The sequence below is a fragment of the Rhinatrema bivittatum genome, chromosome 6 (assembly GCF_901001135.1).
Source record: "Rhinatrema bivittatum chromosome 6, aRhiBiv1.1, whole genome shotgun sequence".
Lineage (NCBI taxonomy): Eukaryota > Metazoa > Chordata > Amphibia > Gymnophiona > Rhinatrematidae > Rhinatrema > Rhinatrema bivittatum.
The window spans coordinates 74954145-75098323 of NC_042620.1; the positions used below are offsets into that span (position 1 = coordinate 74954145).

At 45.5% G+C, this 144179-nt stretch overlaps 1 protein-coding gene across 4 annotated transcripts; it reads right to left on the reverse strand.

Annotated features, from left to right (window-relative positions):
• Positions 1-34968: 34968 nt before the first annotated feature.
• On the reverse strand, positions 34969-112660 carry NMI (N-myc and STAT interactor). Of its 4 annotated transcripts, XM_029605458.1 has the most exons (11): positions 112187-112456; positions 111703-111778; positions 97436-97495; positions 97173-97331; positions 78440-78556; positions 72253-72427; positions 67944-68047; positions 67640-67826; positions 64894-65000; positions 59054-59215; positions 34969-35636 (listed from the first exon to the last, which is right to left on the reverse strand). In XM_029605458.1, exons 3-11 carry the CDS (start codon positions 97469-97471, stop codon positions 35616-35618), a joined length of 1068 nt encoding a protein of 355 aa, XP_029461318.1. In that variant the 5' UTR covers positions 97472-97495; positions 111703-111778; positions 112187-112456; the 3' UTR covers positions 34969-35615. The 4 variants fall into 4 exon arrangements, with proteins under 4 accessions (XP_029461318.1, XP_029461317.1, XP_029461316.1 ...); XM_029605457.1 differs by lacking the exons at positions 34969-35636; positions 112187-112456 and adding an exon at positions 112547-112660 and having other exon boundaries at positions 58470-59215; XM_029605456.1 differs by lacking the exon at positions 34969-35636 and having other exon boundaries at positions 58470-59215; positions 112231-112455.
• Between the last annotated feature and the right edge of the window lie 31519 nt (positions 112661-144179).

Consider the following 144179-nt stretch of genomic DNA (forward strand, 5'->3'; position numbering starts at 1 on the left):
ATGGACGGCTCGTACTATTTTTTAAAATGGAACCAGTCATCCATTGCCCCTACCATGTGATGGGGACGACCGATCACCTATTGCCACTATCATGTGACAGGGGCCGGCCAAAGGCACCGGTAGCCCCTGTCACATGGTAGGTGCTAAAGGCCATCGGTGCCGTTTTGGTTAGTTGCAGCCAATGGCCCAGGAGCGGCAGATCACTCCCAAACCTCCTGCTGGACCACCAGGGGTTTTCATGAGTCTTGGGGGGATTGGGAGCGTGGAGGGGTTATTTTATTTAAATTTGGGTGGGCAGCGCAGGGGGTGAGGGAGTGGTGGCATATGGTCCCCGCCCCTGGAGTTGGGGGGGGGGGGGTGTTGGTGAGATGGGGGGGGGGAGTTGGGGGTGGGGGGTGTTGGTGAGATGGGGGGGGGGGGTAGCGCAAGGCAGAAGGTGCCTAATCTCCTTGTACCAGCCCTGGTCCTAGTACAAGAGCAATTGATATTGTTTGTTTCTGCATGGCTAAAATGACTGCAATTTAGCTCACAGTATTATGCTTAATTTTTTAAATTGCAATTAAGATTTTTACAATAATTGTCTCAGGGACTTAAAATCTACTATACCTTTATTGGTTCTATTTTTAAGCAAAATGCATGTATCTCAGCTGTTGAATTATAATAAGTGGTTGTCTTTCTTCTAATTATTGTCACTTTTCCTGGTATTTTTTCTTGGTTATAGAAATTGAGCATACACGATAAATATATATATGTATGTATCACCTTTCTAATCATTTGTATGTTTTACCATACCAAACATCTTCACGATGATAACATTAATGCACTATATAAATCAGAGAGGGCTTTAGGAAAGAAGTGTTAAATCAACATTTCAAGAACAGACTATCTGTGGGTGAATTCTCTACAGGGATTGTATTCGCTGCTTTCATTATTCAGCCTTTTTGGATTGTTTGTGTCTGCTGCGTTGGTCGGTAATTATATACCCTGCAAAGTACAATAGGACTAGTGAAAGGGAGTGGGAGGTGCAGGAATCATCAAGTTCCCTGTAATGCTGTTGTTTGTGTGGGAGCTAGTAAGTTAAAGAAGAGCAAACACAAATGGAAATCTTGAAACAGAAATTCAGAAACTTCCACCTTCATTGGCAGGTAATTACAGCACTGCACAGAAAGATTTAGACAAGGAGGGCTACATTTTCAAAAGCTTTATCAGATCTTATGTTACGCGTGCCGGCCACAACAGACCCGCAGCTCTGCCCTCTTACCTCCCTCAAGCTAATCTAGTGCCTGGTCCCTTGTCTCTGGCGGCGGTGGGATGCCGGCTCCATCCTCGGGCTGCCTCTGGTGCCTCCGGCTCAGCTTCAGTTCCTGGTGTTCTGCGTCAGGCCTTTCCGTGTGGCCCATGGAGAGACGCCACCATCCAGCACCGCACCCCCTCCCTAGGCACGCGCGTGTGTGAATCACTATGACTTAAGTAGGGCCCGTGGCGGGAACCAAGCCACAGCCCCGGATGATGACGTCATCGGAGCTCTGGTACTTAATCCCAGGCTCCACTTCCTCAGATTGCCTTTGCAACAGGTCTCCTCGCTGGTCGAGTACTCGTTGCCTCCTGTGATTCTCCTTGTTCTTGGTTCTTGATCCTTGCTGACTTCGGTTCCCGTTCTCCTTGTTCCTGTGTTCCTGATCTTCAACCTATCCTCGGATTGCCTCTTCGGATCCTGACTTCTGCTTTGCCTGACCACGCCATTGACTCTCTCCAAGCCCGGACCTCTGCTTTGCCTGACCACGCCATTGACTCTCTCCAAGCCTGGACCTCTGCATTGCCTGACTACTCTGTTGCCTCTGTACAGACCCGGATCTCTGCATTGCCTGACTATTCTGTTGCCTCTCTCCAGACCCAGACCTTTGCATTGCCTGACTATGCTTTGGATCTTCTCCTCATCCAGGCCTCAGCCTTGCTTGCCTCCGCTTCTAGATTGCCACCAGCCCTGACTTCAGCTTGCCTCGTGACACCTCTTCAGTCTACATCCTGGACTTAGCCATTCAGGCTTCGGCCTGTTCTTACCCGGGCACCCCCTGTCTGACTTTGTTCCTATTGGTGCCCGGGTCTCCAGGACTCCGCCTCGTCCAGTATAGACTCACACTTCTCTCTCTGTTGCTGCCTCTGGGCTGTCCTCGATCCTTCCATCGACTACAACATACAGATGCCCACCTAAGTCCAGCTGGCCCCGGCACCCAAAGGCTCAACCCGTGGGGAACAAGGGCTGGTATTGGTGAAGCTCCAGCCGGCTTCCGTACATCAGCCCTCTCTGCCTGCCAATGGTGGGGACTCATAGGTCCCTACTTACGGGTTGTGTCAACCCCACCTCGGCCCAAGGGTCCACCTCCGGCGCAACATCTAAAAGGCATAAAATATGGAGTAATTTGCGCAAGTCAACTATATGCCATAATGTGGTTTTTTTAAAGCCTAAAAATATGTGTCTAATTTCATTACTACCTGCCTGTCTGCACAAAAAAGGGGTGCTTCAGAAGTGTGTTTATAACTTATGTGTGTAAGTGAGCATGTGTATGAGAAAATGAACATGTGTGTATATGAGAGAGAGAGAGGAGATAATTGTATCCCTTCCTCCCCCAATCCATGACAATTTCAGGGTGACAAAATCAAAAGTTCCCAGGTATGGAGAACAGAGGATTGTTTTATCCTTATTAGTTTTAATTATTGGGCATTATTTGATATGTCTGCTGTTTTGAAATATTTCATTGCTGTTTGAGAAATTTATACAAATTTTTATAAGAATTTTTAATTATTGAATGTTCTGTTTGCCATCTATTTTGAAATATTTATTCTTCTAATTAGTATGAGTTTACTATTATGATTATTACATATTGTTTTATTGTTTGATATTTTAAGAGGAATGATAATGTTTTAGTTTTTCTATTGTTATATTGCTAGTTTATTTTTTATTCAATTAACAAGCTTATATACTGCATAATCAGTAAAAACAATAAAAGTGGTTAAAAAAATTCCATAATTATAAGCACAAACAAGCATTAACTTTAAATTTTTTTTAAAATAAAACAAAAATAATTTAAAACAAATACATATAAAACCAACTATTGGAACCACGACAAAAGAAACACTTTCTCAGCAAAAATCATACCACCTTAGGGAATAACTATGCCTTGACTATTTTGTGGAACATCAGATAAAAATTTAATTCTGCCCTAACCTCTATCGATAAGCTATCCTAAACATGGGGAGCTACAACTGAAAAAGCTCAAGCAGCATATCATTTTAAAGGCATTTTTTGGGCTGAGACTGCTATTAATGAAACCTCAGGTCTTTGGGAAAAGCCCTTCTATCCATTCCCTATCCTAAATTAGCTCACTTAACCGCAGTTAGAGAAAGAGCCCTCTCATTGGCAGGGCCAGCTCATTGGAATGCTCTCCCACTTGATATTAGGCTTGAGACAAATGTAAGCACTTTTAAAAAAAATCCTTGAAGACGTGGCTATTTGAGCAGGCATACATGCAAACCGGCCAAGCTTAAAAAACTTAATTTCCCTCCCTATTCAGTTTTTTCTTAGGTTTATTTTATGATTATTTTATATTTTTTTTATTATTTTAATTATATTTTATTATGGAATTAGTCCATGATAATGTTTTAAGTTAACTATATCTGTATTGTTTTAGTATGTTTATAATATTGTAATCTGTAATTGATGGGAGGGGTATTTTACTTTGAGATTATAACTTTCTGGGCATCATATATTAGGTTTTAATTTTGTTTTAGTTTTGAAGAATGCTTTGATTATTTATGTATTGTCTTTTAAAGAACTCTGTAAACTGGCTTGAAGTTATTTACGAAAGTTTCAGTATATAAAATGATCAAATAAATAAAATAAATAAATACATATTAACTGGCAGCTCTGAGAAGACTTCAAAGTCCAACCATACCTATACCAGACTAGTTTTTCCCACAAGTACTTGGGGCCATTGCTTCTTATAGACCAAAAAGCAATGGCTAATAACTTGAACTTTGCCCTTTACATAAGAACATAAGAAATTGCCATGCTGGGTCAGACCAAGGGTCCATCAAGCCCAGCATCCTGTTTCCAACATCAGCCACTTATATGGCTAAATTATACCTAAATTATTGCACGCGAAAAGTCCCTTATCATATGCAATACCAAGATGGGGGCGGAGTCAGCCCCGGAAGAGGAGGAGTTGGGGTGTCACCAGGGCCGACTCCGCAAAGACACCGTGGACAACGAAAAGGTAAGGGCCTTTTCGCGTCCTATTTCGCACCCAATAGCTACACCTTCTATGGTGGTGCTATTGGGTGCGAAACCGGCAGCGATCGCACCGCAGTGGTGCAATCGCTGCCGGCTAGTGCAGGATGGCCCCCCCCCACCCTGTTTCGGCCCCCCGCCCCTCATTACCTAAAGTATTGCAGGCCTGCGATACTTTAGAAAATGAGGCCCTATGTGGCTGTAATTTAGCTGAATAAAAAAAAGAATGTTTCTGGGAGGGGTTTAGTTATCCCTATCAGAGTCTTTATGCTCCATTGATGGTATTGCAAAGTTTTGTAAACATTTGAAATGTCATACATTTAAAGAGGCCTTTGGAGGTACCTAGCTAGGACCCTTAGTACAGCAGGAAATATTGGGCAGAGTTTGACAGTCATTATATTGGTTAGCTGGATTTTGTATTTTATGTTTGTATATAATTTGAATTATTTTTTATGCTTTATACATTTTTGTTTGGATTTTGTTTTATACTGTACTTCACATAGCACATCCTTGTTATAGGCGAAACATAAATACTTTAAATAAATAAATAAATAAATAAACCTAGCTAATTTAGCCAAATTTTAATTATCTCTGGCTAAGACCTAGATTCTTCAAAATGCTAAAATATAGCATAAATAGTGCTCATGATAAAAAAAAATGGGTATGGTTAGGCTAATTTCCTGTGTACCACATCGCATAGGCAGTTTTCACAAAGCGCGTTACATTATTGCAGCACGCATCCATTTATGCGGTGCTCATTGATTTATGTGTGCCGCGTTATTTTGTCTGTTTATATATACAGTCTTCCTGCAGCTGCCGCTTTGAGGGTGTGTCTAGGTGTTGGTTAGAGGAGAGGTGAGTTGGTGATTTAGTTAGTTGATTGGCATAGATTAGCGATATCTGAGTGTGTTTCCTGTTATTTTCTGTTCTCATCTGTTTCCCTATACCTTTGTCTCTCATCTTTATCTGTGTGTAAAAGTTTTTGTCAGTTTGTCACGTTTGACTATCTTTTTGTGTGAAGGAGTTAGGAGGAATTGTGGTGGTGGTGCTGTGGAGGAGTAAGGAGGAGTGGTGTGGAGGAGTGGTGATGATGTTAAGAAGTGGTGGTAGTGGTGGTGATGATGTGGAGGAGTGAGGAAGAGTGGTGGTGGTGAGGAGGAGTGGAGAGGATGGAGTGTGAGAGGCATTGGGAGAGAGGAGAGGTGTGAGAAAAGAAGGAGGGAGGATGAGGGCAGGAGTGCTAGGGGAAGGAAGAGGAGTAGGAGTAGGACAGGGACTGGTGTAGAGATAGGGAAGGGATAGGAGGAGGCGGAAGGAGATAGACAGGCGGGTCTGGTGGGAGGAAGACAACAGGCTAGTGATAGAGAGGGCAGAGGAGAGGGGAGTTGGTATGGCAGGTGCAAGGGGGAAGGGGGGAGTGGGAATGAGAGTGGGGAAAGGGAGGACACCTCCCCAGAAAAGGAAGTGGTACCCTGATATACATGTTCATCTGAGAGCGTTGAAGTTCAGCCTGGAGGACAATGAGATGATCATTGCAGGGGTCCTGGAACATTATACCATGCTCTTTGGCAACAGTGCAGCCAAGACCTTGAGGGCATCCAAGGGCCAGATCTGGTGTCCAGGCTATCTCCCGGTGAAGCACCATGAAATGCAGTGGGGAGCGGGTGGCCCACAGTGTTATGGTTTTGAGGTGTTTGAGTGGATTCTTGGGTACTGTGGTGATGACCACTCCCACGGGGAGGAGCCCCATGAGGAACCGCAGTACTAGGCTAGACTCGGGACATGCAAACACAGAAGATTTTGTCTTTATTATACAGCTGGATGATACCACCAGAGGTAGCAGTAGTGAGGTGATCCGGTTGAGGCAGTCCAGGGGCCCTCGGCAGAGAAGACCCGTCCCACAATGGTAGATGTTAGCAGCACACGATAGTAGAGGAAATCCCGGGTGCAGGTTCCCAGTGCTGAGCTGTAGTTGAGATGGACTGACAAAGGTTAGATTACTCACTAAGTTGATAGCTGTATTGATGGAGATCCCAGCAGGCAGAAGTAGTTGGATTACAGGCACCAAGGCAGAGAGAGCAGGCCCTCGAGGAGCGAATACCTGGTATCCCAGATAGGCACCTGAAAGAAAGCAAGGGGCCCCCGAGGAGCATGTACCCAGGTTAGATGAATGACCCCCAAAGGGCAGAGAGAGCTTCCAGTGGCAGCAAGGAAGCGGCACAGCAGCTTAAACCAGAGGCATTCCAATCCTTGCTAACTCGATTTGTTAGCAAACGAAGGGTGTGACGTCACTCGAGGGGGACACCCCCGAGGTTCCCACCATGACGTGTATAAAGACATGGATGGCGTGCGCGTGCTCACCCTAGGAGGCCCTCAGGAGAAACATAGCGGATAGCCTTGCCATTGCCGTTCCGGAGATGCCGGAGAGAGCAGCATAAAGACGCAGCGATAGCCATCTTCCCAAGGCTAGTAAAGAGAGCAGGAAGAAAGGTGAGGCACAGAGGTCGAAGCCATTTGAGACCGACGGATGCAACACACAGGTACCAGGACATAAAGACACAATTGAAGACAAAGGTCACTAACTGTAACAAATACATATGCCCCTTGACCAATAATGCTCACTTCCATGGAGGATCGCCTCATGCAATGGCTGGGACCAGATGTGTTTGAGGATATGGCTAAGAAGCTGGACGCCACGTGAGCCACAGCCAATACGTTCACCTCACCTGTAAATGGCAAGGCTGCTACAGTTGTTCACATCATTTGGCATAAGATGCTCACATACATTGAGATGCAAAGTGCGCCTCTGATACCAAATGGTAAAAGGCAACTTCTTGCCATTGGTACTTATGTCTTCTTCTTTGTTTCCACAGCTCTCACCCACAAATATGCCGGTGCCAGGCATCAAGCCCCAGGGACCAGCAGCACTTTTCCAGGGCCCATTGCTGATAGATGCCCAGACATAGTAAGCGAGGAGGAGCAGCAACATCCTCAGCAGCCCATGATGATGCTGGAAGCTCTCGGCTCAGCCAGCCCTCTCAATGTTATCCTAAATATTTCTGGCTTAATGGAGGAAACAAGCCTGCAGTGGGAGCCAGTTGAGGCAGCGCAACCTGAGGTGAGCATACCACAGCACCAGCATAGGCAGCAGGCACTCAGGAGAAGCAGGCCAACAATCCCCTCATGCTACTGTTGGAGGCCCACAATTCTGCTTGTTCTACAAACAGCACCGCTATGGCACCAGCACCGGCCCCGGAACTAACACAGGTGTCAATTCATAAGCAGCTGCACTGGCTTGTAAGGAGGCATGGGGTACACTTCCACCAGAAATGGGCCAAGCTAGAGTGATGGAGAAGGTACAAAGAAGGGCTACCAAAATGATAAGGGGAATGGAACAGCTCCTCTATGAGGAAAGACTAAAGAGGTTAGGACCTTTCAGCTTGGAGAAGAGACGGCTGAGGGGGGATATGATAGAGGTGTTTAAAATCATGAGAGGTCTAGAACGGGTAGATGTGAATCGGTTATTTACTCTTTCAGATAATAGAAAGAATAGGGGGCACTCCATGAAGTTAGCATGTGGCACATTTAAAACTAATCGGAGAAAGTTATTTTTTACTCAACGCACAATTAAACTCTGGAATTTGTTGCCAGAGGATGTGGTTAGTGCAGTTAGTATAGCTGTGTTTAACTTCAGTTAGTCAGCCTGAGTGATTCACTGCTCCCTTGATTAACAAATGTTGGTCCCTATTCAAACCCAATCACACTACCTCAACACCTTTCCAAGGTGAGTAACTGAGCTGAACTTATTCAACTTTTTTACTTTGGTATATACTGCTCCTAGCTTATTTCTAGCTTCTGGCTACTTTTTTGTGGGGTTTTTTGTTCTTGGAGGAGAAGTCCATTGCCTGTTATTAATTAAGTTGACTTAGAAAATAGCCACTGCTATTACTAGCAACGGTAACATGGAATAGACTTAGTTTTTGGGTACTTACCAGGTTCTTATGGCCTGGATTGGCCACTGTTGGAAACAGGATGCTGGCTTGATGGACCCTTGGTCTGACCCAGTATGGCATGTTCTTATGTTCCTATGACTCAGTAGGGCTGTGAATAGTCACACCCAGGCCCAGGCGAGATAAGACAGCAACACATACCCAAGCTCTAACTATGGTAGCAATATCATTTTCCCCCCTGAACTCTGAACTCCCCCCCCCCCCCTAATTCCTCCCTCATTACTCTACCAATACCCCCTGTCCGTCATATTGCTACTCCCCATTTTCTTTACTGTAAATAATTCCATCAGTTAGTTCTCTTCTGTTACCATATTTGTTTACTGTGTAATGCCTGTTGCTACATTATTTCCCTTATGTGTGTTACTTGTAAAGCCTTTTGCTACAATACTGTTACATGTAAACCGAGGTGATGTTCCGAACGTGCCGCGGTATTTAATAAATAAATAAATAAATAAATAAACATTTAATAATATGACCAGCTTCCTCACTCAAATTCTGCAAAGAATACCTGAGCCTCCACTGTATCTTCCCCTGAATCCCAGAATTCCAGAGCCCTTAGCAGTCCCAGCCTGAGAGATTCCCCAGCAGTATGCCCCCCAAAGATATGTCCCCCAAATTGCAGGCCACCCCGTGGCAAAGGGCCATGATGCAGCAGAGGTGGGGGCATAGAATGCCAAGTAAGAATACTTATCCAAACAAGCCTCTATAGAGTTCCTGTTACCAGCTAGATGGAAGAAGCCTGCTGGGCCCAATCTGACTACAGAGTTCTCATTTCATCCTGCTGCTGATACATGCTAGTGTCTCATCTCATCTCATATCCTCTCATCCTGCTGCTGCTTCCATGTTGCTGTGTCTTCTCCTGGGGGCTCCTGCCTCTATGCTGCTGAGTCTTCTCCTAGGGCTCCTGCCTCCATGTTGCAGTGTCTTCTCCTGGGGCTCCGGCCTCCATGCTGCACTCTCCAGTCCTGGTCCTGCTGCCTGCTACTTTACCTTTGCTGCCATGGCCCTTAGGCTATCCCCTTGAGTGCACTCTTTCAACATGGACTGACTGGGGCGTTCTTGTTGAACTCTGCTACCTTGGCCCTTAGGCTGTCCCCCTTTGAATGCACTCTTTCAACATGGACTGTCTGGGGCCTTTTGATTAACATCACATAGTTTTGCTGCTATCAGCTCTTAACATTAGAGCTGCACTATAGTTATTAAGGTGCCACTTCTGCTTTCTATATATTTTGCTGTAATCATGATTGTACCAAGGGATAAGATGGTAATACTGTATATGTAATGTTGCCATTTGGAGCAATATATGTACAGATCTACATTCAATGTGCTATTCATTTCAATTACAATGTCATATGCAATTTGATATCTTGTCCTTGCATGATGTGATTACCAAAGAAGTAGACTTGCTTTCAATCTGTTGATGACATTCATTGTGTAATAAGTGGTCACAGGTTTGAAAGAACACTTTCTGATTGCTTATTTTCATTGTGTGGTTTTTGTCTTAAGGGTTCACTAGGTCAAAGGTTTGTGATCCACATGACCTCGCAAGCTAGAGTGCCATTGGCCATGACAACTAGGCACTTTGATGGCAGGCAAGTCCATATGGCCTAGGGCATACAACAAAAAGTTTATTGTATGCTCCCAACAGCAAGAGCAAAACAGGAAGCTTTTTACGGTGGAGCATCACAATTAGCTCTAGTTGCCTTATTTATTTATTTGTTTGTTTTTAAATAATAAATATTATCCAGAGAGCATACTCTTAACTAACTGTTGGATACATAACTATGTATGTCAGATGGGCACTAGCTAGCTAGTGTTCTCCTCCATATTGTTACGGCTGTGGCTGCTGTGCTACCGCCTCACCACCAGGGGTCCCTCTAGTGCTGGCTTTCCTGACAGGCCCAGTCCATCTCCTATGTCCACTCTATGCTCTGGGTGTGCCCTCTTAACCCTGCCTGACAGTTGCCTCGGTGCTTCGGCATCGAGCTCACCTGGGCTCCCTGCTCTAGCCTGCCTTGCGCGGCCTTCGGGCCTATCCTTGCCTTGCCTTGCGTGGCCTTCGGGCCTATCCTTGCCTTGCCTTGCCTTGCGTGGCCTTCGGGCCTATCCTTGCCTTGCCTTGCGTGGCCTTCGGGCCTATCCTTGCCTTGCCTTGCCTTGCGTGGCCTTCGGGCCTATCCTTGCCTTGCCTTGCCTTGCGCGGCCTTCGGGCCTATCCTTGCCTTGCCTTGCCTTGCGCGGCCTTCGGGCCTATCCTTGCCTTGCCTTGCCTTGCGTGGCCTTCGGGCCTATCCTTGCCTTGCCTTGCCTTGCGTGGCCTTCGGGCCTATCCTTGCCTTGCCTTGCCTTGCGCGGCCTTCGGGCCTATCCTTGCCTTGCCTTGCCTTGCGTGGCCTTCGGGCCTTTCCTTTCCTTGCCTTGCCTTGTGCGGCCTTTTGGCCTTCTTCCTTGATTTCCATACCTGGCCTACGGGCCTTCCGTGTGTGTGTGTGTGGCCTACGGGCCTTCTGACCTGCCTTGCCCCGCTATTGGTGTGTGGCCTACGGGCCTTCCGTGTGTGTGTGTGTGGCCTACGGGCCTTCTGACCTGCCTTGCCCCGCTATTGGTGTGTGGCCTACGGGCCTTCCGTGTGTGTGTGTGTGTGGCCTACGGGCCTTCTGACCTGCCCTGCCCTGCTTACTGTGCCCTGACCCAGCCTGGACCCAGACACTGCTGACTGCCGCCTGCCCTGACCCAGCCTGTACTTAGACACTGCCACTTGCCGCCTGCCCTGACCCAGCCTGAACCCAGACTCTGATTCTTGCTGCCTGCCCTGACCCAGCCTGGTACCTGACTCTGTTCGAGCTTCCTGTCTCTCTCCACCTGGAGCCACCCTGCTGGGTGGTGTGCACGACTCCTGTCCGGAGCCCTAGCGTAACAGTATGCCGAAGCCATCACATTTTCCAGGGGAAGAGATAGGTCTGTGTCCTGCCGGTGAGTCAACTTTTCACTAATTCAAGATGCCTCCTTCTTTAAAGTTTTATACCTGCAATTCCTGTCAAACTTTGAACTATCCTAGCTATCAGAACTGTCTAGCCTGTGAACTTGTTGGTCAGGAACACTGGTCATGCAATAACTGCAACAAGAAAAATGTTTCTGTCTATCAGGAGTGTTTGAACTGTCTGGCTCCTAAACCAGGGTGGTGGAAATGCTCCTGTCTCCCGTGTTTGTTACCTCCAGGCAAACCCTGCCCCTGTTGTTCTGCTCTAGGACCAGCTGTGCAATTAGAAAAAGCTATCAGCTCTCCTAACCAGTATTCTGTTTCTGGCTCAACTAAAACAGACATTTTTGCTGGCAGTTTGTGGGTAGAAAAACCCAGGACTTACCTGGCCAAGAAGGCTTCTGTGAGACCAGTGCTAGAGCCTCGGGAACAGGTTTCTCTACAACGGAGAGAGCTGATTAACTCTAGCAGGGCTCAGCTTCCCACAGCTGCCAAGTGGACACTAACGAGCACCTTCCCTAGACGTCCTAGAACTGCCTGTGCCTTCTCTAAACTGCTCCTCCAGAAACAAAATCAGGAGCATCAGACTTTGGCTCGAGGTATCAAGCCCACGGCAGTACAATCTGTGTCTTCCATGCACACTACCTTTAACCATGCTACTCTGCCATCTGAACCTGCTGCACTACCCCGAGAAGAGCCTGAGTCTGCTGAACCGGCCCTGCTGCCGTCCTCGGAGGGGTCCGCACCAGTCCTACTGACAGACTTCCTGAGTCAGCCATCGGAGTCTGCTGAACTGGTCCTGCTGCCACCCCGGGAGGGGTCCATACCGGTCCTGCTGCCACCCCTGGAGGGGTCCATACCGGTCCTGCTGACGCCCCGAGAGGGGTCCGAGCCTGCTTCATCGCCCCGAGAGGGGTTCGAGCCTGCTTCATCGCCCCGAGAGGGGTCCGAGCCTGTTACAACGCCCCGAGAGGGGTCCGAGCCTGCTTCATCGCCCCGAGAGGGGTCCGAGCCTGTTACAACGCCCCGAGAGGGGTCCGAGCCTGCTTCATCGCCCCGAGAGGGGTCCGAGCCTGCTACAACGCCCCGAGAGGGGTCCGAGCCTGCTTCATCGCCCCGAGAGGGGTCCGAGCCTGCTGCATCGCCCCGAGAGGGGTCCGAGCTTGCTACAACGCCCCGAGAGGGGTTCGAGCCTGCTTCATCGCTCCGAGAGGGGTCCGAGCCTGCTACAATGCCCCGAGAGGGGTCCGAGCCTGCTTCATCGCCCCGAGAGGGGTCCGAGCCTGCTACAACGCCCCGAGAGGGGTCCGAGCCTGCTACAATGCCCCGAGAGGGGTCCGAGCCTGCTTCATCGCCCCGAGAGGGGTCCGAGCCTGTTACAACGCCCCGAGAGGGGTCCGAGCCTGCTTCATCGCCCCGAGAGGGGTCCGAGCCTGCTTCATCGCCCCGAGAGGGGTCCGAGCCTGCTACAACGCCCCGAGAGGGGACCGAGCCTGCTACAATGCCCCGAGAGGGGTCCGAGCCTGCTTCATCGCCCCGAGAGGGGTTCGAGCCTGCTTCATCGCCCCGAGAGGGGTCCGAGCCTGCTACAACGCCCCGAGAGGGGTCCGAGCCTGCTACAATTGCCCGAGTAGGATCCGAGCCTGCTGTACTGGCCCAGCTGCCGCCCCTGGAGGGGCCTGTACCGGTCTTAATGCCGACCTTGGAAGGGTCCGGACCGGTCCTACTATCGCCTCAAGAAGGGTTACGGACTATTTCTCTGCCCCAGGTGGGGTTTGTGTTCCCCTTGTCACCCCAGGAGGGGTTATGGAAATCTGCACCGCCTCTGCTACCCCAGGAGGGGTCTAACCCTGCCGCCTTGTCCCAGGAGGGGTTATGGACTATTTTTCTGCCCCAGGTTGGGGTTGTGTCTGCCTTATCACCCCAGGTGGGGTTATGGACTGCCTTATTTCCTCGGGAAGGAGTTGACCCTGCCGCATCACCCCCGGAGTGGTCTCCCGTTATTCTTGATTACCTCCTGCACAGATGGGATCCAGGAGGAGGGGGAGGCCTTGAGGGGAGGGTACTGTTACGGCTGTGGCTGCTGTGCTACCGCCTCACCACCAGGGGTCCCTCTAGTGCTGGCTTTCCTGACAGGCCCAGTCCATCTCCTATGTCCACTCTATGCTCTGGGTGTGCCCTCTTAACCCTGCCTGACAGTTGCCTCGGTGCTTCGGCATCGAGCTCACCTGGGCTCCCTGCTCTAGCCTGCCTTGCGCGGCCTTCGGGCCTATCCTTGCCTTGCCTTGCGTGGCCTTCGGGCCTATCCTTGCCTTGCCTTGCCTTGCGTGGCCTTCGGGCCTATCCTTGCCTTGCCTTGCGTGGCCTTCGGGCCTATCCTTGCCTTGCCTTGCCTTGCGTGGCCTTCGGGCCTATCCTTGCCTTGCCTTGCCTTGCCTTGCGCGGCCTTCGGGCCTATCCTTGCTTGCCTTGCCTTGCCTTGCGCGGCCTTCGGGCCTATCCTTGCCTTGCCTTGCCTTGCGTGGCCTTCGGGCCTATCCTTGCCTTGCCTTGCCTTGCGTGGCCTTCAGGCCTATCCTTGCCTTGCCTTGCCTTGCGCGGCCTTCGGGCCTATCCTTGCCTTGCCTTGCGCAACCTGGCGCAAACAAATCTATGCGTGCCCAGCCGTGCGCTTGTTATAAAATCCAGGGTCAGCGTGCGCAAGGGGGTGCACAATTGTGCAATTTGCGTGCGCCAAGCCACACAGTCTGCCTCCGTTCCCTTCACCCACCCCATACCTTCCCCTCCCTTCCCTTACCTAACCCGCCCCCCAGCCCTACCTAGAACCCCCCCCCTCCCTTACCCTTGTTGAAGAAGTTACGCATGCCGGCCAACGGCCAGGAGGCTCGGGCCATGCCCCACTCTGTCCCCAGACCACCCACACCCCGCCCCTTTTTGCAAGCCCCAGGACATACACGCATCCCGGGGCTTGCGCACGCCACCGAGCCTATGCAAAATAGGCTCGGCGCGCGCAGGGGAGTTTTCTAAGGGTTAAGCGCGTAACTTACGCGTGTAACCCTTTTAAAATCTGCCCCTATATGTATTCAAAGTGAAGTATCAGGCTTAATTGGTTTGGGGTAGTAACCGCCACAACAAGCAAGCTACTCCCATGCTTATTTGTGAATGCAAATCCTTTGTCCCACATTTCCTTGTGCCGTTGAAGTACAGAGCAATGTTGGAGTCGCATTAACTGTGTGTATGTTTATTGAATAAGGATATTAATCACCAGGTAGTAGCCGTCATTCCCACAAGCCACCCCCATGCCTCTTCTCTTCATTCACATCCTCAAGAATTTATGGATCAACAGTGTTTATCCCATGCCCCTTTGAAATCCTTCACAGTTTTAGTCTTCATCCCTTCCTCTGGAAGGGCATTCCAGGCATCCACCACCCTCTCCGTGAAGAAATACTTCCTGACATTGGTTCTGAGTCTTCCTCCCTGGAGTTTTAAATCGTGACTCCTGGTTCTGCTGATTTTTTTGCAACGGAAAAGGTTTGTCATTGACTTTGGATCATTAAAACCTTTCAAGTATCTGAAGGTCTGTATCATATCACCCTCTGCTCCTCCTTTCCTCCAGGGTATACATATTTAGATTCTTCAATCTCTCCTCATAAGGCATTCGATGAAACTCTGGACCACCTCCATCCTGTCTCTGTCCCTTCGGCGATACGGTCTCCAGAACTGAGCACAGTACTCCAGATTAGGCCTCACCAAGGACCTGTACAAGGGGATAATCACTTCCCTTTTCTTACTCGATATTCCTCTCTCTATGCAGCCCAGCATTCTTCTGGCTTTAGCTATTGCCTTGTCACATTGTTTCGCCGACTTCAGATTGTTAGGCACTATCACCCCAAGGTCTTTGTCCTGCTCCGTGCACATCAGCCCTTCACCCCCCATCAAATACATTTCTTTCAGATTTCCACACCCCATATGCATGAATATGCACTTCTTGGCATTGAATCTCAGCTGCCATATCTTCGACCAGTCTTCCAGCTTCCTTAAATCCCGTCTCATTCTCTCCACTCCTTCTGGCATGTCTACTCTGTTGCAGATCTTAGTATTATCCACAAATAGACAAACCTTACCTTCTATCTCGTCCGCAATGTCGCTCATGAAGATATTGAACAGGATCGGTCCCAACACCGACCCTTGCGGAACTCCGCTCATCACCGCTCTCTCTTCAGAGTAAGTTCCATTTACCATCACACATTGTCTTCTGTCCTTCAACCAGTTTGCTATCCAGGCCACCACCTTGGCCCTCACTCCCAAGCTTCTCATTTTATTCACTAGCCTCCTGTGCGGGACCGTATCAAAAGCTTTGCTAAAATCCAAGTCAGCCCCTTTCACATGGTAGGAGCACAAGATGGTGCCGGTCGTCCATTGCTCCTACCATGTGACAGGAGCTGACCAATGGCACCGGCAGCCCCTGTGACATAGTAAGGTCAAAAGCTATCAGCGCCATTTTGAATACTGGCAGCCGACGGCATGAGTGCAGTAGATGGGTCCCGGACCCCCCGCTGGACCCCCAGGGAGTTTTGGTAAGTCTTGGGGGGGGGGTCAGGAGGGTGGGGGTTGTAGTTAATTAAATTTTAGCCGGGAAACGAATAAGAATGAACTCATGAACGTATTGGGGGCTTTCCTTGCCAAATGCATCGTATCTGCCCCCCCCCCTCCCGCCGACGAATACGAATACCGAATGCAACGTATGCAGTTCCTCTGCACATCCCTACTGAATAGTATGCTCAATGGGCAAAAAAGCACTGTAGAACTATGACGTATCTTGAGCAGTGCTGATGGCACTCTCTAAATAAGATTTTTGCTTTAGTTTGCACTCATTTCTCTTCTGGTACCAGTGAGGGTTAAATGGTTTAAAGCAGCAGCTAGTCTTCTAGTAGAGGTAAGCCTTTAGAGAGGAGACAAGAATATGTATTATAATTGGGGAGGAAGCTTTGTCAGAGGTGTCACTCTGGATCTAATAACTATAACTTTTAGAGAAGTCATTTTACAGAATCTCTGGAATGCCACAAAAGATACTTTAATAGGGCAGGAACAGGCTCCAGCACACAGCACCCCAGGCAAGCTGGAGAAAGCAAGCTTGAAAGAAGCTCGTTGCCTGAAAAATCAATAGGAAGATCCTTATCATTTCAAAAACATGTCATCCAATGTTTAAAAACAAAGCTGTCTGTTCAATGTCCCATAAGGGATAATCAAGATATGATGGACCTAATCTATCAAGGGCTTTCCATAGGCACAGAATAAGAGAAACCCCTGGCTAAATCAGATCTAATCAAGTTAGATATTCTTCTTCTTCTTCTCCATAGAATTCATTTATACATTTCCAAGACAAACCAGGGAAAATGCAAGATAAGACGAAAATCTCTATATGTTTTTTTAAATCATTTGTACTTACTTCTGAAGACCTGTTAAAAACTTTCAGGAAAAAATTAGTAATTAAAAAAAATAATCTAGGGCAACACTAAACCCCTAATTCTTATTAATTTAGGCTCGTATTATTCCTTTTACCATGTTGTAATGTTACAAAGCAGCACACTAGGGATGTGAATCGTTTTTGACGATTTAAAATATCGTCCGATATATTTTAAATCATCAAAAAATCGTTAGAGGCGATATTTAATAGGAATTCCCCTGATTTATCGTCAAAAATCGTAAATCGGGGGAAGGGGAAGGGGGAGGGGAAGGGGGAGGGCGGGAAAACCGGCACACTAAAACATCCCTAAAACCCACCCCGACCCTTTAAAATAAATCCCCCACCCTCCCGAACCCCCCCCCCCAAATGTCTTAAATTACCTGGGGTCCAGTGGGGGGGTCCCGTTGTGATCTTCCACTCTCGGGCCACGGGTGCATTGATAGAAATGGCGTCAGCGCTACCTTTGCCCTGTCATATGACACGATATTTAAAAAAACAAAACCACGACGATCCAATTCCCTCCCCCCCCCCCCCCCCAGCCGAAATCGATCGTTAAGACGATCGATCACACGATTCACATCTCTTCAGCACACCACACTATGCTGGAGCTTGTTCCTGCCCAGTTAAAGTAGCTTTCATGACATTTCAGAGATTCTATAAAATGACATACAGTATCAAAAAGCCGCAGTCACTACATCCAATCTGCAGAAGGGAGTATTAACTCCAGAAAGTTAATCAAGTAATGTATTAAATAAGTCCAATAAAAAGAGAGAACCCCATATTATTAATTTTTTTTATTTTTAACTTTTATTTCTTCAACATTAACTGAAGCTTCTCTTTCTCCAGTGTGCACTGCTATGCAAATTTGGAAAAACAAATACTTGCGACTCTTGACAGCAAATAAACCTTTTGTCATTTAGTGCTCCCTTGACAACATTTTACTACGCACTTCCAAAATATTTATATATCTCCATTCAGAGCTACGAAAGATTTTCCCCTATGAAATGGGAGTTTTGCATTCGCTCTCCACAGAGTGCCCAGCAATCATTGCCCCTGAACCCAGCCTGTGTAGATAATGCACGCTTAGAATGCAACAGTTGACTTGGCTAAACATAGAAAACTGAACATAAATTTTCATTTGTTCACATGCAAACCAGGACGTTCCAGCACATAAAATCCTCATGCACTATAGCATTATCTTGTGTATCACAAAACATTTAAAACAAATTCAGCGGGGTTGCAGTGCTGAATGTTTGGAGGTTAATTATAAGGCTTTTCTACAGGTTATAATGCAGGGCTAATATCTTGAGATGACAATGGCTTTTAAAAGCTTTCAGCATATAGCAGATAAATGATTTTGTTCCTCTGCTCATGGACCTTGACACAAGGCTCTTATTACCCTCAATGGTTTTCGGTTATAATACAGAAAGACTTACGTGGGTAAATCGCCTTTTACTTGTAAACGTCTGAACCTTAAAAAATATATCTCACTTGGTCTGGATAATTGTGTCTGCATTTTGTATGGACAAATATGTGGACAAAAAGGAGCACAGCTGGAGGTGTGGTGAGGGTGGGTAAACATTTTTATCCAAATGGCACTATTTTGAGTGCTATCCATCTAAATCTGTGCCCACAAGTCGGTCCACACAAATAGCTGCACTAAAGTTAACAAGATAACTGTACCCAGGTAACTTTAACCAAATATTTAGTGTAACAGTTATCCAGATAACTCACATTGAATATCCAGATAAATTACCCACTTAGCGGGTTTTTGATTTTGGACCTCACAAGCAGTTAAGATACCAGATCTGTTTTATTTCTAAGGCATAAATACAGTTCCTGCAGATTTTTCTGTTGCAGTCCTACTCAGGTCATCATCATATTCTTTATTTGCATGTAATTAATATTATGCAGAAGAAGCCATCTCTCATCTACCTAACCCCCCCCCCCCCCCAGTCACCACTTTTACAAGAGCTTGTAAAAGCCTTTTCACAGTCTAAAAGAATGGATTTGGATTTTAGATTTAATGACTTGTCTTTCCAGATTTGAGTTCAAGGCAAATTACAATTCAGGTATTGCCATTATTGTCTTGCCTCAAAGGACTTACAGTCTAAGGGGCCTATTTCTGAAGGTTTTCTCCCATTTTTGTATCTATGGGGCAAATAGAGCCCTAAGGCCTGGATTTATCAAAATGTGGTAAATATCACATGTGATGGGAAAAGGGGTGTGTTTTATGGTAATAGGGAGTTTACCACAATTTGCACTAATACCTAAGTTACTGTGAATTGTGATACTGTGGTATTTCCTACATGCAACCTCTGGGGGGGGGGGGGGGAGAGAGAGAGAGAGTAGCCATAATGCCCTCATCCTAGGTAGGTATTTATATCTCTATAGGAGACCCACCTAGTAACTCGAAGTGAGGTTTAGGTATTAGTGTAGGGGTTAGGGGCCACTTTGACATTCAATGTGAGACGTACGAACAGAACAGTGCTCTCTTGTGAAGATTACATCAAATCTTCACAAGAGAGCACTGTTCTGTTCGTACGTCTCACATTGAATGTCAAAGTGGCCCCTAACCCCCTATACTAATACCTAAATCTTACCTCGAGTTATTAGGTGGGCCTCCCATAGAGATATAAATATGTATCTAGGGTGCTGGAATTACAGCCTCTCTCTCTCTCACACACACACCATATTTCTAGGTGGACACTCTGGGAGTTTCAGACTACCAAAACCAGCATCCACAATAGGTGATCAAGCTATCACACAGCTTAACACTCCTGAAAACATTGTAGTTAAAGCCATGCAATAGGGCTTCACAAAACAGTAAGCCCACCCCTAACTCCTCCTCTTTTTCAGATTTACATCACACCATATGATATGGTGCTATCACATGCGTTAAAGGCATTTTAGCATGTGAAAACGCCTTAGCACATTTTGATAAATGAGGGGGTATGTTAGCTGGATGGCAGCTCTTTTACATTGGTCTTGGTCTATTTTTCTTGATCTCTTCCTCCTAACTCCTTTTCCAGTTTCTCCTTTCCATTTTACTTTTTTTTTCTTTCTTCCTTACGTCCTTCCTCCTCTGCCATCTATCTTTCCCTTTCATCTAATCTTCCTTCATTTACCTCTTTTCTGCCTTTATTTCTCTTTCTTACATTACTATCACTTCACTCTCTCTATCTACTCACACATGGATCTTATCCCTTCTTGTCCCTCATTCTGTTATCTGACTCCATCTACCCCCAACAGCCATCCCTTCTCCCCTCCCCATCTTCCCCACATTAACTCTCACCCCTTTCAACCATTCCAGTTCACTCACTTCCTCTCAGGTTTCCACATCCTCTCCAGTTTGTCTCCACCCCATCATCTTTGTTCCAACTCAGTCACCCCCAATTATTCCCTCTCATGCTTCCCCCATCATCCTATCTCTGATTCATTCTCACCCTCAGTCATCCCCTTGCATATTCTTCCCTTCCTCCTCCTTTCTGGATTTGTATCATCCGTGCTCTTCTCTTTCTCTCTTTCTCAAATCCTTTTCCCTCCCAATCACTACTTTTGGCTCTCTCTCGCCTCCACCCCCATCACACTTCTGCCTATCCTCCCATCTCTCATCACTTCCTCAACCTTTCTGTCATTATCACCCCCATCAACACCCTCATTTCCCTTTACCACTTCTCGCTCTCTCTCTCGCTCACTCACACACACACACACACACACACTATCACCACCCCAACACCATCTCTGGCTCTCTTCACCCCCATCATCACCTCTGGCTTTCCTCCACACAGGCCCTCTCCCAACCAGCTCTCTCTCACACCCCAATACCACCAGCTCTTTTGCACCCACTCCCCAAGTATTGTGCCCCTGCATTCCCCCACACACACATGCCCTTCTCCCTCATGGTTCTCATGCACCCCCATACCCTGGCTCTCTCTGATTACCTCATAAAGCCCAAGTGGCATTGCTGATTTCCAGAAGATGTAAGGAGGAAACCACATTCACCTCTCCTTCTCATGCTACCCCCTCCCCCCACTCATATTTCCCCAATATTCACTCCCTTTTGGACCAGCTCTTTCCTACCTCTCCCAACATTAACCCCCCCCCCCCTCTCATTCCCCTCCCAAAGCATTCACCACCTCCACAGCTCCTCCAGCATTCATCTCATTTCACATCACTATCCCCTCTTCAACTCGCCCTCTGTCAGTATTTATCTCCTCTCCTTTCCCATCAATCACACACAGTTCCCTGATTGTGCTCTAGAATGGCTCCTTACCCCTCCCCAACTCTACCCTCAACAGAGTTTTAGTCCTGAAAGCACAGGCTATGACTGTGCTTGGTCCATCTTCTCCCCTCCTTTTGAAACAAAGGGGAGAGGGTGGACATAGAGGAACATAAATCAATTGCTCTGCTCCCTTGTCCAGCCCCTCCATTTTTTCCTGCCTGCTGGGGACAGCAGTGCAAGGAAGTGGGTCTGGATTAGAGACTGCAAAGAAGAAAACAATTTCTCTGTTCCCTTTCCAAGCCCCTCTCTTCCAGTTTCCTGAAGACTGCCTAAAGGGGAGGGGCTGGAACAGAAAACAGAACAGCTGTTTGATTTTCAGGCACTGGCCAAGAGATTCTGGGCACAAGCCCTGTGTGCCTATGGCTAATTATGCCCCTGGATTACAGTTCCATGCATGCAAAGAAGTAAAATCAGGACTGGATTCCTTGCTTTAGGTGGCATGGATTATGAGCTTTTGATTTGTCAAGGACAGTAAAAACTGAATTTAAGAACCAGCTTTCAGGTTATACAAAACCCACTTACATGGAGCATTTACCTTGCATGGTTGCTGTAAGAACAAAATTGAACAAGGTTCTAAACATATTTGAGGAAGTTTTACAGTATAACATGTGTCACCAGGATGAAAGCCTACCTGTTATGTACTGTGCAACATTTGAAAACAAAATACATGTATTTAGTAGTAAAACCATGCACAAAGATCATTAAAATCACTTAAAATTGAGGAATTCAATTTTCAAAGCCATTTATCAGGGTTACTTGACCTGGCTGAATATTTATCTATGTATTTATTTATTTATTTAGAATTTTTGTAGCCTGCGCTCTTCAAATGTTCGAGGCAGGGAACAGAATAATACTCATAAAATACAATTATCGACCGTACAAACATGATCAGATTAAAACACCAAAAATCAGATCTATCTCATTCGAGCAAGATCTTCATACATCAAGATGGCAGAGCAAATGCTTTTTTTTTTTTTCAGTGTAATGTTTATTCAGTATTTTCAAAGATATAAACAATGTACAGTAATATTCGAAGTCTCACAACAATTGCACATGAATATATGCATCAACGAAATAATAATGTACTGCTGTACGAAGCGTGTTATATATTAAATGCATCATGTAACAGAACAAAAAAAAGTCTTAGGGCCTTTTTAAAAGACTGGTAAGTCAGATATGAGGCATAGCTCATCAAGGAATGCAAGAGACCGAAAGTGCTCATTCTATCCAGCTAAAAGTATGCATGGGCTTCCATACATCACATACTTTTAGCCAGATTAAAAAGAGGTGGCCCCATGCAAGGGGCAGTGGAAGTAGGGAGGGGGGTTTACATCACGGAAGAAAACAGCACATGTACATTTGATTTTCAAATGCGTGCACGTTGTTTTCACCCCTTTCTGTCACCTGCAAATATAGAAGGTATCAAGCATGTGAACCATTTGTGCTCATTTACTTTACAGTAGCAAATTTTCAAAGGGAAATCATCTGAGTAGCCTCCTTTTGAAAACCAGTTGCCAAATCCTCAGGAAAGAAAGTCTATGCATACTTTGCATCTAGGCAGGCTACTCAAAATTATCCCCAAAGTGTAATTTTTTTTTAATTGCTTAAACAGTTTCTTGCTCAGAAGAAGGTAGTCATACTGGCAAGAATATCTCCAATGAAAACCTGACAGAAATTGCTAAAAACAACCAGGACTAACCTTCTGGTCTCCAGTAAAGAGCACCATTGCAAAACTAAGGTGGACTGCTGATGTTGACGGAGGTTTTCCTGCTTAATACATGGCCTGAGTTACCCGCTCTAATGGGATATCAAAAACTAATTTCACATTTTCTATCAGCCACCAAAAATGTTTCTTGCTGTAAACAGGCCGTGGTTTCTAAAAGAATCAAATAGTTGGCCAAGATGTAAGAAACGACAGTTATGAGAATATTCATGGAATCTCAACACGTACAGTATCACAAATAAATTAAAAGGGGGAAACTTTTTTTTTATTACATTAATTAATGTAACAAACAAGACCTTGTCCTTTGCAAATTTTGGAGATACAGGAAGTCCTCAATTTGTTCCTGAAAATTGTGTCATAAGTTGAATCATTGTATCTTGAAACCAATTGTTCCTTCAGAATAATAAGTGAGGAATTGGTTCCATCACCAAGGCTCACTACCCTATTTTCACCAAATTAACCCAGATGTTAGTAAAAAGCATAGACTCATTTTAAAGAATTACTTTTTTTTCTGAAGAGGAAAGTGCCAAGGCATACCTACAGGCCATTGCACTGACACAGTTTTGAAGAAAATAATTCTCTGGTACACGTCCTACTGACATCATCTTGCGAGGCCTCATGGTCATCAGCATGCCTGAGTGTGCCTGTTGGGAGGTACTTGGGTGTCTTAAAGCTGAAAAAAAAAAGTGTTGTAAATTGGATAATGGGTGTAAGTTTTGAAATGTTGTAACTCTGAATCATGAACCAACCTTTTGAAGTCTGCTTCATGGTCTTAATTTGGGTTACAAAGTTGGTAGATAACCTCAAAGAGCATGGAATGTTTCCATTTTGCATGGGTGAAGGAATATCATCATTGGACGTCTTTATATTAAGGCTGCTGTCACTTGACAGTCTCCTAATTTTGTATTACTCTTTTTTTGAGTATATCTTATGTTGTTCTTAAATACTATTTAAATGTTGTGGGATTGATATTCCTGTGCAATTGTACATTTCTGTCTAATTTATTTCCTTTGAAACATGAAAAAGGAGTCTTGTGTGCCAACTATGGGCACCCAGAGGAGACAACATCTCTGCCATTAGATTTCCTCAGAGATCTGGAACCTCTTAATAATCTCTGATGTACTATAGATTTCACATGATCAAATAGTACTGGCCGTGATGTTACTAAAACTATGACATCACAAACAGGTGAAAGGCAAGTCAGATTGTTGGTATGTGTGATGTCATTCGTGACATCTGCCAATATGACTGCTCCTGGTGAAAACAGGTCATGAAATTGCAAAAGAGTTGTTTCAAAAGCTTCAAAAATAGCACTTTTAATTTAAGACTTGCATTTATTTAAATTTAATCTTTATTACTGCCATCATACAGCGTCCAAACAATGATGGGCATCCATGATCTTTTAAATGAAGGCCAGTGCACACTTATTGAGTACAGAAAAACATTGTACCATACCAACTCCATGCAAACTTGCACAACCTCATCTAGAAGCAGACAAATAACATAAATTGCATCCTTTCAAGAGAGCACATTAAATCTCTAATTGTATCTGGAGGCGAGATTTTCAAATGATGCAAGAGCAAGCCAAAATTTTCCTTAGAAAATAAGAGAAACTGTAAAAGGAACAAAATTATGAAGGTGAGCAGGTTAAGAGGTCCTGTGAACAAGCGCAGTGGCATTCAGGCATGACAAGCCTATTTAGAACCAAACTTTGCATTTTATCCAGGTCCATGTACTGCTACTCAGCATGTGAAATTATGAAGCTCTGTCTAGTGAATGGTAAGTGGAAATTGCATTTTAAAAAAGCTCCCTACTCTCCATTTTAATAATTTCTGGGCATCATTTTACATGTGGGATTGTTAAATTCTGTGTCTCTTTTATTTGTTTTTGATAACTTGAAAGCAGGAACAATGAATATGGATTCTTTGAGAGAATGGAACAAGTCCTTTTACCGCTACATTGATGCATTTTGCTGAAACATGTTTGACATCTTTCACAGCAGGTAAAATATATATTTGTAGCAGCTTACTTTAGCTTTAAGCAGATCAAACAGAGAGATCCCCGGCTGGCTTGAATTGATTCTATTAAAAGCAGCCTCCTGCTGCTCTTCCAGGAGTTTGCTCAGTGTGACTCGAGATACTCGAAATTCCGCTTTGGAGTTGGCAATTAAAGTAATCATCCTAACCATGTCTCTATTACTTCAAGAGGTTGACAATTTCTCTAACTGAGAAAACAGCTGTGTTCCACTAATTAGTCCTGAGAAGGGTGATGTGAACTGCCTGGCTGCCTTTTCAGGCGGGGAAGGCGAAATATTCTAGCTCTCTGCTGCCACCTGGCGACACAGTTTAGAAGATCTCTGCTGTTTTCGGCAAAGCATCATTTAATATTAGGACTTTTCAAGTCCCGCCCCCTTTAAAACTAGCAAGGTCCGGTAATGCCTGCAGTCCAATTAAAGATAACAGCCACACTGCCTCTTCTTTATTGGAAAGGTGGCATTTACCTAGGACAAATTAACCTTTAGCGGTGAAAAGACTTTAAATTAACAAATCTTAGCCCAGCAGCTTCAAAGATCTCAGATAACCCTGGCAATTTGTTTGTCAGATAAGATCGCCTACTGGATCTTCCGTTCTGAAAAATTCACAGAAGCAAGTATCGCTTTGGTTTCTCAGAAGCCTAGCATCCACAGCACATGAAGACAAGGGTGATTCAAACTTTAAATCCTGAACAGAGTTTAGATGCCATTGGAAGAGATTTTACTTTGCATTAAAATTCTGATTGCTGCATGGATGGGCAATCTCCCAAGGCCTAAGCCTACAGGACAGCTCATATAGGCTTGCATTAAGGGTAAAGAGTATTGGGGATCAGGGAGGAGGGATATGGTCATTGTACCATCTGGGACCCCTAAACATTTTTAATCCATCCCTTACTTCAGGTAAAACTATAAAAGTGCATAGACTGAGTTAAAATGTGTTTTCTAAAGCACATTTTAACTTGGGGGAGGTGGGGAGGAACCGGGGAAGAAAGAACTGAGAGTAAAATAAGAAAAAAAACATAGCTAGAGAAATCATACTTATCTGGCCATGGCTAACTGCTGTCACTTAACTGAATAAGTTAATACTTATCTGGCAGTCTGTCCGAGGTTAGCCGCTGCCATTTACCTGGGTAAGTATAGACTTATTCCCTTTGATATTTCGGGTCACCTAGCTGGACATTAGAGATGCTTTATCCCTTCCAAGGTATCAGGACCTTCCCTGGTGAATTCCATTTGTCTGAGAAAAGTCCCTTGAAGAGAGTCCAGGATCTCTCCACTGTTGACAGAACACTCCACATCCAGCAGGTTCAGATCTCCCACTAACACCTCCCCCTTCATTCTTATCTTTTGGATGTCTCTCAAGAGATCCAGGTCCAGTTCCTCCATTTGAATCTAAGGTCTAGGAAGTGCTCTCTCCTTTCCAAGACGGCCCAGAGCACCTCCTCCTTTCCCCACACCCACGTTCTTGGAGGAGAAGCCCATAAACCGTTATAAGCCATGTAGACATGGAAAACCGCTGCTTATCCCTGTTTATAAGCAAGATGGGGTGGATTGGTTCTTTGGGATCCTGCCGGGCAGTGGCATAGCCAGAATTGACCTTTTGGGTGGGCAGAAGGTTAACATGGGTGGGCTGTAGGCATGCAGGTCTGAGACCTACTGGTTGTATTCTTATTGACAGATAATGCCATATTCTGCACCCTACAATGACTTTCTAAGTTGTTTGCAATAGCCATTATGCATCATGCATGAAACTTTAAAATATTTTACCTCAATTATTTCAAACACTTACCAGCATTAAAAATTCCTTATTAATCTGTATTAATTTATTTTATATTTATTGCAGTTACGGGACTGGACCGTGCCCCAGTCCCTCCACTCACAGCGGTGCAGGCCCCCCCGGGCCTGCACCGCTGCCTGCCGCGGCGTCTTCACCGCGAGGGAGACGCCACCGACTTCCGTCGATGGCCCCGCCCCCCAGGCGCACGCAGGGACTCCCCTCTTAAAGGGGCCAGCGCGGGAAAATTGAGGATTGCCGGCAGATGACGTCAGACGCTGCAGGGTATATCACCCTGCAGCTCAGAGAAGATCTTTGCCTTTCAACAAGGTTCCTGGTCTCCAGTCTGCTGTTGCTGCGTTCCTGGTTTGCTCTCGTCTCGACCCGGCTTGTCTCCTGACTCTCCTCCGCTCTTTCCTTGGTTCAGATTCTTCGTCCCGTTCTTCGCTGCCCTCCTTGTCGGACTGATTCTTCTGGATCTCAACCCCTGGATTGGCTGTGGACCGCTCTCTGGACTTCGACCCCTGGATTGGCTGCGGACCGCTCTCTGGACTTCAACCCCTGGATTGGCTATGGACCGCTCTCTGGACTTCGACCCCTGGATTGGCTGTGGACCGCTCTTCGGATTTCGACTCCTGGACTGGCTTTTTGGATTATCTTCAAAGACTACATACGACCTGCTGGAGGCGCCAGCCATCTGGAACCTACGACCTGCAATGAATCCTCTTTACAGAAATCTAGAAATCATCATAACTACAATAAAATATCATTAATCATCAGAACAGAACAGGTGCAGAGCAGAGCTAGGACAATTCACATTACAACTAACATGAAAAAAATATTCAAATTCAGCAAAAACAATCAGCAAATTCAGCAAAAAAATATCCCTCAGAGTTACTTCACTGCTATTTTGTGAAGTAACACAAACTCCTGCAAAGAAAGAGATGTTTAGAACCTTGCCAGCAATGAAACCCTAATGTCGTCCTCTAACTTTTAATTTGAGAAGGGAACCAGTGTAACTTATGTAAATAACTCTCAATCCCCACACCTCTTGATGTAAACAATTAACTGCGCATTCCTAATAGACCTTCATAATAGGCGTCATTGTGTGGCAATCCATGCCTGTCAATCACTCTGCCTTATGTTTAATCATAGGTCAGTCCATAGTACATTTTTTTAAGGATTTTTATAGTGCTGTAGTGCTCCGTGTGTTTAAAATACTAAAATTATCCACTGTGCTGTTAACACCTCTAACCAAGCTTTATATCTTCTTAGTACTTAATACTCAGTTCTTTGGTACTTAGCTTTTAGTTGCGAAATCACAACTCCTGCCCAATTTTTCCAATCGGATAATCCAGCAATGCGATCGATACCACATTGCTAAGTCTGTGCCCAGAACCTTGCCAGACCATACAGTCACAGCACTGACTCTCAGGACTCAGATAACAGCAAGCTTATGAAAAAGCAGCAATGTAAATACTACACCAGACCCTAGAACATTAATACATCACCTACTGAAATAAAGAACAAGATGGACTACTACAGAGAAACTACATGGTGAGCAGAAATACTGCACTTCAGTCACACACACACAGGCAAAACAGAGACCAACCTTTACCTAATATAGAAATTGTTGAGGTTCACGGGGCATGACGTTCAGATGCGTGCGCGTGTGCTGTGTGTGCGCGCATGCGAGACATCATCGCGCGCACGCACACGGGCCGGTTGCTGTGAATACTTGAGTGGGTTTGCACGCGCTTGTGCTGGGAAAGGACTCCGACGAATGACAAGAGGATTCCCTCAAGCTTTCCCTTTAGCTGCCCGGCCTGCATCGCCAGAAGACTATGTGGGAGATCCAAGTCATCCACGTTGCCTTGGCAACAGGATTCAATTGTAAGAGGCTGGTACTGATATTTATGCTCTGCGAGACTTATTTTTTATTGGGTTTTTTTCTATATATTATTACAGTCTCTGTTTAATTATTTAATTATTTAATGTTGGAGTATTAGCTTTGCTGGATTCCTCATGTTAAACTGTTTGAATATTTGAGTATATTGCCTGTCTGGAAATCAGCTGTTTCCTGTTCTCATCTGACACTGCTGTCTGGATTTGATTTGTCACGTCATTTGAACTTTGCTTGACTGTCCTGTCCTCAGGTTCATTCCCAAGTTTTATTAAATATAAGTTACATTATTTGAACTGTTTCCTGTTTTGAACCGCCTCTCGGCTATTCAATTCATATTGATCAGCCAATCCAAGGATCCATGAATACAATAGATAACAGAAATAAGAGACTACAAATTTGCTGCTGGGGTCTACACTCTCCTGGGGGACTTCTTGATCTGCCACTGGGGTCCATACCTTCCTGGGGGACTGCTTGATCTGATGCTGGGGTCCACACCCTCGTTGGGGACTGCTGAATCTGCCACTGTGGTCTCTATGCTGAAGGGGGACCCGGGGTTACCTCCCAATCTGCCATTGAGGTCTCCTTCCTCCTAGAGGTCCACTCAGTCTACCACTGGGATCCACACTCTCTTGGACCACTCCACCTCCGGATCTGCTGCTGTCCGGTTCTTCTCCCTTGGTAGGAGGGTTTTTCCTGGCTTTGGTTTATAGCTCCACTAGGCACATGGCTTGTTTAGCATTCAGTGATTCAGCCTCTGCACAGTCTCAGCTTTCAGTGATTTTAGCTCTGCTAAGCTCATGGCCAGTCATGCGCTTACCCAAACTGGATCGTTTATCTTCTGTCAGCCAGAAAACTAAGACCCAGGCAAGACATTAGAATGAGAATATGTGCACACTCTTCCATCCTGCCTGGCTTTTTTTGTTTTTGTCTGAGAACTGGGGACCCAAGGGTCTGACTCCCCTTGTTAGTCAGGGTGAGAATCTGTTTGTTTCCTAGAACTGTTTTCAGTACTTTTTTTCTCTCTAAATCCCTCTCGCATTCAGAATTCTCCAATGTAGGACTTTTCCAGTCATAGTTCTGTAATTTAGGATTTTATTATCCATTGATTTAAAGTGATATTTCACTGCAAGTTACCAACAGTAGGCCAGGGGACTGTGATATGCAAATTCCCCTACCTGAGTCTCTGACTCATCTGTTCTATGGTCTTTTAAGCACTTTCACAATAAGAGATCTGGTAATCTTTTCAATCTTATTCTGGGTTCCTGGGCTGGTGGCTCATGTTACATAGCTCCATTGTCCTCTTTGTTTTCTCTGCTGCAGTTCACTTAAATGGTAGCATGCTCTTTAACCCTCTCTCCCTTGGGGGGGGGGGAGGGGTTCACCAGAAAGAGCTGCGATTCTCAGACCCACCCTGGGATGAGTTCCTGCTGCCACTTCCCACCCAAGGAGAGAAATCACAGCTGTTGCCCACAGGACAAAAAGAAGTGGGGTGGTAGGGGAGGAAAATGGGCAGCAAGGCAAAAGAGTGGGATGTGGGGGGAGAGAGGGATAAGCTGGAGAATGGGAATTAAAGAGGGGGAATAATACAATTGAATAGGCAAAACAAAACATGGCAAAATAAAAAAAAATAATAAAAAGATGAGCAAACTAAGAAAAAAAATACAGTGGAAAACAGGAACAATTCGTGAAAATGATAAAGTAAAAATAAATGCAGGGCAGTGTGGGATAGAATTTTCCCCAGCTCCTAAAAATGTTTTTCAAAAATATTCTATCCCTTACAATTTGTCTGTGGTGTATGGTCTGTCTGGGCATGGTGTCTCTCTTAGTATCTGTATGTGTGTGTCTCTGTCCATGAGTCTGCCTGTGTTTGGTGCGCTGTGGTCTGTGTGTGGTATGGTCTTTCTGCTTCTCTCTCCCTCTCTCTCTCTGTCTGATTGTGGTGCACAGTGATACCCCACATCCACACCTATTTGTCCATGTTTAGGTATGGATGTGGGGTAGCGCTGTGTCTTTCTGCCTGGGCATGATGTCTTTCTGTAAATCTGCATGTGTGCATGCGTCTCTGTATGTGTGTCTGTCTGTGTCTGGTGTGCTGAACTCTTTGTCTGTTGTGTTCTTTCTGCTTCTCTCTCTCTCTCTATCTCTCTGTCTGATTGTGGTTTGCCTGTTTGTCTTTGTTTGGGTGTGGATGTGGGATATCTGTGTGCCCGGGTGTAAGGTATCTCTCTCTATGCCTTTCTGTCTGGGTGTGCAATATCTATTTCTGCCTGTGCCCATGTTTTGTGTGTCTGTTCTTGCTCCCTCCAGCAACTTGAAGGGAAACAAGCTGGAGCTTTGAGCAGCATGGCTTCCCGGTGACTTGGCAACTGATTCAAGAGCTTTTTGATTGGCAAAAGAATGACGCCAGTTCAGGAATCCTGGATATCTTTTATGTGTATGTGTCTGTGATGTATGGGTGCGTGTATTATATACAATGCAATCTAACTTGGGGGGCCCCAATCAACCACATTGATGGAAGGGGGGCCATGGCTTGAAATGTTTGCTCACCCCTGCTTTAGCAGATCAGAACAGTTCTTCTCTGAATTTGACCATGCAATGCAAAGGCTATTATGAAGTATGTCCATGCATTGGGTGGGCAGCCTCGCCCTGGTTAATGTCTACAGCTCATTGTAAGGTAGAGGTTTTTGGCAATCCTCTTTTGGGTTCTACATGGCACATTCAGCGTGGCATTAGATGTGAAGTGGAGATGTGGCTTACCTTCACCTTGGGCTCTGCCAGGGATAGTGGACTCTTTTCTCTCTCTTGCAAGCTGCTGGACACTGGGCCACAGAGAGAATACCATTTTAGATCTCACTGTGTACAAAATTGTTCCTCTCCAACAGGTCTCACTCCTTCCTTCAGCTGTTCAGCCAACTCCTGCCTCAGTGCCCCCATGTTGGTTTAGCAGACTTAAACTCACCTTACCTAGGATTATTACAAGCTTTTAACCAAAGAAAACATTTATCTGTTTATTGGATTTCTATACCATCACTCTGTGTTCAATCCTAATGGTTTACAAATGTACAATCACATAAAAAACAAATATATAATCATTATAAAATAAAGAAAATTAAAAGAAAGCTTAAAACAGATCTAAAAACTGAAAACCATAATCTGTTTTTATCAAACTCTCATATGCAAGCTCAAGCAGCCAGTTTATATATATATATTAGCAGCTGCTGTCTCAGGTTATAGTCCCTGGCTCACAAAACTGCTGCTGCCTCAAGCTGGACCTGAACACCTAGAGGAACATTTTATAAAACTAATTAACCACAGAATCTTGAGGAACCCAATTCTGACTCTAGCTTAAGAAAAAAATTGGTTCTGAAGGAGGAAGAAGGAGCTTAGAGAGAGAGGTACAAAAACTAAAGGGAAATAATAGTGAAAAAGAATAAGATCTGCTACCTGCTCTTACAGTACAGTTTACTCCTGGGAGAATTCTGTTCAAAAATCTTAAAAAATTTTAAATTCTGCGCACAAAAACTTAAAATTCTGCAAAATTCTGCAAACTTTATATTGGTCAAAATAACACAATTTACATGACAGTCTTTAAGTAATTACATTTTAAATTAATACAGAAAATAGTTATTACTTTGAGATGCAAAATTTTAAATATTTTGAGCAGAATTTCCCTAGATATTCACTGTAAGAGTGTCCCTTCCACTCACTCCCCGCCACCTCTAGGCTCAACCCCTTCCACTCTATTGCCAGTCCCAGAGTTTGACCCCTTTCTCAGTACTACCCCTCATACAGGCTCCCTCTCTCACACACTTGCTCCCTCACTCTCTCACACACACAAATCCCCTCATACAGGGTTCCTCTCTCTTGCATACACACCCACACAAGCTCCCTTTCTCTCTCTCACATTCATCCTCACACAGGCTACCTGTCTGTCTCTCATGTACCCCTTCACACAGGCTGTGTCTCACACATACACAATCCCCTTCACACGGGCTAGCACCCTCACATGCACACAATCCCTTTTTCATACACACACTCCTTCACAATCTCCTCATATAGGCTCCCTCTCTCTGAAACCCACACTCAAGCATCCCCCCCCCCCGCTCTCTTACCTCCCATACTCTCTCTCACACCCTCCTGCTCTCTTTCACACCTTCCCCTCTCTCACACCCCTCTCCCTGCTCTCTCACCTTCCCTCTCCTCTCTCACATCCCTTCCCCCTCCTCTCACACACACACACATTCACTCTCATTGGGATCTTCATCTTCACCACGAGCAGAGCACATTCCATTCATGGCACATGGGGGCCTTCATTTTTGCGGCAAATGGCATGCGTCCCATGGCACCGGGGGCCTTCATTTTTGCAGTGAACAGGGTGTGTCTGCGGCACTGGCAGCCTTTATCTTTGCCGCAAGCAGAGTGCATCCCGTGGCACGTTGGGGGCCCTCATCTTTGCGTGCTCAGTTTGTGGCATGCTAGGGTCTCATCTGCCATTTTCTGCACAGAATTGTCAAATTCTGCAAAGAAAATGGCAATTCTGTGCATGAGGGGGGGGAATTCTGCGCTCCGCAATAGCACAGAATCCCCCCAGGACTAACAGTTCTTCTCATTTTCCTCCTCCTGGAATCTCTGGGTTGCATGTTTCAGTAAACCGTTATGATGGCAAAACCGAATGGCGCTATACAAAACACATTAAATGAAATAAATAAATAAATAAAATATGAGTCACCTGCTCTCTGCTTCCCCACCCCAAAAAAACATCAGCACAAAAGAAGTAATCGGGAAGAAGATCTTAGGGCATAAGAAAGACAGGAAAATATAGGTGCATGAAAGAAAATAGAACAGAATGTAATTAGAGAGAACAGGAGTGGGGGTGGGGGCGGGCGTTTGAGGGGAGCATGGGAAGAGGAAGATTACCATGTCTTAGATTGTTTTTCTAGATGATCACCCTGAAGTCCCTGCCTTCCCCAGATTTAACTATAGGTGTGATTTCCCATAAGAACGAGAATGAGATCCCTTCAGTTGCCTCTGGGAACTAGAAAATCCACGTGTGGAAAAGGCCCCAGCACTACTAGGAAAGCCTGCCATGCATTCAGATCTGCCAAAAACTAGATTTTTTTTCAGTTTCTGATATCAGCCCGAAAATTTTAGAAAGCTCCAATTTCACATGAATGATCTTTAATTATACAGATTCCAGAGGCCTACTAGTGGTTATAGCCTAGTGCTAACACTAGAAACCATAGCAACGGTGGCTTCGGAGAACTTGTAAGGCATTTAAGGTGACCTAAACACTTACTGGAAGTGATCTACTAGCTACTGCTCAATAAAATGTTTTCAAGTGATATATGGAAGGAGCATTTTGATAACGTTTCATAAAATAAAAACACTGGGGGCTATTTTGACAATTGTTAATTCAACCAAACAGGAAATCTATTACTTAGGGGTTTCATTCGATCCTATTGCAAAGTCCTTTGGGCTGGCTGCAACACAAATTGCTTTCCCAGATCAGCTGGAGCAAGTACAGATCTTGTGTGTGCTCGCAGCACCCTAACTGACCAAAGCTTTTTGTCCGAATAGGATCTTTGGTGAACTGGGATCCCAAAAAAGTATAAGTTGTATAAATTCAAAATATTGTGTACAGATTGCCATGCTTTTCTTTGATTTAAGGAAAATGAAGCTAAATAATGCAAAGATTCATAGTTTCTACTTAAACGGTAAACTGTAAAATCACCATTGACTCAACATAAGAACATAAGAACATGCCATACTGGGTCAGACCAAGGGTCCATCAAGCCCAGCATCCTGTTTCCAACAGTGGCCAATCCAGGCCATAAGAACCTGGCAAGTACCCAAAAACTAAGTCTATTCCATGTTATTTATTTATTTATTTTATTTATTTATTTATTTATTTAAAGAATCTTCTATACCGATGTTAGTCGAAACATCACCTCGGTTTACATGGAACAAAAGCAACGGAAATTACAAGTAACAGGGGAGGGTAGGGGGTACAAAAAACCAATAGGAAAGCAGAGAAGCATAGAACAATTAACAAGTGAACTATAATGTCATAAGAACAAGTTCATAGTCAATTAGCAATGGCAGTGGCTATTCTCTAAGTGAACTTAATAGCAGGTAATGGACTTCTCCTCCAAGAACTTATCCAATCCTTTTTTAAACACAGCTATACTAACTGCACTAACCACATCCTCTGGCAACAAATTCCAGAGTTTAATTGTGCGTTGAGTAAAAAAGAACTTTCTCTGATTAGTTTTAAATGTGCCCCATGCTAACTTCATGGAGTGCCCCCTAGTCTTTCTACTATCCGAAAGAGTAAATAACTGATTCACATCTACCCGTTCTAGACCTCTCATGATTTTAAACATCTCTATCATATCCCTCCTCAGCCGTCTCTTCTCCAGGCTGAAAAGTCCTAACCTCTTTAGTCTTTCCTCATAGGGGAGCTGTTCCATTCCCCTTATCATTTTGGTAGCCCTTCTCTGTACCTTCTCCATCGCAATTATATGGGCAAGTAATTATTCCTGATGCTCTAGATGTGTACATCTGAGAAATTGGATAGCAATGGATGGAAAATTTAAGAAGAGCAAGGGAAAAGAAAAAATACTGGCTCCTGTGTGGATAAAACTATTTATTTAGAATTATTTCTAGCCCGCTCCCTCCCAAGTTTGGGACAGGATACAGTAGTACATACATAATAAAACAAAACAATAACCATAAAAAAGAAACAACTGACAGAAGAGAAATCCTGATAAAGGAGAATTACAAGACACCCTTCATAAAAGGTCTTACTAATGTGTTGGGTAAAAATTAAAAGGTCTTCTTAAGCTTCCTGTTCCTGTATTAGATGTCTTCGGGGCCTTTCTGAACTCTTCAGAGATGCATAGCTGAACAGGCAATGAGTTCACGGTGAGGGGCCAGAGATGGAAAAGGCTCTCTCTCTTGTTGAATGGAGTCTGGCAAACCTGTGGAAAAGAATCTCCAAGAGTTGCAGGCTGGATGAGCATGAAGATCTTCATGAGCAAGATGGCATGAAGTACTGGAAGGCAGAGACATATGACAAGATGGGAATTTGAGACTAGGATATACTCCAGCCTCATCTCTTCTAGGATCCTTCCCCGGAAATAGTTTCTCATCATTTTTTTCTCAAACATTGCTGAAATATATAAAATAAATAAAATTGAGTAAATGTCTGGTCATGTTATTCTCCTTTCAAATTTTCAGAGAGAAAATACCATTACAGTTGCCAATTATTTAAATGTCCTGGAAATAGTGCAAATCTTTTTGACAAATAAAGTGATTAAAGAAAAAAGAATAATGGAACTTGCCCAAAAAATAAAATGTAACAGGATGATGATGAAAAAGTGCAATGTTAAGCAAAAAAAGAAACAAAAATGGTCAAGGTGAATGAAAGTATGAAATGGAGCAACAACCACTACTAAGCAAATACACCAGTTAGGAAACCTCTTAGATGTCTATGAAGCATATGAAAAGTATGACCAAGCGATGCCATTAAAAGATACAAAAGCCATACTTATGACAGATGAGACTGCTCTTGCTGAGGGCCCAAATTACTGGAGCAATATTGTCTTTGTTTGTTAAATCACACTGGAGAAGATGGCTAAAAGATAAGAAGGATTACATATTCACAAAACAATGGGGTCAGATGCATTACACCACAGAAAGGAACTGTGAAGGACAATAGGAAAGAGTGGTGAAGCTTTAAGGCTCATAGGGATTAAGCAAATACCAAGGGACAGATGACTTATGTGGTTTCCAAAAGGTTAACAAAGCAGCCAGGATATCAGACCTGTATGGTTAAATTTGCTTGCATATAAGCAATTGAAAGCATTGACAAAGAATACAGTTATGGAGTTTAAGAAATATATAGTAATATAATAACATAGTAAATAATAGCAAATACAAATCAATTGGCCTATGCCCTCTGCCCAGTTTAAATTTTTCCTCTCTGGTTCTCTGTTTTGAGTAGATGAGCATATAGATTCCCACGCTTAAACCAACATCAGCTCTTCCCATTCTCCACCTACCCTCCGCCCATGTCTTTTACCCAACTTCTCAACCTTATTCCTTTTGATGTCCTCTATATCCTACCCAAGCAAGTTTAAATTATATTGCAATGAAGGCCTCCACCACCTGTAGTGGTAGCCTATGCTAGGCTTTGTTGTTTTCCTGTTTCTGTATGTAATCCAAAGACCAAGCCCCCTCCTATGTCTTACCGCCATATTTTGTAAATAATTCACACAGCTAGATGGAGACAGAGATCAACAAGCTTGCTGATGTCACCCTTTATTTATTTATGTTAGCGTTTCTTACAATCCATTATCTCTGTAATACAATCGATGTGGAGTAAAAAATAGGCATCCATGCTGGCTTCAGCTTGTCAGTATTATCTGTAATAAGCTAACTGGATATACTAAATTCAAACCAATTAACAGAACTTTCTTTGTTTTTTTAGCGGACTTCCAGAAGAATTAGGAAGAAGATAGACCGAAGACAAAGAAAGAACATAGCAAAAATGACTCACCTGCAGTGAAGAAGAAATAAGTCACAGCTCTGCCACCTCCGGTCAACCTCTGACTAAAGGAATATACTAGTTTGACAGCCAAGGGTGAGTCCAGGACTGTTCTGACTGGACTCAAGGAAAGGAAATTATCAGGTAAGAACTAATTTTACCTTCCTCTTCATCAAGTCAGACCAGTCCAGACAAACAGGATATACCCAAGCTACTCCAGAATAGAGCAGGATATGTCAAACCCACTGTCAACACCTCAGAAGCAAAAGACACCTCCTCCTGAACACCAACATCCGAGTGATATTGTTCACAAAAGGAATGTAAGGAAGACCAAACGGCTGCCTTACAAATCTCTAAAGGTAACACCAAACTCAATTCCATCCAACAAGTAGCCTGAGCCCTGGTGGAATGAGCCCTCACTTGTGTAGGGAGAGATCTATTCAACTTCATATAAGCTGCTGTAATGATTTCTTTAATCCAACATGCTATGGTAGCTGTAGACGTTGCCTCACCTTTCCACACTCCACTATGTAGAACAAATAGATGAGATTTTCTGAAAGCATTAGTGACCTTTAGATATCTTCTGACATCCAAAGTGTAAAGAATCTTAAATTCCACCAAATCAGGCTGCCTTTTAAATTCTGGCAAACAAACTGACTGTTCATATGAAGGTTGTTGCCACCTATGCAAGAATGGAAGGAACTGTAAAAAACCTGACTATATCCTTTCATGATCACTAAAAAGGGTTCTCTACAAGAAAACACCTGCAACTCCAAGACTCTCCTAGCAGAAGAAATGGCCATCAGAAACAAAACATTCAAGTAAGTAGCTTCTAGGGAATGTATTTGAGAGGTTCATATTGCAACCCTGCTAAGAAGGTCAACACTAAGTTCAAGTCCTACAATGGAACTAGAGACCATAGTGGAGGCTAAATATGTTTATCACCTCTCAAATAATGTGACACATCTAGATGGGACAACAGAGGTCTATCCAAAACATATACCTATACACAAGAGAGCAGTCACCTTCAGTTTTAAGAAATTGAGAGCCAAACCTGTATTCAGACCATCCTGAAAAAAATCCAGAATCAGTGGAATTGATGCTTTATTCGGATTACAGTGTTGACCAGCACACCAATCCTCAAATATTCTCCAAATTCAGACATAAACCAAGAACTTGAAAAATTTCCTGGCCTTTAGAAGAGTAGCTACAACCACGGGTGAGTATCCTTTCTTTGCTAAATGTGCCCTCTCAAGGATCGGACCCTGCGAAGGCAACTCCTTGTTGGCCACAAATCTCCAAGGTCTAATCTTGTAAGATCTGTGTATCAGGAATGCCAAGGCCAATCCAGAGTCTCCAGAATCACTAAACCTGGATGCTTCAAGATTTTCAGAAGTACCTGACCTATAATGGGCCATGGAGGAAACACAGACCTTATTTCTGACTGAAAAACCTCCATGCCTTCGCATTCCTGGCAGTCACCATCAAGTCTACTATCAGAAGCCTCAACTTGGCTACTATCTGACCAAAGGCTACCAGCGAGAGCAACCATTCTCCTGGATCGCCTACATTGGCAATTGAGGTAATCCACCTGGACATTTTTCACATTTGCTATGTGTGACACCAATAAAGCCCTCACATTCCTTTCTGTCCAAGCGACAAGGAAATGTACCTCCATCAACACCTACAAACTTTTGGTTTCCCCTTGATGATTTACACATGCTACCAGAGTGGCATTTTTGGACATTATCTTGACCACCTGATCCTAGAAAATGGGCGCGAACTTCAAAAAGACTAGTCAAATTGTCTAGTCTTCCAAATGATTGATGGACCACTGTTTTTCCTTGGGACTCCACCTTTCTTGTACTCAGTGATCCAGACAAAGAGCTCTCCCCCAACCCCTGCATCTAGATAAACTGGTATCCATTGTAATCATCACCCAGTTCATGATCTCCAGATCCATTCCCAGTTCTAGGTTTTTGGGATTCAGCCACCATTGAAGGATTACCTTGACTGTCTCCAGAACCATCAGTCTTATGGAATAATTCTGTGACCAGTGATCCCACCTAGACAAACCTCGTGTGCACCCTTGTACAGAGAACCAAGTCCAGTGCTGCTGCCATGGAGCCTAACAGCGACTATACTGTTGGATTCTTGACTGAAAGCAACACCTGAACCTGATAGGGTATTTTCCAAATTCCTTGATCCATTAAATGAACATGGCCCCGCTATGTATCAAACCATGCTCCCAGATATTTCAGAATTTGAGACAGCTGCTGACTGCTCTTGGGAAAATGTACTATCCAGCTCAATCCTGCAGGAACTGAACTACCCTGCAAGTGATGAAGACGCTCCCCTGGAAGGACTGCGCTCTTATCAACCAATCATTCAAGTAAGGATGAACCAAAATGCCCTCCCTGCATAGCGCTGCTACCATCACTATCAGCACTATTGAGAAAGTTCTTGGAGTGGTGACTAACCCAAACTGCAGCACTTGAAACTGGTAATGGCAATAAAAGTACCGCAAAATGCAGGACATGCTGATTATCCAGCCTTATTGGAATCTGCCGATAAGCCTCCGTGCGATCCAAAGCTGTCAGAAATTCTCCCTCTCTCATAGCCAAAATCACTCTGCAGTGTTTTTGTCTTGAAATATGTCACCTTCAAGAATCTCTTGACCTGCTTCAGATCCAAAATGTCTTGAGGATGACAAAACAAAGGTAATAACAATTGAGACCTTCCTGTTCTTTTGGAAAGGGAATACTTCTTCAAGTAGAGAAGCCTTGCTAGACCAGCTTTTATTGCTTCCCTTCTCCTGACAGATTGGCATGAGGAAACCACAAAAGTATCTGAATTGGGTGGAGTCAAGATGGCGGACATAGCAGTCGCATAGCGTTCTGGCTCCAGTGAGTTTTTTCCTCTGAACAGCATTTCCATGTATTTTCTGCAAAGAAAAACAACAATGCCAGCTAAAAGAAAGGGCAAAACCAGAGCTTACCCCTCGATCTCGGCGATCCCGTCTGGCCAGAGGACAATCGCGCAATGCGTTGCAGCTTCAGGTACAATTGGGCAGAGTGCTCTGGCTGCTGAATCTCAGAAGGGAGCTGTAGATTCGGCTTCGGAGGTATCCCTCAGCCTGTTGGATGATAGACCACCACCTTCGACACTAGCGACGTTGACGCTGCAGCTACCAGGGAGCCCCGAAGTGTTAGCTCCTGGAGTGCAGCCTGAGGGGGCGGTGTCGCCGAAAGAGCCCGTGTGAACCCCCGTGGAAGACGGGTAAACCTCTCTGGGTGAGAACGCTATGGGAAGGAGAGAAGAACTGATGTCCACTGGAGGAGCGGTTTTGGGACAGGATTCCCTTTCCACCACCCTGAGTGAGGTAATGGCAGAGAAACCACAAGTAGTCACTTTAGACTGCTTGTGGAATTTATCATCAGCTATGGCAAAGGCTGTAATGGACTGTTCTTTAAAAATTAATTCAGTAGCCAGTCAGCTAGATGTTTTGAATAACAACTTTGTTGGTCATAAAACCGAAGTCTCAGGGAAAATAATGGAACTGGAAACTGGACTGAAACAAGTCAAAGAAGTACAAACTGTATTAATACAAGATTCTGGGATGATTAAGAGGAAAATGGAGAAAATTGAGAATACACTGAGACATTTAAATCTGAGAATTATTAATTTTCCAAGGGTTGTTGGAGAGTTACCTAGGATAACTGTGAATCGGTATCTACAAATTGTTCTGGAAATTCCCGCGGATAAGACTCCACCCCTGGAGAAAGTGTATTTCTTGCCTATTCGAAAAATCCAGTTGATACCATCTACTCAGAATATGCTAGAGAATCTGACTGAGTTCTTAGAATCATCCTCTTACGAAGTTGCTGAAAGATCAACCTTACTGATTTCATTTTTTAATGAAAACGATATGGGAATATTAATGAGAGCTTATTTTAAAAAGCTTAATATACCCTTTATGGGAATGTGTTTGCATATATTCCCTGATTTGATGAAAGAGACTCAGCAAAAAAGAAAAAGCTTTCTAGCCTTAAGACAGGAGGTTATAGCTTTGGGAGGCTCCTTCATACTTAGGTTCCCATGCAAATGTGTCCTTAAGTATAGAAGTGAGAGTTATGTATTTTTGCAATTAGAACAGTTGAAGGCCTTTGTTGATGCGAAGAAACTGGAACACCAAATGAGTGGTGGCTTAAATAGTCCAAATATAAATACCTGAAGTTGTTTGCCTTTACAATTCATAGAATGAGGTTTTTCCTTCATTTTCTCCCTATTTTTGCAGTGCAGCACCCCATACCTAGATAGTGGTCTAATGGTTGTATTGATCAAGGAATATTTTAGTAAAAGAACCTGTTTCCTTTGCAATTTCTTTAATATTGTGTTAAATACAACATGTTTTTGTAACAAAGATTATCTTTGTAAATGTTTGATTAAAATTCAATAAAGAATAAATAAAAAATGTTTTTTTAAAAAGTATCTGAATTGGGATGAGAAAATTCCAGACCATAACCATATTAAATGATGTCTAGACTCACTCATCTGAAGTAATTTGGGCCCATCTCCAATAATAAGGAGATAGATGACTGCCTGTCTCTAGAACCAGAGATAGGGGCCCCCAGGCATTCATTGTGAGGCCCGAGTGGATACCAATCCAGATGATTCTTCCTTATCTCCTCTCTTAGCATAAAAGGACTGGTACCTTATAAAGGTTCTCAACCTTTGGACATTAGCACTCTTCCCCTTAAAATGCCTTGAGGCCCAAAACCTACCACGGGAGAGAAAACTCCGAGAAGCAGCTTTCAGTTTATCCTTTAGAAATCTGGGTATTTTAAAATCATCCCAAGCCTTCGCCATCTTCTCTATATTCTCTCCAAAAAAAACCCAACCCTTAAAGGGGAGCTTCGTCAAATTAGACTTGGAAATGACATCTGCTGACCAATGTCTCATCCACAGAAGCCTCTTAAAAGCTATAATTGATGCCACTCCCCGGGCAGATGAATGCACCAAATCAAAACAAGTATCTACAAATATCCTGCAGCAAGCTCCAACAGAGAAGGGTCTCCCAATGAGCCTTCATGCGCATTCACAATCCAGACCATTGCAACAATACAACTGTATGCAGCAATCTGAAGCACCACACTGACCTCTTCAAAGGTCTGCTTAAGCATTGACCCAATCTTCCAGTCCTGAGCATCTTTTAGAGCTGCACCTCCCTCTACTGGGATTGTGGTACTCTTGGTCACTGAACAAACGAAGTCACCCACCCTGGGAAACTGAAACCTCTCACTATGCTGAGGGTCCAAAGAATACAATTTAGATAGTGTGTGACCACTCTTAAAAAATTAGCCTCTGGTGATACCCACTCCAGAACTATCAAATGTAAAACCACTTCATGCAATGGGAAAAGCTTAGATGGCTTTCTAATACTGACCATGATGGGGGTCCTCTGAGGAGTTGGATGGCTCCTTATTCTTGTCCTGTGAAATTAGAGACCTCAGTTCCTCCTTACAGAACAGGCAAAACAGAGCCTGCCTCCTCAACCTCACGGGGACATTCCCCTTCAAGTTCCTCATTACTGACTCCCTAGGGACATTTATTAAACCCTTCCAGATAATCTTCAGAGGCAGAACGATCCTCATCCAACACTTTCTCTTCCACTGCCCTGGGTCTCTTTTTGCTCTTAATGGGCCCTGCAGGTGGTAAGGAATCGAGGGTAACAGCCTCCTTGCTCTACCCCTCCGTAAAAGGTCTGCAGCTTTTTTGCGATTTCCATAGAAGAAACTTGCCCTGATATAGTCGAGTCCCCGTTAGGCCTTGAGGCCCCCACTGTGACTAAAACGTTCTCTTCAGGATTTAAGGAGGGCCACACACTCTCTTACAAAATGGCCACTGGGGCAGATGCAATAACCTTAGCCCTGCCGGGAGGAAGCTGTCTGATCGCATCTCCAACCAAGAAACCCCGATCCAAAACTAATTCCTGTCCATGGATGGAGCTCTCCCTGAGCCCTATTACAGTTTCAGCAATATTTGCTCACTCCCCCTGCTTGTTCCTTATTAGCCCACAGGCTGAGAGAATGCAGCTCTTTTCTTGTTCTCTGCCTGCACAGCCATAATTGTGCTGCCAAAAACACCGACGGTATCAGCACTTCAGCTATTCCCTGAAGGAAACTCCAAAAATGCTTAATCCTCCTCTGCTACATCCGCAGCTGCTTAGCAGAGCCCTTCCTTCCCTTTGATTACTGTTTGTATTTTTGTTTGTTTTATTGCTGCAGAACAGAGAGCCCCAACACTTAAAGGGGAAGCACTACATAAGAAAAGCTTAAGGAGAAGAGCCTTAACAATAGTCGGGGGGGAGAGGCAAATGGGTAAAAGGAGGAGAGGGGAAGAAAAAAAAAGAGAAACACAATTTAGCCCCTCTGGAAGCCCCTGGTCCTGGTCTGCTCCACCGAGTGAGGGAGCACAGGGCTTTCACTTTGAAACTGTATCTTTTTTTTTCAATTCACAATAATAATAATAATAATAATAATGATAATAATAGCACTAAAGAAGCTGCTCAACTGAGGGAGAGAGGTAAATCTTTCACCTCAAGAGTCTCCAACTATTCCTTTTTAGCCTACTAGGCCACAGTCAACAGCATAGGAAGTGCGCCTACCATCTGCTAAAGACAGAGAATACGGGCAGGCTGAAGTCAGCACCATGGGTCTTAAGCTGAACTGATTTGCATTCAAAAGCATGCAAATCAGCTTACTTATGCTAATCAAATAAGGATGCCAATAAGGGGTGCCATCAGCAAGTCTGTTAATCTCTGTCTCCATCTGCTGGTCTGGGGGCAAAACCCGTTTGACTGGATAACAATGAACTAACTTTAAAATAGCTGGGTATATTCAGAGGTTTGGGTACACTGCTGAATACCCCAACAAACGGCTCGATACTGTAAGGCCACGGTAGAAACAGTGCGGCAGTGTCAGGCGCACCCTTCCTCCCCGCACGCACAGTTCTCTTGACCTAGCGCCTGATACTCTCTTCTAATTGCATGCAAATGCATGCCGCGGCTGTAAAGCGTTAGGGAAGGGTTATGCCCGCGCAACCCATTTTACTGTATAGGCGCTTAATACAGCGCCTATACAGTATCCTGGGTGCGCTGGTACCTGTCATTTCAAATGTCATTTCAAATGACATTTGAAATGACAGGCACCAGGAAGTGTAAAAAACAAAATTTTTAAATACCTGTCGGAGGGCCGCGTGGGTCCAGGTGGCCGGCGGGCGGCGGGAATCCGGGGGGCGGGTGGTCGCGTGTTAAATCTAGGCTGCGGGCGGGTGGGCGCCTGTTCCAGGCGGCGGCGGGGGGGGGGGGGGGCAGGTGGACGCGCGTTAGTTTCAGACGACCGGCGTTAGTTTCAGCTTTCCCCGCCGGCTCCTCCACCTGGATGAATGCACGTCTGTGCGACCCGGCCTAGATTTAACACGCGACCACCCACCCCCCGGCTCCCGCCGCCGGTCTTCTGAAACTAACGCGCATCCACCCACCCCCCCCCGCTGCCGCCACCGCCTGGACCCACGCAGCCCTCCGACAGGTATTTAAAAATTTTTATTTTTTTTTCTGACAGGTTTTATGTGTCCCACAGCATTACATTTTCTCGATCATCTCTGTATCGCTTTTTTTTTTTATTGTGTTTTATTGTTTTTGAGTATCTTAAGCGGTGTCGATGGATTTGTTACTAGACTCACAGTCCTAACACCTACTAGGGGGAGGCGGTAAACTAACACGTTAAGGCCGAGGCAAAACAGCGGGTTACTAAGGAGATAATCTGAGCGCGCGTTACAGTATCGGAGGGGAATAGCTAATTCCTTTATTATACAGCATTATACAGCTAATTCGTTCATTTACATGCTGCGTGCGGAAAGGGTTATGCGTCTGTTTTAAGAAGCGCTAAGGACGCGTGAAACTGGAGACTGTATCGCTGGATCGCCTTACGCGCCCGAATTGTGCGCTCCGAGCACGTTAAAAACGGGCAATCTTCGACCGAACGATACTGTATCGACCCGAAAGTTAGCCATAAGAACATGCCATGCTGGGTCAGACCAAGGGTCCATCAAGCCCAGCATCCTGTTTCCAACACTGGCCAATCCAGGCCATAAGAACCTGGCAAGCACTCAAAAACTAAGTCTATTCCATGCTACTGTTGCTAGTAATAGCAGTGGCTATTTTCTAAGTCAACTTAATTAATAGCAGATAATGGACCTCCCCCCCAAGAACTTATCCAATCCTTTTTTAAACACTGCTATACTAACTGCACTAACCACATCCTCTGGCAACAAATTCCAGAGTTTAATTGTGCACTGAGTGAAAAAGAACTTTCTCCGATTAGTTTTAAATGTGCCACATGCTAACTTCATGGAGTGCCCCCTAGTCTTTCTATTATCCGAAAGAGTAAATAACTGATTCACATTAACCCGTTCTAGATCTCTCATGATTTTAAACACCTCTATCATATCCCCCCCTCAGCCGTCTCTTCTCCAAGCTGAAAAGTCCTAACCCCTTCAGCCTTTCCTCATAGGGGAGCTGTTCCATCCCCTTTATCATTTTGGTTGCCCTTCTCTGTACCTTCTCCATCGCAACTATATCTTTTTTGAGTTGCAGCGACCAGAATTGTACACAGTATTCAAGGTGTGGTCTCACCATGGAGCGATACAGAGGCATTATGATATTTTCCATTTTATTCACCATTCCCTTTCTAATAATTCCCAACATTCTGTTTATTTTTTTGACTCCTGTAGCACACTGAACCGACGAGTTCAATGTGTTATCCATTATGACGCCTAGATCTCTTTCTTGGGTGGTAGCTCCTAATATGGAACCCAACATTGTGTAATTATAGCATGGGTTATTTCTCCCTATATGCATCACCTTGCACTTATCCACATTAAATTTCATCTGCCATTTGGATGCCCAATTTTCCAGTCTCACAAGGTCTTCCTGCAATTTTTCACAATCTTCTTGTGATTTAACTACGCTGAACAATTTTGTATCATCTGCAAATTTGATTATCTCACTCATCGTATTTCTTTCCAGATCATTTATAAATATATTGAAAAGTACAGGTCCCAATACAGATCCCTGAGGCACTCCACTGCCCACTCCCTTCCACTGAGAAAATTGTCCATTTAATCCTACTCTCTGTTTCCTGTCTTTTAACCAGTTTGCAATCCATGAAAGGACATCGCCACCTATCCCATGACTTTATACTTTTCCTAGAAGCCTCTCATGAGGAACTTTGTCAAACACCTTCTGAAAATCCAAGTACACTACATCTACCGGTTCACCTTTATCTACATGTTTATTAACTCCTTCAAAAAAGTGAAGCAGATTTGTGAGGCCAGATAAGTTTATCCAGCTAACTCTACTGGCCAGACAGCAGCTGAAAATGGACCCCTTAGGAATTAATTAAAAAAAAATAATTAGTCCCTAAATTTTAGGAACCTAAATTTAGGAGGATTTTCAGCCAAATTTAGGGACCTAAGTTTTCAGCTGAAAATTTCCTAAATTTAGGAACCTAATACTTAGGGACCTAAGTTTAGGATCGCAATTCATTTGCCCAGATTTAGGTCCCTAATTTAGATGCCTACTATTGTAAATCAGTGCAAAGCAGCTAACTTTTCTTTCCCACCCTAGCTCCATTTCTGCAGCCACTGACTTTTTAGGGAACTAAATTTAGGGGCCTAGTAAAACCAGATACCTAAATTTAGGCACTCAGCCATGCTTGTTTTTCAAGAGGACCAATTTAGGTAACTCTTTCCCAAAGTTTTGTGCCTACATTCCTTAGATTTTTTTTTTCTGGTTTAGATAGATATGGATATATTTCAGCCATCAATATTTTGTTAGGCATGTGATTTTTTTTTTACTTTCTGATTATTTGGTATTCTCACAGCCCCCAGTTTTCTGCTGCAGCTCTGAGATGGAATCTGCAGCAAGAGTTAGAAAATTCTATAGCATAATTGCAGAAACTTTAAAGATAATTTTCCTTTTGCTGTAGACTCAGTTGAAACAATACTGGCAAAATATGGGTTGTGCTAATGAGTATCTCCACATTGCCAATGGAGACCTCTCTCAGCCATTTTATGTATAGAATGGCCCCCTCAGAGGACTGTGTCATAATTCAACTAGCCAATGTGAGTGCCAGAAGAACTGATCTATGCAATTATCTGTAAATATGTGGCTCCTAAACTGACATATTCTAATCGAGGTGTGAGCAAACACACATAAAATCAATTGTTTTTCCTGTTTTAATGTATGATGTAATATTGCCCTCTTGTGGTAAGTCAGAGTACATCATCTTACAATAGGATGCTCATTAGCTAATGAAGCTCCTTATAGTCATAGCTATGTTCAAAGGCTACATAAGCACTGATTTAACTTCAGAAGTTTTTTAAATCAAATATAAACAAGATCAAACAAAATGATCTTCTTTGTGATGATTATGATGATTGTTTGTCTTGTTTTGCCTCAACTCCAATCTTTCAAACACACAGACACTCAACCTTCAGTCTTCATGTATCACAATACACCAAACATATGAACTAAGCTGCAGGACAATGGCATCATACTCTATACAGATTGACCACAAGAAAATAATGTTATTGTGTGGTTATGCTGTCATTTTAATGTGATATTATTTTTAAGGTTTTATTGTAAACCATTTTGGAAAGATGGCTAATAAGATAGAGTAAATAAAAATAAAGGATGATTGAAGTAAACCACTTTGGGTCAAACTGTGATTGGAGGGAAGTGTAAAAATATAACAGCTCGGGACTGCAGTTTAGTCAGTCCTGTGGATTCCTTTATTCGCATTGCCATGACCTGGAATACCACCATGTAGAGGCCTCCCCATCTTGGGATTGCTGTCTTTTTTTAAAGTCGCAATGCCTTACCTGGTTGTCCATATGGAAACTCACCCGATCCCCCCCAGCCCCCATTAGCACACAAATGTAATAAAAAAAAGACAGCAATTCAGGAATTTGGGGGGTGGAGGAAGAGTTCTGGGAAATTGAGTACTAGAACTTTTTTTTTTTTTTTTGTTTTTTAAGTAGGGAGACTGGGAGGGGAGTTTCAGGCAGCAGTACTTCATTTTGTAAACATGGTGGGGAAGGGACTACAGACATCTGTTGTTTTGTTTGTTTGTTTTTAACTTAACTGGTTAGCACCAATTTTCAGAGTTATCTGGCTAAGAGGTCTATTTACTGAACTGCAGTATTTTCCCGGAATGGAAAATAGCACAGGAAAAAGTACCGCGCATTGGGGAATCCAGCAGTACTTTCGCAGGTGGTAAAATACTAGGGAACATACTGAAGTTGAGCAGCCCCGAACAAAACACTGTGCAATGGGGTCTCTGCCTCCCAGGGCCATCAGCTTTTAAACAGGCCTTACGAGCTGCCTATTCCCCCCAGCAAAGTATAAACCCCTGGGAGGTTTTGTGATGCCCTGTCCCACACCCACCTGCCTCACCACCACTTGAGGCTGCCACAGTAGTTAAAAGTAAAAAATAATGGTTTTAAAGTAGTCTCGCCCCCCATTCCCACACCCTACCAACCTTATGTATTACAAAGGGACCTTCCCCCCCAGCCCAAACCCTGGAACCCCCCTAAGGAACTTATTTCACATTCCCCAATGACCACTGGCTCCCCGAACACCCCCTAGGCACCCAGGTCTGGCCAGCCATTTTCAAAATGGAGCTGGCCAGCCTCTGACATTTGCCAGGGGTTGGGAAAGGAGATCCAGGGAGGGGGACACTTTGTAATACATAAGGGGGCAGGGTTGTGACCACTATTTTAAAACTTTTTCTTTCACTTTCAACTACTTTGGCCAACTTAGGGGGTATCAGGGGGTAAGGAGGTCCCAGACTCTCACACCCCTCCCCCCGGAATGTTTTATTCTGCTGGGAAGGGGGAAGCTGTGGGCCATAAGCAGCTTGCAAATTCTTAGGTAACTCACATTTGATTATCATGTTTTACTAATAATAAACGGATTTACATGCTGTTATGCTTAAATCTGTTTATTGAATCAAAAATAAAAAAAAATTACATGAATCAGTTGCCTGGCATTTATCAATGTCACAATCCAGGCATGATAGAATGTTTATAAAACAATATCATCTCAAGGCTCCTCTTAGTAAATCCAAACATCAAGAGGTATTATTAACCAGAAGCAACCTTATGGAAGGGATTCCTTCAAACCACCAGGTGATATCACAAAATAGAAAATACATTAGAAGGAAATCATGAGTACTCCAATTCTCCCTCCCGCCCCCTTGCATGCTGTTAATACCCATGGTGCACTGGGTTTAACATACCATATCCCCTAGGCACCCAGGGAGTGATTTACAGGCCTCCAAATCAAATGGAAGAGCTTGACAGAGATCTGGTTGAAGACATCCAAAAGATGGGAAAAAAGGGAGAAGTGATTGTTGGAGATTTTAATCTGATGGATGTAGACTGGAGAATCCCTTCTGCAGAATCTAACAATAGTAGAGAGATAGTGGATGCCCTGCAAGAGGCTCTGTTCAAACAAATGGTAACGGAACCCATGAGGGAGGGAGCTATACTCGATTTAGTGCTCACTAATGGAGTTAATGTCTCTAATGTCCAGGTGGGTGCCCACCTCAGCACCAGTGCTTGATAGAAGGTCCATAAACAGTTCCCACTTGTGCCTCTGCTCCGAGAGCATTGGACAGGGCTGAGGACTGTGCGCTGGATAAAGGATTGCAACCCCTGGAAAAATTCTACCCCAGAAAAGGTAAAAGTATCCAGACCAGGAGCTACACCAGAAGTATTCACTGAGCTACTTTCCCTGCTGAGAAACCAGTTAGGGGGAGTTGCAAAATCAGGCACCCCACCTGATCGTCGTCCTTACCCAGACCCACATCCAGCTGGGAAGAACCAGGCTTAGACATCAGTTTACTCCGTCTCCATCTGCTGGTAGAGGTACATAACCACTTGTTCTGGATTCATCTGACTGGATGCTAAAGAAATTCCATTTGCTGCATGCTGAAGCCTACCACATCTTAGCAAATGACCTCCTAAGTTTGTAAATCTAGCCAAGCAAATTTTGACTAGCTAGATTTCGATGAACATCCAGTGGCACTTTTGAGCATAAAGTGCCACCGAATATATGCATAATTGGTTAAAGTTACCTGGTTCTTTAGCTGCAGTAAGGCTGCTGCATATTGACCGCATATACCATTACACAGATTTGAGTTTCTCTACATCTATCTCCTCAGATGCTAACCACATGTTCTTCCTAAAGAAACAGGTCTTTGCATGCCATAGCTTCTCTCATGCAAACGATGTGCCAGCTCATGTGACTGCACCACTATAAATAACTCCAGAGAAAAGATAAGCAAATCTATTCTTCCCAGCCTAGGCAGTAGAGCTCTTACTCTTACTGAGCACTCACTCTAATTGAGGAGGGGAAGGAATGACAAGGCAAGTTGACCAGATTGCCTATTTGCCCAACAGATTTATCCCTCAATGGAGAGCCTTAGGACTAACCTCCTTGGTCCCTCCAACATACAAGCCTGGCTGTCGAAATGAAGCAGAAAGAAAAAGAACCGGGTTAGCCTAGAGAAAAGCATCTCCTCCTCTCAATTTGCCCTATCACATCACCTACTTTTTTAAAAACTTTTATTTATAAAAATTTCAACTACAGTACAATTTGAAGAAACCTTGAACACAAAATCCAGGTTGCATTTCCAAGAAATTACAAAACTAAACATACATCAATTAGGTCATTACATTCATCCAAAATCTAAAAGGAAGGACCCTGGAAATTAGGGAGCAAAGTTAAAGAAAATATTAGCCATAACAATAGATATAAACCTGGACATATTGCATGTACAGTGTCTTACAAACATCAACCACTCGACTTGATCTAGTAAACTTATTGGCATCCCGGAAAAATCTCAGCCGATCAGGAAAACATATTTCATATCTCAAAACTTTACAAAATATTTACAGGGGTAGGACAAGAAGAAGGATGCACCAAGAGCCCTACCTCCTACTTTTTGACCCACCAGCCACCACAAGTAGGATGTCAAAATTACCAGCCAAACACACAAAAAAACTGCTTTGTAGCTACAAAGCAGCAGACAACCTTAGGTATGAAAAGAATTGCTACCCAGGAGCACTATGCAAGCACATTGACAGAGAACATGTTCCCTCAGCAAGTGTTTCTGCTCCAAGGTATTTCCCCATACATCCATACAGAATTCAGCTAGCTGCAAGTTTATTTCAGTAAACAAAATGCAGGTGGGTTTCCTTCTTTTTCAAATTACTTCACTGAAAAGTCCCACTTTAAAAATGAGGGGTTTTGGTTGTCAGTATGTGGCACTGTAGCATAAATGATTAAAAGTGCAGTTGCTTACCTGTAACAGGTGTTCTCCTAGGACAGCAGGATGTTAGTCCTCACATGTGGTTGACATAGTTTGATGGAGCCCAGCATGGAAAACGTTTGCATGCCCAGCCTGCTGCTGTCTGCACATCCATGCAAGGTCCCCCTTCAGTCTCATAATACAGCAAACAAATACAAGCAAGAAAACCACAACAAATCAAAAGTAAACCCAACATAGTGGGGAGGCGGGCGGGATTCCTGAGGACTAAACATCCTGCTGTCCTAGGAGAACATGTTACAGGTAAGCTACTGCGCTTTCTCCTAGGACAAGCAGGATGGTAGTCCTCACATGTGGGTGATTACAGAGCTCCAGACTGCCCCATTCGACCAGAGAGACCCACAGTAGCCAAACAAGGTGCCAACGGGCACAACTGCGGCACTGTGGGAAAAACAGGGGCGGTCTAGTCCCACAGAGAGCATGATGACAGTTGGGTTCAGGACTGGAAGAGATTGCGCAGGACAGACTGGCCAAAAACGCTGTCCTGGCGACTATCCCTGTCAAGGCAGAAGAGAGCCACGAATGTGTAGAGAGAAGTCCAGGTTGCAGCCCTACAAATTTCAGCGACAGGGACCGCACAGCGATGGGCCACTGATGTCACCATAGCCTGCACGGAGTGAGCTTTCACCCTACCAGCCAGAGGCCTGCCTACTCAAAGCAGAAGGCAATGCAATCCGCTAACCAGTTTGACAAGGTTTGCTTTCCCACTGCTGCTCCCAGTCTACTGGGATCAAAGGACACAAAGAGCTGGGTGGAGTGCCTATGGGTTGCTGTACAATCCAAATAAAAAAGCGAGCGCCTGCTTGCAGTCCAGGGTGTGGGGAACACAACCTCCCGGGTGGGAATAAGGCCGTGGGAAGGTTGACGGACTAGTTGATGTGGAAAGCTTCGGCAGAAATTTTGGATGTGTATGCAGCACCACACAATCATGGAAGAATTTTGTGTAGGGAGCATATGTGACCAGGGTCTGGATCTCACCAACCCTGCAAGCAGAAGTGATCACCTCCAGCAACATGACCTTCCACGTGAGGAACTTCAAGTCACAGGACTTGAGAGGATCAAACAGATGTCGCATTAGCCTTGCCAGGACAATGCTGAGATCCTACAGGGTTGCTGGTGGTCAGAGCGAGGGCTTCAGTTGGATGAGGCTCTGCATGAAGCATCCGACCAGCTGCTGGACTGAAATAGGCACACCGGCAATGCCCTGGTGCTTGGCACTGAGGTGTACTCAGACTGAGCTGGTTTGGAGGCCAGACTTGGACAGGTGCTAGAGGTAATCCAGCACGTGGGGGAGCAGACAGGAGAAAGTGTCTAGTCCGTGACATCCACCCCAGATGGAGAAACACTTCCACTTCAAACTTTAAGTCCTCCGGGTGGAAGGTTTCCGGGAGTCAATCAAGACCCTGGAGACATCATCCGAGAGCTGCAAGAGCTGAAAGATCATGCGCTCAACATCCATGCAGTGAGGGCCAGGGATTGGAGGTTCGGGTGACATAGGGTGCCCTGGCTCTGCGATATGAGGAAACCACACCTGCCTTGGCCAGGAGGGTGCCAACAGGATCATGGTCCCCCCCCGTCCTCTTACAGTTTCAGCAGAGTCCTCGAGAAGAGCGGGATAGGGAGGTATGCATACATGAGATCCTGTCCACAGTGAAGGGAGGAGGCGTCGCAGGCCGCATCGCCCGTCCCCGGAATCAGGGAGCAGAACATGCTAACCTTGTGATTATAGGGAGAGGCAAACAAGTCCATGTCCAGTATGCCCCAGCGACAGAACATGTTGGCTGCCACCGCAAGGTTCAGGGACCACTCATGTGGCTGGAAAGACCAGTTGAGACGTTCCACTAGTGTGTTCAGGTGACCCAGCAGGTAGGTGGCCCATAGATACATCCCTCTGGAAAGGGTCTAATCCCAGACTTGTATCACTTCCTGATAGAGGAAGAAGGAGCCCGTGGCACCCTGCTTGTTGATGTACCAAATTGCCAACTGGTTGTCTGTTCTGATGAGGATGATCTTGGAGGACAGCCTGTCTCGGAAGGCCCACAACGTGTGCCAGATTACCCGAAGCTCCAGAAAGTTTATCTGGCAGTGGGCTTCGGCCACAGACCAAAGGCCCTGGGTATGCAGGCCATCGGTGTGGGCTGCCCACCTCTGAGGTGAGGCAATGGTGGCGAGGGTCATCTGGGGCAGCGCAGGCTGAAATGGGAGCCCAGTTTCCAGATTGGCAAGGGCTTCCCACTAGATCAGGGAGAGGCAGAGAGGGTCTGTGACAGTCACCATCAGCTCCAGATCCTGGATGCCTGTCGCGCCACCGGGACCATAGAGCTCACTGAGGCGGGCCAAGGGGGTCCCATGGACCGAGGCTGCCATGTGGCCCATCAGGCGAAGCAGCAGACAGGCCAGCACCGTCTTTCTGTTGTGAATGAGGGTGGCCAGCGCGGAAGGGGCAAATCGCCCAATCCTTGGGCAGAAAAAACATTGCTTGTGCCGTGTCCAACCTGGTGCCAATAAAGTCTAGCCATAGAGATGGACTGAGATGCAATGTGGGGAAGTTGATGACAAATCCCAATGTCTGCAAGGTCTGAACCGTCAGGGCCAGTGTGTTTAAGGCCCCGGAGTGGGAGTCGCTCCGGATCAGTCAATTGTCCAGGTATGGAAAGACATGGACCAAGTGACGCCCGAGGTAGGCAACCACCACCGCCAAGCATTTTGTGAAGACGTGTAGGGCTGATGCCAGCCCAAAGGGCAGCAATTTGTACTGAAAATGTGCCGTCCCCACCAGAAAGCGGAGGTACTTCCTGTGGTTAGGGACAATTGCAATATGGGCGTAAGCCTCTTTTAAGTCGAGGAAGCAGAGCCAGTCTCCTCTTTGGAAGAGTGGGATCAGCATACCCACAGAGATCATTTTGAATTTCTCTCTTATGAGAAATAGGTTTAACACCCTGAGGTCGAGAATGGGGCACAAGTCGCCATTCCTCTCCAGAATGAGGAAGTACCCTGAGTAGAAACCTTGGCCCCGTTGCTCGCAGGGGACAGGTTCCATTGCACCCGCAGCTAAAAAATGGTGGAGAGTTCCGAAAGAAGGATGACCTGATGGGCTGATGGGTGGGCGAGCCCCACGATGAACATGGGGGAGTGGTCTCTGGGAAGCCTCTGAAATTCTGGTGGTAACTCTGGCAGACAATGGAGAGGACCCAACAGTCCGAAGTGATCGCTTCCCAACAGAGGGGGAAGCAAAGTAGCCTGCCACCAACCGGGGGGATCGACTGCCAGAGGAACCAGCTTTTGGCTCATGCCCTCTCATTGCCAGTCAAAAGCCTGTAGACAGGGCCTTCGCAGGAGCTGGTTGGATCCTCGGAACCCACTACGGTTGGCAACGACCTCTGGGACTGGACTGAGACAGGTGAGCGGGCATGGGTGGCCGGAGAATAGTAATTCCTCAGCCAGTAAAAGGGCTTACGAGAGCCCGGCGTGGAAGACTTCCTAGCAGAAGAAGGGCCTTCAGAGGGTCTGGTGAAGAGTTGCTGAAGAGTATCATGCTGATCTTTCAGCTGTGCCACGACCTCTTTCAACTTATACCCAAATAGAGTATGTATTGGGTCATGTATAGCTAGTAGGCTGCAATGTGGGCTGCCAGCATAGGCCCCTGGAACATTTTTTGTCCAATACCATCGAGCTCCCTCTGTTCGCACCCCGGAGGGACAGAAACATGCGTCCAGGAGCATATGGCCTTTTTAAGCGTGGACTCCACAGCTGCCGACTGGAGGGGGAGATGCCGCCGCTCAAAGCCCACAGCCTGTTGCGCAAGATAAGCTGCATCGACCTTCCTGTTAACTGGGGACACTGACACCGGGTCTTCCCACATATGGAGGAGCAACTCCTTAAAGATGTTGTGGATTGGTACCACCATGATCTCCGTGGGAGCATCAATGAATTGGAGGACCTCCGGCATCTTGTGACAGGTATCCTCCTCCGACAGGAGCTGGAAGGGGATGGCCTCTACCACAGCCCTTACGAAGCTGGCAAATGGCAGGTCCTTGGGTGGAGAATGACACTGTTCCTCCGGAAAGGAAGGCTCCAAGAGAGGGTCATCAGAGAACTCAGAGGATGAGTCCGAGGAGTCATTACCCCACGGGTAATGACTCCTCGCTGGGGCCCAGTCGCTGAGGGCAGGGGCTGGGAGGGGAAGTGAGCCTAGGCCCCAGGGGCACCAGAGGCCGTGGGGGCACCAGTGCCACTGCTGGAGGCCCCAGCATTGAGGGGAGCAGCGGCCATGGTACACCGGATGGAACTGCAGGCAAGGGTGCCCGGACCCTGAGGCCTCATTCTCTGAGGACCCGCAAATCGGGATCATTCTGGTGGAGGGCATCAGTGGCCAAGGAGGCAAAGGCCTCTCAGGCACCGGTTACATCGATAGGGCACCAAGAAGGACGTCCAGCCGTTCCAGCAGGGGTGCAAGCATTGATGGCAGAGGCTCGGGCACCAGTGGTGGCGCCAGCAGCTCAACGCTCTGCAGCGCTTTGAGCACCGACTGCACCCTGAGGTCCAGCTTCTCCTGAAAGTCCTGGGTGGCTAGGACTGATGGAGGGGGATGAGGCGTCTACAGCCCATCCTCGAAGGGATCACGAGGAGGCACAGCACCCAGCTCCATTGCTGGCGGGGAACGCCTTGGGCTACCGGGGGGCACCAGAGGATGGGGGCCACTGCTGGCCGGGTCCACTTCGATGGCAGCTCAGCAGCCATCGATACCACTCCGGAACCGTGGCAAGACAGTGACCTGTGTCAATGCTTTCTGGATTTCCGGCACTTGGCCAGGTCTTTCCCCGGTGCAAAGGATGAAAAAGACCTCATGGTTAGCGAGAGGGAAGACCACAGAGGATTGGTGCCCCTCTCCCTGATCCTTAGGGGTTCTGGATAGTGGGACCGCCAGGGGAAGAGAAGGGGATGGTTCCCCGTGGTCCTTGGGCATCAAGGAAACTGAAGCTGACGTGGAGGGTTTAGGAGATCCGAAGAGCTTCTCCATTTTTTCCAGGTGCACTCGATGCCCTTTGGGAGGTCATTTGGTTGCACAAACACACACACACCCCCCCCCCCCCCCCCCCCGGAGGTCCTGCGAGGCCCCCATGCAGAGGATACATACCTCATGCGGATCCATGATGGACATGGTCCACGGGCACAGTTGAAAACCAGATGCTATTGAAAAGAAAAAAAAAAAGCGGGCACTACAGTGCATAAGTTGGGAATCAGCCACGAAGAACAAAGGCAAAACAAGGGTACCTACCGAATGGAGGAACCGAACACGAAGGGGGACCTGATGCAGAAACCCCCCCCCCCTAAAAGTTTGAAAACAATTTCCAGGAGTTGGAGCTCCACCACCGCAAAACTACTGCACCGCGGAAAAGAAGGGACTGAAGGGGGACTTCGCATGGACAACAGCAGGCTGAGCATGCTCAGTCTACCAGTTTTCTGTGCCGGGCACCATCAGATGATGTCACCCACATGTGAAGACTACCTTCCTGCTTGTCCTAGGAGAATTAATACAATATCTCACTGTGCATGCATGCAAAACTAGAACCCAAACTTATGGGGCTTGTGTGGATACTGTATGGTGAAGAAAATTGTCAGCAGATGCATACAAAAGTAACACCAAGCCACCACAAAATTCTGAAAACCACTGCCGAATTTTCTAACTCATGCTGCAGAGTCTATCCCCAAGCTGCTGAATCCAGGGGGGCCATCCCCTGAATGTCTCACTATAAGTAGCTGACGTCTCTGGCAGGACAATAGGATACTTAACGCAAACTGCCCATGTGCACAATTTTTTATTCAAAAAAGGGTTTCTCAGCAACATTCATTCACACTGGAATTGGAAATCTACATTTATGGGGAAAGGAGCTGGCCTTTATCCTTTCTAAGCTTTATTTTATGCAATAAATAGTGTATATAGGGATCCTGGCAGCTCCCTACTAGAATTTACGGGCTGCTACAGTTTGACGCGCTAGCTTTACCCCTTATACAGTAAGGGGTAATAGTGCGTCAAAAACACGCATCCAACCCCCCCGAAACTAATAGCGCCCGCAACATGCAAATGCATGTTGATGACCCTATAATTATTCCCACGCAATACAGAAAATAAAATGTGCAGCCAAGCCGCACATTTTATTTTCAGAAATTAATGCCAGCCAATTTAGCCGGCGGCCGTTTTCCGAACCCATGGCTGTCAGCGGGCTCGAGAACCGACGCCTGAAAAATTGAGCGTCAGCTGTGAAACCCGCTGACAGCCGCCGCTCCTGTCAAAAAGGAGGCGCTAGGGACACGCTAGTGTCCCTAGCGCCTCTTTTTACCTTGGGCCTTAATTTGCATGTACTTCCCCCCTGAATCGCGCGCACAGGAGAGTGGCCTGTGCGCTCCCCTGCTCGCCCGCGACTTTTACTGAATTGGCCTGAATGTTAGCAGAACATACCATTAGTTTGGGGAGCAGTAATTTTGTGGATGTACAGCTCCCTCCTGTGGAAGCTGGTAAATGGTAAGCTTCTCTGATACTTAAGAGCACTGCCAGCATCTCAGCGTGTGGCTTTCCTGTTTCTTTTGCAGAGGCAGCATGGTTTGGCTGTCCTCTGAATTTTCTATATCGAGTTGGTGCCTCCATGGAGCCTTTAATTTAGATGGGAGTTTCTCTCCACGCTCCCACTCCATCATGTATCCTTACATTGATTTATTTATGCACGCTTGATTAATTAGGGACTCAAAACAGAAGAGAAACCTGAGATCATAAAGATCAAGGAGGATGACTACTTTCAGCCATCCTGGTGGGGAGAGAGAGGAAAAGAAGAGTTGGAAGGGCCCTGGAACTTCTACTGCAGATTTGGAGAAGAGGAGCAAGAGGTATCACCCTGCTACTGAAAAGGAAGTGAGGAAAAGGACTGGTGTTATTCAGGAGCTGCGAGGAGATTAAGGAGTGTGAGAAGACAGCATGGAGGAGGTAAGATAAATGACTATAGACTATGCAGTCCATCTTTAATATATCTCACTTACATTGGTAGGGAAGCAATCCACCTACTCTCTACCCACATGGAAGGGAAGAAATCATCAGCCTAAATTAACTGGTTTTAACATCTTAAACGTAAACAAGACAGTGAGAAGTCACATTTAGTTAGAAGCGCTTGCCCCATCTAAAGTGAATCAATCAGCTGTAAAGAACTTCATTTCATCATCTTACAACCTAGCAGTAAAAGTATTGCTGGAAACCATTAAAGCCTCCACTGTTTCCTTGGTTAATGACCTTAACGCTTATTCATGCTGTGATCATCACTGCTGTGTACAGGAACTGAGAATTAAGAATAGCAATGAGAAGGGCCTTGAAAGTAATCTTTCTCCTGCTCAGGGAACCCTGCAATAACATCCTTAACCATTAGAAAGCAAACTGCTTAGAACTGGAGCTTAAGAGATGGCCTCTGGCACTACGAGCCGAGTTTAAGGATGCACATGTCAACATACAAGTCTACCTGATTGCTAAAATGAGAAAATAGTACAGTGTATTGGTCAAACAATATTTAGTGACATCTCGTCGTCTTCAAAATATGCCACCTTGGAGCCTTTTGAGAGGTATTTGATGCTTTCCACTTCCCCGCCTCCATTGCTGGGTTTCTGAAAATGAATTTCAATCATATCCTGGATGTTTTCTTCATCTTCCTTGGCCGCCGGGATTTCTCTCAGCAGTATCGTCCTTCTCGAAATGCCAGAGTATGTCTGGGAAAATAAAATGGTTAGGCACTGAAGTACCATAAATATCACAAGTGCAAAAAAAGTGTAGCTTAGTCCAAAGTATTTCTAATTCATTTTTTTATTGAATCTTTATGTGACATTGATGTTAAGTGCAATTTTTGCTCAGGATCTCTCTGGAATAGGCACTGAAGTAAGCAGGTCTTCTTCTTGTTTTGTCAATGGGTTTGCACAACAGGAATGCTGCTCTAGAGCCGCTGAAAGCTTGCCATGGTGGGATCTTTCTGCTCTCGGAATTACCTTCTGGGATTCCTCCTCCAAAAAGGAGGAGGGGGAGAGGGCCTGGGAAATACCCAGCAAGAGGAATTTAATGGATTTAGTTACATTTTTCAATTTGCACCAGCTCTGAGGAAGGGCCATGAGGCATGGAAGAGTTGGCACTCTGGCACGAGGGATGTGCAGACCCAACATTTTTATTGGTTCATTTTTTTCATCTCAGGGTTTTTGTTTAGTTTTTTTTTTTTTTTGCATTCTGTCAGTTCATTTAATGGGGGAGGGGGGGGGAATGGTGTTTGGTTTGATTTCTTTGCCAAACTGAAAAAACATTAAAGCCGTCCAAAACATAAAAAGGATTAAAACAGACATCCCTGAGGCATTTTGACCCCCTCCCAAGAAATTCATGAGGCCTCCCCAGCCCTCTCCGACCCCCCCCTCCCACCCCACAAATTAAGACTTGGAGCCTGGGCCAAGCCCAACTGAGGCTTCCCCAGACCCCTTTGAACCCCCTGCCCGCGCTCAGAAAAACTATAGGGGCTGGGGACCGCCCCGGCCTCCACTTACCCTTGTGTGCGTCCCCCTGCAGTCCATAAGGCAGGAAGGATAGCCACTTGCTCCTGCCCTGATTCGCAGTAAAATTATAAATGATGCCAACTGCACCAAGGCTGGTGCCAAAGTGACGTCACGGCCTCAGGTGTGGCTGTTGCACGTCCATGTTTAAAATGTACCACAACCAGGGCACGAGCAGGTAGGCAGTGCTTCTGCCCTTTGGACCAGGTATGGCCGTGCCATTATGTGGTAATGCTGAGGCAAGCGCCAACATGTTGTCACTTCTGCGCCAGCCTCAGTGTGGCCGGTGCTATTTTTAAATGTATCACAAGCCAGGGAAGCAGCAAATTGTCATTGCTCCTGCCCTTTGAACCCCAAAGGAACCCACACAAGGGTGTGGGAACAAAAGGACCTTCCTGACCCCAGCAATTCTTCCAGGGGTGGTTGGAAGGACCCAGAGGCACCCCTAGCTGGGCTCAGCTAAGCCCGAATCTTCTTTTGCAGGGTGGGAGGGGAGTTGGAAGGGGGATTTGCAGAGGGCCAAGAGGCCCTGCCTGGTTTTCTTAGGAACAGCAGAGTGCTGCAAGGCCTTAGGGAGGCCAATTTTTAAATGAATATTTGAAAATACCAGAAAATATTCATGTATTTTAATCAGTTCTTAATCGGTTTGTTCCAATCAGATCAAACCAAAAATTGCTTTATTTGTTGTATTTTTAGTATTTGTTTTTCAACAAATGCACATCCCCACAAGGCACTCTCACTTAATTTTCACTGCATTCCCTGGCAGGATGGGATGAGTCGCCTGACTGTTCTGCACGTGACTGCTCAAATTGTTAAGTATAATGGTCTTCATTTTAAGCCTTGCCCATTATGAGTGTTTCTGCCGCATCCCCTCCCTTTTTTAAAGGCAAAAGAAGGCATTTGGGGGAATGTGAAAATTTAGAATGCCTAAAGTCTAAGCTGATTATCTTGTGCCATTTATCCCCCATAAAGCATATTCTTATCCCAGTAACACAAAGTATATGAGTGAGCTTTCTCTTATGTTGCTCCAATATCATGGAACACCACTACAAGCAATACCCTCTTTGCTGAGAACATCTTCCTTTTTGTAATATAGTGTAATCATGGCTTTTTAATTCTGCTTTTGCATGATGGAGTGTATCTAATTAATCTTATGTCAGTTTTTACAGTCTGCCAGCAGAACTCTCTTATATTTATAGCTGTGTTTTAAATGCTGTATTTTTATGTTGTGATATTGTATTTTATATTAGGGGGGGGGGTTGGTATGATTTTATTTTTTTTTTTATTGTTTTTATGATTATGCTTTCCCTTAAGCCTTGTGGATGTGGCAGGTTAAAAGAATAAATTTGATTCTGAATAAATTTGCACACTGCCTTACCATATTACATTCCCTTTGCTCTTAAGCAAAATGCTACTGCTGGGATTTCTAACTCCTATGGCTGCTCTTGTGTCTTATTGCTCTTCTCAATTATGAGAACATTTCTGTGCTTGGCAATTTTACACCATAGTACTACCTCAATTGGGTTTGTGGACTCCAGATATCTGTAGAAAAGAATGCGAAAAAACACTACTTGACATCCTTTCCAACATTGTTACACATAGTGAAGCTACTCTTGTGTTACACACCAAAGCTTTACAGCAGCACAGAGTCAAAAGAGAGGCTAGGAGGGGTTTCAAAGTCCTTTTTGTAAGATTCATATGGAAAACTGCCACTTAGCGCTTTGCCAGAGATATCATGTTCCTGTCTCAAAACTATAAGCCAAACTACCATCCAATGTGAATAATATCCCAAATTCATTTTAAAAAATAAATGAACTAAATTGTTCCATTGGACTTCATCTTGCTTTTTCATTTAAAGGGAAATGGGGATTTACATAAACCACTTTTAGGATGCTTATAAGTTCCAGGATGGTTGCCACCATGGCATGAATGGCAGAGGCCACATTAGCTGGGTCTGTTTTTCAAGTCAAGAAAGGGATCAGAAAATGAATCCAAGAACCAACAAGAAACTGTTCACAAGAGGTCAGTTTTCAAAATGCTCATTCCCTATGTAACCCAAACTCCGGGTGCGGGTTGCTACCCGATGAGGCTATAAAAATATTGGTTGTTCCTGTGGGGACAGGAACCTTCCCAGGCCAGCTAGATTACTGACTCTTCCTTCCAGGGACTGGGCTCTTGGTCAAATGGGGGGGGGGGGGAGAGAAGATATGACTCCCAGGGCCCTGAGTGCTAAGTGGGGCTTCCTTGTCTCCTTTTGCTATGTCCCTGGGGCAACGAATGTTTATATGTCCCAAAGTGTACTGGGTATGCCAAAGAAATCAAAGGAACCACTGTGCTAGTGTTCAAATAAATCTTTACTGTTGCAAATGGTTGTAAGATGGCACACTACTGATCCACAGCACAAGTAAATATGTTCTTTACAGGATTTTCCTCACTCTGTCCAGGAATATGTTGTCACTGTCTGGGGAATTACTACCCTCCAGGTTTTTGGAAAAATAGAGTCCCAGGTGGGCAGGGAGTCCTTTGGATGGGCAGAACAGCCCTTCCAGATGTTCAGAATACTAAGCTACTGCACAGAGAGTTAAACTTCTCTCTCTCCCCAGGGTTCACTGAAGCACCAGGTGGGTAGCTCCACAGATATTAGGCTTTGCCTTTATTCACTGTTAGATGATTTAAACCTTCTCTGTTCTTATGCAGTCCTTGTTCTTTGAATCCCTTGGAGCAGGATTATCAATGCTCCCAGCTGGAAGGAAGGGCAGTCAGAACTTCCAACCTGGATCATGAAATTAGGCTTAAAAAACTGAAGGTAACTCCAGTGTAGCTCACAACAGGTCACTGGCACCCCCTCCTCACGGAAACAATGGGGGGGGGCAGGTCTTCTCTAACCTGTCCAGGCCCAAAACCAGGGTTCCCCATACCCTGAGCCCAGGAGATGAACAGGCTCCAGCAAGGGAAATCCACCAAATGCACTCAGAGGGATCTCCCACCAGTCAGGTTGTGTACTGGCTGGGCAGAAACCCTACTGACCCTGGCTAGGACCACCAAACAGGACTTGCATAGCTAAAAACTGTCTGGGCCTGTAAAATAAAAATTAAGCTCCTCTCTACCTCTGAACACTGTTCATAACTCAAAAGGACTCCCTCCCAAGCTGTAGCAAGGGCACAGTTATATACTGTTACAAATGGGCTGGCCATTCCAGACCCCACAGAAGGAGAGGCTGTATTTGAATGGATCCTCCCATTATCCATCCTACTCTAGCTGACAATGCACTAACCCAAGGCTTACTGGTAACCCAAGAAGTGCCCAGGTTACACCTAAATGAGGAATGAGAGTGAAGAAGGAATGGGGGGAAGGGTGAGAGAGGATCAGCTGTAGGATGTGAAAAAGGCTAAGGGAGGGATAGACTAGGCTAGGGAGATGAGGGGAGCTGGGAGATATGAGGGTTTCATCTGGAGGAGCAGAGGTGGTAGTTAAGAGGAAGTCCTCTGGAGGGAGTGGAGGTTGATAGAAAAGACTGACTAGAGCGGACGGAGATTGAGAGAGGGGATCAGCTGAAGTGCTGTGAGGGTAAGAGTGGAGTGATTCTTAGGATGGGGACTGAACCCTTGCTACTTTGTTTGGTTGTCCTCTGGGGTCATGTGAATGGAGTCATGTTGGCTAAAAGTTTAGGAAGCCTTGGTGTAAATCTAGACAAGTGAATTACAAGCGTAAGATTTTGGCCCTAAATACAGGACAATTTTCAGCCAAAAACGTAGGCATCTAAGTGAAGCACTGAGCGTATTTTTTTTTTTATAACATGACCCCCTTGAGATTACCAATAACAATGGTGATAACAGCTAGTTCAGGAAGTGCTTCGTGAAATATCTAAAAATATTTCCATTTCTCTAAAACTGCACAGCCTTCACCAGGAACTTCAGCTTTATTTTTTGTATTTATTATCTTTTATATACCGTTTATACAATGGTAGTGTCTAAGCCGTTTACAAAAATAAAACAAACATTCATAACAGATTAAAATCATAAATCAGACAAACCAAACAAGCATTAAAATCTAGGATCAAAAAACATACGTTTTAGTGTTGTCATTTGTGTTGGACTAAGAAACACAACTTAAGAGTCTCCAGTCCATGACAAAAATAACTTTAAAGCATAATATCCTACATTTATCACTACTTCAGTCCAGCCAAAATTGCAGTCAGTGACATTAGCCACTAGCTGATCTTATCATTAAGTAATAGGGTATGCTCAATTTGTTGGTCTTGTCTCTTAGTTTACGGTCTAATTAGTCCAAATATGCTTAGTGAGAAAATTATTTCTCTGTACTGCACTTTCTGTATTCACACAGAAAATCAATTTTAAGACGGGATGGTGCTAGGAATTTTGTCCGCCTAGGCAGCTTCAAAATGTGGCATCCTTCTCCCAGCCTGTACACCTCCTAGAAACTCCTATCTCCCCCATCTTCCAGAGTAATGGGGCAAGTCCTGAGCCCTGCTATTATCAGCCTATGAAGCCAGCACTTCTTTGCCGAGAACAGGTCTAGGATGCTTCAGAACAGAAAGGAGGTACAGTGATATTGGGGGGGGGGGGGGGGAGACAGTGGTATCCTGTGGAGAAAGGAGTGGCAGCAATAGTGGAGGCTTCTGCAGGGCATTTTCCCACCCCACCCCCTCTTGCACTTTGCCACCCTAAGCAGCTGCCTAATAGGTCATGACCACCCTGCCCTTAGGCAATCCCTCTGAAGAGAGAACAATCTCAGCTATGTTGATCTCTCTTTTTTTGACCAAACAGGTCATCCTTCTAAGGAACCTGGCAGCCCAGTGCTTAATCCCTTCCAATGCATGAGATATCTTAGGGGCTTACCTGAAGTTTGTGCAAGCTCCTCTCTATATATGGAGTCACGAAAACTTCAGAGCAGCTTGTATTTGGAACAAAAGGGTACACTTTGCGCTTTGCAACACGATCAGCAGCTGGAAAATGTTTTAAAAAGCAAAGAAAAAAAAATAACTAGTTACAATTTCTAAGCCTGAAACAGAAAGTGGCTGATATGGAGCTCCATAATAGCAGGAAACCCCACTGCTTTACATGAAGCTGCCACAGGGCATCCACAGATTCCCCTGTTTATATTCAGCTAGAATGCCTCCTGGAAAGAGAACATGATAAAGAGCCAGAGACAGACAGGTTGCGAGATACAGAAAGCTGGAGTATTACATTTATTAAAATTTATGAATCGCCTAACACAAAAGGCCTAGGCAATTAATAAGGAAATATACATAATCACAGGATCATCAAAACATATAAACAAGGCAGAAAAATAAAAATCAATTATAAAAACAAAACATCATCATGAAAGATAAAAGCTAAACATAATAAAAGAACAAACAGTAAAAATGAATTGATATTAAAATAACGCTTCTAAAAATAGGATAAATTAAAGAGAATACTGAATCGCATTGTTTAATGTCAACTGGAAAAGAGTCCAGAGGATGGGCCCTGCAACAGAGAAGGCACATTCACGTGTCATGTGCAATCGTGCAGCTTTTGGAGAAGGAATCTCAAGCAGACCATGCTGAGAAGAGTGTAATGTTCTCATTGGTTGATAAAATTTCAAAACTCAGTGGCCCAATGACATGACTGATCATTTTAAAGTTTAAAAATTAACATTCCCACTTTATATTTAATTATTTCATGATCTGGTAACCAATGTAGCTCAATCAGTGTTAGTATAATGTGATCATTCCTTTTTAATTATGCAAAAGACTAACTGTGATAACCTGTCATAAGTTACCCCATGTTATTAATCACTGTTAAAAATTATATTTTATTGATTACATTTTTAACAGTGATTAATAACCTGTCATAAGTTACCCCATGTTATCACAGTTAGTCTTTTGAATGATTAGAATTGGATACTAGCTGTTCCCTTTTGCATTCTATATAACTCATTCCTTTTTAAACCTGATAGCAACCATGCAGCTCAATTTAACAGCAGATGTAACAGGCGTAGAGAAGTGTGAGGGATGCCTAAGTATAGGCTATTATAGTAATCAGTGATTGGAAATATAGATGCTTGTAATACTGTGTGGAATTCAGGGACATGAAGTAGCTTTTTAAGACCGGCGAGAATATGAAGCCAATAGAAACCTTGAGAAATAACATGTTTAATTTGAGGACGAAAAGAGAGAGTATCATCTAGAATTACACCAAGGCTTTTGATCTGACTCTTAGTTAGAAATGAAAGCTTGTTCAAGGTGATAGTGTTTTCATTGAAAGAATCGTATGGGCTATGTATAGCTAGAAATTCTGTTTGGGACATGTTTAATGCAAGTTTGTTGTGATGTAACCATTTTTTTTAATTATGGAGACACAGATGTTAAGGTGTTCTAATGTGTCTTGCCACATGAAGGGAAAACTGGATATTGCCATATGAAGGGAAAACTGGATATTGTCAGCATAAAGTTTATAACAATCTGTTAAAGTTGAGAGAATTTTGCAAATTGGGGCAAGATAAATATTAAAGAGTGTAGCTGAAAGTGCAGAGCCCTGAGGAACTCCTGTTTAATAGAAGATAACATAGAAAAGTTGTTCTTGAATTTGATAGAGTGGGTCTGGTTAGAAAAATATGAACTAAACTATTTGAGAACAGTATTGGATAGGCCACATTCCTGTAGACGAAAGAGTAGAATATTATAGTTGATTGTATCAAACACTGAAGAAATATCTAGAGAGATAAGGGGAAGCTGTTGGCCTGAGTCAAGACCTCCTCTTAGAAAGTCAGTAAGAGAAAGAAGTAAAAGTTCAGTGCTCAAAGAGTGGCAAAAGCCATATTGATAAGAATCTAATAGCTCAAATTTCTCTAAGTGGTAAGTTATTGAAATACTGCTAATTCAAGAATTTTAGTTAGATAAGACAAGAAAGAAATTGGTCTGTAATTGCCAGGATCTGTCGGATCAAGCAAGGTTTTTTTCAAAAGCGGACATCCAACAGCTTTTTTTTCAAAGAAGGAGGAATAAAACCTTCATTGAGGGATAGGTTAATCAGTTTCAAAAAAATTGGCGCTAAAATATTTCTTTAAGATTTGAAAAGTGACAAGGAACAGAGAGATTGAGGACATAATGCGTCATTGGATTTAGCTATAAGATTTTCAACCTCTGAGGAAGAAACAAATTCGAAGTTTTCCCAGAGGGAAAAAATTTCAGGAGATGAATTAGAATGCTAATTGGGAACTGAAGAAAAAAAATGCAAATGTTTTCTATTTTTAAATTAAAAAAAAATAAAAAAATGACTCTGCACTAGGAGCATCGACTAATGAGTTGTGAGAAGGAACTGGATTAGTTAACCTCCTAGCTATACTGAATAAAACTTTGGGGTTATACACAACCCCACAGTATCGTCAGCTTCCACACAAAACATGAAATACATTGAATGAGTTTCAAAAGCATCTCTGCCTCTGTAGGAAAAACATATTGTACGAACAGTGCTGCTTTTGGCATGTTTTAGAAACACATGAACCTATGTACCGGGTCCTTAATAAAAAAGGGACAACAGGAATAAACATATGGCATCCAAAACTCCGCAGATGTTGATTGCCGGTAGTCCTCGTGCTTACCTCCGGCTTCCAGGAAGGTTATAACTGCTGTGCGGGACTGCTTATCATATTTCACATCTTCAACTTCTCCTCCTCCCAGCCTGGACTTATAGAAGTTCAGCTCCAGCTTATCTCTCATGGATTCTTCAGGAATATCATCCGGAAGGTGAGACACGATTATTTTTTTTTTAGAAATTTTCACATTGACCTATATACGTAGAAAGTGAGTACTTCATTAGGAAGCATGACAATTCTGCAGAGTGCCACTGAATAATGTTATGGCATTAATGACAGCAGAAACAATTACTGCAATACTTCCATTCACCTCAAACTTCAATCCTGCATTTAGGGCAACAGGATCAGCCTTTACTTCTACCCTGTTGTGGTCCATGTTTAACAGGTGCCTTTGTTTAAGTATATTTTGGGCAACTGCAAGAGAAAAAAAATGAAGATAGATAGGTATCTAGCATATAACAGCAGGAAGACTGAAGTTTCAGACACTGGGGTTTTGGGGGGAGACATATCTACTGCAAAATAAGTGACACTAATCTCAGCTGGCATCTCTGAGAAGTGCTCTGGATCAAAGCAATGTCTATTTTTTCAAACAATATTTCACCTTAGTCAAACAACAGTCACATGATTTTGAAATGCATGCATTATCACAAAGCATTCTATGCATTCAGACCTAACAAGAATGTGCTTCCTTCTACAAAGAATAAAACTGTTATAGTTAGAATTTACTGATATTTTTAATTTTGTTAGTTGGTTTTACATTTTTATATTTTACTAGCATAAAATCCTATCCAAGAGTGGGGCTATACTATGAAGTATAGGAAGTGCATAATTGAGATGTGTGGTAGTAGAGAGTGGATTGACTATTCAGAGGGACAGACCGGCGGCGTTGGAGACTATAGCCAGAGAGAGGGGAGAAGCTCAAGTTCCATATGAACCAGTAGAGAGTAGATTGGACAATACAGAGAGAGAGGGGCAGAGCTCAAGTCCCATACAGAGAGAGGCGGAGCTGGAGAGTACAGGGAGGGAGAGAATAGGTGCTCAATTTGTATACTGGCTATGCAAGTTCCAGGCAACTTCCTCTTTATCATCGTTAGATGGATGTTTTGTTTGTTTCTGTTGATGACATTTATTCAGTGTAATTTATGTTATAGAATTTTCACCTTGGGCCTCTGGGGAGTGGTGAATAATGAATCAAATTAAATAAGTAAATAAAATAAATCAGTGTATTCCAGTTAATTGTAGGTAGTACCCTTCTTCCTGCTCCTTGCAGCAAAGGCACCCTGACAGCAGGGACCATTAACCTCCAAAAATATAGAAGGGAAAAAAAACCCAGCAATACAGAAGCCTGTGCTAACAATGGCAATTATATACGACAGTGTTGACAACTATAGGGTAGGCTGGCTGTAATATACTTAATATACATGTGCTGTGAACAAGGGTCAATGGTGATGACAATGGGAACTGGAGGGGTAGTCTTCGAGAAAAAGCCAAGTTTTAACCATGCAATGGAATGTTAGTATTTTGGATGCAAGACTGGTTTCTACTGGGAAAGAATGCCACAGCCTGGGGAGGAAGTGGAAGGCGGCAGGCTTGCAGATTCAGATCAGCCTGGGGTCTTTGAGAGCAGGGATGTGTAGGAGACTACCATTTTGGACCTGTTACCTGGTGGATTTGTAAAAGGCAAGGCGATCTTCAAATAGTTAGGGCCTAGGCTTGGAAGACAATATGTAGGGCTTTGAATTGGGTCCGCTGGGGACTAAAAGTCAGTGAAGATCCTGGAAGACTGGAATGATGGGGGTCCCTGTAGTTGCACCCAGGCATCAACATTCTGCACTAACTGTTGGATAAACAGGAGTTTATGTGGAAGACCACATACAGTGTTGTTCCACTAGTCCAGTTAGGAGAGAATGAATGCATAGGTCAGGCTGGCCAAGTGGCCTGTCTCCAGATATGCTTTTGTATGCTTCAACTGCCTGAGGTGGAAAAGGGTACTTCTAGCCACTATGAAGATTTGTGAAACCATGTGTAGTTTGAAATCCAGGATGATGCCCAGAAATAGGACTTTGGGTTTTATTGTGAGGAGGGTATCATTGAGTATTAGTTTGAGGTTGGCGAGTGAGGTTGGGGCGGTGTCTAGAACTTGTAGGGGTGTGCATTCATTTGCAACATATTGGCAATCCGCAACATATAGGGCCGTATTCATTGGGGAAGTGAAATGTATTGCGATTCCCACAAATACAACGAATCTTCACCGAATTATTCAGCCGTCTAAAGGAGCGAATTTAAACAAAACCCCCACCCTCTTGATCCCCCCCCCCAAGACTTAACAAAACTCCCTGGTGGTCCAGGGGGGTCGGGGAGCCATCTACTGCACTCATACCATCGGCTGCCGGTATTCAAAATGGCGCCGATAGCCCGTGACATAAGGGTAAAGGCTAGCGGCGCCATTTTGATTACTGGCAGCCGATGGCCCGAATGCAGGAGATTGCTCCTGGACCCCCGCTGGACCACCAAGGATTTTTGGCAAGTCTTGGGGGGGGGGTCAGGAGGGTGGGGGGTTGTAGTTAATTAAATGTTAGCCGGGAAATGAATAAGAATGAAACGCATGAACGGATCGGGGGCCCCCCTTTGCCAAATGCAACGTATCTGCCCCCCTACGAATACCAAATGTAACGTATGCGGTCCCTCTGCACATCCCTAAGAACTAGAACCTCTGTTTTGCTAGGGTTCCATTTTAGTTTGTTGTATGTAGCCCAATTCAAAAATTTCTGCAAAACAGTTGTTTGTTTTGTATACCTCAGCATCTCTTTTGGGTCTCAACAAAAGGAAAACCTGGACATCGTGTGAATAGATGAAGCACTGAAGATTGATGAGATCAAAATATCCAATTAGGTGCCTAAGGTAAACCATGAATGGGTTAGGGTAGAAGACTGACCCTAGCGGAACGCTAATATGGCAAGGATTTTCAGACAAGGAGGCGTCCCCATGACAACTTGTGTTCTTCTTGTTACAAATGATCAAAACTAGTTTACTGCTGGGCATCTGATGCCAACGTCAACCAGCCTACTAGGGTATCATGGTCAATGGTGTCGAAAGCCACCAAGAAGTCAAATAGGATTAGGATGGAGGGACGGGGGGCTTTCTAGACAGGTGTCAAGTAGAGCCAGGAGGACTGTCTCAGTGCTGTGGCCGTTCCTGAAACTTAACTGAAAATTGTCCAGATAATGCCTTTCTACTAGGGTCTGGAGTTAACGTAGCACAGGTTTTTCAATGATTTTGGCTAACAGAGGGTGTTAGAGATGGTCTGTAGTTGTCCAGAATCTTGGTGTCGAGGGAGGGTTTCTTTACCCGACACATGAGGGGCAAAGGAGCACTGAGGTTATCTGGTGCCATTTTAAAAAAAGATGGCTGCTGGTGACACAGGAGCATGTTGGATTTCTCCTGTCCCTAACAGACCATTAAGAATTTTACAGTAAGCATGCAGAAGGTCTGTAGGGAAAAGGATTTTTGGAAGGGAAAACTGCTCTCTTTCATAAATGGACTGGGGCTTTCAAAATAGGGAGGGGGGCTTAAGTGGCTTTAAATTTATGGAATGGGTAGGGGTTCAGGAGAAGTTGGAGCAGTTGCCAACAGACGATTAGGGATTTCCAGACTGAAGGGTTGGGGGTGGGAAGTGGAGGGGCTTAAATAGAGTCTTGCACCCCCCTTTAAAACACATTGCCCTGGGAATGTTAGAAAGCACATTAGCCTACCAATGCTCTTAGAAGAAAGCCAGCTACAGCTCTTGAATAACCAGCATTCCCGGAGTAGCGCAGTATGAGAACCTTTTTCACGCACAGTGCTACTCCTTGCCTTATTAATGAGCAACTCTGCATGCACTTACATGTGATGCAGCTCATTAGCATACCTGTGTTACGCCAGATTTAGGAACTGGGAACCAACTGTGAATTTGCAAATTCTATGCATTAATTCCTTTTTTACTGTGCCAAAGCTATTTAATCACACAGAAATGTGTTAGCACAGCTTGTTCTCTTAGAAACATAAAAAGTATAAAATATGATGGCATATATAATATACAAAGCCCAACTGATCTGCCCATTTTCCATTCCTGTTGCAATACTGCAGACTCTACTGAATCTATGGCTTTACCCCCGTTTCCCCACAACGAAGGATCCTCTACGCTTACCTAGGCTTTCATGAAATCTGTTACTGTTTCTGTCTTTATTACCTCCCCTGGGAAGCTGGTCCACCTTTTCTGTGAGTCTTCTTACTCCAGGTCTGTGCCATGGACCCCCTTCTTTTAGGATTTCTTTTCCATTGAAAACTGCTTGCTTACTTGCACCATTTTAGTACCTTTCTCTGACCTGCCTCTATGCCGTCTACATTTTTTGAAAGTATGACCTTCAGCACCGGAAATTACTCTAGATGATAATACTGATAAAGTGGACAGCACTCTAGATGAGGTCTCTCCAGTGACCTGAACAGAAGCATGATCACTTCCTTTATTCAGTACTTATAGCTCTCCCTATGCAGCCTATCCTTCTTCTGGTGCTGCTCACGGCCTTGTCATACTGAAACTTTGAGATCCTCAGTGAAAAACATTAACATATGAACCAGACCTTCTTCCTCTTCAAAAGTCAAGAGAGCCTCTCCACCCTGAAGTCTGAATGGAATTTTTGCTGCAACAAGGAACTGGCAGTCCATCTTGGAAAACATGTCACTTTCAATATCTTCCTCCTCAACGTTTTCCAGCTTGGTAAACTTCACTCTCTTTTCAGGAAGCTCCTTTTCAAACTAATTCAAAACAGAAAATGTGTACAATTTTATGAAAGCAAGTATCCCAGTCCCCATTTGTTCAACAATGTAAGCATACACCAAGTCATTCCAGAAATACGCGCTGTGGTACAAAAGCAAAAATCACAGACCATCAGGGGCGGATTGGCCTATCGGGGGATCGGGCTTCCCCCGGTGGGCCGGTCGCTCCCATCACGTGATATTTTTTTTTTTTAAACCTCCCGGCCAAAGATAAGAAGAGGGTCTGCTGGCGCTGCGGCCCAAAGAGAAACCTGCGGGCAGGGCCGGTGGAAGCACGAGGCCTGGGGCACCGCGAGCATTGGTATCCCGAGGGGAGCAAATGCCCCTGGACGCAGGGAGGCTCAGCGCTGCGACAGGCAGATCGGCAGGGCCGTGGAGAGGCTCACTTCACCACGGCCCGAAAAAAAAAGATCACGTTTAAACGCGCTGATGCTCCTCCTCCTTCCTGCCTGTGCAGCCCCGGAAGTAAACGTTGCCAGAGCCGCATGGGCAGAAAGGAGGAGCATAAGCGCGTGCAGAAGAGGAGCAGCATTTACGGGCCGCCGCAAATCCCAAGTTGCAGCGGCCAGAGAAGAGGAAGAGGCCCAGTAGCAGGGCCGCCGCGGCCCGAGAAGATCAGGGCCGCTGCAGAGCCCATCCTGCGGCGACCTGCGAAGAGGAGGCCCAAAGGTGAGAGAGAGGCTGAGGGTCTGTAGTGTGTGTGTGCGTGTATGAGATGAGTTGAGAGATTGTGTGTGAGAGTGAGGACCTGAATGTTTGCAGAGACAGTATGTGAGAGCCTCTGTGTGTGTGTGAGAGAGACTGCATGTGACAGTGAGAGCCTGTGTGTGTGTATGAATGATTGTATGAGAGAGCATGAGACCGTGAGAGCCTGTGCTTGAGCAAGACAGCATGTGGGAGTGAGAGAGAGCCTGTGTGTGTGAGAGTCAGACAGCATGTGCCAGTGAGAGACTGTGTGTATGAATGATTGTATGAGAGAAATTGGCAAAAAAAAAAAAAAAATAAGAAAGGGAAGGTGGAAAAAAAAAAGCCTGTGACCAACCAATTAGAAAACTAAGATCAGACAGCAAAGGTTAAAATAAATAAATAAAATTACTTTTTAGTGATTGGCACATGTAATCTTTGGGAATGTGCAAGAATAGCACTTTCTCTATGCGGATCTCACAATGTACGAGATCAGCATGGAGAAAGTGGAAGCCCACGGGGCCTGCACAGAGCAGGCAGCAGAATGGGCTTCAGTGCCAGTAGCAGCAATCGGCACCTCCCCAATAGCCATGTGGCAGCAGTGACAGTGGCAGCAGAGGAATGAGAGAGGTTCCGAGGTTGCTGGCAAAAGAGAGGGGGGGTCTGCCTTTAGTGTTTGCATGTGTATGAATGGGACTCTGCCTGGGGGTGTATGTATGTGAATGCATGGGTGCCTGCCTGGGGATAGGGAGGGAGTGGTGTGAAAATGAATGGGAGCCTGCCTGGGGGTCAGTGTGTGTGTATATGAGAATGACTGAGAGCTTGCCTGGGTGTGTGTGTTTGTGAGGGAGCCAGTGAGTGTGAGAGCATGAGTGTGTATGAGAAAATCCAAGGGAGTAAGAGTTTGTGTGTGGAGGGGAAGAGAGTGTCTTAGAGCCTGAGAGTGTGTCAAGTGTCAGTGAGAGTGAGAGGTTATGGTGGATATAAGATCATGAATGTGTATGTATGTGACAGTGTATGTGAGAGAGAGAATGGATATGTGAGTATGTGTGAGAGAGAGGATAACCTCCTAAACCTCGACAATATCAGGGTGACTGGAAATCAAGAGCTCCCACAGAAGGGAACAGCAGGGGCTTTTTAAAATCCTTATTAGTTTTAATTATTGATTATTTGATGTCTGCTCTTTTTGAAATATTTTATTGGTGTTAGGGAAATTTTCAAAAATTTGTATATGAGTTAAATTACTGGAGGTTCCATTCATCAGCAGTTTTGAAATATATATTTTTAGTATGATTTTCCTATTGTGATGTTTTATAGTTCTTGATTTTATTGTTTGATGTATTATGAGGAATGATGGTATTTTCTGTTTTTCCATTGCTGCATTACATACAGTCTAACTTGTTGGATTTCCAGTTCAGTTTGTCTGTGCATTTCTGTGTATATTTTATGGTCCCTTTATTCTGTATTTGGTGACTCACCAAATTGTATGGGTAATTGGGTACCCATGGGCCAGTATGGAGAAAAATCCCACGGGCTACTATTTTCCCACAATCCGCCCTGCAGACCATGGTCCTTTCCAGATCAGTGACTTGCTGCCTATTAAGTATTTCACTGCTGAGTACTGTGAAATTGCAACTTTTATATTTATTTAAATTCACTATTTTAAAAGAATTCTGTACAGGACTTAGGCAGCTAGTGATTACAGCTATCAGTGTCACATTTGTCTCCGGTACTAGCTCATCAGCACTGCAAGTAACAGCCTAATGCTATATATTATTTATATATATATATATATATATATATATATATATATATATATATATATACATACATATACACACACACACACACACACATACATATATATACATACACACACAGTACATATAGAGAGAAAGAAAGGAATCCAAAGAAAAAAGAAAAGAAAACTAATGTAAAAGGTTATCTTTATTAAAACAAATTTCATAAAATAAATGAATGAGCGCTTATACGTTTTAACTACACATACAATTTTATACACAAAGGACACACGATGTAAGCAAAATCAGTCACCACTAATATACATACAATATAATCATGCTGTACTAGCCTATTGTTGCCTAGTGTAACTCACACTGCTTCAATATTGCAATACCAAATGCATAAAAATTGAGAAAGTTGATGAACACAATTTCATGAAAAAAAATTGTATATATTGTAATACTGCAGCACCATGTTATCCAAAAATAAATATATACACATTTGCATGCTGTTAATATGTACCATAGGTTCTCATGACCCTCCAGACTGTGCAGCTCTAATATGGCAGGCATCACAATGAGAGTTGTGCTTCTTTGTTGCCACAGCCATAGTTCACTGTAGCTTGTAAGTTCAGCCAGCTAGCGCCTGGACTCAAGCGCGCACACATCCGCCCCGACGCGTGTAAGAATAAGCGTCCAGTTGTGTGCAAATATAAGCATGTATTTATGCGCACGGTTATGCGCGTACTTATGAGTGTGTTAGGTGCACAGTAGGGCCGACCCGCACCACACGTAACAGTCTATGGGGCAAAAATGGCGCCACACAAAACCTGCACAAGATGGCGCCACCGTGGCCTGCCACGTGGAGTGCCCACAGAGCCTGAAGCGGGACCTAGCCCATCGGAGGACCACTCAACCCGCTCGGAAACCTCCTTCACTTGCCCCAACGGGATCGTGAACGTTGTCGGTACGGCACGCAGAGCAAGAGACAGGAGGAAAGCCTTGCCGGAGCCCTTCCACATTCCTGGGCTCAGCGCTTACCGGCTGAGTACAGAGACTGTCTCCAGCTGTGGGGGGAAGAGGGCATAGGCCATCACTGCCACACACTGCTTCCTGCACCTGCTGCCTTTCAGCTGCTTCAGCAGCAAAGTCCACGCCGGAAACTGGCTACCAGAGCAAGGCACACCTCTGAGGGATCTCGGAAATCGCCTCAGGAATTCTCAACTGGGGGAGGGACCATTAGGAAACCCTGCAGGAGAGCAAGGCTCAATCTCTCTCAAATTTAAAGGTACATTTTCTTCTAATGAGTACTGCAATCCCGCTAAACACCAGTGCTGGTGTAGGGATATCACGTCCACATCTGCTAGGAGACGGAGAGATATTGAATGGCTAAGGTCACTGCAGGGGTATATCTAAGGTGACGTCAGCTTTGAAACCTGACACTGTCTCTATCTGCTACCAGGGGTGCACATAACCCACTGGTCCTGAGTCCATCTGGCTACATGCTATGAAATGCTTTTTTTTCTCCCCCCCTTTGGATTCTTTTCCTTTGTGAGCTGAATACTTCTAACAGTACTTACATTGCCTAATATCTAGTGGTTTCTATATATTTTTTTTAAATAACCTATTGTTATTTACTTTTAAAGGACTTTTGGAAATAAAAGCCCTCTTCAAAAAGTGCTATATCAAGTATTTTTTCAATCAAAATGAACCACAAGAAGGAAATAAAAAGCAAACAAATATGGTTGACGACAGGTCCATTATTTGTTATTGCATTGCACTTGCTATAATCCTGGTCTCCTGGTGCCAAAGAGTGCTAAGCAAAATGATGATATCGCTAATCTGGAAACAGTCATTGATATTGTCTACTGATGCTTCAGGCTACCATTACAGCTACTGGAATGGTCACGTTTCTTTCAAAAAAAAGGGAACCGAAATGAGAGTTGTATTTTGGCAACTGGTAATCTACACTGGAAAGGTGGCAGTTCATGTGGGCCATGACACAACATTTTTTGGAACAGATCCTGTGTCCACATCAGGCTCCATCCTATGACCTTGAAAATCATCCCCCCTCCTCTCCTCTACCTTAAACTGAAAAAGTTGTAGCTCAAAAAAGACTGACCCTTGTTAAAATGTACAGTTCCTGCTGGAGGTCAGGTCTCTAATGGGAACTGTACATACATATATATATCTTAACACCATACTCTGTGTCTAGTAATTCGTTTTCCTCAAAATGTGCTAAAGATATCTCTAGCTAGTATACTGGCTCCTGGGAAATATATGCATCACTTCTCTGCATAATGGGAAAACAGTATTTGATTGTGCTTCACCTCCTCCTGCATATCTAACCCCTTCCTAACAAATAAGATGTCCGTCTACAGCATCGCAAGCCAGCAAATCACTGAATTCCACTGGAAACCAAACGTAATAAAAGTAGAACTGGTGGCAAATATGAAGACTTCTGACAATAAGAGAGGAAAGTTACCCCACACCTGCATCGCCGAGACGCAACTGCACAGGCACTGGCTGGGCGCATGCATCTTGGAAGCCGCAGTCTGGTGAAGCGTCAAGAACAAGCCACAGCCCTGAGCTGCACTATGTGCCGTAATCCAGGGCAGGTTGTCTGAACGATATCCCTGTCCACGGACTGGCTTAAGTACTAGTGCCTTGTAAGTGAAATCCCAAGTTCTTGTTTTGAAATAACTATTCAAAATTAAAATTCCTCAGACTATTAAAATTCCAGCAAATTAGGATGATGTTCCTTATTAATTGTAGGAATGTACAACATCTTTCTCCACCTTTTATTTTTTGCTTTGTTAGGTTCTCTTTCAGTTTTTTTATTTTTTGTTTAGTGCACTATAAGTTGGACACGTTGAGTTGTAATAGTGCGCACTAAGTCAAATAGTATGCACTAAATTAAAACAGTGTGCACTATATGAAAATGTGATTTTTTTTTATTTAGTTTTAAAAACGATATGAAACAAAATAGGCAAAGTCAACAATACTGCCTGTGTCATTAAAAATGAAAGCACATCCTCAATTAATTATTCTTGTCTGGAATCTGTAAACCTGGTCAAAGACCAAATGCTATAGCTGTTTCCAAGGATCAAATAACTTCTACTGTGTGGTGCATGTAACAAATAGAATTTGTACATTTTTTTCTGCATTCTAAAGCTGTAAAGCATGGTTTGCTAAAAAGAAAGGTGCCACTATGGAAACACGGTAGATTATGAAAGTACAGTAACCGCCTTGGGATAATGGGAAAAGCTGGATATCTGGTTGGTCAATTGTTCTCTAGGAAAAGAAAGACCTCCACTAGTTGGGTGTCAGAGCAGACTTATCAGGCAAAGAGAAAAACAGGACCAAGGCAGCGGTGGGAGCAGCAGTGGCAGGACCAAGGCACAACCCGAGGTGAGAGGCTGAGAATGATGGCCTCAGATGGCAAGTGCTGGTCAGTTAGAAGGACTTATCCAACCTCGAGACATCAACCCACCAAAACGATTAACTGGGCCAATCGGATAGTTGGTGGTCAGAGAGAGGTCAGCTATTGTATTTCCTTAACTAGTACCTTTAGTTCTTGTGAGATCTCCGCATAGTCTGAATATTCCTTCTCCAGCTTATCACCAAGTTTTTGGATCTCTCTTTTAAGTTCAGCATTTTTTCTGTTTAGCTCATCTTTTTCTCTCTGCAAAACAAAATTTAAAAATACAGACAGAGGGCTGAAAATCTGCAGGACAAGCCAATTTATGGACATTTTCAAATGATTTAACTCAAATGACAAAATGAGTGATCATGTTACAGTTAGACATAAATAAAAAGTCTTACTGAGCTATTGGTAAACCACCTGCAAGGGTATAGCTGTGCGAAACGAATTGCAGTGACAATGTACACATATCTGGACAGAAAAGAACCAGCTCCAAGCTGCCCAAAGCCAGTACATTACTACGTTGGGTCTCTTGAACAATCTATCCTGCCACAGGCAAGTTTTAAATTCTTTCAAATAAAATGATAAAAGTTATTTCATGCAAATTCATGTATTTGGAGTACAAAAAATCCTGGGAAGACGTAAGTGATGAGGGCAATGGGGAAGAAGAACTGATGAGCACCAATCAGAAGAGGAAGATGGCAGTAATTAAAAAAGCAGTTTTCAAACTGTCTGCCAAGGTGCCAAACCTGCAGTTACTTTGTACTGGCACCTAATTTTCAGAGGGAAAGTGCCTATGCACTTTAGCACCTGCTAAAAATACACAGATTTGAAAATATGACTTACGCGGATTATTTTTCCTATCTTGCCCAAAACATGGCCCCAGGAATCTCTCTCTTCTATCTGATTAGATGCCCGCGTGTAATGGAACCCCGCGTGTACTTTCAGCGAGGACAATCAGACAGGCGAGTTAACCGGATAAATCTCTGTTCATTCACATGCCCAACAGGTAATGACTCCAAGGTTGCCAAATGGGTCATGCTAGAGCTATGCTAGGATGCACAACCAACAGCACCAAAAAAAAAAAAAAAAAAGTGAAAATACATCTGTAAAAGTCACCGATGAGACCTCATCAATGGCCGAAGTTTAGTACAACTCTGTTGTATATGATAATAAAATTTATTAGGGGCATCTGTTTAGTGGAAGTTTACCAGAAGGGTTCCAGGAGGCACTGCTAGGTCTTGAAACTGTCTCACATTTAGATAACAGAAAAAATAAAATGTATCTTTTTAGTTTTAGGCAACACAATGAAGAGTTATAAAAATCAAGGTTAGTTAGAGTTCTCAGGATGTTTAGGAATGTTAATGTCAGCAAATGTTTTTCACCTTGTGATCTTAAATCAAAGGAGGGTTGTTCTAATCTCCTGGGCAAAATTGTATTTAAGTACAGTCAAATTGGATATCTGATTAAGTCAGTCTCTCAAACTTTGGAGCTAGCTTCCTTATGCGCATAAGAAATAAAGGCTTTTGATCATGAGAAATACACTGTCTCTGTTGTCCTCGTGTCCTTGGTAAACTTTTACATTGCATATATCACTAAGAATCATGTTTAATCCATATAGACTACTATGTCCATTTGTGGAGGCTACATCTCCAAAAGGGCATGAAAAATATAGGAACATATGAACAGAGCAGGGGCAGTACGGAGGAAGGCTGCCAAAAATAGGAATTATAGAGGACAGCGGAGGGAGTGGGGGAACATGATAGTGACACTCAAGTACCTGAAGTGTATGACTAGTGTCAATGTAGCAAAGGTTTTCAGTGGAAAAAGGGTCATGGAAGAAGTAACCCCACATTTGAGCAGCAGCGGGAGGAATACTTAGTCTTTCAGGGGGCACTCCATGAAGTTAGCATATGGCACATTTAAAACTAAATCGGAGAAAGTTCTTTTTTACTCAATGCACAATTAAACTCTGGAATTTGTTGCCAGAAGATGTGGTTAGTGCAGTTAGTATAGCTGTGTTTAAAAAAGGATTGGATAAGTTCTTGGAGGAGAAGTCCATTACCTGCTATTAATTAAGTTGACAGATAATAACCACCGCTATTACTAGCAACGGTAACATGGAATAGACTTAGTTTTTGCCAGGTTCTTATGGCCTGGATTGGCCACTGTTGGAAACAGGATGCTGGGCTTGTGATGGACCCTTGGTCTGACCCAGTATGGCATATTTTTATGTTCTTAGTACCGTAAGATTGCCTGTCTTGCTCTGAAGAGTGAGCAATGATGCTACGCTTTTAAAAAACGTAATCAACATAGTTTTAGACAAGTTCTCAAGAGTTACATTTCCTTTATTTCATCAAAATATAAACAAAGATTTGCTTTGGAATAGAAATCAAAGAGGAATTAAAATCACCCAGGCAATAGTGATGTGCTTATTTTCAGAATCCAATAAACAACGTTCTCAGCCAACAGAATGCCTGCCCGGAACCCTGTCAGGAATTCAGCAAGACGGAAGCTCGTGTATGAAGCTGCAGGGAGGTACGCTAAGAGGAAATATGAGGAAAAACTTCTTTACTGACAGGGTGGGAAGTGACTGGAATAACCCATCAGCAGAAAAGGTGGAAACTAAAGTGTGACAGAATATGCACAACAAACAAAGGGCAGTGCTAAGGACAGGGTTTAAAAGTTGGGCAACAGATGGATAGGAAGGGTGAACATAAGATATGCCATACTGGGTCAGACCAAGGATTCATCAAACTTGTGCAACCTTACTTAAACCCAGTTACACTAACTGCCATAATCACATCCTCTGGCAATGAATTCCAGAGCTTAACTATGCACTGAGTGAAGAAGAAGAATTTTCGATTTGTTTTAAAATGAGCTACTTGCTACATTCATGGAGTGCCCCTAGTCCTATTTTCTGACAGAGTAAATAACCAATTTATATTAACCCGTTCAAGTCCTTTCATGATTTTGTAGACCTCTATCATATCCCCCCCCCCCCCCCCAGTCGTCTCTTCTCCAAACTAAACAGCCCTAACCTCTTTAGCCTTTCCTCATAGGGAAGCCATTGCATGCCCCTTATTTTGGTCGCCCTTCTCTGCACTTTCTCCAGTGCAGCTATATCCTTTTTGAGCTGCAGTGACCAGATTTGCACATAGTATTCAAGGTGCAGTCTCACCATGGAGCGATGAGGCATTATGACATCCACCATTTTGCCATCCCGTTCCTAATAATTCCTAACATTGTTTGCTTTTTTGACTGTCACAGCACACTGTGCAAACAATTTCAATGTATTATCTACTATGACGCCTAGATCTTTTTCCTGGGCGGTAACTCTTCAGATAGAACCTAACCATGAAACTACAGCAAGGGTTATTTTTCCCTAAATGCATCACCTTGCACTTGTTCACATTAAATTTCATCTGCCATTTGGAAGCCCAATCTTCCAGTTTCAAAAGGTCCTCCTGCAATTTATCACAATCCGCTTGAGATTTAACTACTCTGCATAATTTTCTGTCATCCGCAAATTTGATCACCTCACTCGTCATATCCCTTTCCATATCATTTATAAATATATTCAAAAGCACCAGTCCAAGTGTCCTGAGACACTCCACTGTTTACCTTTTTCCCACTGTGAAAACAGACTATTTAATCCTACTCAGTTTCCTGTCTCTTAACCAGTTTGCAATCCACAAAAAGACATCACTTCCTATCCCATGATTTTAGTTTTCTTAGAAGCCTCTCATGAGGACTTTGTCGAACGCCTTCTGAAAATCCAAATACACCACATCTACCGGTTCACTTTTGTTCACATGTTTATTTACCACTTCATAAAAATGTAGGAGATCTGTGAGGCAAGACTTCCCTTGGGTAAATCCATGCTGGCTATGTTCCATTAAACCATGCCTGTCTAAATGTTTTATGATTTTATTTTTCATAAGTTTCCACGATTTTTCCCGGCACTGAAATCAGGCTCACCGATCTATAGTTTCGCAGATCACCCCTAGAGACCTTTTTAAATATCAGTGGCTATCTTCCTGTCTTCAGGTACGATAGATAATTTTAATGATAGGTTACAAATTAATTGTAGTAGGTCTGAAATTTCAATTTTGAATTCTTTCAGAATCCTGGGATGTATACCATCCACTCCAGGTGAATTATTAAATCTTCAGTTTGTCAATTTGGCCGACCACATCTTCCAGATTCACCAAGATTTGGTTCAGTTCATCTGAATAGTCACCTTTGAAAACAGTCTCCGGAATGGGTATCTACGCAACATCCTTTTCAGTAAACACCAAAGCAAAGAATTCATTCAGTCTTTTCACAATGACCTTATTTTCCCTAAGTGCCTGTTTAACTCCTCAATCATCTAACTGTCAAACCAACTCCCTTGCAGACTTTCTGCTTCAGATATATTTTAAAAATTTTTATTATGCGTTTTTGCTCTATGCCCAACTTCTTTTCAAATTCTCTCTTACAGGTCAATACAGTAAAGTGTGGCCGCGGTTACCCTGCTCCTAACCCGCTTTCTTCCCACTTTTCGGCCACGTTAGTCCAATCCGCGATACTATCCCCTTTAACCTACTCTTACCGCGTCCTTAAATCACCGGGTAACCCCTTCCGCCCGCAGCATGTATATTACATGTAAACGATCGAATTAGCTATTCCCTCCAATACAGTAACGCGCGCCCCGACTATCGCTTTTTTACCCTGCCGTTTTGCCGCGCGTTTAACCTGCTAACTTACCGCCTACCCTTACCCCTGCGTTAGAGGCAGGGGTAAGGGTAGGCAGCAAACTTTCCCCCCACCCCCGCTCACCTGCCCTGGCCGCGTCCATGGGTGCTGGTCTCCGGGGCAGCCCCAGTCCTCTCCCCTCCTCCCGAAGCAATGAAAGCGGGAAAAAAAAGCGAAAAAAAAAAGTTGCGAGAGAGAGAACGGGCAATCCTACGCCTTGAGCGGCCCAATTGCACACACAGGGGCCGCTTTCGCCCATGCGATGCGTCCATCTTCGCGGGCAGCTGGAGGCAGGGGAGCCGCGTCCGTAGTCACCGATGTCAGTCTCCGGAGGGGGGCTGCAAAAAAAGTAAGTCGCTTCGTTGCTTTATACTGCCGGTCTTCTCTCCCCTCCTCCCGAAGCAAGGCTGCTTTTCGCGCCTTGCTTCGGGAGGAAGGGATAGAGGACTGGCAATCCCGAGCATAGGATTGCCCGTCCTCTCTCCCCTCTCTCGCTACTGTTTTTTTTTCTTCCGCTTTCGTTGCTTACTTCGGGAGGAGGGGAGAGAGGACTGGCAATCCCGAGTGTAGGAGAACTGTCCACTTCCTGGTACCTGTCATTTCAAATGTCATTTGAAATGACAGGTATCTGTCATTTCAAATGACATTTGAAATGACAGATACCAGCGTGTCCATGAAGCGTTAGGCCAGCACACCCAGGATACTGTATAGCGTTCTATACAGAGAAATAGGTTGCGCGGGCCTAACGCTTCACGGACGCTTCTTAGACGCAGCTTGCATGTGCAAGCTATTTACATACAGGATCGAGCGGTAGGTGAGTTGCACTGTGCGTGCGGCAACCGCGGGTGCACCGGGCACTAACGCAGCTCTTCCTACCGCTCCTTACTGTATCAGCCTGTTATTCTGTCTTATCACTGTCTTACATTAAAAACTTACCAATGCTTATCCTTTATCATATTTTCTTCTGATGCATCCTTCTTCCAATTTTTGAATGAACTATTGACTAAAATATCCTTTTTTTCACCTCACTTTTTAGCCATGTCGGAAATTTTTTGGACCTTCCTTCCACCTTTCTTAATGCATGAAATACATCTGGATTGCTCTTCTAAGATAGTATTGTTAACAATGTCCTTGCCTGTTACACACTCTTAACCTTTGTATCTGCACCTTTCAGTTTTGTTTTTTTTTGGGGGGGGGGGGGGGTGTTTTTTAAACTATTTTTGTCATTTTATCAAAGTTTCCCTTTTGAAAGTTTAGTGCTAGAGCTGTGGATTTAATTACTGTCCCCGTTCCAGTCATTAATTCAAATTTGATCATATTATGATCGCTATTGCCAAGCGGCCCCCCACCACTGTTACCTCTCACCAAATCCTGTGCTCCACTGAGAATTAGATCTAAAATTGCTCCCTCTCTTGTCTGAACCAATTACTCCATAAAAACTGTCATTTATTCCATCCAGCATATCCTGATGATACATTTACCCAGTCAATATTGTGGTAACTGAAATCTCCCATTCTTACAGTACTATCAATTTGGTTAGCTTCCCTAATTTCTCTTAGCATTTCACTGCCCATCTCATTTTGGCCCAGTGAACAGTAAATACTCCTATCACTATATTCTTCCCAAACATACAAGGGATTTCTGCTCATAAACATTTAATTGTGCATTTAGTCTCTTGCAGGATCTTTATCCTGTTGGACTCTATGCCATCCCGGACATAAAGCGTCACACCTCCTCCCAGGTGCTCCTCTCTATCATTGTGATATAAGTTGTACCCTGGGTATAGCACTGTCCCATTGGTTGTTCTCTTTCCACCATGTCTCTGAGATGCCAATTAAGTCTATGTCATCATTCACTGCTATACACTAAGGGCCGGATTTTCAAAAGGCCCGGTGACGCGCATAAAGCCCCAGAACGCGTCTAAGTCCTGGGGCTTTACTAAAGGGCAGGGTCAGAGACCTCCGAAACAGTGGCCATTTGCCACTCAGCCGGCACCCGCAACTTACTTCAGCACCAGGGCTGAAGTAAGTTTTAAAACAGAAGGAAAAAAAAGAAAAAAAGGTAGGGGGGAAAGGGCGGGGGAGGTAGGGGAAGGGAATGGGGAAAGGCAGCGCGCTGGGGAAAGGCAGCACGCCTTGGCGCGCACCAACCCCCAATTTTATAACATGCACGCGCCTGCACATGTTATAAAATTGGGCGTATATATGTGCGCGCTGGGTAGCGTGTGCACATGTACGCCCGCACGTACCTCTGAAAATCTACCCCTAACTTTCCCATCTTACTTCTTAGACTTCTGGCATTAGCATACAAACATTTCAAAGTGAGTTTTTTTGTTTGTATTAACAACCTGCTTTTCAGTTGACAGGGATAATTTGGCATCTTTTAGCTCAGATGAGGTTTTAATTATAGACACTTGGACTACTTTTCATATTACCGGAACCTCACTGTCGGGATGCCCTAACTCTAATGCTTCATTAGTATCCTTCAAAGATATCTCCCTCTGAACCATGCGCTACTGAGTGACTGTTGGCTTTCCTCTTTGGATTTAGTTTAAAAGTTGTTCTCTCTCCTTTTTAAAGGTTAGCGCCAGCAGTCTGGTTCCACCCTGATTAAGGTGGAGCCCATCCCTTCAGAAAAGACTCCCCCCTTCCCCAAAAGGTTCCCCAGGTCCTTAGTAAACTGAATCCCTCTTCCTTGCACAATCATCTCATCCACACATTGAGACTCCGGAGCTCTGCCTGCCTCTTGGGACCTGAGCATGGAACAGGGAATATTTCAGAGAATGCTACCTGGAGGTTCTGGATTTCAGCTTTCTACCTAAGAGCCTAAATTTGGATTCCAATACCTCCCTCTCACATTTTCTATGTCACTGTTGCCCACATGTACCATGACAGCCGGCTCCTCCCCAGCACTGTCTAAAATCCTATCTAGGTGACACGTAAGGTCCTCCACTTTCACACCCGTTAGACATGTTACCAGGCGATCCTCATGTCTACGTTCCTAAGAATCGAATCATCAACTATGATGGTCAACCTAACCCTTCCCTCCTAGGCAGTACCCCTGGGAGAAACATCCTTGGTGCTAGAGAATAATGCATCACCTGGAGAGCAGGTCCTTGCTACAAAATTGTTTCCTGCTGCACTAGGTTGATGCTCTCTGAACAGGAGACCTTCCTCCTCCAAGGCAGCACTAGGACTGCCAGACTGGAGTTGGGACTTGGCTACTATGTCCCTGAAAGTGGAGGATACAGGGTATTGGGTTTAAATATGAGAACTTGTATGCCTGTCTACCCAGAATGGTAGAAGACCAAAACAGCGAACATAACAAAACTGACTCAGATAAGAAGCGATATCATGCAGGTAGTCCAGTTTGTACACCTGATAACTGGGACCTATCCTTAGCTAGAGCAGTGCAGATGGGAACAGCTGAGCAGACTGGGTGGGCCATTTGCTACTGTACTGATGTTTGCAATCTTCATGGCCAATGGAATTTTGTTTCACTTTTGTTTTGAAAGAAAATGTTTAAGCTGCAATAACATTGTTCTTTCATTTGTAGCTAGGTAAACCGAATGCCATGAAGGGCAGGTTAGCACAAGAAAAGATTTTCCATTAATGCAAAACGTGTGTGGCTTTTTTGCCACACTTATCCATAATCTCTCCATACCTGGGGCCACAGCATTCGACGTTCCATTTTACAAGAGATCATGGCTAGCAAAGCATTCTGATGGAAAGAATCATCATCTATCCTTGAAATCTTTATTTGGTTTAGTTTCAGAAAGTATATGCCAAGGTTGGATGCCTAGCTGAGCAGATACTGCTTTCACAAAAAAAGAAAACAGTGGGTATCAAAGAAGGTTGATGCAAACCTATGACTCGCCATTTCTTTCTTTGCGAATTTAACTAAAAATACATGCGCATACATTGGACACCTGGTAACAGACCAAAAAAAAAAAGGGCTGAGGGGGGCAAGTGTGAGTATCCCTGTGGAGTTTGCAGGCCCGTGGGAAATGACGGCAGAAAAGGACCAAAATACCCATAGGACTGAAAGCTCATTTTCAAAGGGATCACTCCAGAGAGTTTCCCTTTGAAAAAATCCAACCTGCAAAGTCTGACTGCACCTTCTGCTAGTACGGGTCAGGTGCATGAGGAAAAAGCACACGACGAGATGTTATAATTACGTTACTGTGTGTACGCTCACTCCCCCACCTCCCCGTTTTTTCCTGCAGGTAAATGGTCAGGCGCAGATTTTTTTTTTTTAACTGCACAGAGGCTGGGCGATTTTCAGACCCTCATTTTATAGAGGGGGAACACGGGTGCACGCATATCAACTGCTTTGAAAATTGTCTTGTGAATCAGAACAAAAAAGTTTGAAACTCCTGAGCAGCAGCACCGACCGACAAGGCGGCAGCCGCGGCTCCCGTGCACCCACACATCCTTCGCATGCGGAATTCAGCATATCCATAATTTATGATAAATTTATAAAGCGTGAGGCAAGTGAATGTAAGAAAGAGGTTCTTCTATTTTTAGACAGGGAATTTTTTGTATTTTATTATCAATGTAGATGAAAGATGCGCAGACAGACAGTAGCCAGGGTTAAAGTCTCGACGGTTACCTCCACGGCGCTAGCTCAGCCCCTTTTCTGTCTGTGAAAAAGAGCAAGTTAAACAATTGTAGAAGCTGAAGCCAAGCAGCTGCCAGGAAGAAAAGGATGCAAATATTGTTTTAAAGAAGTTAACCATTTAAGTTTCAGTAGTGTAAAACGGTTAACTGTTTAACTGGCATACAGCCAGAAGAGCTCATTTGGACCGGCTCTCACCAGCCTCTCCCCCTCCCGCCATTCCCACGTGCTCCCTGCCCCCCCTTCTCCCACCCTGTCTTGCTTGCATGGTCCCCAATAGTGGGAGGAGCCGCGGAGCATGCCAGGAAAGGGGAACTCCGAAGAAGACAGCCATAGGCCGACTTGAGCCGATTGCCAGCTTGTGCCAGGAAAACATTAGAAGTTTAAATGACTAAACAGTAAAACTTTACTTACCGTTCCAACATTTACTCTTTTAAAATCCCTAGAAGGAGGCAGGGCTCCACAGAAGCAGAGGCCCATCAGTACAGGGTCAGAACCTGGATAAGAGCTTCATCAACATTTGGGGCTATCTGGGAAGAGGATGGAGAAAGCACCGGGGTGGGGCTTTAGGAGGGTGACAATGAAGTAGCAGGAAAAGGGCTGTGTTCATTGAGGAGCAACGTCCTCCAGCCTACGGATGCTTTTACTAGAGTACCTTAGGGGGTACTGATGTGTGAAGTAACCAGCGGGTGTGGAGGAAGAGCGGTTTGTGCTGAACTGTGGGGTGTTTCTGGGAAGCAGTATCGAATTTCCCTGGATGGTTTTATAGGGAACTCAAAAGGGGACAGCTATGGGAGCGAGTTAGGGTGTGGAGAAAATGTTGAGCCTAGCACTGATTTTAAGCACTAGGCACCTAACTTTGGTTCCCAAATCTAGGCAAATGATTTGCTGGTCTAAATTTAGGGTCTAGGTCTTTAAATTTTGGAACATTTTCAGCTGAAAACTTAGGTGCCTAAATTTGGCTGAAAATCCATCTACATTTCTGCACCCAAGTGAAGCACTGAGCATTTTTTGAAAATTGATCCTGGGAGGGCAGCAGAGCACATGGGGAAGTGACCATGAGGTCCACCTGCTAGAGGCCCAGTCTCTCAGAAAGAGGCAAAAATGGGACATAGCTGATCATGGTGGCCAGCAAACACCTGACTAGCTGGCAGGCAGGGAAAGCTGGCAAGAGGCCAACCACCATAGAGCACGGAGCTTGGGGCCGTAGCCTTGCTTGCCGCTACCTAAGGCTGACTGAGAACAAGCAAGATAGAAGGGAAGAAGAGCAGAGAGAGACAAAGGCTCGAATATATGAAAAGCATGGGAAAATGGATGGAAAATGGAAATGACGTACAGACCACCTAAAGGCCAGGGTAACCAACATCTGGCAGCATAGAGCATGCAAGCAAGCACCACCTGTATGTACAGAAACTGCACAAACAGAGGATATCAGGGAGGAAAGAGACATTTCTTGTCCCTTAGAACTGGAGCAAAGTTACTGAATGATAGCACTATTTGGTAATAATACTTCAGTTCAAAGCAAAACATCTTTGCAGTGGAAGCGCTTTCACCCACTCCTAAAACCCACATTGTGTGCGGTATGGAAAAATCTTGCAATTGAATGTTTCACAATGAAGAAGCGCAAGGGAAGTTTGGTCTTCCGGCGATGACGTAAGAGAGCTGGCAGCAGGGGGAGAAAGCTCCGCGGTCCCCTCTCTTTAAACTGAGGCAATTTCTCAAGCTCTAGGGTGCCAAGGGTGGCCCAAAGCTCCGGGGTGCCGCAGTAGTCAAAAATCGGCAGAGGATGTGCAGAACTAAGGAGGTACAGCTTCACCAACGCTGTCACCTAGAGCGGCAGTGATAGCAAGATGGCGACTGCATGTGATCTCGCTCCGCTCTCCCTTACCGGGCGCCTCTAAAACGCGGTGGTTTCTTGGCATATGGAATGCTGGGGTTACCATCGGCTCTGGGACATACGAGTACCCCAAAATCGAAGATCAGCATAACGGGCCAGGACGAAGCGGTAGCTGATGCACAATTACCTGCAGCAGCAGTAAAATTCAAGATGGCGGCCGCACGAGGTCCCCGTTCAAGAGTTTCACATCAGGCAGCCCAATGAAAGCTGGTGCCCGCAGATACGATTTTTTTTTTTTTTTTTTTTTTAATGGATTTGAATGCCAAGCATAACAATCTCTTTTTGGGACTAGCAGGTCGTGTCTCAGTTTAGTGCTACTGCAGGTCCCCTGCGATAAACCAGCCAGTTCGCCCAGCAAGAGTACATCTCTGAGAACTGCAAACTTGCTAATATCCCTTTAAGAGGTTTTCGTGAACACTTCAGATACTAGTATAAAAGAGCATGAAGTGGGGGAAAAGAGCTCTTTGGCTCCGCGCCGGTAACCTCTTAACAGGATACAGCTCCGTTGATCAGGTCAGTCTCGCTTTTCCCTCACCAGCGACCTTAGCAATGTGGTAAGGCGCCCGGGAAATGGACACCCCGCGGGGAATGTGCCATAGAAGTGCCCGTAGCACCTCAGACCGCCGTTCTCACCCCCCACCTTAGAGCAAATATCGCAGCGGGTCACTGCTGCTTTGGATAGGCAGTTAATCAAACTTCAGGCCTCTATGGAGGGCATTAAAACAGCACTTGAAGGCCATTTCAAGCGGCTGGATATAGCTGAGGGGACAATTTCTGACTTGGGAGACCGCATCTCAGAATAAGAGTGCCACGTGGCGGAACTGCAGACCAGGTAGCGAGAACTGTTAGCAAAAATGGAGGAGCAAGAAGATCGTGGCAGACGGAATAACCTTAAAATTATTGGTCTGCCAGAAACTGTAAAGGAGGGAGAGCTAAAGGAGTTTGTGGAACAATGGTTACTGCAACAGGTTGGGCTAACACTGGCTGAAGAGCGACTACAATGTGAAAGAGTGCACTGGTTGGGACCCCTGAGGGACGGAAATACCCAGCCGCAGCCGGTAATGGCAAGAATCTTAAACTGATGAGAGCCTATAGGCAGAAATCTACAGTGGAGTATCAAGGGAGCTGGCTGCTGCTGTTTAATGACTTTTCCGCTAGCACTGCGGCCCAAAGGAAGGTCCTAGCCCCAGCCTGAACAGAGCTGCATAAAACGGGGCATTAGCTTTGCTTTACTGTACCCGGCGAAGCTGCGGGTATACCATGCCAACAGAGTCCTTTTCTTTCACTCCAAGAAGGAAGCAGACAGCTTTATCAAGACCTTGCCGCAGTCCGGCGAGGAGTGACCGACATGACCTAACTGTATTTGATTCTCAGTTTTATTCTGTTCAATCTGGTTTGGGTTAAGGAGCTGAAATTCACTTTATTTAGCTGATCCGGCAACAGAATTTGACTATGTTTTTCAGGAGTCATCGGCACAGGTTGTGGGGTATTGTACCCTGCTGGGACTTACGATATCCTTACTCGATGGGAACTGCAGATGATGCAAGCTGCATATAACCCTGGGCTTTTCAGCCGCCGGTTTCAGTGTTTGAATCTTTCGTTTTTGGGAATTACATCTACTAAAAAAAAAAGAACTGCCATACTTTTCCCGGAGCCTGGATGGAGCTCCTCTCACCCTATAGTTATGGACCTCGGCGTGGTGAAACAACAATGGACACTGGTTTATCAGAGACATAAGGGAAGAGAGGGGGGCCAGAGGAGGGCAGCCCTAGATCCTGGAGTACAGGTGCGGGAGGAGGCAGGCCCTGGGCCTCTTGCAGCAGTGGTATGTATGGCTTATATGGGTGTGCGAATGGTATGGATGTTGGGGGAAAATACTGGTATGTGTGGTTTAGGGATGGGCTTTCATTGGTCAGGACAAGAGGTGTAGTGATTTGGCTTTTCATCTCTCTGAGGTCTAGGCTGGGAGGCCACGGAGAATTACACAGTATAATACCGGAGGCCCTTGAGTGGGCCTCCGCGTAAAGCTATTTTGGGACATAAAAGGTAATGACAAGTTAAATGTGGATGGCATTCACTCTCCGATTAAGCGGCAAAAACTCTTCACGATGTTCAACAGGATGAAAGCCCAAGTGGTATTGCTGCACGAGACCCACCTGGGGAATGGTGAGCATGCTAAATTGAAGAGGGATTGGGTGGGGCAATGTTACTACTCTTCATACACATCGCGCAAGAGAGGAGTTGCCATCCTCATACATAAACATTTACCGTTCCAACTGTTGAGAACATGTCAGGATACTGAGGGGAGGTACATGATAGTCGTGGGGACTTTATAATCAACAAAAGGTGGCGTTTGTAATCTATATGCCCTGAACGTGTACTCCTAGGCTGTTTTTTTTTTTTACTAAGCTGGTGAACTTGCTTGCAGATTTGTCAGATTGTCAATTAGTTGTAGGTGGAGACTTTAACGTAGTTACCAAACAGATAAATGCAAACCCTCCTAAACTCGTCTCCGGGATGGACCAGGATGTGGGAGTTAACCTGTTATGCCGGAAACTGCAGTTGTTGGATGTCTGGAGAGTTCTGCACCCCGATGAAAGGGATTATACATTTTTTTTCAAATCCGTACCGCACATATTCTAGGCTTGACTATTTGTTAGTATCGGCCAGTGCTTCCCTAAAGTGATTGACACTAGTATTGGCACCATCTCCCTCTCAGACCATGCCCCTGTCACCGTGGTTTTGCGATGTGGCCTGGAAAAGTTAGACCTCCATTCTCATGGCGCATGCAGCCTGATCTGTACATAGATCCGCAGTACCATCAGTATCTACAGGGATGCTGGAAAGATTATGTGGATATGAATACTACCGATGATGTCACTCCTGAGACGGTATGGGAGGTGGGAAAAATAGTCGTGAGGGGTACCATTATAGCATGCGTGGCCAAGCGCAACAGGCAAAGAAATGCGGAAATTCTATGGCTAACTGCGGTCCTTAAGGCTGCCCAGCAGCACCATATGCTGGTTATGTCGGCGGAAGCCAAGACTCATGTAGACAAGGCCCGGGAAGCTTTAAACTACTTATTGCATCAAAGGGCGTCTAAGTCAGCCCGGTAACTATCAATACCAGCTCTATAAGCAAGGAAATAGGGCGAGCCACCTTCTGACTAATCTGGTGCGGCCTAGGGGCCAAAGGGTGTCATATCCGAGACGACCAGGGTGTCCATCAGACCTCACCTGCAGCAATTGCGGAGAGGTTTTTGAATTACTACAAACAACTGTATGGGGGCAAGTCTATGGATGCAGCAATTGCGGACTCACTTTTTAGTATGATTCAGTGGCCGCAACTGACAAGCACCCATCTTGCTGCCCTAAATAGCCCTCTAACCACCCAGGAAACTTTTGCTGTGATTCGAAAAATTAAAGTTGGGTAAAGCAGCGGGACAAGATGGATTGGGATCGGAATTTTATAAGATATGAAATTTACTGTCCTGTCCCTCCTGCAAAAAACACTATACTGCGTTACTGACCTCTAATAAGATATCTGAGCTTTCCAACCACTCTATTACTGTGGTCCTCCCCAAACCCACCCTGGAGGTGGATTCGTATCGTCCCATCTCACTCCTAAACGTTAATGTAAAAATTTTAGAAGCTATCCTGGCATCTCATATATTGCCATCACTTATTCATGAAGATCAAACAGGCTTTGTCAAGGGCCGGCAGGGTGTTTGCAATGTGCGGCGCCTTTTGGCAGCCAGAGGCGGAGGCACTGATCCTTAGCCTGGATGCTGAAAAGGCCTTCGATTCCTTATCCTGGGAGTACATGTTCTGGGCACTGCAGAGGTTTGGTTTTAATGGTGAATTTTTGCAATGGTTAAGGGTTCTGTATAGCAATCCAAGTGCCACAATCTTACTAAATGGAGCCCTTACGGAATCTTTCACCCTGCACTGTGGGGTCCGGCAAGGTTGCCCGCTGTCCCCTCTATTCTTCGCGCTGGCCTTGGAGCCCTCTGTCACTCGCCTTCGACACGAGAAACAGCTCAGCGGGATTAGCGTAGCGGGACATCCCTTAAAAACTGCTCTCTCTTTGCTGACGACATTCTGTTTGTTGGGAAGCCCCACACCAATGAGCCTGTCATCGTTCATCTGTTCAAACAATTTCAGAAGGTGATGGCCCTTAAAATAAAATTATTCTAAATCAGAAGCTCTGGCTTTAAATGCCCGGCACCTGGGAGGGCCCTTTTCCATTTCATTGGGCCCAGAACAAATTTTAATATCTGGGTATATGGATCCCGCGGCATTTGGATCGCTTATATGATCTGAAAATTACTGTATGTTTAGCTAAGCTGCAAGCACAGCTGCGATTATGGACTCCCCTCCCACTGTCCCTTTTTGGTAGATGTGCCTTGACAAAAATGGTGCTCGTGCCAAAACTCCTATATCTTCTATATATGGTTCCATGCTGGGTGAAGGTAGGAGATCTCAGTCGCTTGCGCTCCAGTATCCAACGTTTTTTATGGAAGGGGAAGCACGCTCGACTAGCCTATAGTGTATTAGAACGCCCCCGGGAGCTGGGAGGCCTTAATATGCCAGACCTTCGGCTGTATAATGCAGCATGTCAGCTGCAATTCGTGGGGGAATGGTTAACTGGGACCTATAAGTATTGTGAAAAAGTATTATTAGCTAGAATGATTGCCCCTGGGTCTCCACTGAACATTATTCAACAAGGGCAGGGTGCGTGAGGTGCGGTGGCTTATCCAAGGGCACTGGTGTACCCCTACATACGGGCTTGGAGGTGGCTCTGCCAACTCGGTAGGCGTAAGGACGTTGCCGCTCTTCTGATGGCCTTTTTGGGTAATATGGATTTCCTGCCAGGAAGGGACAGTGGCGCTGTTTTTCAATCTTGGGAGGACAATGGGGTAGTCCTTGTATTTCATACGTATGATCCTGACTCTCATGTGATACTGGACTTTGCCACACTCACACGCACCTTTCAGATACCCATGTATCAGTTGTACGCCTATTTGCAAGCTCGTCACTAGGTGCGTTCCTTTTCGTGGTCACCATATATTGGTGGCTGAGACTGACTTCGCCATCAAAATATTTGATGTGGCTTGCCTTGCTAATACCATCACTGGATGGAAGCTTGCCCAATCTCCTCTGTCTTAAATGTGGCAAAAAGATGGGCACTCTCTTTCATCGCCTGTTCGACTGTGAGCTGCTGAAGACTTTTTGGGTGTCTCTCCTGGCTACTATAAATCAATGTACGGATACTTGTATACCTAGCACCAGTCGGGTGTTCTTAGCGAACTCGGTGTCCCACTCCCTTCTACGGAGTTACTCGAAGGCGAAATTCGAGCGAATGGCTGTTTTGCTGGCATGCCAAACCATACTGGGGCAGACTGGACAGACCCGAAAGTGGTGCCTTCACATGCAGCTTGGTTTGGTAGAATGGCATCACTCCTACAGATGGAGAGAATGGACTTCCTATAGCAGGCAAACAAAAAGAAGATAAAATATATAGTACATGCTGAAATAACTGCTTTGCTTTGTTCCCACAGGGGCTACAGATAGACTCATAAGTACTGGCTACACGTCTGACTGGACTTCGGGGAAAGCTAGGACGGGGGGTGAATAGGGTATGCATGGCAGATGTATGAGGTATGCTTGAGGTATGATTCTGAGAGGATGTGCTGCTGGGACGTTGGATACTGGAGTGGGTAGACAAGGGGGGGGGGGGGTACACGCTTCCATAGCGATCTGAGATTACTTCTTTACTGACTAGTAGTGATTGTTCTATGTTATTGAGTTTTTTAACGTATTTATGGAATTTATTTGTGGAAGCTGTTTTCTCTGTTACCAATAAAAATTATTTTGAAAAAAAAAAAAAAAAAAAAAGGATAGCGTAAAGGTGAATCTTGTGTGTCTTCTCGTGAAAACGCAGTGGGTGAACAGTGAAGAATCCTGCCACTTATTCTATTTCCCGATACAAGCCTGGATGACCTGGCAAAGGATATACGCTCCAACTTTGTCACAAGCGTGCTGTTTTCAAAAATCCCCCTTCATCTGAAGCAAGTACTCTGCGAGTTCTATACTTTCCGATGACACTGCCCTGGACTAGGGGTTATAAATAATACTCTGTACAAAAGGGCTGAGTTACCCATACTGCACCACCCATCTCCCTTCAGTCCCACTACACTCCCCACAGAGTGCTGGCTCATCCTCCTCCTTCACTACTAATGCCCTTTTCAATTTTTATAATTTTGTCTTGATCCCTTAGGAGGATTGAGGTTCTTGCTGGTGCCCAGCATGCCACAAGAGCACCAGGAAATTAAAAAAAAAAAAAAAAAGACACTTTCACCCCCAACTGCACCAGAAACCAGCAAAGAATAAACCCCTTTATTACCCCAATCCTAAGGATTAACAAAGGGGTTTAAAATTGTGATTATAACTAAGGTGACACAGCAAGGAGATGGAAAGTGAAGTAATGGAATTAACCAATCCTGATGAACTCGTTCCCAAACGTGTACTGCCTAATTTGTATATCTTTGCTGCTGCCAGCTAGAAAGAAATTCAGACACAGTCTTCTTACAACAGTAACATTTTCATTTAAAAAAAAAAAAAAAAAAAAAGGCAAAAAAGAATTGCAAGGTATAATTACATTTTCAGAGATAAAAAATATAAAGGGTTGATATTCAAAGGGTTTGTTCAGCTTTTAAAGCTCACCAGACAAAATGCAATGTTTCATCCACCACCTGCCCAAACCCTGCTCAAAGGTTAAATTTGTCCAGACAAATTACTGTCCAGATATAATCAAGGTGGCACTGAAGGCGTCCCCGGGACTTGCTTTTACTTTGGCTGGGTAGTGCTGCTATTCAGTGACTCAGGGACTTGTGACTGGACAAACTGCAGGCCCCAAAGTGACCCACACAAATTTTGTCCGCATATTCTTAGATCAGTTGCTCGGCCATCACGACTCTGAGCTAAATTATCCTCTGTTAGTACAGAAGATTATTAAAATTGTAAGGAGAAATAATGGAACCTTAAGTTTCAAAAGAGAATCTCTGATTTGTACAGGTGTGAAATACATTTCAATGAAAACTATGCCAAGAGGGATCCGCCCAGTGACAAGCTCAGCTCCTGGTCTTGCGGCCAGATGAAGCTAAGGGTGCCGCAGAGGGGGGGAGACTCAGCAACTGCTTGACAGTCACACCTAGTGACCAGAGGCACTTGTAGCACTTTCTGGAGGGAACTGTGGCCTCTGGCCCCTGGGCTGGGTGGCAATGGAGATATTGAAAAAGGGAAAGGGGGGGGGGGGGGGGGGGAGAACCACAGGTGAAGGTTGATGGTGCTGAAGCCCAAATGCAGGCTGGTTCTGATTAAGCTGGAAACAGAGGAGTGTGAAGAAACTCTCCCCGCAGGTTCCAAGCAGCTACAAGGGCAATATTCAGCCAGCCAAGTCAGGATAAAAGTTATCCGAGTAACTTTATCGGGATACTCTCTATTGCCTTTCCTTTGTGTTTCTGTATCAATTGCTTTAACAGCAAACGTCTAGTAAAGATCGTAGGAGAGGAGGTGGTAGGGGGTTGTCTCTGTAGCTCTCTAATTGTTGCAGAAAGCTCCTTACCTGCCAGCATTCTTTTTGCCTGTGATTTTCACTGTCTTTTTCCTCATCCTTGGACATAAGTTTTGTCACTTCTTCTAGAGCCTTCTTTTTAAAGTCATCAGCATCCAATTTACGGAGGAGCAGCTCAGTCTTTTCATTGTCTGCTTTTCTGCATTGCTCCTTGTCAATATAATAATAATAAAAAAAAAAAACCCAAGACCTTTTAATTTGAAAGGACAAAAGTATAATATTTGCAAAGTACATACACATAAATTTTGGATCACCTGCCAGTGCTCCAGTTCCTTTTTGAGTTCGTCCATGCCTGTACTTGACTCTTTAATGCGCTGAAAACATTAAAGAAAAATACAACTTTAAGTAAAAACTGAACAAAAGAAATCGATGCACATAATCACTTTTCCAGTGAGTTAGAATTAATTTCTCCAGATGCATCAGACCACAGTCACAAAAAAAAAAAAAAAAAATAGATTTGACGTCAAAGCCTATAGCAATTGCATTTACTTAGCAAATTTCTCCCTGTCCACTTAATCCCAGGCTCATAACATAAAATCACCGCAGAAACGATGCTGATACCATTGGAGGGTTTGATTCCCCCCTAGTCTAATTTTGCTGGATAATGATCTCGAACTGCAGCCCACTAAATGCCACGCCTTGCAAACCATCCAAAAGATCAATGGGTTACCCTCATGAACCAAAATCCTAACTTTTTAGCTCATCAGTAGCAAGAATAGCCAACAGGGGCAAGTGAAAAGTGCAAAGCGACAGGAAAAAAAAACAAAAAACAAAAAACTGTGGTTTCACCTGAATGAAAGGGAGTAACGAGATGGTCAGAGAAGAGGAAAGCCCTGGAAGAAACGAGCATTCCAGCATCTTACAAAAAAGGGAGGAAAACTCAGAACCAATGTCAGGAAGTATTTCTTCACGGAGAGGGTTGTGGATGCCTGGAACGCCCTTCTGGAGGAAGCGGTGAAGGATTTCAAAGGGGCGTGGGATAAACACTGTGGATCCATAAAGCCTGGAGGATGGGAATGAAGAGAAGAGGTATGGGGGTGGCTTGCGGGAATGACGGCTACCACCTGGTGATTAATACCCTTATTCAATAAACATTCACAGGTTAATGAGACTCCAACATTGCTCTATGCTTCAACAGCAAGAGGAAATGTGGAAAAGAGGATTTCATTCAGGCAACAACCAACAAGGTAGCACAGTCTGGGTAAACAAATAAGTGTGGGAGTAGCTTGCTTATTGCAGCAGTTACTACCCCTAACAAATGAAGCCTAATACTTCACTTTGAATGTTTATCCAGTGCAGCTCACTGCTTCAACGGCAGGGGGGGACGAAGAAATAGGATTTACATCTAGCCAAAATCTAACAAGGCATTGATCTGAACAGTATGAGTATACAAACATCGGAGTAACTTGCTCGATACGACGGTTACTACCCTCAAACATTAAGCCTTATACTTCACTTTGATACAGCTCCAACACGGCTCTATGCATCAATGGCGGGGGTGGAAGGAAATCAGAATAAAAAAAAAGGGCCCTGAACTCAGCGGTTGGAGTAACAGATAAGTATGAGAAAATAAGTGTGAAAGCTTGCTGGGCAGACTGGATGGGCCTATTGGTCTTCTTCTGTCGCCATTTCTATGTTTCTATGTAAGTTGTTTTTAATCTTGGGGTCACGACCCATTATTTGGTCAAAGCACATCAGCGACTGAGTTGAGTGACCCCAATTCCCACCATTGCCTCAAAACCGCTCAGCGAGGGAAGGAAAGGTCTGTAATTGATGCAACAATTATGCACTGCCAGCAATAGTGCACTCCTGATTCTTTAGTGCTCTGCCCGGCTTCTTCCTGTGTGGCCGACTCTTGGCTCCACAAGGCTCTCAGCAAGTGCAAATCATGCAATCTCTGCAAGGCACAGAAGTAAAGTCACCATAGGGCTCGAAGTCACTCATCTGTCATGTGCATCAGCTACACAGGGTGAGAAAGAGGTGCATCAGGAAAAGGAGTGAGCAAGGAAGAGTGGGAGAAAGCATGATTGCTAGGAACATGCCAGAAAGAGTGAGGGAGGGACGGAGACTAAAAAAGCAGACCCGATATGTGAATGGTGCTCTCAGGATCCAGAATAGAAAGCGATCAGGGACAATAGCAGGTCAAGCCAATACATTTGACCTACTTACTTCATGATACGTTTACGAGTAATATCAATGTCTAGTTCTAACTATTACTTGAAGTGAAATTGTTAAAGCTAACAAATATTGCTCTTAAATTATTTTATGAAACTTCAAGTCAGAAGATATTTGCCTCATGCGGATTATTCTTCTTTCACAGAGTCCTGAGAAAAAGTTTGAAAACCACTGTTATAGAAAAAAATGAGAAATAGGGCAAAGGAACAGAAGGTAACTTTTTTAGAACTGGAGAAATACCGATACTCCCATTTATACCAAAGGCACCAAGATGTCATCACATAAAATAATACAAAGCTTCACAGATGTATCCATTTGCATCATGCAATCCCTGTCCAAAAGACAGCCTCAGTCTTCAAGGCCTTCCTCTTATTCATGGGGGCCAGGGCCTGGCATTTTCACCCAGAGAGAATGTTACAGCCCCTCAATGACATTAAGATACTGGAAATTTGTAGCAGTCTAGCATGCACAGCGGGCAAGAGGGATGTGTGTTCTACCAGCAGGTTTTATATCAAAACAAGATACTTTGGAACAGACAATAAAAGGACTCAGACACAGGTTTCCTATCACATTATGAGCCATAAACTTCCTTCTAATCACCCATAAATCTTCCCCCTCCACATCACTGGAATGCCTTTTATAGTTCACTTATGGTAGCTATACTACTTTATATTTTCTGGTAAAGTCATCTTCTGCTCATTTGAATTCAGACCTGGGGAGTTTTAGCTCTCAAAAGCCAGTCAAGAAATGTATATCTAGATAGACAGATAAAATCCCCACCGCTGGTAGAAGAGGGATAGTCACCCCCCCCCCCCCCCCCCCATCTCCTCATCCCATGGATGGGTTGGCAAAACTTCATTGTGAAGTTCGGGCCGAACCTGAACCAGCCCCTCATTTTGGTTGTCAACTCAGAAAGGACCAAGACCTTCCCAAGGACCAAGATATCTGAAATGATGATTTCCTGTAGGGCCGAAAGCTCTGGGAGCCCCTGGCCCGACCCCTCATAGGTGAGGGGTGCTGCGACCTCCTTCTCTTATCTTCTGGTAGCCAAGGCACTGGAGATTCACCCCACTTACTAGCCATCTTTTCCAATTTGCTACCGAATAGGAGAGATCCCTTAAAGGACATCTTTGTAAGGTTTGCCTTAGAGGTTGCTTCCGCTGACCAATTCCGCAGCCATAGCTGTCTTCTGGCCACCACCACTAAGGCTACTCCTCTGGCCGAAGTACGGACTAGGTCAAAGCCCGCATCCGCTAAAAAGGCAGACACGAGCTCCATAGCCTCTCTTGAAAGCGCTCCTGATTTATCTGCCTCTCTCAAGAGAAGCAGGCATGAGCATGCCACCAGGACACAACAGGAAACAATCTGTAGTGTCATTGCTGTCACAACAAAGGCCTGTTTAAGGATGCCTATCATGCACACCCTTTAAGGACACTCCTCCCTCCACTGGGATAATTGCTCGCTTCGAAACAGCACAGACTAGGGTATCCACTTTGGGGAAACACAGGCCACCAGATCCAGTGGGTACAGAGCTTCCAAGGCCCAACCTCCTTTAAAACTGGCTTCTGGGGTGTCCCATTGCAAGTCAATCAACTCCTGGATGGCTTCCAGCATCGGAAAATAGCAAGAGGCTTTCTGTAGAGACACCAGGATGGGATTCTTCTTTGGTTCTGTCATTGGGTCCATGCCAAGAACTCCCAGAGTCTTCATGGTCTGAGAAACCAGGGCCAGCAATTCATCCCTATGGTAAAACCGTAACATGGTCCAATATGGCTCCAAGCCTGGAGGGATTTCCCCATCCTCCAATGAATCTGCATCCCCCTTCGTCGTCCATGGTGTTTGGGTCCCTGTCAGGGATACTCTTGGTGAGGCAAGGCATGTCTTAAAGCCTTGCCGGCTGGGCTTCGATATGGACAGGGGCTGGAGAGACCAACTGCGCCTCTACAAAGGCTTGAAGGACTTGAAAAACTTCCACCCAAGCAAAGGCCACTGGGTCCATCCCCAGCTCAGGAGGAACTGGGGTAGGTGTAGCTGAATTTCCCTCTTCCAAGGTAGACCAAGCCCAGGAATTACTCAGATCCAGGGTGCTTCCAGATAAGATCATGGCTGACCCATCTTCTGAATGGGAGCAGCTGGGCTTGGAAAAGTTCTGGGAGTTCAAGCCTCCCTGGGCCTCCTCACAGTGCTGACATAGGAAGGACTCCAAGTCAGACTGTGTAGCCCAAATATGGCAGGCAGCATAATGAGAGTGTTGCTTATGCTCTTTTGCTGCTGGGCCATAATAAACGGTAGCTGTGCGCTCAGCCGGCTAGTGCCTGAAATCGAGGGCGCACAGATCCTGTACCAGCGCACGTAAGTAGAAGCACACCTATATGCAAACCTATGTGCACGCGTTTGCACTCAGGTATGCGCACACGTACGTATGATGTTAGGCACACAGCACGTGCACAGAGCCGGCCCGCACCGTGCGTACTGACGGCTATGGAGGGCAATGAAGATGCACAAAACCTCGTGCAAAATGGCACCGCCACAGCCTGCCACGTGGTGTGCCCACCAAGCCTGAAGCGGGGCCAAGCCCTCTGATGGGCTAAGCCCCGCTCGGCCTCCTTCCCTTACCCCGACGGGAATCAAGAACATCATCAGTATGGAGCCAAGCAAGGAGACCGGAGGAAGACTTACCAAAACCCTTCCACATCTCTAAATCAAAAGGACTCCTCTTCTCTCTTTAATTACCTGGCTCAGCGATTACTGGCTGAGTACAGAGATGGTCTTCAGCTGCGGGGGGAGTGGGCCTAGGCTGTCACTGCTGTGCTCAGCTTCCTGCACCTGCTGCCTTTCAGCTGCTTCAGCAGCAAAGTCCACGCCGGGAGCAAACTACAGGTCCAAGGCACACACCTGAGGGATCTCGGAAATCGCCTCAGGAATTCTCAACTGGGGGAGGGACCTTTAAATATCACCACAGGAGAGTGGGGCTCAATCCTTCTCCAATTTAAAGGTTAATTTTCCTCTTCTAATGAGCACTGCAATTTCCTATACCGCCAAGGCTGGTGTAGGGAAAGCATGTCCACATCTGCTAGGAGACGGAGAGATACTAGAGGGCTGAGATCACTGCAGGGGTATATCTAAGGTGACTTCAATTTGAAACCTGACTACATCTCCATTTGCTAGCAGGGGAGCATATAACCCATTGGTCCTGAGTCCATCTGGCTACACGCTAGGAAATGAAGCAGTATCAAGTAGTCCTGAAACTGTGGACTCCAACGTGCAAACAATGTGCGCTGAAGAGGATGCATATGCACCCTTGCCCGTGGAACCACCTCTAGAGTAGCTGCCATCAACCCGAGCACCTGTAGGTAAGACCATACTGTCGGGCATATTGTTTGTGACAATAGGTGCACCTGCTCCATCAGTTTCTGAATGTGGATCTGGCAGGAACACCCTGCCTTGCTTTGTATCGAAACAAACACCAAGATATCCCAGCGTCTGGGATGGCAATAGATTGCTCTTGGCCAAGTTCACCACCCAACCTAGTTCCTGTAGCAAGGAGTATGAAGACTCTCTTTCATATTCTTGGCCCGAATTAGCCAATCGTCTAAGAACGGGTGGACCAGAATGCCATCCTTTCTCAATATTGCCGCTATCATGGAACATACACCTAACACAAATAAGAGACCAAATGTTCTCCATAGCAAGTCCCAAGTTGTAGAACTCCCTCCCAGAATCACTGCATCAGATAACAGAAAACTAGCACTCCAAGCATGAACTGAAAACATGGCTCTTTAAAAATGCATATGACTTAACATAAAATACCTATACAATAACAACTCCACTCTAGATACCAGAGAAACTATAGTAAAGCAAGAAATAAGAACTGAATGATGTAATGCACACCTCTAGGACAATTAGAATTTGTAGCTACTGTTGTGCTGACCCAGTATGTGAATGTTGGCCATGAATATGAATACAGATTTTGTAAACCGCTGTGATCTTCTTTTGGACGATAGTATATAAAACGCCCAAATAAATAAATAAATACCGCCACCATGACCTCGGAGAAGGTCAAACCGAAGGGTAGCGCTCAAAACTCATAATGTCGCCCCAAAACAGCAAAACGCAGAAACATTGATGCTCCAGCCAGATGGGAATATACAGATATGCCTCTGACAAATCCAGACATAAAACTCCCCCAACTGTACTGCCATTATCACAGAGTGATAGATTTCCATGTGGAAACCAGTCACTCGCAAATGACGGTTGACTCCCTTGATATCCAGGATGAGGTGAAAGGAGCCCTCCTTCTTGGGTACAATGAAATAAATGGAATTTCGGCCTGTATTTTCTTGTGACGTGGGCACTCTGATCACGGCCTGCAGGCTCAGGAGCCTTGACAACATACAATACTACCAGTCTCTTCTGTGGAGAGCTGCAGGGAGACAACATGAAAACATCCAGAGGAACACTGAAAAGTTCCAGAGCATAGCTGTCTCTTATTACCTGCAGAACCCACTGGTTTAACGTGATCTCGACCCACCTCAGATAAAATAGAGAGTGGCGACCCCCTATCTTCTGTTCGCAGGGGTGGGTTGACACACCTTCATTAAGGAGGTCGGGTGGAGGAGGGGCGCTGTTGCTCGAGCCTACGCCCCATCTGAGCTGCCTGGGATGAAAAGGACAGAGACCTACCCAAAGGTTGAGCCCTCTGAGAACTCATAAGAACATGCCATACTGGGTCAGATCAAGGGTCCATCACAAGCCCAGCATCCTATTTCCAACAGTGGCCAATCCAGGCCATAAGAACCTGGCAAGTACCCAAAAACTAAGTCTATTCCATGCTACTGTTGCTAGTAATAGCAGTGGCTATTTTCTAAGTCAAATTGATTAATAGCAGGAAACGGACTTCTCCTCCAAGAACTTATCCAATCCTTTTTTAAACACACCCACACTAACTGCACTAACCACATCCTCTGGCAACAAATTCCAGAGTTTAATTGTGCGTTGATTGAAAAAGAACGTTCTCCGATTAGTTTTAAATGTGCCACATGCTAACTTCATGGACTGCCCCCTAATCTTTCTATTATCCAAAAGAGTAAATAACTGATTCACATTAACCTGATCTATACCTCTCATGACCTCTCATATCCCCCCTCAGCCATCTCTTCTCCAAAGTGAAAAGTCCTAACCTCTTTAGTCTTTCTTCAAGGGGAGCTGTTCCATTCCCTTTATCATTTTGGTCGCCCTTCTCTGTACCTTCTCCATCGCACTGTATCTTTTTTTAAGATGTGGCAACCAGAATTGTACACAGTATTCAAGGTGCAGTCTCACCATGGAGCGATACAGAGGCATTATGACATTTTCCGTTTTATTCACCATTCCCTTTCTAATAATTCCCTACATGCTGTTTGCTTTTTTGACTGTCGCAGCACACTGAACCAATGTGTTATCCACTATGACGCTTAGATTTCTACCTTGGGTGGTAGCTCCTAATATGGAACCTAACATTGTGTAACTATAGCATGGGTTATTTTTCCCCTATACGCATCACCTTGCACTTATCCACATTAAATTTCATCTGCCATTTAGATGCCCAATTTTCCAGTCTCAGAAGGTCTTCTTGCAATTTATCACAATCTGCTTGTGATTTAACTACTCTGAACAATTTTGTATCATCTGCAAATCTGATTACCTCCCTTGTCGTTTTCCTTGCTAGATCATTTATAAATATACAAGCCGTTAAGCCCGTTAAAACGGGCTACATCCCTCTGTCTCTCACCTCCCCCTCATTCTCTCTCCCCTACCTCCCTCATTCTCTCTCCCCTACCTCCCTCCCACCCACTCACCCACTCCTCCCCAGCCTCCCTCTCCTCTCACTCAGTCCCTCCCTCCCACTCAGTCTCACTCACTCCCCCTCTCTCCCTCTCACTCACACTCAGTCCCACTCACTCTCCCTCAGTCCCACTCCCTCCCTCCCTCTCCCTCAGTCCCACTCACTCCCCCTCAGTCCCACTCCCTCCCCCCCTCTCCCTCAGTCCCGCTCACTCCCCCTCACTCAGTCCCTCCCCCCTCACTCCCTCCCCCTCACTCAATCCCTCCCTCTCACTCAGTCACTCCCTCCCACTCTCTCTCTTCGTCCCTCCCACTTAGTCCGTCCCTCCCTCCCTCCCTCCCTCTCTCGCTACTGGCCGCTGCCGCTACCGCTGCCGCTGCCCGCTGCCGCTACCGCCGCCGCCCGCTACCGCCGCCCGCCCCCGCCGCCCGCTACCGCCGCCACTGCCGCCCGCCGCTACCGCCGCCGCCGCCCGCCCCCGCTGCCGCTACCGCCGCCGCTGCCGCCCGCTACCGCCCGCTACCGCTGCCCGCTGCCGCTGCTACCACCGCTGCCGCCATGTTTTTTGGTTTTTTTTGACGCTGCCTAAGACTGACGTGCTCGCCCGCACATGCGCAGTAGAGCTGCTCTCTACTGCGCATTTGTGGGCACGTCGGTCAAGCTTCATTTATCTAGTTAGATTGAACAGTACGGGTCCCAATACAGATTCCTGAGGCACTCCACTGCCCACTCCCTTCCACTGAGAAAATTGTCCATTTAATCCTACTCTGTTTCCTGTCTTTTAGCCAGTTTGTAATCCATGAAAGGACATCGCTGCCTATCCCATGACTTACTTTTTCTAAAAGCCTCTCATGAGGAACTTTGTCAAACGCTTTCTGAAAATCCAAATACACTACATCTACCGGTTCACCTTTATCTAAGTTTATTAACTCCTTCAAAAAAGTGAAGCAGATTTGTGAGGCAAGACTTGCCTTGGGTTAAACCATGCTGACTGTGTTCCATTAAACCATGCCTTTCTATATGTTATTTGATTTTGATGTTTAGAACATTTTCCACTATTTTTCCTGGCACTGAAGTCAGGCTAACCGGTCTGTAGTTTCCCGGATCGCCCCGGAGCCCTTTTTTAATATTGGGGGTTACATTAGCCACCCTCCAGTCTTCAGGTACAATGGATGATTTTAATGATAGAATTACAAATTTTTACTAATAGGTCTGAAATTTCATTTTTTAGTTCCTTCAGAACCCTGGAGTGTATGTATACCATCTGGTCCAAGTGATTTACTACTCTTCAGTTTGTCAATCAGGCCTACCACATCTTCTAGGTTCACCGTGATTTGATTCAATCCATCTGAATCATTACCCATGAAAACCTTCTCTGATACGGGTATCTCCCCAACATCTTCATCAGTAAACACTGAAGCAAAGAAATCACTTAATATTTCCACGATGGCCTTATCGTCTCTAATTGCCCCTTTAACCCCTCAGTCCAACTGACTCCTTCACAGGCTTTCTACTTCAGATATATTTAAAAATGTTTTTGCTGTGAGTTCTTGCCTCTATGGCCAACTTCTTTTCAAATTCTCTCTTAGCCTGTCTTATTAATGTCTTACATTTAACTTGCCAACGCTTATGCATTATCCTATTTTCTTCTGTTGGATCCTTCTTCCAATTTTTGAATGAAGATCTTTTGGCTAAAATAGCTTCTTTCACCTCACCTTTTAACCATGCCGGTGATCGTTTTGCTTTCTTTCCACCTTTCTTAATGTGTGGAATACATCTGGACTGTGCTTCTAGGATGGGTATTTTTTTTTAACAATGACCACGCCTCTTGCACACTTTTTACCTTTTGTAGCTGCTCCTTTCAGTTTTTTCTATTTCTCTCATTTTATCAAAGTTTCCCTTTTGAAAGTTTAGCACGAGAGCCGTGGATTTGCTTACTGTCCCCCTTCCAGTCATTAATTCAAATTTGTTCATATGATCACTATTGCCAAGCAGCCCCATCATCGTTACCTCTCTCACCAAATCCTGTGCTCTACTGAGAATTAGATCTAAAATTGTTCCCACTCTTGTTGGTTCCATAAAGCTGTCATTTATTCCATCCAGGAACTCTATCTCTCTAGCATTTCCCGATGATACATTTACCCAGTCAATATTGGGGTAATTGAAATCTCCCATTATTACCGCACTACCAATTTGGTTAGCTTCCCTAATTTCTCTTAGCATTTCACTGTCCATCTCACCATCTTGACCAGGTGAACAGTAGTATACTCCTTTCACTATAGTTTTCCCCAACACACAAGGGATTTCTACCCATAAAGATTTGATTGTGCATTTAAGTCTCATGTAGGATGTTTATCCTGTTGGGCTCTATGCCATCCCGTACATAAAGCGCCACACCACCTCCCGGGTACTCCTCTCTGTCATTGCGATATAATTTGTACCCCGGTACAGCACTATCCCATTGGTTATCCTCCTTCCATCATGTCTCTGAGATGCCAATTAAGTCTATGTCATCATTCACTGCTATACATTCTAATTCTCCCATCTTACTTCTTAGACTTCTGGCATTAGCATGCAAATATTTCAAAGTTTGTTTATTTGTATTTTCATTCTGCTTTTTAATTGATAGCGATAAGTTAGAATTTTTTTTAGCTCAGGTGAGTTTTTCGTTACAGACTACTTTGGACTACTTTTCTTATTATTGGAACCTTACTGTCATTGTTGTCAATGACTTTGAAATTTTACCGGCCGACCAATTCCTTAGCCATAGCTGATGCCTGGCCACTATCACTGAAGCCTCCCTCTGGAAAAAATGTGGACCAGTTCGCAGCCCACATCTGCCAGAAAGGTGGCTGCTGGTTCCATCACTGCCCTGGAATTCAAGCCAGATTAATCTACTTCCTGAGAGAGAAGCAAGCAAGTGTGAGCCACCAGGAAGCAACAGGAGTCTATCTGCAAATTAATTGCCACCGCCTCAAAGGCCTGCTTAAGAATAGCCTCAATTCTCCTATCCTGCGCATCCTTCAATGCCGCTCCCTCTATTACAGGGATAGTCATCCACTTGGTGACGGCACACACCAGCGCATCCAATTTTGAAAAGCACAACTGCTCTCTTGCTGCCGGATCCAGGGGGGGGGGGGGGGTACAGCACTTCCAAGGCTCATTCCCCTGTGATTTTGAATGGGGCACCCCGGAAGCTAAGTTTAATCAATTCTTGAATAGCATCCACAATGGGGATGAAACTTGATGTTTTACGCAAAGAAATTAAAATGGGATTTTTCTTTGGCTCAGACATGGAATCAGCACCCGGCACCCCCAGCATCTTCAGTGTCTGGGAAATCAGAGCCGGCAAATCGTCTCTATGAAAGAAATGCAACATTGTTCTACAGGGCTCCAACCCCGGAGGAATTACCCCATCCTCCAGGGAGTAAGGATTACCTTCATCATCCGTGCCATCTGGGTCCCTATCAGCATGACCCGCCACAGGTCTAGACGCACTCCGATGCTTACCTGCGGCACCAGGCGTGCAGGAATCCGCAACCTGCAATCCTGAATTTTTAGGTTTGGCCGGGTCTGAAGAAAGGACTGCAGCCCTTGAAAAAAAATTCCACCCAAGAAGAGGCAGAAGGATCCATACCAAACCCAGAGGGGCATTGGTCCTACATCCACTGAGTTGCCTTCCCCTGCTGAAGAACCAGTTAGGGGAGGCCCAAAACCAGGCAAAACCTCTGATAGGTCCCCCTCCAGTCCTATTCCCACATCATGCTGGGAAGGGCCGAGCTCAGCAAAATCAGTCCGAGACACTTCTCCCCTGCGCCTCTAAGCAGCGATGACAAGTTAGAGGGGACGCCAGGCTGAGATGCCCAAATATGGCAAGCAGCACAAAGGGTAAGGTGCTTAGGCTTCTTTGCTACTGGCGCCATGGATAAACACCCACTAGCAGCATGCTCCCAAAGGTGTCTGACAACTGTGTACCCAGCTGCGCGCCCGCCCAAGCGAGCCTGGACAGGGCGCCCAAAATGTAGGCATCCAATACGCGGTCCAGGTAGGTGCCCCCTTGAGCACACACCCGGGCACACAAGCATGAACCAATGTCAGACACTGTTTCGTGGCAGACGTGTGTGTAGAAAAGTGTGCAAACGCCGCCGAAACCTACCAAGCAGTGTCTGTGCAAAGCCTGAGAGCGGGGCCTAGTCAAAAGACTGCTCAATCCGGCAAACTGCCACGACTCTCCAAGGCTGCCCGGGAGGCGGGAATGGAGCACCGAGGCTCAGAGACCAGAAGGGGAATGGCATCCCTAACATTCTCTCTTTTTTATATATATATATTTACTTTTTATCTGAACTCAGCCCATCCCGTCCGAATACAGAGTTGGTCTCAGACTGCGGAAAGAGAGGGCAAAGACCTTCATCGTCGCGCTCGGCTTTCTGCACCCACTAGCCTCTCAGCTAAGTCCACATCAGAAAACCAGCTGCCAGACCGAGCACTCTACTGAGGGAGGTATCCACAGATATCACCTCAGGAAAACTCAACTGAGAAAGGGACCCATAAGGTATCATCAGAGAAGAATGGGGCAAATTAATTTCCTTCTTTTCTCCTTCTAAACTTTTTTTTAAGCAATCTCCAGTAGGCAGATGCATGTCCACCATCTTCTGGAGACGGAGAATACTGGCAGGCTGATGTCAGTGCAGGGGTATATATACCGTAACATCAGCTTTGTGTATATATATATATATATATATATATATATATATATATATATATATATATATAGTACACACACACACACACACACACACACACACCGTAACATCCGTCTCCATCTGCTGATAGAGGTGCATAACCCACTGGTTGTGGATCAACCTGTCTGAATACTAAGAAACTCCTTCTCTTTCCCTCTCTACTACTTTCTTGCAGGTCAATCCAGTAACGAGCGGTAGGAAGAGCTGCGTTAGTGCCCGGCGCACCCGCGGTTGCCACACGCACAGTGCAGCTCACCTACCGCTCGATCCTGTATGTAAATAGCTTGCTAATGCAAGCTGCGTCTAAGAAGCGTCCGTGAAGCGTTAGGCCCGCGCAACCCGTTTTACTGTATAGCGCGCTATACAGCGCCTATACAGTAACCTGGGTGCGCGGGCCTAACGCTTCACGGACACGCTGGTATCTGTCATTTCAAATGTCATTTCAAATGTCAGGTACCAGGAAGTGGACAGTTCTCCAACGCTCGGGATTGTCAGCCCTCTCTCCCCTCCTCCCGAAGCAGGGCGCGAAAAGCAGCCTTGCTCCGGGAGGAGGGGGGGAGGGGACTGGCAGTATAAAGCGACTTACTTTTTGCAGCCCCCCATCCAGACATCGGCGAAGACGACCGCAGCTCCCCTCTCCTGCCTCCAGCTGCTCAGGAAGATGGACGTAACGTCTTGAGCGGCCATCAGCAGAAACGGATCGCGGCTCCCCTCCCCTGCCTCCTGGCGAACAAGGACGCCTGCACGGGGGAAAGCGGCCCGTGCGTGCAATTGGCCGCTCAAGATGTGACGTCACATGCTGTGACGCCAAACGTCGTGACGTCATGTCTTGAGCGGCCAATTGCACGCACAGGGGCCGCTTTCCCCCGTGCAGGCGTCCATCTTCGCCGGGAGCAGCGATCCGTTTCTGCTGATGGCCGTCTCCTCCGGAGGGCTGCAAAAAAAAGTAAGTCGCTTGGTCGCTTCACACTGCCAATCCTCTCTCCCCTCCTCCCGGAGCAAGGCTGCTTTTCGCGCCTTGCCTCGGGAGGAGGGGAGAGGGACTGGCCATCCCGAGCGTAGGATTGCCCGTCCTCTCTCCCCTCTCTCTCTTGCAATTTTTTTTTCGCTTTTTTTTTGCTTCGGGAGGAGGGGAGAGGACTGGGGCTGCCCCGGAGACTGGCACCCATGGACGCGGCCAGTGCAGGAGAGCGGGGGCTGGGGGAAAGTTTGCCGCCTACCCTTACCCCTGCCTCTAATGCAGGGGTAGGGGTAGGCGGTAAGTTAGCAGGTTAAACGCGCGGCAAAACGGCAGGGTAAAAAAGGGATAGTCGGGGCACGCGTTACTGGATGGTAGGGAATAGCTAATTCGCTCGTTTACATGCAATATACATGCCGCGTGCAGAAGGGGTTGCCCGGGGATTTTAGGACGCGGTAGGAGTAGGTTAAAGGGGATTGGGGATCGCAGGAAGTGCTAACGCGGCCGGAAAGTGAGTAGAACGCGGGTTAGGAGCGGGGTAAACGCGGCCGCACTTTACTGGGTAGACCTGTTGGAGAGGAGTGAGTCTTCTTCACATCAGAGGACTGGTTGGGATGGGAAGGAACTCTGCTTTCAGAATCGAAAGTAATCTCCCTAGCAAGCGGACCTTGCAATTAGTGGAGCTGCCAGCAACTTCAAACAGGGGGTTACCCCTGGCAGTCCATGAAGCATTTGAGACGTGCAGAAAAACAAAACACAATCAACACATCAGAAAACTATAACAATGTACTGAATGCGGGGGGGGAGAAGAGGGCTACTCACCCCTTGGTGTTGGCAAGGCTCGCTAGCCTGCAGGGCTTCCCCCCTTCACTGTGCCTCTGAGCCCCGGCAAGGATTGCTGTAAAGGAAAAAACAACCCATTAATGTGGTGGGATAGCAATCGCAAACCACGAGTGTATCCCACAATACAGTCAAGGAAAATTTGAACAAATGCAATAAAGTCCCTCAACATCCCAGATCGGAGTGGGATTTGAAATCACAAATGTAAAACTCGCAATTTTTTTTGGCCTTTTTCTACAAATAAATATTCTTATTCGAATAGAGTTCTATGGCAAAACGAATAGAAAGATGAGCTAAACAGAACCGGCAGCAAGGCAGGGACAAAAATTACAAGTTAATTGGTTTCACTGCAAAGCGAAACCGAAAGCGCTCCCTTCCAAGTCGCCAATACTTTTTCGGGAGCCTCCAACATTGCCGTCCTAGAAAAATCATCCGCGACCCCCGAGACTCCTGCAAAAATTATTACATCTCTCCAAGAAACTCCGGGAGGGGAGGAAAGGGAGACAAAACCTCCAGCACAGCTCCGAAAGCGCAGGGACTTCCAGTTTCACTTTCACCCTAGCCCAGAATGATCCCCATCCGGAGAGGGGATAGAGGGTGGCGACAGGTCCTGTCCTGGGGCCGCTACAGGGGAGTCCGCTGGCTCAGGGGTGAGAGGATAAGCAGCGCCGAGAGCTGAGTCGATTCCTGCTCCGCCTTCCGCGAATCAGGAACTTTAGGACAGCCAGGAGGCGGGATCTCACATGCACAACCCTCGGAGCGTCAAAAAAAAAGGGCTGATATTCTAGGCGTCGCTATACCGCCCTGCCACCCCAGTTTTACACACCTCATGCGGGCAGAGATTAGCCTGGCCTGCCCGATCAAATGCACCCGTCGACCACCCCACAAGCGGCAGCTGCAGTTTGCTCCACCTCCCAACCACTCGCAGCCAGCAGCTGATGTGGCCTTTAGGCGAACACCGTCTCCTGCTGCCGATAGGGTTAAATCTGGTAGCGCATACCGAGGCAGCACGAAATGATGTTTGTAAATAAATTAAATATGACTCCTGCTGCCTCTTACTTTGAGTTGTATTCTGGCTTTGAGCGCTTGTTTCCAAAGTGGATTATATTCAGGTACTGTGGGTATTTCTCTAACCACGGAGGACTTGATTTAATAAGTCCCATTCTCCCATTCTGTGTCTATGAGGAAAATGCTCAATAAATGAGTTTGTGCCCGAGGCAATGAAGGGTGAAGTAACTTGCCTAAAGTGAAAAGGAGTGGTTCACAACCTACTGTATTAGACCACACCTACTCCTGGGGGAATTCTGTGCACAAATATTTAAAATTCTGTGCACAAAAACTTAAAATTCTACAAACTTTATATTGGTCAAAATAACAATTCACATGACACCGCGCCATGTTAGAAAATAGACTGCAACAGTAAGTGCTGTGACACACATTTTTGCTAAAGTGAGAATGTTTTGCTAGCATCTGTTTACAGCGCCTCAAGAAACTGCTGCTGTTCTTGTACTTTGGAGGCTAGGCCAGGAATGGCCTGGAGGGCACGCTGCTCCGCCGAGTTCATGGCCTTTGCAACCTGTTGCGATGGAGGTGGACCCTTGGGCCGAGGTGGAGTTGATGCAACCCGTAGGAAGGGTCCTATGGGTCCCCACAGTCGGCAGGTGAAGTGGACTGATGGACGGAAGCTGGCTGGTGCTTCACCAATACCAACCCTGCGGGTTGAGCCTTTGGGTGCTGGGGCCAGCTGGACTTAGGTCGTCGTTGATGGAGGGATCGAGGTCAGCCCAGAGACAGCAGCAGAGGTAGGGTACAGTCTTGTCCTGGACGAGGTAGAGTACTGGAGACCCGTGCACCAAAGGAACAAAGTCAAACAAGAGGCGCCCAAGCAAGAACAGGCCAAAGCCTGAATAAGCCAAGTCCAGGTCGTAGGCTGAAGAGAAATCGTAGAGCAAGCTTGAGTCAGGACTGGCAGAAATCTGGAAGTGGTGGCAAGCAAGGCCGAGGTCTGAGCACGGAGATGGTCAAACATAGTCAGGCAAAGCAGAGGTCTGGGTCTGGAGAGAGGCAACGGAGTAGTCAGGTGAAGCAGAGGTCCGGGCTTGGAGAGAGTCAACCGCGTGGTCAGGCAAAGCAAAGGTCGAGATCCAAGAAGGCAATCCGAGGGTAGGTTGGAGAACAGGAACACAGGAACGAGGAAACCAGGAACAGAAGTCAGCAAGGATCAGGAACACAGGAACGAGACGAATCTCTCAGGAGGCAATGAGTACTCAACCAGCAAGGAGACCTGTTGCAAAGACTAAAACTGTGAAGGATTTCGAAGGGGCATGGTATAAACACTGTGGATCCATAAAGTCTAGAGGATATGAATGAAGAGATGAGGCATGGGGGTGGCTTGCGGAAATGACGGCTACTACCTGGAGATAATACCTTTATTCAATAAACATACACACGGTTAATGCGACTCCAACATTGCTCTATGCTTCAATGGCAAGAGGAAATGTGGAAAATAGGATCTGCATTCACAAAAAAGCAAGGAGTAGCTTGCTTGTTATGGCGGTTAATACCCCAAACCAAATAATGCCTGATACTTCACTTTCACTGCATATCCAGCATAGCTCACTGCTTCAACGGCAGGGGGGAATGAAGAAAAGATTATTTATATTCAGACAACAACCAACAAGGACTGAATTACATAGTCTGGATAAGCAAATAAGCATGGGTGTAGCTTGCTTGTTTTGACGGTTACTACCCCGAATCAATTAAGCATGATACTTCACTTGGAATACATATCCAGCGCAGCTCACTGCTTCAACGGCAGGGGGGGAATGAAATAAAGTGGAATTATATTCAGACAACCAAAAAGGACTGAATTGCACAGGCTGGGTAAACAAATAAGCATGGGAGTAGCTTGCTTATTGCGGTAGTTACTACCCTAACCAATTAAGCTAGATACTTCACTTAGATGCAGCTCCAGCACTGCTATCTACAGCAATAGTGGGGGTGGAAGTGAAATAGAACCAAAAAGTTACTAAGGGCCAAGTATGAGAAAAAAAAAAACAAGTGTGAAAACTTGCTGGGCAGACTGGATGGGCCATTTGGTCTTCTTCTGCCGTCATTTCTATGTTTCTATGTAAAGGCAAAGCTAGGGAGTGGAGCCTGGGCTTATATACCAGTGCTCCACTGACATCATCATCTGGGGCTGCGGCTCGGTTCTCGCCATGGGCCCTACTTAAGTTATAGTGATGCGCTCGCGCGCGCCTAGGGAGGGGCACGGTGCCAAGTAGCAGCATCTTTCCACGGGCCACGCGGAGAGGCCCGATGTGGAGCAGCAGGAGCGATAGCTGGACTGGAGATACTAGGGTCTGTAGCTGAGCCGGAGGCACCAAGGATGGCCCGAGGACAGAGCCGGCGGTCTCCGAGATGAGACGAGAAACCAGGCACTGGAGTCACTAGAGAGAGGTGAGGGGGCCGCGCCGCGGGTCTGCCGCGGACGGCACACATAGCATTTTGAATTCCATTAATGTTCTTGTCTTCACCAGCTCCTCCAGGAAGGCACTCTATATATCCACCACTCTTTCCATGAAGAAATATTTTCTGACGTTGTACCCGAGTCTATCCCCTTGGAAATTCATAATCTGACCTCTGGTTCAGGTAAAATTGCCTCCTGCTCCGGAATCCACCAGAGCAAGAACTGGAAAGGACCGGGAGTCTAAGATTAAGGTGACAGGTACAGATAACTGAGGGGCCAGTGACGTTGCGCCCAAGTTCAGGACCCCAACTGAACTTAGGCCGGGAAGTTTCCCGGACGGACTGGGCAGACCTGTAGATGGTAGCTGGGTGCTCCGCAATACAGACACAGGCCTGTTTGTCTCTGTCAGAGGCGCTCTTACGGGGAGAGCTGCCCACGGCCCAGCTGCATGGGCTCTTCTGTCTTGGCCCGAGGACGGAGCCGGCAGCTTCCGAGACGAGACGAGAGACCAGGCACTGGAGTCACAGGAGAGAGGTGAGGGGGCTGCGCCGCGGGTCTGCCGCGGACGGCTCACGTAACATTTTGAATTCCATTAATGTTCTTGTCTTCACCAGCTCCTCCAGGAAGGCACTCTATATATCCACCACCCTTTCCATGAAGAAATATTTCCTGACGTTGTACCCGAGTCTACCCCCTTGGAGATTCATAATCTGACCTCTGGTTCTATGGCTTTGTTTCTATTGGAAAAGGTTCAATCCTTGTGCATCATTAATACCTTTCAGGTTTTAAATGTCTGTATAATATCTCCCCTGTCTCTTCTAGCCTCAGTGTTTATATACATATATTTAGGTCCTTCAATCTCATCCCATAAGTCTTTTGGTGCAGATCCCACCTCATTTTGGTTGCCTTTCTCTAGACCACTTTCTGTCTCTGCCCTTTTCGCAATGCAGTCTCCAGAACTGAACACAGTACTCCGGGTGAGGCCTCACCATTAACCAGTACAAGGGCATTATTATTTCTTTTTTCCTGCTGGTTATGCCTCTCTCTATCCAGCCTAGCATCCCTCTGGCCTTCGCTGTCTTAAATCATCTGACACTTTCACCCCAAGGTCTCTCTTCCCTGGTCTAAGCAGGTACAGCTCCTTTTCATTTTTGCGCCCAAAATTCACGACTCTGCATTTTTTACCATTTAATCCTAGCTGCTAAACCTTTGATCACTCCTTGAGCTTTCTTAGATCACTTCTTATTCTCTCTGCTTGGAAGGTGTGTCCACTCCTGCAGATTTTAGTGTCATTTGCAAAAAGACAAACTTTTGGTTCTAACCCTGCCACAATATCGCTCACAAAGATAATGAACAGAACTGGCCCAAGAGCAGATCCTTGAGGCACTCCACTTATTCTCCTATCTTCAGAGTAGATTCCATTTATCACCACTCGCTGTCGTCTGTCAGTCAACCAATTTGTAATCAATTCCATCACCTTAGTTCCCATTCCCAGGCTTCTCATTTTATTCATGAGCCTCCTATGCAGAACAATATCAAAAGCTTTGCTGAAATCCAGATAAATCACATCAACTGCTCATTCTTTGATATTTAAGTGTTGGAATTTAAAGGAACCTGGTCCAAGATTATTCTCTTTGCTCATGGGGTGGGGGGGGTTAGTTTAATGTGTTTATTGCCTTGAGACAGTGATACTGAAGAGCTGCAAGCTTCACAGTGTATAAAGGGGTAGCGTCGGCAAATCAGGATCTTGTATATCTCTCTGGGCAAAACCCAGGTGTGCTGGTCTGGCCTGGAAAAAAAATTGCTTACGGCTCTGTCATCATTAAAAAGCGACAGAGACATTTCTGCTGATGTTCTAGGGGACACTGTTGCGCTCGTTGGTCGCAGACGGCTGCGACCTTTGCTGCTCGCCTCTCTTTTCTCTGCTACAGCGATTCTCAAGGCCATGGCGGCCTCAGCCTGCAAATGTCGCCTTCCTCAGCGTCCCCGGGACGGCGTGAGCGATCCCGTACGCCATCTTGAGTTGGGGATTATTTAGGGCATGCGCGCACGCACCAGGTTCTCTCTTATCCACGTCATGGTGGGAACCTCAGGGGTGTCCCCTCAGCATGACATCACCCGCCAGAAGTATTTAACCCATCCAGCCTATGCTTCCTACGAGTTAGCAAGGAGTTCCTTCCTGCTTATTCCACTCTTTTCAGAGATGCCACGCTTTGCTACCTGAACTGCTACCTGATCATAGAACGCCTTAGGTACCCGCTCCTCGGAGGCCTTGTTATGTTCTGGCTCTTCCGCTCCTCGGAGGGCCTCCCTGCCTGGGGATTCCAGTCATCTACATCCAGGACCCTGCCAGTTCAGCCTTGTGAGTACTATCTTCGCTTCCACCATCTTGCTGACGGAACCACCGGTGTACCCCATGCCTCGGGCCACTACCGTGCTCATCTCAGCTACCTTCCTACACTCCAGAATAAGTACCATCATCTACTTCGCTCTGCTGATCTTCTGCACCTCTCTAAACTACTACTCGCTGATCCTCGGCATACTCCGCACTGCGGTCCACTACCGGATCCACCCTAAGGAATAACATCTTGAGATGGTTCCCTGGGGTACTCCGCTCTGCGGGCCACTACCAGGGATATCAACATTGAGCAGCCTTACTACTCAGGATTGTGTCTTCTCTCCATGCTGTGGGTACCACCCACCATTCCAGTACAATAAAGTCTCTCCTACCTGTGTCCATCTCTGCTGAGGTACGTCCATCGTAGTGAGTCCCCACAGGGCTCCTCCCTGTGGGTGGAGTCAGCTCTCACTACAATCCAGGGTCTACAACCACTCTATATCATAACAGATGCATTTTTGGGGGGTGGGTTTCTTTGCCCTTCTAAATGTTTCCCACTACTGTTGGACGCCACGTGCTAAATCCTGAAAAAAAAAAGGGGGGGTTCTTTTTCTCTGCCCTCAAATAGTGTTCCCAACTGCAGGCAGCTTTTAATATTTCTTATCTTGCAGCAAATTGTGAGATCACATTACCTCCGTGTTACAGTCGATGCACTGGTTACCAATACTGGAGGTAATTTTCAAGGAAGTTACACATGTAAATATAACATACTATTGTATGTTTTAAATACATGTTATTGTATGTTATAAATAGGTCACAAGCCCATTTACCTGCTTAATGTGCACTTTTGTGTGTAAAACCTATTGGCAATTCAATAGCAATTTTCAAAAGCCCATTTACACATTTAAAGTGCATTTATATGTGTAAAACCCAGTTTTAAGTGTGTAAATCCTTTTGAAAATGGCACTACTATGGTGCATTACGTTTAAGACTGCAGCTGTCATCCATCAGTCATTGAATAATGATGTTCTTCTCTGTATTAGTATGGTTCTGAGAATTTACTGGCCATCTCATACATTGCACTCCTCTGCAATGTATGAGTGGCCTTCTGAATGTGCCATCTCCCCGGCAGGTGCATTTGATCTGGGCATTCAACAGGGCTTTTTTGGTTGCTGGGCCCATGCTTTTAAACTCTTTGCCAGCAGATTTACAAGGCACAGCGTGTCATAAGACATTCAGGAAACAAATGACAGGCATTTGGCACAGGCGTTTGGCATGGATGAATGGGTGAAGGCTTTTACATATTATTAGTGTTTATAGCAACAGATTTATAAAGCAGTTCTTGTTTTTAATGTTATGATTATTATATATATATGTTAGATATGTAATAGCACACTATAATTTCTCCTTAGTATCAATTTTTAGATTTGTATATTGGCCATCACTACCAGCATAAAAAAACTTCATTGCTTTGTTATTAATCATGTAGCTTCATTAAGTAGTGTCCAAGAAATACTTTTTCTTTTTGTAATTTTTTATGCAATTAGCATATAGCTTGTTCAATCACCCCAACATGGTTCTCATTTCAAAATCGTTTTCTGCATCAGGGGGCCATCAGGACAGTATAGTTATCTTGATAGCCACGTCACTGTAACAAATGTGTGGATTCTTTTATCTAAAATAGAAAATAAATAAAATGAGAAAGGTCAGCACCATCGTTCCTCAGTGCTTTCAAGAGCATCGCTCACCTTTCAAACACCGGCATCTAGTATCATTTTGGCACCATGTTTTCAACAATCTGACTTCCCTCTATTTTAAGTTATTTGTGATTTAGGGGTTGCTGATTTTTGTTGTTGCTGTTTTTTTATCTTTTGCATTCATCCTCTGAGGCTTGTCTTATCTCATCTCCGTCTTCCCAGTCTCACATTGCATCAAATTTAGTCCCTGAATTGATTCAAAGAACCTCAGGAAAGGCCTCTAAATCACATGTGGCCTCTGGCTTGCCTACCACATACCTCAAGCCTCTTCAGTGGCACTTCCCCATGCTCGGGAAAACAGTTTTCGTGGTCAGAGTTAGAAAGTGTGGCTCTCAGCTTTTCATTTACTTTAGGTAGTTCCGCCAGGATGTATCTTTTTCCTCTGAAACCTTTAAGCATGTTGGGAGGGAGAGGAGCAACTGGACCAAGCTGGCCATGATTTCATTCATACAACTGCATCCCAAAAGATTGCTAAGAAACTATAAAAATGTGACTTTATACATTACCTGGTGAGCAAAAGTTGATAATTTTAATTATATATTGGTTATAGAGGGACCTTCATTTTCAATTTTTATTTTCTCTAGGAATTTCAATGTTATAACAAAAAAATCAGAGGAAAAATTACTGTTATAACAGACAGGAGAAAAATCAGTGGTAAATAACATTTTCCACTGATTTTTTTTGTTATAGCATTGAAAGTCCCATGAAAAATAAACTAAAAAGTAAGTTCCCTAAGTTTGTAGATGTGACCGAACCCCCGAGTCAGTCACTATATGCCTTAGTTCCATTTCCCTTTTCTATAACATCATGAGCTGTCCATCCCCTCTTGCCTCTTCCCACCTAAGAGAGCAGGGATTGGTTACTCATGCCCTTTATAACCAGCCATTTGGTGGATTAAAATGTGGTTAGTTTCATTTTAGACAGCAGAGAAACAAGAAGTAGGATTTTTTTCCTCGCTGCTGAGGCCTCCTACCTCATCAGACATTCCTTTTTTCTTGTAGGGGATTGGCCTCTGTGCACAGCCTGCCAGAGGATCCTTAAGTATGTAGTTCAGTAAGATAGATTTTTGCCAGATTTCCCTTTGAGGAAAAAGGGCTTTCGAGCCAGAGGACTGAAGATCCGTGATCACCACTCTATTAATTAATTCATTCATTCATTTATTTATTTATTTATTTATTTAAATACTCATATTCTGCCACTTCCAAAAATCTGTTCAGCGCAGATTACAATAAAACAATCATTAAATCATCATAGTATAAAAAACTAATTATATATAAAATAAAACTGGCATACAAAACATTACATCCATATGAATACACATAAATATAACATTTAAAATAATTAAAATTAAGTCATGCTGCTTCATCCAAATGCCTCCTTAAAAAGCACCATCTTTAAGGCCTTTCTAAATACCTTAAAATCCTGCTGCTATCTCAGCTCAAAGGGTAATTTATTCCACTCTGCTTCCTAGGTGGGCAAGACCAGTGACAGATCTTTCTGAGTGAGATTTTTGATGGCCGAAATGTATTCTGTTTTCAAGAAAGGAAAAAACATTTTCATTGTGAAGAAGTTTTAAGCCACCCCTCTTCACTGTGAGCCTGACTGGATCAGCAGGCTACCATCCAAAGACTTTTCAACCCAAGGAGCCACCTTTCAGTGTTATGAATTCCCCTGCCCGCGGGTCTCCCCGCAAGCAGACTCACTCACCATGCTGCCTTGCTTCACCCGACACAGCCGGACGCCGCCGTCGGGCCTTCCCATATGGCTGGAGCCGCGGACTGAACTCCCTCCCGCGGCCCGGAGGCCATTCCTGGCAGCAGTCTTCACCGCGGCCGGAGCCGTGACCTTTCCTGCTGTCCTCTTCGCGGCCCGGGACCACCATCGACGTCAGCCTATCTTCGCAGCGTGGAGGCCGCACGCCCCGGTGTCATCCGCCGGCTGGAGCCGCTCCGGGGCTCCCGGCAGCAACTGGAGCCGCTGCAGTCTTCGGGCCTGCTCCTCAGGCCCAGCTCGGCATTTACGCGTTGACGCTGTGCAGGCCGCTGTCCACGGTCCTGCACAGCCCTGCTTCCTGCTCCTTAGGCGCTGGCGCGCGCCTCTCTGCTAGATTTAAAGGGCCAGACACAGGAAGTGTGTTGGCCCCACCTTTAATGGGACTTCCTGCTTTAGCCCTTGCATCGGAGTGTCATCCCCTCTGGAGGCTCCTGCCTGCCAGAGCCTTGTAAGGTCTTCTGTTCTTCGTGGAGCTCCTCTTCTCGTCTGCCTTCTACCACGTCTTCGTGTCTTGATGTCTTGCTTGAGGTCCCGGTCCATGTCCTGATGTCTCGTCATGATCTTCCACCTCCTGATGTGCCTGCCTTCCAGGATGTTCTTCCCTGCGTCTTCGTCTGGTGCTCCTGAGCCTTCTGTTCCTGTAGAGCTGTGGTTCTCAGATGATGTGTGCCCGAGAATGGAGTGGCCTGCAGGTGGGATTGTCCCTGTGCTCCTGAGCCTCTGTTCCCGCCAGCCATAGACAGAGCTTTGGGTGACATTGATTCCATCATTGGAGTTCCTCCTTGCCTGGGTCTTCCCTGCGCTTGTCCCGCTCTCCTCGTGGTCCGTGACCAGCCTCTTGGGGCTGTGTAGGGCGCACAGTGGGACAGGGTGGTCCACGACTCAGTCCCGTGGGTGGGCTGAGTAGGGCGCCCTGAGAGACAGTGCCAATGTCCTCCTGCCTTACGTCTTGTCTTGTTTGGATCAAGTTCCTCGTCATGCTTGTGATGCCGTCGCATCAATCCAGTCTCGTCCGTGAGGCTGTCGCATCAACCCAGTCTTGTCTGAGATGCCGTCGCATCAGTCATAGTCCTGTCTACGTGTCAAGGCCTCCATCTGCCCTCATCCTCAGGCCGGCCTGCTGCTCCTTGCCGATTCAAGTGGCAGGTCCGAAAGGGCTTGGAACAGTCGGAGGACCGTTCCCCTACCAACATCTTCTGTTGTTGGCTCTGGGAGCTTGGAGGCCTGGCAGAGGGTAAGACCATGTTTAGCCATGCTGGGACACGCCGTCAACCCTCGGCTTGGCCCTGGATTCATCTGGGGCCGGGCTGAGGCCCAAGGGCACACTAAAACACCCCCTTCTCAACAGAATGCAAGGCCTTTAGAGGCCGTTCCTTTGTAACAGAATGCAAGGCCTTTGAGGCCCTTCTCAACAGAATGCAAGGCCTTTAGAGGCCGTTCCTTCTCAACATTCAGAGCAGCTTAATGGAGTCAAGGAAGAGCAAGGAGATCCCATCTGGATTCTTCACTAATTTGGGACCAGGACCCAAGGCTGGGGGTTGAGGAAGACGCTGGACTGTAAGGTAGGATTTTACTATGCTGGTAGGGGGACCCCTGACCTAGGAATCCCAGATAAGCTGCTGGGGAACTTTGAGTGCACAATTTACACCACCAAAGGAAGCTCAACCAGTGTACTGAAAGTAAAGGATACTTACCCACATCATCTGTAACTGCACAAGTATTTAAAGATAGACTTAAACAAATCAGTAAATTATTATTTAACACCCAGCACCTGTTCCTGTTTGGTTATTCACATCATCTCCCACCAGAGGATGCCACAGCTACAAATACACACTCTCACTCACATTTCTTTCAATGTCTGGACCATAGACATGAGTCTCCTCCCATAGAAAGAAACACCCCCCACCCCACAGGATCGAGAGTCTTGCTGGGAAGTCAGCTAGCTAGAGCAGCTACAGAGGTTATAAATGTGATTGTGTGCCCTTGGGATTAAACACCCTGGGTATGGGTTAAACTTAGTCGTCAAATGGATAACTGTTGCCTTATAACATCTAATTTTTACTATTTCTTAGCTTCTAATGTGGGATAATGCTAGCAGTAGGTCTGTTCTGTGTCAGTACTCCTGCCCTGTGATTTGTGCCAAATATAAATTGGCAGCTCTACACTGTAACATACTAGTGAACAGGCAATCAGTGTTTGGTCATCTGGAATAAATAATACTTAATTGTTCCTCATGTACCATTAAGTAAGAAAACAAGGTAGTGTTGCTGTAGAGAAGATGGGGGGGTATCCTAACCCCAGGCTGAAACAACCGCTTAGGGCTAGACTGCGAAAGTGCCAGTCTAGGATTCAGGAACAAGTCCTGACAGCTAAGTTCTATTAGGTGACGGGAAGCTGGAAACAAGGGGTTGAATCCAAGGAGAAGGATTCACCAGGGAACCATCTGAGCAGGGTAGGGCAGGACTAGTTTGGGAGGAAGCAGGGTTAAAAGAGAGAGGGGAAGAACCCATGGAGGTTGAGGAGTTTAAAGCAGCAGCTCCAGACCATGCTGGGAAAGTGGATTCAGATGATCCTATGGAGGTAGAGAAAGAGGATTTTTTTTTGCCCTGCCAAGTAAGACAGAGACCTTGAATATACAAAGCAGAGCTCCTTGTTGTGAGGTAAGGTGTCCCATTTTTTCTTGAGTAGGGGAAGGGGGGATCTGCTGTGGACCACTTAGGTTTGAAATTTGGGCATGGGGCGTGTTATGTTTGAACTTGGTTTGTGGGCCCTTGGGTTGTGGAGAGAGCTGATTCCACCCACAGGGAGGAGCCCTGTGGGGACTCTCCACGACAGGCGGGGTCTCAGCAGTGATGGACACAGGAGTCAGAGAATATTTATTGTACAGCAAAGAGAAACCCAAGGAGCGGGTTTGTAAACTCAGTCCTGGAGTAGGAAGACCTGGGATGGATTCTCCGGTAGTGGTCCGCAGAGCGGGGTAACCCGGAGAATACTTGCTTCTGGCAGGCCTTGTGTGAGGTAGCTCCGGTAGTGGTCCGCAGTGCGGGGTAGGCTGGAGATAGACGTTGGCAACTGGCACAAGACAGTGTGGATCCGGTAGTGGTCCACAGATGTTGAAGTAGAGAATTTGTAGTAGTAACAGCGGAGACCCAAAGCAGGAACAGTGAAGGGTCGTCCGAGAACAGTCAGAGGAACTCACTTACAGGCCGATACAGTAAGGACGCGGTAGAAAGAGTGCGGCAGTGCCGGGCGCACCCTCGTTTGCCACACGCACAGTTCGGATCACATACCGCTCGATACAGTATTTAAATGGCATGCAAATGCAAGCCGCGTCCAAGGCACATCCAAGAAGTGCCCATGAAGCGCAATCCATTTTACTGTATAGAGCGCTATACAGTGCCTATACAGTATCCTGGGTGCGCTGGTACCTGCCATTTCAAATGTCATTTGAAATGACATTTGAAATGGCAGGTACCAGGAAGTGGATCCCAACTTTAAGCAAAAGAAAAAGATCAGAGAAGTATCAGCCGGCCATTAACAGCAAGGGTCATGATTTAGCAAGACAATTCCCCTAGGGGAAAAAAAATAAAATAAAATCAGACCAAAAGAAAAACGTATTAGGAAGGACCTGTTGTTTCCAAGCATAACCTAAACTCTTGCCTGCCCAACCTAAAATCCAACGCACTGGGAAAGCCACTCTTCAGATTGTGAGGGAGGTGGAGCACAACAATGCTCCACCTCCCTGGGTTTGAAAGTTATTTTTCAGAATACTGTTCGCATTGCAGTGGAAAGGAGAATGCATTGACAGAGTGGAGAGAGGAACTGGGACGCTTAAAAAAATCTTTTGTCCTTTCAGTGACTAATCCCATCACTGGAAGGACGAAAGATTTTTTTAAGCATCCCAGTTCCTCTCTCCACTCTGTCAATGCATTCTCCTTTCCACTGCAATGCGAACAGTATTCTGAAAAATAACTTTCAAACCCAGGGAGGTGGAGCATTGTTGTGCTTGATAAAACCTGCACTCAACAGGATCGGGCAAACTTTCCCCCAGCCCCCGCTCAGCTGCCCTGGCCGCATCCATGGGTGCCGGTCTCCGGAGCAGCCCCAGTCCTCTCTCCCCTCCTCCCGGGGGCAGCCGGCGGCGAGAGCGGCTTCAGCAGCCCAGGGCGGATCGGGCGTTCCCCATGCGAGGCGGCTTCCAGCAGCCCTCGCCGGCGATGGTGAATGAGCACACGCCGTGACCTCGGACGTCCAGCCGGGCGCTCAGGTTATGGCATGCGTTCATGCACCCTCGCCGGCGGGGGCTGCTGGAAGCCGCCTCGCATGGGGAGCACCCGAACCGCCCCGGGCTGCTGAAGCCGCTCTCGCTCTCGCCGACGGCTGCCCCCGGGAAGAGGGGAGAGAGGACTGGGGCTGCTCCGGAGACCGGCACCCATGGACGCGGCCAGGGCAGGTGAGCGGGGGCTGGGGGAAAGTTTGCCCGATCCTGGCTCCTCTAAAGGTCTTGTCCCGGGGGGTGAGGGGGTCGTTTGCCCGTGAAATTTCGTCTCTGACCTGACGCTCCACACTAACGCAGGGGTAAGAGTAGGCGGTAAATTAGCAGGTTAAACACGCGGCAAAACTGCAGGTTAAAAAGGCGATAATCGGGGCGCACGTTACTATATGGGAGGGAATAGCTAATCCGATCGTCTTGTCCCGGGGTGAGGGGGTCGTTTGCCCATGAAATTTTGTCTCTCTGACCTGATGCTCCACACTAACGCAGGGGTAAAGTTAGGCGGTAAATTAGCAGGTTAAACACGCAGCAAAACTGCAGGTTAAAAAAGCGATAATCGGGGTGCACGTTTCTGTATGGGAGGAAATAGCTAATCCGATCGTTTACATATCATATACATGCCGCGGGCGGAAAGGGTTACCCGTTGATTTAAAGAAGCGGTAAGGATGGGTTTAAAAGGGATAGTGAATCGCGGGTTGGACTTACGTGGCCAAATTGTGGGTGCAAAGCGGGTTAGAAGCAGGGTAACCACGGCCGCGCTTTACTGTATCGGCCTGTTAGCTGGTGAAGGTGAGACAGACAGATAAGGCTCTCCGAGGAGCGGATAGCCCTGAGTGCAGCAAGGCCCCCGAGGAGCGGGTACCTGAGTCACTCAGTCAGGAACGCAGGAACAGCAAGGCGAAGCGTCTCAGAGGAAGGAATTGAGCATGATGGAATCCTTGCTAACTCGTAGGTAGGAAAGTCCGGTATGTTTAAATACATGTAGGCAGTGACATCATGCGGAGAGGACGCCCCCAAGGTTCCCGCCATGACGTGCATAAGAAGGAGGCAAGCGTGTGCATGCCCTAGCTCACACCAGATTCAAGATGGCGACTGGGATCACCCATGCCGTCCCGGGAACGCCAGGGAGGTCGGCGTGCAGAGGCGGCCATCTTAGCCAGAATTGGAGCTACTGGGCAAATTGAGGTGAGCAGCAAGGGTCGCAGCCATCTGTGACCGACAGGTGCAACAGGACGATCCAGCCACTTAGGCTCCGACACACTTTTTTATTTTTTATGTGGAATGGGGGGTGGGAACAGGCCATGGAGGCTCGTGACTTTGTTTTTGCTCCAGATGTTCAATAAGCTGGTGATTGTGATGAACTTTAATTTTTACCTATAGCCGAGTAACTTCAATGAGAAGCTTGTCACATTGACTATTTGTCTAAGGTTATCCGGTTAACTTTACCCAGATAACTTTGCCACTCAGCATCTTACTTAATATGGACCTCCTAGTGTCTCTGCTACTATCTCATTGTGCTAGAGGCTGTCTCTGCTCAAGTAGCGGGATCTTACTGGGAGATTTCAGTTTATTCTGCCAGCCTATTCTTTAATGGGATTAAATAACTCTTTTGAAGCCTCTCAGCTAGGATGAGGCATATTGACTAATTAATAAGCCCTACAAAAATTTAAACAGCATTACCCTTCCTCACAGTAATCCAGTACTCAACAGTTCACTATGATGATGTTTTACTACACTAGAGGTTCTCTCTGAGCATAGCAAACAATACATTTCTACAGCTGTTTCAGGCTGCAAGGTTTACAATTGCATGTTTTTGGAAATCTATTCCTGATTATGGTTACTGGCAAAATTATGTCAGAATATATACAAAAGTAAGTATTTACAATAAAAAGTGATCTGGGAGGCTATGACTCTGGGAACCATACTGGAAATGGCATATACAATTAAAAGCAAAGCAAAATAGATTTGAGGACTGGCTAATTCATTTCTGTTTAATTTTGTTTTCATGATGATGCTTTTTAATAGTGGAAGAAATGTTCTTTTTTTTTTTAGTTTTATGAGCTGCACTATTGAGATAGTACTTATGTTCATCTTGTCTTAATAAAGAGTTTTAAAAAATTGCTCATGCTTAAAAGATATCCAAAAATAATGCTGCTGATCTTTTGTCATAGTTCTTAATTCTGTTCCAGATCTTACCAGCTGAGTGGTCAGTGGAGCCGTGAACTCAGTCCAAATCCCTCTGCCATAACTGAGAAGCCACCAGCACCTACCACTCTGTGCTGCATCACAGCACCAGACGTACATGGAAGAGGATCCGCCATTATCATAACAGAGTGAATGGTAACAGAAAATAAACATCCAGCCCATCTACCGTAGTCTGCCCAGTTATTCTGTCCACACCACTCAGGATACACCCCAACTGCCAACCACAGAGTGTGATAGCTTGCAGGATTTCTGCTAACCTAGGACAATCTTGTTTTCCTTTTGTACTCTTGGGTCAAAGAACATCAAGATCCCTAACTGATTCCCTCCAGCACTCATCGTTCCCATACACACAGGGCTCTGTAATCTAAATAGCCAACAACCTCTAGCCGATTAGGTCTCCTGTGTAGGATGCTAGACAGACTGTCAGACTGCATTTCTCCTAGGATTTTGAGTTAATTACAGAATTTGCAGCCTGCCAGACAGACCCAGATGCTAGTTTTGAATCTGACATCCCAATATGATCTAAATAGTTCCCATTACTAGAGAGCCTCCTAAGTCCCTCATATAGCCTGCCAGACAATATTCAGTCTTTACTTTAACCAGGCAAGAGGTAGGGACTTAATTGTGGAACATCTCTGCCTCTGAAAGATCATGGCCCAAAATAACATGGCTTATAGAATCCTTTGGGCCCAGATTTCCTTCTTGATATATTTGTTTTATAATTTATTTTGATTTAGTTTGTTATCATGCATCTCCAAGGGTTGCTTTTCATTGATTCCCATGCATATTCTGGCCTCTCTGTAAGTTTTGCTTTTTTACATGTTGCAAGGAAGCCTGTCGGCAATGCTGTCTGATGCATGATTATCATAAATATAAAATAAAAGTAACCACTGAAACCCAGACTAGTCCCATTCAATATATTTATGCAGTCAAATATTAAATATACAAAAACAACGACAAATATTAGTCAGATGGGAAGTTGCTGCAGAGAGACCACAAACTGATGAAGAGGTGACCTAATGGAGTGTTTTAATGTCAGTAGATGATGCAAAGAGCTATGACTAAAGAATAAATGTCTGGAAACTAGTAAACCTAGACATGTTGTCAGAAGAATCTCACAGTCACCACCAGCCCCACCACCTAACCAAAACAATGCTGGGAGAAAGTGCATACATTTCAACAGAATGAATAACTGTCTCTTGTGTCTTAACTGTTACCTGAAGCACAATTAAAAATTATGCCTAGATGTAACAAATTTTATGTTAGTTTTGCCTTCAATTTTTATTGTGTATTCACCACTGGAATGTCTTTCCAGACAAGTGTGTGGCCTTTTTAAATAGTTTAGCCCTGTTTGTGGAGATATCATGGAACTTTACATGCAGTGCATTGGGCATTGGTAATACTCAACCAGAAGGAGCAAGTAATAAATTGCTAACTCTTTATAGGCCCGTTTATTAAGATGTGTTTCACTATCAGCTACTGTTTTAGCAAAGAAGATTTTACACATTCATTCAGTGATGAGAGGCCACCAGATTCATCGTAGACTCCAAAGTGACCACCACCACCCCCCCCCAAAGGGCAAAGTGCAAATTTGTATGCATTACACAAAGCCGTTTGTGTATTTACAAATTACAAATTACGCAAATTTGTATGAATTACACAAATTTGTATGAATTATACAAAGCATTACACAAAGCCGACAACAATGCACTCAATAACATGATTCAGCAACACAAACCTCAACGAACGACCAGAACAACCATCAAACTACACCTAGAAATACCCCCTCTTCCTCTAGCGAAACTCACCAACACCAGGAACAGAGCGTTCTCCATAGCAGGACCAAACCTATGGAACTCCCTACCACAATACCTAAGATCAATGTATTTATTTATTTATTTATTTATTTAACATTTTTATATACCGACCTTCATGAAAAAAAATCAGATCGGTTTACATGTAACAAGGGGTATAACTTAATCAACCATTTAACAAGAGGCGAAAGTTACATATAACAAGGAGGTTTTAACTTGGAGGGCTAGGTTAGCCGGAGAAATAGGAAAGCATAACTGAATAAATTAGATAATGCAATAATATAAAGAAGAGAGGCATAAATATAATGCCTAAACTTGGAGGGGGCGTTTAGTTAGGAATCAGTGTCCGGTCTGGTGGAGAAAAATTGCTGGATATGCAAGTTAGGGGAAGGCTTGGAGGAAGAGCCATGTCTTGAGTTTTTTTCGGAAGATTAGAGGGCATGGTTCTAGTCTGAGGTCTGTGGGCATCTTGTTCCAGATGGCTGGGCCGGCTGTAGAAAAAGCTCGTTCTTTGGTGGATGATAGGCGAGTGGATTTCGTTGGGGGGGTTGCAAATTGCGACATCAAACCCTTTAGAAAAGAACTAAAAACATGGATATTCAGACAAACATTCAGAGATGGCATAGGCTAAGTGACGCACTACTAGCCATTTCACATCTCCGGTTCCACACATCAGTCTTGCCAATCATGCTCTTCTCCCCCCCCCCCCCCCCCCCCCCTCCTTTCCCCCACCTTACCCTCCCACAATCAATCATCATAATCCCCCCTCTAGTGAACTAAAGAACTAAAGTCCAACTTTCGGACTCTTATATCAGCCCCAACACACCGCCCAATCAGCCACTAGTACTTGTTATGTTATTAGGCTATATCTTTCCTATTAAGAAATGTTACAATAGTTCCTGTAAGAATTCTCTCATTCTCTTGTAAATTTTTTGTTCATGTAATGTTTTTCATAATGTTCCAATGTTAACTCTATGTATTAAGTTGTTTTACATGTAAACCGGAGTGAAGGCAGATTGCTATACTTCGGTATATAAAAGACCATAAATAAATAAATAAATAAAATAAATAAATAAATTATATTAAAAGGGTTTTTTTAAAATATTATTTGACATCTTTTTTGTGTTAAATTTGGTGCTTACTCTATGTTAAATCTGCACTAATGTGGGTTTTCAGAAATGCACCAATAAGCACTACTGATAATGCTAAAAAAAAAAAAGGCTTAATATTATCAAATTATTAATGAGCTTTGTCACATCCAAATGTAGGCAGATCAGTTCATTAATATTAAAATGGCATAATGTGAATCACATTAAGCTTTGTGATTTGTGTTAAGCCAAAAACATAACTATACTTGAAGAGATGTGGTTAACTTTGGCCGAGAGCTTCAGCAGACCAACATGCATGCTGATGTCTCAGCTGCACGCCCATCCCCCTCCACCCTCCTATCCCCACCAGATTAAAGAAGGGGCTAGGAGCCCTGAGGATTCCCCAGACCCACTATCAAAGTTCAAAAAAGGGGCTTGGAGCCCCCATGTTTTCCCTGATGAGCCCCCCCCCAAGATCAAAGAAAGTGCTCCAAGCCTCAAGGCACCTCCCCACCCATCACCAACTTTTGTTCTCCCCACTCCTGCCTATCCCATCCGATGATGGTGACAGAAGTATTTGAAGCAGGAACAATCCCCACTTGATCCTGCTCCGCTAGCTCTGCTGTTGAAAATGGCACTGGCTGAGCCGATGGAATGCTATTTTACCATGGACGCAAAAAAAATTAGCATTTCAGCACTGACTTTTTTTTTTTTTTTAATTGAACTTTAGGAGAATCTGAAGGCCCACAAGGCTGACACCTATTCTGAAATCTTCCTTGTTAAAATGTAGGCAGATGGACAATTTAAGAACAAAATCTGAAGGTTGGTTTGTGAGGATTGAAATGCATGTTAAGAAGGAAGATGTGATATTCCCAGACTCTTTGGTTAAATACATTCTTTCAACAGAGGCAGACATTTTTCACTTTCTATCAAGTTCTAATCAGCAAGGGGTGACTTTTTTTTTTTTTTTTTTCAGGATGACATTTTAAAGTCTTTTGTTTTTAGGCCGAGACAGGAAAACATTTGTTTCAGGTCCTCTGGCACCACCATACCTCAAAATTCCATTGATCTGAGGAAATTTTAAGGAGGAAATATTGCGACAAGGGAACCAGCAAGCAAAACAACATAAATTAACAAAACAACTTTATGTATGTGCCAATGTATGACGACTTGACGCAAGTCAGACAAGCAGTCCAAAGCCAAACAAGGAAATATCATTTTCATGTAAACATACATTTCCACAGAGGGAAAGGATGAAGTCACGTGGGATTTGAAATGTGAAATCTGCTATTTTCTTCCAACTTTGCTGTGAAAGAGCCGATCGCTAAAGCTTTGCCCCCACCCCCACCCTATTCATGGGAAAAGCTTTTGATGAATCAGTCCCTAAATCTTCTGTCTAAGAGATACTTCATGAGGAGGAGATGGGTGTAGCAAAGTAGCTTGCTGGAAAGAATGATCTAACATTGTTTTCTCCATAGCAGTTTTTTTGGGTGATACCATACTGTGTCAATCAGGTTTCCAAAGTGATTTTATTTTATTTTTTTCAAGTATTAATAATCACTTCCCAGTGATGGTATAATTTGCATCTAACTGTTAAGAGCTGGAAAACAAATTCATTCTTTCAGGCATACCCCTCACAATCCTCCACGAAGAATTCCCAAAATTCCTAAATTCCTTTTACTACCCCAAACCAAATGTGCCTGGTACTTCACTTTCGATGCATATCCAGCATGGCTCTCTGCTTCAGCGGCATGGGAGAAAGACTGATACATCACGCATATCCAGCATAGCTCTCTGCTTCAACGGCAGGGGAGAAGAAAAACAACCAATAAGGGCTGTATAACATAGTCTGGGTAAAACAAATAAGCATGGGTGTAGCTTGCTTATTGCGGCGGCTACTACCCCTAACGAATCAAGCTAGATATTTCACTTGGATGCAGCTCCATCACTGCTCTCTACATTAATGGTGGGGGTGGAATTGAAATAGAACCAAGAGCTAAGAGAAACAGATAAGTATGAGAAAAAATGTGTGAAGCTTGCTGGGCAGACTGGATGGGCCGTTTGGTCTTCTTCTGCCGTCATTTCTATGTTTCTCTGAGTTATCCTCTTCATTTGAACCTCTGAGTTATCCCCGTCACCCTCAACCTCTGGTACCCCCCCCCCCCCCCCCCCCCCCCGTTTACCCTAGTATTATCACTTTTCCCTTCTCCATTCTTTTTCCCACCATCCACTCTTCTTTGAGCTCACACACGATCCTCTCCTCTTGATTCTTATTTAAACAATTATTCAGCTCAGACGCTGTTCTTACCTCCTTGTAATTGATCCAATAGCGTCGCTCTGGAATGACCATGAACTGCTGTACATTTTGTATTATAGTTCACCTTATATAGCATTCTAGCTCATTAGCTTTATATGTAACACATAGCTCCTCGAATTTAACATTTAGTTATTCTACTGTTCCTTATAATTGTTACTGTTCCATGTAAGGGCTCTGCCAATATGTAAATGGCTCTGCCTAAATGTTCCTAGTTATATGTAAACCGATACGATGTGCAAACGGCTATCGGTATAGAAGAAACTCTAAATAAATAAATAAAATGATAATTAAAAAGGTACTTTCTATGACGTGACATCACAGCATTTCTTTTGCGTGACGCTGAAGGAGACGTTCTTTTCCTCATAGACGTGTATTGTTGTTCTAATGGGTTCATTCTAATTAAAATTGAACACCTATTAGAAAGGGGATAAAAGCAATCTAAATATGTTACATTCATGTATTTAAACAAGACATTCCAGCCAAAACTAAAGAGAGATTTCAGGCCACAGGCATGCGTCCACAATCTGCAGATGTGAGGATCCAAAATATTCCCACTCCACCCCCATCAGAATTCTCATGTGCTATCAATATATCCTGAAAATTTTGTATAGATGGAACAACAAATTTTAAAAAATATTAAGGAGATCACAAACACACATACACAGTGAGCTCATAAGCCTTCTTTTTGTTCAGAAAGTAGGTAGAAAATGGAAAGCTTAATAATGAGGATATATAGCTTCAAATAAACTATTGTTTAACCCTTTCAGAGATCCTAAGTCCTGGACATGGTTTCCCCTCGGTTCCTCTAACAGTTTGGACTCAAGAGACTTCTAGCCTTCTTTCAGTCTAATCAACTAAGGGGCCTTTGTCAGGGGTTTAGGCAGGGATTAACACTATAAACTATTGTTCGCATATGACTGGCATTAACATGCACTATCCTCATGCACGTTTGTGTTACCTCTGATTCCTGGTTATTAAAGCTAACGTGCATGAAAATTACCCCATCCCACCCCTCAACCCCCCAAAAAGTAAATAAAATAGTCTCATTAGAGATGCTCACTGCATGTATTATCCAGCATTAAAAATTCATACCCAATACCCAATATAGGATCCTACTTGTTTTGCTCTCTCAGTGCTTCCTCAGGGGTTATTACAAATTTTCAAATACACTACTTACAGCATCAGAGTCACCTTTTTGTGTTATTAACAATAGTTTCTCTCTCCAACAAATTCTTACAAATGTTCAAATATTATATTCATTACTTTGATATCATATTGTACATTTTCTGATATTCTCCATATCACTCTAATTCTTCATATCTTGGGACTTCACTAATGCTGTCAAATACCTCACCATGTAATCTTCCCGGCATTATCCAGCATTAAGACATGACCCACATAAGCTTTATGTGGGCCATGGTCACAAGCATCTTCTGGGCTCCTCAGCACCCTTCACTCCCCCACAAGACAAAATGTTCCTTTGTGCTTCTCCAGCACACAACCCCAAATTGGGCTTTGGGGCTCCCCCTCCCCAAAAGTCAAAATGGGCCCCTAAGTCCCCCAACCCTCAGAACCCACTCACCCCCTCTAATACAATGACAAAATCTTCACCAACAGTAGTGAGCTGGTTTCCCTCTGCTTGGCAAGCGGCATCTGTAACCCACAATGTATCTCAGCCCCAACACTTCCATTCCACTGATGCCAAAAATGGAAGTCTGCAGGCTCTGACTCCAGAGGACACTATCGTCCGCCATCTTCTACAAGCAGCCTGTAGTACTGGGGCCTTTGCTCTTGGAGTACCCTAAGTGGGCAATCTCAAGATATTGAGGAGAAGAGGCTGCTGTTGAACCCTCCCTGAAGCTACATCAGCAGTAAGGGAAAAAGGAGATATGGATATAGTTGGAACCCAGGCTCAGGCTGCAGTTGCAGGAAGGACACAGACCAGGGGGGTTTGAAAGCATTGCAGTCAGACCAATAAAATACTAGGCCTCAAAGAAGCCCTCATGGTTCAGACAGTGAAAACCACTGTGCCTTCCACATTGTGGAGTTTACAACAATGTTTGAATCCCTAGAAGTTATGTGTTACCCTTTTCTTTGAAAAGCCATTTTTATGGCATAGAAAATGTGGATTTGTGCAGAAATAAAGTCTGTGCTCATGTATTTTTCTTTCCCAAAGAGGAAAAAGATGTGTTATAGGTCAACAGTCTGTGGGTAAACTTTCACAGTTCCATCTCTTGCACATCTACTCCATTTGGAAGCCCCAATATTTGCTGTTAGCTGAGCCTTTTCAATAATGTGCACACTTAACAAGTTAACGGGAGTCTGAGGCACATATGAAATGTTAGCCGGGTGCATGGTAAATAGCACACAGAGAAAAGCATAGCAATAACATCATTTATGTTCACCTGCTAAAGGCTAATTTATATATGATGTTTTCTCATTTACAGGCAGATATGCACATTTTAACACGTACCCACTAACATGTTCTCACTCCAATTTAGCATGCACATTAGGTTTGTAGTATATAGCCCACTATTCCGAGTGCATGCTAAATGGCCAAAGAAGTAAACTTTAAGACCTGCACACGTGCGTACATGTGCATGCGTTTGCCTGCGCATGCAGATGGATGCGCCGACTTTATAACATACGCACATACATGAGTGCGTGTTATAAAATCAGCTATCCACGCGTACATGTGCACACGATTTTATATTGACATGTCGTCTCAAGCGCGTAAGTAAGAGGGGATTTTAGTAGGTATGCGCGGTGACGCATTAGGCGTTTTTTCCCAGTTCATTCCCAGTTTGCCCCAGTAAAGGAGAGGACTTCCTAAACCTCCTAGTTAACTTGCCTCCCTCTTACCCTATTAGCCTCCAGCGTTAAAACCCTGCTGACTAGCCTCGTTTTTTTTTGCTACACGACTTACACGCAGGGCCGGTGCAAGGGTATTGGGCACCCTAGGCGCCCCACCCACCAGTCTCGCCCCCTCCCCGGTCGCGCCCCCTTACCTGTTTTGGCGCTGACTGTGTGCTTCTCAGGGCGCCGAGCCGTAGGGGGCGCTGAAGAGCAGCCACGTGGTGCCGCAAGCAGGGCCTATCCCGCTCGTGGCAAAGAGAAATAGAAACAGTCGGCACCGAAACAGGTGGAGTGGGGGGGGGGGGGCAACACTGTGTGCTTCTCAGGGCTGTGAGCAGCACACAGTCTCTATTTCTGTTTGCCGCGAGCGGGATAGACCTCGCTTGCAGCACCACGTGGCTGCTCTTCAGCGCCCTAGGCGACCGCCGAAGTTCACCTAATGGACGCACCTGCCCTGCTTATACGCCGTCTATAGCTCAAACCACCCCCTGCCCCTTTTTTTAAAAAATAAATTTTTATGCGCATACTGGGAGATGCATGCGTGGCCATGGGCCTTTTAAAATCCATGTAGCACGCGCAGGTCCAAGTCATGTGTGTATCTCCCGGTTTTGCCGCGCGCAAGCCTTTGAAAATCGACCAGTTAGTGTACATGTTAAGCCTTACTACAAAAACCCTTATATAATACCCTTATTTTAGTAAGCCACACCCTGGGTTTGAATGCTGAGCATGGCTCCTGCTGAGGCAGGAAATGTTAAAGAGGCAAAATAGGAAGGGGATAAAAGCTTGACTTTTAATATAAAGTCAATGGCTACCAGCTAACTGAGTTCATTATATGGTTTGATGTAGCCTTATTTTACTCTAATTTATCAGCCCAGGATTTTATGATGTTAATGTAATTATTAATTGTACTTTAATTGCTACTTGTGCTTGTTGCTAATATTTTTTAATTTTTATATGATTTTATGTTGTTTTTAATTTTAATTTGTCAATACACTGTGTTAGTTTGATTTCACTGCTTTATTGGTACCTTCTTTGATTGTTAGAAGAAAGGTGGTATAAGCTGGTGTTTCCCATCTTTCTGAGTCTAAGGTACGCCCACATTAAGAAAACAATGTGGGGTATACAGACCTTCACAGAGCAGGCAGTATAGACATGGAGAAGACTCGTATGGCTAAAAGAAGAGTTAGGGAAACACCGAAAGCCCCACTAGCCTCCCTTCTAGTTTTAAAACCAATGGAGAGGGGATGGAGATACGCATAGTTCTGTCAGAATGGAGCAGCATTCAAGTGACTTTTGAAATTAACCGGCATGCCTGTGCCATGGCAGGAGGCTCGGGTGGCTCCCCTGCAGCACCAGCTTTCAGTCGTTATGGTTACATCTATCCACTGTATACAGATACACCTGTTCCCTCCACTCCTTACTGCGGACACCTGCTCCCTCCCTACCCTCAGCTCTTCACCATGCATGGACTCTTCTCTGCAAGCCATCTCTTCTGTTCTTCGCCATGACCAGGCCTCCCCCTTTCCTGGACTCCAGTTCCCTCTCTGTGTAGAAGAAAGCAGGAGTCTGGGCAGTACAAGCAGCTGGCTCATTTATAGTTACCTTGCCTGCCACATATTGCAGTTAGTGCTCCTCCACTGCTGCTGCTGCTGCTACCAAGCCTCAGAGCGAGTCACATTGGGTACTCAGTGCATGCTTTCCCCATCTCAGTCAGCCTGGGGAGAAGATAGGAGCTGGAAGGATCAGGTGGGGAAGGTAGAGGAGGCGCTGTGAGTCATGAGTATGCTGCACAAAGTGGGCCCAGCTGCCTCTGCCCTGTATACTGCCTATTAATTTTCACACTCCAGGCTCATGCTGTAGCTGGGAAGGAGAAGCATGTGTGATTACACATGTGCTCAGAAAGAAGCTCCTGCACATTTAAGAGTCATCACTGATGTTTCTTCTTGCTATGAGATACTGAGACCAAAAAGCAACTGTTGGTCTGTACCTGAGCATCAGGCATTGGTGACTTTTCCATGGAACGCTGGTTAGGAAACGCTGTATTAAGGAAACGAAACTAAACTAATACACAGCCCCTGGGGGGGGGGGGGGGGGGGAGGAGGAGGGAATCTCAACCATTAAGAAATGTGGTCACCTAGTGGCCAGACTCAAGATACACAGACCCACCGAGTTTCAGAGGGAGGTGAGGTCTGCAGGCCCTGGTTAAGTTCTATTGTTGGAATGACTGTTCTAGATCGGGAAGGAGGATAGGAACGGGGGGAGGGGGGGGGGGGACCCTGGGTAGCTAAGAATGAAAACTCATTGTCCATAGGTCTTACAGAGGCCAGATCCAGTTGAGAAAGAAGCCCTATCTGCCCTATTTCTGATGAACAACTGTGTAAATCCTACAGTCTGAAATCCTAAAAGACTGAAATCTAATTCTTAGTTATATAGTAGATGTAAGCAGAAAATGTTGCACTCGGGGGTGGATCCTTGTCCTGGGACAGTGAAGGAACGCCTCCTGAAAGGGAACAGGAGGTAACTGTCCCCAGGGGGGCGGAGCACTGGAGGAGGCAGAGGCTGTGAAGAGCTTCACCACTGGAAGCCCGAGGTCCCTCAGGGAGGAGCCCGTAGGGACCCGGGCCGCTTGGACTTAGGTGGGCCTCGCAGGGTCTCCTGAGAGAATGGAAGTCCGGCGTGCCCACGGACACAGGGGGAGCACGATTGGGTTCACAGTTGGAGGCTGGTTGGAACAAGGAGAACCAGATCAGAGTTGGTGATGACAAGGCGAGGAACAGAGCCAGAATCTGGAGACAAGGTCAGGCAGGCAAAGGTCAAGATTCAGAGGTCAGTCCGAGGAATGGTCAGTAAAGCAGGGGTCAGGCACCAGAGGTCAGACGAGGTCAAAGGCAGGCTGAGGTCTTGAGGCAGGTGGCAGGCAGGCAGGTCAGGAGCAATCTGAGGTCTTTGAGGCAGGTGGCAGGAAGGCAGGCAGGCAGGTCAGGAACAAGCTGAGGTCTTGGAGGCAGGCGGCAGGCAGGCAGGCAGGTCAGGAACAAACTGAGGTCAGTACCAGTAAGACAGTCCGAGGACAGACAGATGAACACAGGAACAAGCAGGACGCAGGAACAAGGATGCAGGAACAAGTCAGGAACAGAACTGGAACAGAAGGATCCTGGAACAAGACGAGGAACAGGCAAGAACAGGAACAAACGCAGAGGCAATCTTAGAACAAACCGACTCGATTGCCAAGGCAAGGAAGCATAGACAGGAACTTCTTTATATCGAGGGATCAATCAGGGCGCGCCGCGGAGCTAAGACCCACCCTTGGCCCTACATGAGTCTGGGCGGTCAGTGCGCACGCACGCTCATAGGGGCATGGCTAACATGGCAGAGGACGCCGAGCCTCGGCATGAGGTCTGGCGCGCAGTGGAAGGCCCGGTGACCGCCGCCGCGGGATGCCAGGGCCTGGCAGGGCTGGCAACCACCGCGAGAGAGGTTGTCCCAGGACCTGCTGTGGAAACATGAAGGTGAGCAGGTCCGTGCGTGGGATGGCTGCGGGTGGGGCGCGTAACAGATAAAGACTATATGGCCCAACATGTCTGTCTTATTGCCATTGCCTACTCTACTCTAGCTAAGCATATCTCCCAGCTTGAAAGTCTATTTTGCTACAACTGTGGCCATCATCCTTCCTTACACTTGTGCTCTATCTGTATTCTAAAAGATATCTCCCAGCATTCAGCTGTACAGGAAATAAGTTCTTTTCCTTTTTTTGTCTGTAGCAGGGAAATTCAAAGAATCAGAATTGAGAATACTCTATGAGAGATAAGGCCTTTACTCTATCCTCTCCAAGACCAAAAAGTTTGCTTCTAAACATCTGGCAAATAAACATTTTGAACACTGTCCTGAGATTAAATATTAAACTTGTATGATATATGCTACCACTGAGTCACGCAGCACTTCAGTTAGTGTCAGCTTATAGATCAGTCATGCTGAAATGTTTTGGGCTGACGTAGAGTGCCTCGTTAATACTGGAGTTGAATCAGCCAGAGAAAGAAATTCATATTCTCGTTGCACAATAGCTATTATATCTCCAAAGTTTCTAATTTTCAAAATATTTATTTTTACTATGCTGTAGCATTATACATCTGTTGCGCGTCCCGGCCTCGTGGGTGCCGCAACCGGGCCTGCTCACCTCACGCTGCCCTCAATTAGCTCCGGTCTCGCCGCTGCTGCCAGCTCCCGCCATCCCCGTCGCTCACCACGGCCCTCTCCGGCTTCATCCACGCCGCAGGCCTCGCAGCAGAGCTCCCGTCGGGGCTCCGCATCTTCGGCCGCCTCGGCCCCTCCCCTAGGCACACACGTGGCCGACGTTCTCAGATTTAAAGGGCCAAGCGTGGGAGAACCGATTGGAGTGCAGATTGATGACATCACATGAAAGCCCTATATATAGCTCGGCCCTGTACCCAGGACCTCGCCTTACCTCGGTGTACTAGTTTGCCTGTTCCTTGTATCTGATCCTTGTTCCAACGTCTCCTTGTTCCATCATTTCCAGTGTTCCTGTGTCCTTGCTGTGTCCTTACTCAGGTAGTATCTTCTCGGACTGATCTCTGGTAGTGACCTCGGCCTGCCTGACTACTCTCTTCGTCTGCTGCCTGGAACTGACCACTGCCTGCCTGACCATTCTCTTCATCTGCTGCCTGGAACTGACCCTCACTTGCCCTGACTACGCTTGGACTGACATTGGTATTGACCTCTGCTTTGGCTGACCACTTCTGGACGGATACTCTGGCTTTGACCCTTGCGCTTCACTCGGACACTCTTTTCTGGCCTACCGTGACTACCAGACCAACCTGCTTGGATTCAACCCGCGGCCTTCACCAGTCTAGACCCGCAGGCGCTGTCTGTCTCGCTCGGAGGACCTTCCTGAACTGTTACCTTCCTGAGGTCTCCGGAGCTTCCAGTTCGGCTCTGGTCCATCCCTTCAGCATCAGCCGCGCACCCTTGCTCGTGGTGGGCCCACCCCTCCTCTACCTCTCTGGGAGACCCTCTGAGGACCACCTAAGTCCAGGCGGTCCGGGTACCCAAGGGCTCAACCTGCGGAAATCCCAGACTGTTATTGGTGAAACTCCAGCTAGCCTCTGTCTCCCAGTGTGCTCCGCCTCCTGGTGGCAGGCACTCTCTGGGTCCGACCAGAGGGCCGTGCCAATCCTGCACCAGGCCAAGGATCCACCTCTAGCGCAACAACATCTCTTCAAAGTATTTCACTCTAATCAAATTCCTGGTCTGGTTTTAGTACTGCTTTCATCCTTTGCTCAAAATTCATGTATTTTTAAAGTTAAGACTCTTATTAGTAGCACACTGAGCTAAGTTTTTCATCTTAAAGGATCATTATTCAGAATTGTCATTGCTCATTTTTATAATGGCTTAAGTAGGTTTTTATTCTTTACATTTTGATGTTAGTAATTTAGCTACTCTAAAGCATGCTGATGCAGTTTACAAAGTACAGTGTGCCACCTATATTTAATACTGATAGCTGCGGGTGCTTTATATCCGCCTTTCTATTGGAAACACAGACATGAGGAAAAGGTCCCAGTGCAGCTATGATGGCAATGTTTAAGCTATAATCATGCGGTATTAAGTGGTACACATTTCCAAGTTATACTTCAAAAACATTTGAAATCAGTTACCGGAAAAACAAGAGGACAAGTTGGCAAGTAAATGAAAGAATAAAATCCTAACTAATTGACCCCAGCAGTTTCCTTTTGCTTCCTTATACTTCCAGCTCAATTGCAACCAAGGCTGGGAGCTGGCAACATAAGCCTTTATTTGCAGCTGTCCAAGAATGATTTTACCCTGTTTTTATATCCCCCTCCCAACATCTGGTCATTGTAGCAACAATCTTTCGATGCGGGCCATGCACCACGGCTTATTTCAGGGCCCTGCAATCATGGTGTTATGCCCGTCGGTCGCAAACGGCTGCGACCGCTGTTACTCACCTCTTGCCTCACTGCACTGACTCCATTGGGAAGACTTGCAGGCTCCGCCAGCTATCGTCGGCCTGACCGCCCCGGTTCCAAGGCCTCCCTGGACTGCGTGGATGCTGCCGACCGCCATCTTGCCTTCAGAATTCCTTAGGCGCGCATGCACGCTTCCGGGCCAGTCTTATGCATGTCATGGCGGGAACCTCGGGGGCAGGCGTCCCCCCCCCCCCCCCAGATGACGTCATTCTCCAAGGACTCTTAAGCCAGCTGGCCCTGTCTGCCTATGACTTGGCAATGAGTTCCCTCATTGCTGAATCTGCTTCGCTCATTACGGACCTTCCGTTCCAGCTCCTGCTTCTTCGGCGTGAGACGTCCCGGGTACCTGCTCCTCGGGGGCCCTTTCCTTGTCTCTAGCTATCCACTCCTCGGAGGGCCTTACGCCTAGGACTGCTGCCTGCCCCATTCCCCGGGGCTCCCTCTGGAACCATCCCTACTTCCACTGCGAGTACTTCGCTTACGGACCATTACCGTATTCTCTCTACTGAGGAACCCTCATCGGTACACCCCGCTCTGCGGACCACTACCATACCGTCTCTACTGAGGAACCCTAATCAGTGTACCCCACTCTACGGACCATTACCGTGTCATCTGTACTGAGGAACCTCATCTGTGAACCCCGCTCTGCGGACCATTGCCATATCAGCTCTACTGAGGAATCCTCTCTCCTGGGTATACCCCACTCCACAGACCCTGTGGCACCTCTGTGTCTGTGTGACTTTCTTGCTACACTCCCCACTCCGCGGGCAGCGCCTCTCTCTCTCTGCTCTCTCTCCAGTACCTGTTGTCCTGCACACCCAGCAGCTGAGACCTCGCCTCCAGATGGTGAGGCTCACGGAGCTCCTCCCCAAGGGCAGTACCACCTTTCACCTCGCCCAGGGACCACAAACTCACAAATCCTAACAGATTGCCAAGTCCATGGACCCGGCACAGGTCTCGGTGCTCCAGGCCATCCCTGGCCTCGCCCAGCGAATTTCAGAACAGCAAAAGATTCTGGAGACTTTGGCTAGCGCCATAAATCAATTGAATAATCGGCTGGACTCCGCCTCGATTCCTGCCAAGCCAAACCCAGCTTCACATGTGTCACCATTCCAACCTACAGTGCCCTTGCCGGCACCTCCTTGTTTCGCAGGTGACCCCTTGTTGTGTAGGGGCTTTTTGAACCAGTGCAACATGCACGTTTCTTTACAACCTGCATATTTCCCTGATGTAGTTTCTAAGACAACATACATCCTGTCCCTCCTGGATGGAAAAGCGTTAGCCTGGGCATCACCCCTTTGGGAGCGAATGGATCTGATCCTTTACGACCTGCTGGGCTTCCTCGCCCTATTTCGCTCTATATTCGACGACCCAGGTCGAAAGACTATCTCTGGGTCTACACTCCTGCATATGCAACAAGGTTCCAGATATCTGACCAATTATGTCATCAAGTTTAGGACTCTCTCATCTGAATTGCACTGGGACCTGGTCTGCCTGCGTGCGATATTCCTCGAAGGTTTGAGCCCGCATATCAAGGACAAATTAGCAGCACGAGAACTCCCTGAGGCGCTGGATTGTCTTATAGACCTCACGGCCGCATTGACCGTCATCTTCATGAGTGTTAACACGAGGCTAGAGGATCCAAGAGGATGGCTTCAGGTGCTCCACGCATTCGCCCAACCTCTTCCACTCAGACTGCTACTACACACAGCACCAAGGAAGAGGAACCGTAGCCATCCATCCTCAAAGGAAAAGCGTCGTCATCAAACATCTGGCCTTTGCATGTATTGTGGTCAAACGGGTCATGCGGTACCCTCCTGTCCACTCTGTCCGGAAAACTCCCAGGCCTAGGTTCTACCAGAGGACTTCTCGTAGGCCTGACTTCACCCTCTCCTCCACTAACTCTGCCTGTCTCAATTAACACGGTTGCTCTGGAATTTCATACCCTGGCATTGGTGGACTCCAGGACCGGTGGAAATTTTATCCTAAGACAACTCATGGAACACCTTCGAATTCCGACCGTCCGTACGCCAACGCCATTACTGCTCTCCTCCATTCATGGAAAAGTGTTACCAGGCGAAGTTTCTTTCTCCACGGTCCCCATCCGACTCCACACTGGATCTCTGCACACGGAGACCATCTCCTTTCTGGTACTGGACAACGCTATACACCCTGTGGTCCTCGGGCTGCCGTGGTTAAAACTTCACGCTCCACAATTCGATTGGAGCATGCTACAATTGTCCCAATGGGGCAACTCCTGCCATAAAAAATGCTTGGAGGTCGTATCTCTGATACCTTGCCTAGCTACTACAACATCCCTTCCGGGTCTCCCGCCACAGTACTCCTCCTTTGCAGATGTGTTTTCAAAGAAAGCTGCAGACACCCTACCTCCTCACCGCTCATTTGATTGTGCTATAAACTTATTGCCTAATACTGAGCCTCACAAGGAAGGGTCTACCCACTTTCACTAGCAGAGACAAAAGCCATGTCTGAATATATACAAGAAAATTTGGCAAAAGGCTTCATTAAGCCTTCCAAATCTCCCGCTGGAGCAGGATTCTTTTTTGTGG

Coding starts and splice junctions, on each gene's coding strand:
- NMI (XM_029605457.1), bottom strand. CDS start 97,471: ATGGACGAACTCAAAAAGGAACTGGAGCACTGGCAG. Junction 78,557..97,172: donor GGCAAAAAGAATGCTGGCAG/GTAAGGAGCTTT, acceptor TTTGTTTTGCAG/AGAGAAAAAGATGAGCTAAA. Junction 59,216..64,893: donor GGAGCTTGCACAAACTTCAG/GTAAGCCCCTAA, acceptor TTATTTTCCCAG/ACATACTCTGGCATTTCGAG.